General features: G+C 39.3%; 3 protein-coding genes across 8 annotated transcripts in view; 2 read left to right on the top strand and 1 right to left on the bottom strand.

Moving 5' to 3' along the window:
* Nucleotides 1–46,239, top strand: part of ECT2L (epithelial cell transforming 2 like) — a 46,534-nt gene extending 295 nt beyond the window's left edge. The window contains exons 2-22 of the mRNA XM_060753462.2: nt 1,200–1,442; nt 6,782–6,894; nt 8,043–8,205; nt 10,271–10,514; nt 12,913–13,049; nt 14,743–14,840; nt 16,239–16,377; nt 18,846–19,014; nt 20,785–20,913; nt 23,156–23,248; nt 24,574–24,756; nt 25,711–25,814; nt 27,792–27,914; nt 29,792–30,006; nt 31,925–32,072; nt 35,610–35,683; nt 37,484–37,640; nt 39,032–39,097; nt 40,904–40,992; nt 42,227–42,399; nt 45,451–46,239. Of these exons, the coding sequence (XP_060609445.2) occupies nt 1,269–1,442; nt 6,782–6,894; nt 8,043–8,205; nt 10,271–10,514; nt 12,913–13,049; nt 14,743–14,840; nt 16,239–16,377; nt 18,846–19,014; nt 20,785–20,913; nt 23,156–23,248; nt 24,574–24,756; nt 25,711–25,814; nt 27,792–27,914; nt 29,792–30,006; nt 31,925–32,072; nt 35,610–35,683; nt 37,484–37,640; nt 39,032–39,097; nt 40,904–40,992; nt 42,227–42,399; nt 45,451–45,584 (2,925 nt within the window). The 5' untranslated portion in view covers nt 1,200–1,268 and the 3' untranslated portion in view covers nt 45,585–46,239. The remainder of the gene's footprint in view (nt 1–1,199; nt 1,443–6,781; nt 6,895–8,042; nt 8,206–10,270; nt 10,515–12,912; nt 13,050–14,742; nt 14,841–16,238; nt 16,378–18,845; nt 19,015–20,784; nt 20,914–23,155; nt 23,249–24,573; nt 24,757–25,710; nt 25,815–27,791; nt 27,915–29,791; nt 30,007–31,924; nt 32,073–35,609; nt 35,684–37,483; nt 37,641–39,031; nt 39,098–40,903; nt 40,993–42,226; nt 42,400–45,450) is intronic.
* A 1,388-nt stretch (nt 46,240–47,627) lies between these two features.
* Nucleotides 47,628–108,929, bottom strand: REPS1 (RALBP1 associated Eps domain containing 1). 3 transcript variants are annotated; one of them, XM_060753459.2, is made up of 20 exons: nt 108,223–108,929; nt 97,859–97,982; nt 95,576–95,766; nt 85,004–85,157; nt 84,215–84,342; nt 83,582–83,744; nt 82,962–83,025; nt 78,672–78,826; nt 75,443–75,579; nt 67,882–67,962; nt 64,735–64,822; nt 62,960–63,061; nt 62,322–62,391; nt 58,799–58,920; nt 57,155–57,219; nt 56,799–56,981; nt 54,464–54,559; nt 50,635–50,783; nt 49,394–49,499; nt 47,628–48,933 (listed from the first exon to the last, which is right to left on the bottom strand). In XM_060753459.2, the coding sequence occupies exons 1-20, from the start codon at nt 108,373–108,375 to the stop codon at nt 48,865–48,867; spliced, it is 2,400 nt and encodes a 799-aa protein (XP_060609442.2). In that variant the 5' UTR covers nt 108,376–108,929; the 3' UTR covers nt 47,628–48,864. The 3 variants fall into 3 exon arrangements, with proteins under 3 accessions (XP_060609442.2, XP_060609443.2, XP_060609444.2); XM_060753460.2 differs by having other exon boundaries at nt 84,278–84,342; XM_060753461.2 differs by lacking the exon at nt 67,882–67,962.
* Nucleotides 108,930–125,230: 16,301 nt separating this feature from the next.
* On the top strand, nt 125,231–133,545 carry ABRACL (ABRA C-terminal like). 4 transcript variants are annotated; one of them, XM_060753465.2, is made up of 4 exons: nt 125,584–125,671; nt 126,654–126,736; nt 130,858–130,924; nt 133,158–133,545. In XM_060753465.2, the coding sequence occupies exons 3-4, from the start codon at nt 130,864–130,866 to the stop codon at nt 133,340–133,342; spliced, it is 246 nt and encodes an 81-aa protein (XP_060609448.2). In that variant the 5' UTR covers nt 125,584–125,671; nt 126,654–126,736; nt 130,858–130,863; the 3' UTR covers nt 133,343–133,545. The 4 variants fall into 4 exon arrangements, with proteins under 4 accessions (XP_060609446.2, XP_060609448.2, XP_060609449.2 ...); XM_060753466.2 differs by having other exon boundaries at nt 125,587–125,671; nt 126,665–126,736; XM_060753463.2 differs by lacking the exon at nt 126,654–126,736 and having other exon boundaries at nt 125,231–125,671.
* Nucleotides 133,546–144,179: the final 10,634 nt, after the last annotated feature.

Raw genomic sequence — 144,179 nt, 5'->3', positions numbered from 1 at the left:
GTTCACATGGGGTACAGCATCTAGAATATACATTATTTTGCTTTGTTACTCCATATTTCAGAAATGGCAGGAGGTCATATTTTTGCTCTTTCTTAGATAAATGAACAAAAAGTGTAGTTTCATCTTTCCACAAAGAAGCATTAAAATCAAGAATGTATCCCATAATAATTTAAATTTGATATGCAAGGATTAATAGTAGGGAGTGCCATATCACCATATGGTCCATAGCTAATGTTGAGTGTATCTACTGCCTGTTGATAAATTGTCCCCTTTGTCTCACTAGTGACATGATCAGGAAATGGCACCCATTTTATTTATTTTATTTATAGTATTTGTATACCGTTTTTCTCACCCCGAGAGGGACCCATCCACTGCCCCCACCACCTGGGGGAAATCACAGCTCATGGACTCGTATGTTATCTCCTGGCAGCAAAGGGGGAGGAAGGAGAGAGAGGGATTGCCTCTCCACATAAATAAGGAAATCTATGGACTACATAGCTGCTGTGTATGGGGTTGACAATTGATGCCATTATCCGATTAACAGGCATAGCATTGGGAAGAAATGGCTGGACTGACAATGCATATGTCTAGATCTCAGACTGCTGCCAATAAACTGGTAGTAAGTTTGACGGTGTGGGACCAGCCATTGCATCTCATGATCATCCCCAGGTAAATGGTATGATGCAGAAGGAGCATTTCCATGGCCAGGGTGATTTCTAGGAAAACGTCTCATACAGTGGATTGACCAACCCAGAGAAAGACAGCATTCTGTACTTTAGCACTTAACCAAAAATTAAATATTTTTTTTAAAAGAGAGAGAATCAATTTGCACAACAATATGCAAATAAAACAAATATTTGCAACATGGATTATTTGTAAAATCTGTCAACTTTTGTAATTCATCGTCTTGTTATAAATTTACTCAATTTTAATGAAAGACTAGTTTACTTCTTTGTCACTGCTGCTCAAAAGTGTGTTAGGGTAGAATTTATTTCAATTACAATCCCACCAGTGCAGGTTAATTAGAATCTTTTATACTGTTAATATAAACAGGAAAGCAAGACAATCTTGGAGATAAATGAAATGCACATTCAAAATGTTCCAAGATGTTATCAATGAGATGCCTTGAGTATTAAGATCACAATCTATATGCAAAATTTATTCTCCAGGAAGAAGTCACACCCTTCTTTTATTTCCAGGACAGATCTAGCCTATCTGAAATATATAACAGAACTATTATCCGTGGAATCTGTGTAACTGATTTTACAATGGCCACACTGTATACATCATCTATACCTCACAGTATTAAGCAATGGCATTTGGAAAGTTTAGGGCTTTTTGCTAGAGGCCCAAAGTCCTCAGACCAGATCCAGAAAATGGAACTTCTACATACACGATTCAGCACATGGACACCTATTGAAAACAAATCTCTTAACAGTCAGGTAAGTTACAATTTACTAAACTCACACAAATAGCTTAAACGAGGTGTCTTGAGTGGTTAGGGGCTTTCTGTACTCTATTCTATTTGAAGTGAATGCAGACGACTGGACAAAGTACTGTGAAGAATTTGCACAATGTTTTGCAGACAAAATTGCTCATAATTACCATTGTTTGTGTTGGTCCAGAAGATGTAAATTGTCTCTTGCTCTTGTCTCTTGCTCCTGTTGTGTTATTGGAGGTGTTTCAGTTTGTGTATCGTGAGGATATGGACAGGATCTTTGGAGAGATGAGATCCATAATGTGCATATTGGATCTGTGCCCTTTCTTTTAAAAGCAGCCAGAGGGGAAATGGGTGTGAGTGAGGGAGTAGTGAATGCCTCACTGTGGCTTCCCAACTTGTCTTTTAAAAAAACTGCAATGAGGCTGTGACTGAAAAAAAGCATCCCCTGATTCCCACCACACTAGAGTCTCATCTATAAGTCTCCAATATCTTTTTTGGACAAGGTTCTAGTAGGCAAAATGCAGTCTGTGGTTTGCATGGGACTGTTTTTGGGGCTTCCCAGAAGTAAAATAAAATCCAAAACTCCCGAGGAACAATGCATTCCATAGTAGCATACCTCTGTTCTAGAGCAAGTAGTAGCCACCTATCACCAGTGGTATCTGGATATAATGAATTATCTAGAAGATCCGCATAGTTAAGGCAGTGGTATTCCCCGTAGTAACCTTTGGATTTGAGAGCTGGACCATAAGGAAGGCAGAACGAAGGAAGACAGAAGCTTTTGAACTGTGGTGCTGGAAGAAAATTTGGACCGCAAGAAGATCCAACCAGTCCATACAATTGCTCATTGGAGGGAAGGATATTAGAGGCAAAGATGAAGTACTTTGTCCGCATCATGAGAAGACAGGAAAGCTTAGAGAAGACAATGGCGCTGGTGAAAATGGAAGGAAAAAGGAAGAGGGGCCAACCAAGGTCAAGATGGATGGATGCAACTGGCTTGACTCCGAAGGAGCTGAGGATGGTGACGGCTGACGGAGTTTTGGCGTGGGCTGGTCCATGAGGTCACGAAGAGTCGGAAGCGACTGAACTAATAAACAACAAATTTCAATCTTTCTTCAAGACTAGCTTTGGGAGAAAGACAACTCTGGGCATTCTGGTGGGCAAGTTTGTCCTTATTGATTCTGCTGGACCATGATATTCCTCTGAATGATATTCTTCTGAAATGGATATCATTGGAATGGACTTGGTTGTACTATTTGGCATAGTCTCAGTCCTGCTTTGAGGAGAGATGTTAGAGGGGCTGCCGCAGGTTTCTTGCTCAATACATTATCATTGGTTTCAAGGATCCTTTTGGACTCAGGTTTGTGCCCCTACAACATGAGACTGGAAAGATTGCCTGCAGTTTGGGAGTTTGATGTCAACAACAGTCTGATGATACCAAATTCTATCCCTCTACGTCTATTTCCCAACTAATTTCAAGGAAGCTGTTCTGGTACTAAGCCAATGTTTGCCACTGGTAATGGACTGGATGAGGGTGAACAAATTGAAACCAAATCTAGACAAGACAGAGGTGTTCCCGGTTAGTCGTTAAACAGATTGGGTGGGATTAAATGGCTTCTGAAATCTCAGACTCACATTTTGGGTGTTCTGGACTCAGCCCTGAGCCTGGATGCCCATTTTCAGTGATGGTCAGAAGTACATTAGAGCTTCTGTGCTAACCATGTCAATTCACACTGACATAAGTCTTTATTATATCCCATTTGAACTACTGTAACAGACCCTACATGAGGCTATATTTGGAAACTGGAAACTTCATGGGGGTCTCAATCTCTGGGGTTAGTTATAGGAAGATATAAAACACTTGTTGAAACAACTTCACTGGTTACTATTTCACTTCTGAGCATGATTCAAAGTGCCTGCTAAGTCCCCTTTTATATTACATCTAAATCACACTGTTTTTGGTAAACATCTTAGTTGCTCCTTCCATAGATTACATGACTCCCTTTCCCTCAGTCTCCATAGATATCCATTCACACTATCTTAATTAAAATAAGAACGTAAGTGTCATTGTAGACCAGTAGCTGCCTTTAGAATCCAGTGTAACATGATTTGAGTCCATTCACCTCACTGCCTGACTCCATCCAAATATCTCCTTGGGAATAACAACTATTCAGTTTCAAACATTAGCTGTTGTCAGGCCTAGTAACTTAGCATATGCCTGCAATAAATCTTGACAATTGACTGAAGAGATTTTTTTACATGATTTATACCCTCAACTGCTTAATACCATTGTCCTTGAGGTAAGGAATAAGGCTAGACTCCTGGTACAATTGAGTACTTTTAACTATAGAATAGTGTAACATCCTACTTCAGTTTTTTTACTGCAACAAAATGTAGTTTAAAGAAAACAGCTAGAAGTTTTTTTTAATATTCAGAAGGCATTTTTCCTGTACAAAATTATACAATTGCTCCTAGTAGTTGCTATCTCTATTGTTTAACTGGAAAAAGGCACGAAAGAGCAGCGATGCTAGAAACCTTTTTGAGGCGTTCTGGATAACCTCTTTGTTCCACCAGCTCAATGTGCCTTCTGTTAACATATTTTAACAGTTCTGAAAAAGCCCTTAACATTACCGATGCGTTACATTCTGAACACTTGCAATATAGACAGGACTAGGATATAAGTGTTGTTTTGCCAATACTTTCCCATTTGCTCCGACTTTTCTCATCTGTTCACTGAGTAGGAATTTCTGTGGAAAAAACATCAGATTATCATTTTTTTTTCTTAGTGCCCCCAACTCTGTTCTGAAAAAAATAACATTTTCTTTTACATACCTAACCCATAGTGAACAGAAAATAATAATAATAATAATAATAATAATAATAATAATAATAATAATAATGCGATTTTCTGGCATTGCATATTTCTGCTGCTTCTGTAACTGTTAGTTTGTACTTTGATTCTGTAGCTCACTTGTCGATGGATGTCCAGAACCAGCAGCATCCACTGCTGTCCTTTTTATCCTGGGCATTGACCGAGCCAGTATAGACTTCGTTTTTGGTTTGTTTCTCCATAGTGCTAATGGGTTAGGTGCTCTTAGTTCCACTCTTCAGCTGAGACCTCTCTGACTTGGTTGGACCTGCTGGTAGTTACACTACTGCCAGCACAGCTCTCAGCATCCTTGGAGCAATTAAGCCCCCCACAATGACAAGGTGGCACCGATCGAGGGGTAATCAGCACACTGGGTGCCGAGCCAAAAGATCTCAACTGGCATTTGGAAACAATAAACATTGACAAAATCACAATCCGTCAGCTGCAAAAGGCCACCTCACTTGGATCTGTGCGCATCATTCAAATTATATATATATATAATTTGCTGTGTCATACTGTGTTTTCGTGTCAGTAAAATAATAATAATAATAATTTTATTATTTATTTATTTATACCATGCCACCATCTCCCATAGGGACTCAGGGCGGCTTACAAAATAGCACACAAAGATGCCTTCGAAGATTCCTTCAAAGGCCGTCTGGGCAGGGGGTCAAGGAATCCCACCACTGCCCCACCAATTATAATAACCAGGCAGATGGCAATGCGATCACTCCCACCATCTACCCCTAATCATAAAGGCAGTCTTTATGGCTAAACCAATATGACTGGACAGGGGGCAAACAGATCCCAACACTGTCCCTCCTTCAATAAGGAATTCACACCACTTTGGCACTTATAGCGTTTGAGGGGATGTCTCTTTATTAAAACCTTCGCTGCCACCATAAATCAAATGAATCAGGAACCCTCTAGCTATTTAAAATATTAAAAGGCTTTTTTTTTATTTCACCAAAATACTGTGTATTACCAAGGGCTTCTTTGAGGGGAAACAGGAGAGGTTGATTCAAAAAGAAAATAGACTCAACCACAAATGGCACTTGACTCAGGCTTAAATTTTAAAAATAACAAGAAAGAGTTTATTGAATACAAGTTACAGAATAAAAGTGAATGCAGGTTCAGAGGCTTAGCTGTTACAATTAAAGTGTTCTTGGTTCTTAGAAGCGTAACGGTTGCTTGAGAGAATGGTTCTATTCTTTGTTACAATTCTTAAACAAAACCCAGCTATTTCTTCACTAAAATAGCTGTAACCAGTCTGCCACAGCCTGCTTTGCTGTGCAAACTTCAGGCAAGCTGCCTATTTCCTAACAGAGACTCCTAAAACTCTAATCCTACTCTAACATCACCCAGAACTGAACTGAACTGTCAAAATAAGCTGCTCTCTTTCCCTCCAACTGGCTAACTCCGCCCCCCTTTTACCAACCAATCCTGGCTGTTGCTGGGCTGGCTCAGGCCTAGGCCACTCCCCCTCTCTGAACTGGAGCTTTTCCCTAAACTAAGATGGCTCCTGCAGCTCTCTGCCAGGCCTACTAAGCTGAACCTACCTAGCCTGTCTCTTCCTGGGCCCTGCCACCCCCAGCTGGCAAGGTAAGGGATCTTCACACCATACATAAAATATGTAATAAATAAAATAAAATACATCAACATGAAAGCAATAATAACATTACATAAACCAGGCATATAAATTGGATATAACAACCTCTATTAAAACAGAATCAGTGAAATGATCCATATAGGAATGATCCATATAGTAATCAATATAGGAAATATCTTAATTCAGAATAAGAGTGGGACTTTAAAAAAGCAACCAATACACTCTTACAATATGGATATCTATCAGCACTTACAAAACACAGCATGAAACTGAGCTAGAAGTCAAAAGGATGCATCATTGCCATAGCTTTCAGTTACAATAGTAAAAGGACTTTTTTTTTTTTGGCCTCACAATAGTGAGAGGATATGCATGGATCATTTCCCATCCTGCAGTGACGAATCCAAGTCTCTGGAGCTATTAGAACTTGCATCCTCACACAGAAACAAAGCAACTTGCGTCTTCACAAACTTGTAGTTGATTTCCTTTTGGTGGGAGTGAGATTGGAGGTATAATTAGAGGAAGTGTTTTCAGTGTCCAAATGATGTGTTTTTCATCCTTCTCTCAGGGATAAAGGCTGCTTGGAACAATGACAGCAATAACACTGAGGCAGCTTCCTGCCATGGGAGCCACAGTTTCTTGAGATTCCCGGAGAAAGATGAGTGTCAGGGGAAATTTAGGAATGCTGACTTTGCCTTTCCAGAAGAACCATAAACCAGCCAAGACTGAGTTTGATGTTCAATAGTGTTCTAAAGAGAGAGGGAATTACAAAGGTTCTGTTTTCAGGGAAACCAGGTGGCAAATGGAAAGATCTCGTGCTGTGTGCTAATGGAACTATTCTTCACAAGAACTGTATGGTTTTGTTTAGCTCTTTCAGGAAAGAATCAGGCTTATAAGTCATTGGTTTGACCTGTGGACGGACAAACAGCGCAAGGAGTTTCTCCATGAGATATTAATCAAATGCAACAAATCACAAGTGAAGTAAGTGAGCAACAAGTGCTGTTGGAAATGGCCACAAGGGCTATCCAATTCAACCCAACTTTTTAAAAAGAAAAAAAATCTGTGTCAGGAGCAACTTGAGAAACTGCAAGTCACTTGTGGTGTGAGAGAGTTTGTGGACTACCATCAATTGGTGCAAGTTGAAATCATGTGATTTTATGAACACAAGACACTTCCTTATATTGAACCCTTGAGTTTTCTAGCTCAGTATTGATCCAATCCTCCTTATTTTGTGAAACTTGATGGAATTGGATATGGTAACTTCAGAATAGTGATGGTGTTCTTCTCAGGCAGATATTTAAATAATTTGAAGTCCCCCAGGGCACAGTAGACTAAATTAGTCTTTCACCACGGAGCATCATATTGTTTAGTACCTTTCAGAAGCACTTCTCTGCCAATTTGTAACTTGCAAAATAGTGTTGAGTTTTCAACAGCCACAAATATCCAGAGAAATTGCACTGAGCTTCCTGAGGGAATAGTGGGATGCATAAACCGTACTCCAATGAATTAGGATCTGAAACTATTCTCTGTAGCTAGTTTTTAATTGAAATGGAAATTAAAAAGCAGAATGCTGGGCAGACAAAATACAAAAATAGAAAAGTAACTTAGAATATGATTGCCAATGTTCTGGAAGTCATATCTTCCTTATTTTTAGAAATCAAAACAATGGTAGGGCTCTTAACTATGAGTAGAACAAACCATGGGTTATTCAAAATTTGAAACAAGCCAATATTGTAGTCTTGTATTTTGGTGTGTTCTAATGATAATCCACCAGATATTTAATGACTTCCTAGACAAAGATGGTGAAAACATCAGAGTGTTTTCATAGTCTTTACCCAAAAAGTGGAGTCCCTGGTGGCACAATGGGTTAAACCTTTGTGGCGGTTTGAATCTGGGGAGTGGGGTGAGCCCCCATCTGACAGCTCCAGCTTTTCATGCGGGGACACAAGAGAAGGCTCCCACAGGATGATAAAAAATCTGGGTGTCCTCCAGGCAACTTCCTTGCAGGTAGCTAATTCTTTCACACCAGAAGCAACTTGCAGTTTCTCAAGTCGCTCTTGACACGACACCCCCCCCCCCCCCCCCCCGGGTTAACGGCTAGAATATCCCCCTTTCTCCTGCTTTTACAGATTTGCTGAAAAATGGCTTTTGGAAAATACCCCAGTGATCAAAGTGGACTTCACCACTTTACTGCCACGATTCATATCTTTGTATATCTTCTCCTTTCTCAACCCGAAGGATCTTTGTGCAGCAGCCCAGGTCAGCTGGCACTGGAAGTTTTTAACTGAACAGGTAAGCTCAGATTGCCTATGATCCTTATTAGAGCTAATTGTAGGTATTCATTCAGCACTAAACAGGACATTGCTGCTGTGCTTTCAATTGAGGCTTTAACCCTCTTCAAGCAGCATTGCTGTAGTTCTGCTTCTGACATTATGTATGCTGAAGAGACTTTTCACATCCCTACTTCTTCCATGGATCATAGAAGGTTACCTTTTTGGACTACATGTCCAGCTTCTCCCAGATGGGGTAATTTTTCAGTTCTTGTTCATGAAATTATATTATCAAACTCTGGTTCACAGCAACGGGAAGAGCATTCAGATGTTGCACCTCCTTTCTCCTGTATTACTCTACGAGAGAGCAAAAGTTCCCCAATAGGAGTTATGCTTACTAATGAAGCCAGACTGCTTTATTATTAGTTTTTCCTAATGTTTGAGTGGAATCTCTTTTCCTGTACCCATGGATTCAAATTATAAGAGATTCTTCCTGAATATTAGGAAGAGTTTCCTGGTCATACGAGCTGTTTGATTTTGCTGCCTCAGAGTGTGGTGGAGTCTTGTTCTTTGGAGTGCTTTGATTCTTTGTTTCGGAATGGCAAGAGTTTGGACTGGATGGCACTTGTGGTCCCTTCCAACTCTATGATTTGTTAGTTTATGTTACATTTATGTTGTACTCCACCCCCCCACCCCCCGCCCAATTGATCAAGAAAGTGTATGTTCTTCCTATTTTCTTGTCACAACTACCCTGTGAGATAGATCAAGCTGAGGCAGAATGACTAATTATTTGCTAACTGTAGCTGGTTGTTTCCATGCCAGGGAGGTGGTAAATTCAGACATTAGTCTGAACTTTGACAAAACTGCCCTAGGTGCTGCATACCATCTGCAAATATGTCCAGTACCTAAGATAGCACTACCAGACTAGAACCCAAGGCAGATTGATATTTCTATGAACATAAGAGCCACCTATCAACCCTGGTGGAAATCACATTTGAATAAGAGAGAGCATGTGGTTCCAGGGAGCCTGACTCCTGATCTCATTTTTATTGACTTGTAGTTAGGGTTATTGACTGGTATTCGGGTGTTAGGGGTGCAGGAGCATTTGAATGAGAGAAAGAGAGAGCATGCAGTTCCAGCGAGCCTGACTCCTGATCCCAATTCTTTATTGACTTGTAGTATTACACATGTACTCAGATCCAAGCTCTGTGGCATAATGTAAAATAAACCACATGTAGTTCATGCTTGATCAGCCCACATACTGTCTTGCCAGAGGAAAAAAAATGCCACGCAGATGATCAGTAAAGAACAAATAGTTTACTCTTCGTAGTTCAGAACAACATATGTCCAATCATGTGGTCAGTTGCATTGACTTGCATAATGTTCTTTTAGCGAGATTTAAAATGTTCTTTCTTTGTCTATGTGGAAAATCTTCCTTCAGCAGCTCATGAAGCAGGAGCACACTACAAACTGTCACTCTGTCTGTTTCTTTCTGCTTCTCTGCAAGCACCTGCACAGCTCAAGCCTAAAAAATGTAATAGTATCCAAAAGTTCCAGGCTCAACCAGCTCCCCGGGCATAGCCCGACCAATCAGCTTTGTGCATCTTATTTTACAGTTCACACACACATACACACAAAATGATTTCTTACATGCTCCAAAAGGTTCCTCTGCAATCAAGAAATAATCTTCAGGAGATAATCTGACAAGCATCTCATAAGTACAAATTATACAGAAATATAGGATTTAAATCTTGCTTTCCTGTTTCTCTATCTCACACACACATCAAAAGATTTTAAAAAAGAGTTACATTCTTAAACTTAGATTCTCCAAGTTTATGGTTCATTTCAATTCAAGAATCAGTTTCATACCAGGTACAAGGGAGAGGCATTAATTTCTGTTCTTGAATCCATGCTGAAATCCTGATTCCTAATCCCTAGTTGTCTTAAAAACCTGATCCAGGCCAATTCATGATGCTTTAATTAAAAGATGAAGTCATGCTTTCCTTTCCTTTGTTTTTTTTTAAAAACCTTTTAATAAGAGCTTCTCAATTAAAGCAGGTATTTCTTTTTGACTCTCTTCCCCACAGGATTGTCTGTGGATGCCAAAATGTATTACATTAGGTTGGTTTCTTCCCTACACTCCAGAGAAAAATGAACACGGAGCTTGGAAGCAACATTACATGGTTTGTGCAACTGATGTAGATCACATAACTCCGAGGGTGAACCCAGAAACCTTTGAAGAATATAAAACAGAGTATGAAGAGCAACAAGAGAGAATGCATGCAGAACATCAACGAAAAATTATTAGAGAGCAAATGGCACTACACAAGAGTAAGTTGGGGAAAACCATTGCTTTGTTCAGTTATTACGAGTAGTAAAGCATTTACCTAAAAGTAAAATGTGTTTGAACTCAATGGGGCTTGCCTCTGGTAGTAGACATGAGAAATGCAAATGTTACTGGGCTGAACCTCCTATCTGCACTGAAGATTATTTGGTGTACCATTGCTCATTTGGCTTCACACGTGCATCAGAATAATAAGAGCATTGCAGTTCCAAGAGAATTAATTCTGCATGTGCTACAGAATACTGAGAGGGGCTTGTGGAAGACCTGCATCTTGAACAGCTGCCATTCTTTGTACAGAAGAAGGTACAAAAGGACTTTGAACAGGCACTTGGTTGCTCTAATATATTATCCCGTAGGTCACTACATCTCAAGCTATCTGATGCAAGGTGCTAGGAATTATTTTTGTTAATGTGTTAGTGAGAGTTAACATACATTTTTCTTCTCCTGGAAGTTCACCAGGACCTGGCAGTTGATGGCTCATGGACCAGCACTGATCCAGAGACCAGCAGTTTGAGAAGCACAGTGTCTAATGGTAGTGCAAGCAGAAGATGAGTTTTGAATCTAATCTTTATTTCCCATGCCCCAAAACCCAATTTACCTTCTCCCCAAAAAGATGAATAACAACAACAACAACAACAATAATACAGTGTTCCCTCGCTGCTTGCGGTTCATTAACCGCAGGCTTGCTGTTTCGTGGCTTTTCAAAAAAAAATAATTTAAAATACAAGTAGTGAGGGAATGACCGGGTGAGAGCCCCATGCCAGTGGGGAAGCAGGGAGGGAGGGAGGGAGAAGAGAAGAGGGAGGGAGAAGAGGGGGAAGGGAGGGAGGAAGGGGTGGGAAAGAGGAGAGGAAGAGAGAGAGAGAGAGAGGAAAGGAAGAGAGGAGTGGGCGGAGCTATACTGTACATATACAGTATAGCGTCCCTACATGGAACGGAACCCCCACGTAGGTGAGGGAACACTGTAGTTTAGTTTTAACCTCTTCCCCCGAAGGAACTCAGGGTGACTTCCAAATGTAAGCTTCCTTTGTCTAAATTTGGACAGTTCTCACTGCAGCCTTTTATGTTCCTGTCATCTAGAGAGGCTTTTCATGGTGAGAATTTGGGGGGGGGGGGGGGGAGGACAGTGAAAACTGTTTTGTGTGCAGTCTCTTTGGCTCCCATAATCCTCTATTGCAGTAGTTCTCAACCTGTGGGTCTCCTGGTGTTTTGGTCTACAACTCCTAGAAATCCCAGTCACTTTTCCACCTGTTAGTATTTCTGGGAGTTGAAGGCCAAACATCTGGGGGCCGACAAGTTGAGAATCACTGCTCTATTATAACCTTCAGTTGCAATCAATGGTCTACCAATGTTTCTTGCTTTCTTTGCTATAGAGGTGTGGCAACTACCTCAAGATGTAAGTCTTTGATGATAAATTGGAACCTGTCACTGAGACTTATCCCATACTAAAAAGTGATAGTGGTTTGATAGTTCTCTAATGGTCATGGCGCCATCTTATAGAATTTTGGGATGTGTAGTTTGATGGGTACCCAGAACTTTCTCTCATTATGTAGTTCAGGGGAGACTGCTAGAGCTTTTTAGTAGAGAATTCAAACTGCTTCTCCAGACTACAAATCATGGGTTCTATGGGATGGAACCAAAACAGAGATATAAGAATGCTATAATGTGAATGTGGTGATACCTAATGTTGCAGCTTTCAGTAGTTCCCAACCTTTGGTCCTCCAGGTGTTTTGGTCTTCAGCTCCCACAATTTCTAACAACAGGTAAGATGGCTAAGATCTCTGGGAGTCCAAAACACCTGGAGGACCGAAGTTTAGGAACCACTGAATATTGAAAATAATGCAGAATAAGAAGTATGGGTGAAAGTAAAATGTGATCAAAACATTATAGGTTAAGGAAATATTCTATTGTCACATTAATTTTTTTTAAAAAATGGCAACCAGTTCAGTCTATTCAGCGAAGGCGGTGCTACAGAGTCTCTAGTTCTCAAGCTGGCATTAAGAAGAGAAGACTTCCTTTAAAAATTGTTTCCCTGTAAAAGGAATCACCATCATAATTAACAGTATTAAGGGTATGATTTGAAGTAAGTGCAAATCTTTTGTGGCAGTTTATGGGAACATAAATACAGTTAGAACACTTTAATTAGATTTTAATGAGATATGATTTTATAATGTAATGGTATAATATGTATGCGTTTGGCATATTATTTCCTATATATGGGCTGCATCATTGACAGTATTCTATGTGTGGCAGTTTTACTTAGCTTAGTTGAATGTATAACTGTCTGTGCAGAAAAATGGTTTGTGACTGGTTGCATAATGTGGTAATCCTAGAGAGAGATGCAGGATTAAATGGCATTGTCTGATGTTTCCTAATTTTTTTCAGAGGAATTGTTGAAAGCTCGCCCCCCTTGGTTAAGTGGAACACGAAGCTCAGGATTTTACAGACATGGATGCCAATTGAGTTTGTCTCAGACTATCCATGACCGATCTAGATTGCCTGCAGCAGTGATACTGGCAAAGGTATTATACTCATTATAGTGACCATATAGCTTGCTTTTGAGCATGCTTACAGAGAGCTTAATTTGAGTCTAATCTCTTTCCAAGAGAAGCTATTTTCAGTAAAAGAGCTTAGCACTTGAAGACATGAAGAGTGCCTTTGACTCTCAGCCCCTCTATCTACAAGAGCTCTTTCTGGTGCCTTTGATAAGGATGCCATTTGGCTGGAATCCTACCTGTCTGGCAGGAGTTTCTTAAACATAGTCCCACCCCTCCACACACACAAATATAATCTGATTTGGGAAGCTTAGCGGGATTCATCCTATTCTTGGATGGGAAAATCACTAAAAGTTATTTCATTCTATATAAATATTACACTGTGGTTCCACTTGATTGTCATGTACAAAACCTATGGATCCTAGGATTCCATAGGATTTAGCCATAACATTTAGAATTGAATCATTGCACTATAACTGCATGGTATGAAATGGATCCCAGTCTAATTGCATTTGTAGTGGGTAAGTTACCTCTTTAACTAGTCTGGTAGCCAAAGGGGACACAGTGCACATATATACTGTACATGCTGGGAAAACTGACCCTCTGTTAGTGTGGCTTTGGAAAGGGCCACTTGTTGCTGCTATCCCAAACAATTCCCATAATGCAGGATAGTAGCAATTTACACTATGGAGATTGACAGTTTCACAGTCTCTCCTGCTATGGGATTGTGATGTCGAACTGCATGAAGTCTCACTTATGAATGGGTAGCATCATTCTTGCACATTGTGTTGCTTCCTCTCCTTTTTTTTTTTTTTTTTTTGTATGTACGCTGCAATTGCAAAGTGCCTCTTGAAAAAAAAATGAAATTATGCAGTGAACCGACACAGTAGCTTTGGTGATGGTCCCTTTCACATGGCATTGTGTGATACCCATTGCAGATCCTCCACTCTACCATAATGAAGTTTTTGCCACATCATAATCCTGTGACTCATCATGTGCAGGGAGTCTGTGTTTCTGTGGCAGCATCTGCTGCAGTTCCCTTGCTCTAAAATTTTAAATTTTTCCCACCAGGCAATTTGCATTTGCAATTGCAAAGTGCCTGCAAAAATAAATTAAAAAGAAAACAAGGAAGGAAAGCAGCACAGCAGGAGGCTGGAGTTATGCTGCTCACCCAGAAATGTTACTTTACGTGGCTGCAGTGTTGCAATCATGTGACTGCAATGGTTGTGTGAGGTTGTACATCTCCATGACAGTAATTTCCTTCTATCCTATATTGTGGTAATAGCATGGGATAGTGGAAAGCATGCAGTAATTTTTAGAGCATGAATTGTACAGCAGACACCACAACAGAAATGCCCAGATTCATCACACAAGTCCTGGGATCATGGCACAATTAGGGACTATTGACAAGTTTATCACGAGGAGGTGGGGAGGTGGCAAACTGGCAACAAGTATCTATCGCACAACGTCACGCAATACAGACTGCACCAAAGGTTATTGTGCAATCTCGCCATCTCCATGTGATAAAATCCTTCTATTGGTGAAGTATACGGCTATTTTCTCTATGGTTTCTTCTTACTATGCTCCTAGCCACTACAAACACAATGCTTCCTGCAAGCCCAGATATAAATATTCTATATTTTCCCCCAAGTATAGTATACATATCTCTGGTTCCTCTCAAGCAACTCATGTAATATTTTTTTTCTTTAAATGCTTTTAGAAATTAATAGTTTCTCCAAATGATATGCCCTCAAAACATTTTTCTGAAGAAATGAAATCTGAGCTGAAATTCAGTCGAGAAGCAGTGAAGCAGCTTCTGTAAGTCTTGTCTTGTTTAAATTCCTTAAAAATGTAAGCAACTGGATAAGATGTGTAAAGTACCCATATTTGATACATATAAATTATATAGCAATTGTTTTTAAACTGTTTTTAATACCTTTGTTTTCATACATTTTCTTAAAGTACTATATTTCATTGTACAATAGTCACTCTTCACCCTTAAAGTACTATATTTCATTGTATAATAGTCACACTTCACCCTTTTTTTCCATCAAAAATGGGTGTGACTAATACGCGAAAAAAATCTGTTTTTTTTTTTAAATGCCTTACCTCCAAAAGGGGAGGGGGGGAGGGATGATCCAGCTGTGTTTCTGTTTGTTTGGGTTTTTTTAAAAACTGTAAGGCCATTTGGGGCAGATTTTTCCTTCCTTCCTTCCTTCCTTCCTTCCTTCCTTCCTTCCTTCCTTCCTTCTTTCTCCAAAGGCAAGGCAGTTTTAAAAAAAACCTGTAGAATAGGTCTCTGGAACTGCACTCTTCCCTCTTTCTTCCAAGGCAGGCAGTTTCCAAACCTGGAATAGAATTATTTGGAAAAAGGAGGAACAATTGAAGACCAGAGCTCCAGAGACTTCCATTTCAGGTTTTTAAAACTGCTTTGCCTTGGAGGAAGGAGGAAGGAAAAAAGAGTGGAGCTCCAGAGACCTCCATTTTGTAGTTTTTAAACTGCCTTGCCTTCAGAGAAAGAAGAAAAGAAGAATCAACCTCAAATAAATGTATGAATAAAACAAAAATGCAATTTTAGGCACCCCAAAAATGGGGATTCCTCTATTATGCAGTGACCACTATTGTGCACAATGAAATATGTGTATTCCCAATAACTAAATATGGTTGATAATTGTGTATTTTGCCTCTAAAGTTGGGAAACTGAACAATATTGTTTTAATAGGCTAACAGAATGAAAACTGGATAATTGTTAATTCTCCTGATTGCGTCAAAATGTTGCATTTACCCTTGAGAAATGTAAGCAAAAAATATGCCTGTCTCCCCAAATAGGTTGGCCTGGAGAAATGATTTTTCAACAAACTTTTTATATGTGATTGGGAAAGCATCAGATGCATGTTGTATATTTTTGCCATAACTATCAGCCTCATCACACCAGAGCATGGATCCACTTTAAATTCAGTTTCTGCCTTCTGCAGAATTCTGGGGTTTGTAGTTTAGTGAGGCCAAGGACCTGTTTGGTTCAGCAGTTTAAAGGTCCCTCCTTAAACTACAAGTTCCATAATTTTGCAGGAGGCAGAAACCAGTTTTAAAGTGGATCCATGCTCTGGTGTGATGAGCTGCAATGTCAGTTGCAGCTCTCCAGTTTCCTTTCTAAGACTTTGAGTAAACACTGTTTTATGTCACTTTAACCCTAACTTTTCATTTGTATTGTTTTAGGAAGAATGTGACTTACAGCGGCTCTTATCTTACAGTGCCTCACAAACATTGTTGGACTGTTTCCCGAAGCTACCCTTATGGGGATCATGTTCTTCAGCCACATCTGATACTCATATCATCCCATCTTCCTGCTTATGAGGTATAATTGTTTTCCTCCTTCCTTACTTCCTTCAAATGATTTGATCCCATCACTCATTTTCCCCCAAAGCAATAGGAGGGAATTGAGGGGAAATTAATCAAACTTAACGCTGGGCTCTTCAGTCCAATAAACTCACAACACTGGTTGAGACAGTTATGGTTTATTTCAAGCATCTGTATTTTCTAGAACAGTGTTTCTCAACCTGCGGGTCAGGACCCCTGGAGGGGTTGCAAGGGAGTATCAGAGGGGTCACCAAAGACCATCAGAAAACAGTATTTTCTGTTGCTCATGGGGATCCGTGTGGGAATTTTGACCCAATTCTATCATTGATGGAGTTCAGAATGCTCCGTGCTTGTAGGTGAACTAAAAATCCCAGCAACTACAACTCCCAAATGTCAAGGTCTATTTTCCCCAAACTCCACCAGTGTTCATATTTGGCATATTGAGTATTCGTGCCAACTTTGGTCCAGATCCATCACTGTTTGAGTCTTCAGTGCTCTCTGGATGTAGTTGAACTACAACTCCAAAACTCAAGGTCAGTGCACATCAGACCCTTCCAGTATTTTTTGTTGGTCATGGAAGTTCAGTGTGCCTTCGGAATTGGTGGACTTCGGAATGCTCTTTGATTGTAGGTGAACTATAAATCCCAGTAACGACAACTCCCAAATGAAAAAATAAACCCTCCCGCCTACCCCACCAGTATTCAAATTTGGGCATATTGGGGTATTTATGCCAAATTTGGTCCAGTGAATGAAAATACATCCTGTATGTCAGATATTTACATGACAATTCATAACAGTAGCAAAATTACAGTTATAATGTAGCAACAAAAATAATTGTATAGTTGGGGGTCACCACAACATGAGGAACTGTATTAAGGGGTTGCAGCATTAGAAAGATTGAGAAATGCTGTTCTGAGTTATACAGGCATGTGTGCATGAGAAAAAAAGGTTTTCTGTATTTAATATATATGTGGTAATCCTTATGTGAGTTTAATGTGACTGACACAGAATGTAGGGAGCTTGTTTGCTGCTTAAGATAATATTTCACAGCACTGCATGTGACCATAACTTTTTGTTGTTGGCCCTTGGCACATAATATTGCAGCTACAGCATTTCTAGTATAGCACAAATGAACAGAACTCAGCAAACAATACAGGCCATATGGAGATGTCAGCTATTGTCAAGATAGAGTTTATCAAGCTCACTAAAATAGATCAGCATACAGCTGAATATTTAATTCTTATTTTATGCCAGCAATAGTTTCATTATATTTTAATGATTTATCTGTTTTACTGAAGTGAGCTTTTCCCTGGATCTTTGAAAATGTTTTGAAAGCTGTCTTGGGTCACAAGGCAGGGGAAACAAATAAGTAAATAAATTAAAATTCCACATCATTACCAGTCAACAGAAAACCTTGCCAAATAAAAACAAAATGGGGTGAATAATTTTTTGGAGTAGAAATCTGAAAAAGATTAGAATCATTGAATCATAGAGTTGGAAGAGACCTCGTGGGCCATGCAGTCCAACCCCCTGCCAAGAAGCAGGAATTACCAGTTAAGCAATACCTGTACACACATGAGAAAATCATGACTATCCAAAAGAAAGAGAGAAGGAAGCAAATTCATTTCTGCATGCTTTTTCCTGCCCACTTGTTGACTTGTCCTCTTGACCATTCCCCTACTTCACCAAATCATAGTCTCAGAAGCTGGCAAAGGAACTGCATGAATGCAAAGTTTAGTGGTTTGAGTGTTAGACTAGGACGCTGGAAAGACCAAGGTTTGAATGCTTGCTTAACCATGGAAACTTACTGGGACACTTTGAGAGAATCATAGAATCATCGAGTTGGAAGAGACCTCGTGGCCCATCCAGTCCAACCCCCTGCCAAGAAGCAGCAAAATTGCATTCAAAGTACCCCTGACAGATGGCCATCCAGCCTCTGCTTAAAAGCCTCCAAAGAAGGAGCCTCCAACACACTCTGGGACAGAGAGTTCCACTGCTGAACAGCTCTTACATTCAGGAAGTTCTTCCTAATGCTCAAGTGGAATCTCCTTTCCTGTAGTTTGAAGCCATTGTTCCGCATCCTAGTCTCCCAGTCGACAGAAAACAACCTTTCTCCCTCCTCCCTATGACTTCCCCTCACATATTTATACATGGCCATCATGTATAGATGCATCTGAGAGGTCAAATCTCTCAGCTGCAGAGGCAAATGCAACCCTCCTCTAAAGACGTTCTGTCAAGAAAACCCTCTCCTTGCCATATGTCAAAAATGACTTTAAAGCACGCAGGAACAACTCAGTCATGCAAACCCACTGGATGACCTTAGACAAGTCACACCCAGTCTAAGTAGAAAGGAATGGAAAATTTCTTCTGAATAAATCTTCCAAAGATAAACCCTGTAATAAGGTCAGAGCTGACTAGAAGGTGGATAACAATAAACAATTATCTTTCTTTGATTTATGCTTTTAGCTGATTGTGGACAGTGTTAAGCCTGGAGTCATCCCTGTAGTATACGAGCCGAGCAGCAGCACCTTGGAAAGCCTTCTTTTCTATGTGCAAAAGGCCCTGGATGGCCAAGCATCAAAGAGTATTGGGATTTTTAGCAATGGAAATTCCAGGGGGATTAACCTGCTTCAAGGTAGGATTCATTTAAAATAGTAATCCAAACTGATCACACATTATTTAGCCTTACAAAGCAATGCTCCATGGAGAAGATCCATATATTTGGCAAGCTTGTTTCACTTTGGTCGATAGGCAAACATTGTTCTCATTAATTTCTTTCATAGTGCAAAAACATCAGAGGAAATTATATGACATGCTGTTGTTAAAATAAAACAACACCGTTTGTTATTATTAATAACACTAAATCCTTACAGGCTCTCTTGAATTCAAAAGAATTCCCTTAGCAATCTTCTGCTCTCATAGCTATTTCCAAAGCAGCAACACTTATCTTTTATTCCCATTAAATTCCATATGTTTAATGGGATGTGCTACTCAAATATGCAAGGCTTGGTAATAACTAGTGACAAACAACTGGTTTTTTTAATTAATCCCTTAAACAAAGGTATAAATAAAATATGTAACGTGATGTCAGACCAAGATTCATGGATAATAATAATACTCCTGACCTCACAAACGTCGGGGGGGGGGGGGGGAGTATGGATAACTGAAGTTGCAATTCCAGGTGACAGCAAGATTGATGAGAAGCAATGAGAAATGCTTACACGATATGAGGATTTAAAGATAGAACTGCAAAGACTCTGGCACAAGCCAGTAAAAGTGGTCCCAGTGGTGATCGGCACACTGGGTGCAGTGTCTAAAGACCTTGGCCTGCACTTAAAAACAATTGGCACTGACAAAATTACCATCTGTCAGCTGCAAAAGGCTTCCTTACTCGGATCTGCACACATTATTCGCCAATATATCACACAGTCCTAGACACTTGGGAAGTGTCCGACGTGTGATCAGATACAAAAGCCCACATTGTGATCTTGTTTGCTATGTACTAATCTTGTTATGTATCAAATAATAATAATAATAATAATAATAATATTCCTATCCCTCCCCATCTCCCTGAAAGGACTCAGAGCGGCTCACAACATGAGTAAAACACAATAAACAATATACAGAAAATAAATTATCAGTTAATAAAGGAAAAAATAAACAAATTAAACAATAAACAGTAAATACATTAGTTAAAAACACATTTAAGACATAGTGGTTCTAATAGATTAAATAAACTAAGTAAAAGGCCAAATGCCCAAGTGTATCCATAAAAACGAAGACCTTCTCCATATTAAGGATTACTAATCATTTTCAAAGGTCTTCTTGAATAGCCAAGTCTTTGAGTCCTCCTTAAAAGTCATGAGGGTTGTTTGTCGGATGTCACTGGGGAGGGTATCCCAGAGCGGGGGGGGGGGGGGGGGCACTATTGAGAAGGCCTTCTCCCTTGTCCCCACCAGCCTCGCTTGCAATGCAGGCAGGATCAAGAGGAGGGCCTCTCCAGCCAATCTTAAAGCCCAAACAGGTTCATAAAGGGAGGTGTGGTCGGGTAAACAAAAAACTGTCAAATGTGCCTCCTTTAACAAGCATACATTGAACAGCAGAGGAAGCCTTTATGATAACAACCTTCATGTCTTTGCAAAGACAGAATGGGCATCAGAGGTTCCTAGCCATGCTCTTATAATCTAAGTAGCAGAAATAGGGAAATAAGAGAACTGTTAGGAAGTAGATATTAAAATATAGGAAAAGAATTTACATGTACCCTGAAAGTTGCTATGTAGCCCAAAAATGGTTCTAGTTTGTGTGATTCTTTGGGATTCTTCATTTTAATAGGCCAGCATTTATGTCATAAGATAGTTCCCAGTTACCCCATGTTTTCCTTGTTGTTTGACATAATTTTGTTCAGGCTACAGAATCAACATCAAGAACCTGCTTAAACCTGAAGTGAGAGACTTTTGGGAGAAGTTAAAAAGCTGTGTCACTTCTGCAGAAGAGGGTGGCAAGATAGACATCTTTGTTCCTTTGGCAGCTTCAGGTCAGTTCTGTTTGCCAAAATGGCTAACTTCTTCTGCTTCGCTTACAAAACTCTTTAAAGAAACACATCAAACTCACACAGGTTTCAATATGCTTTAAACATTAAACACATGAAGAAGCTGCAATACATTATATAAATATTCTGCCCTCTGAGATAACTATGACTGACATTAGAAGTGCCTGGCACTATTTGTCAGTTACTTATCCTTTCTGTTTATGTTATCAGGAAATCCTCACAGTTTAACACACTCGGCATTGTACTCCTGTAAGCCACTCATTTTAGCCTCATCAATGCTGGCAGTGTTTCTATCAGAATTGACCTGAGGTTCAACGTTGACACTGCTTTTACCAGCTACTTTTCAGTTCCGCCCTGAAGTCTTCTGTGTTTTATCTCATTATAAGAAGCTCTGGTGGTGCAATGGGCTAAACCCTTGTGCCAGCAGGACTGCTGACTGGAAGGTTGGCAGTTTGAATTTGGGGAGCAGGGTGAGCTCCCATCTGTCAGCTTCAGCTTCTCATGCGGGGACATGAGAGAAGCTTCCCACAGGATGGTAAAACATCCGGGCATCCTCTGGGCAACATCCTTGCAAACAGCAAATTCTGTCACACCAGAAACGACTTGCAGCTTCTCCAAATAATAATAATCTCATTATAGAATATCTGTATTAATATTCATTATAGAACATCTGTATTAATATTTGGTTATGAGGTCTCTGTCAATAGATCCGAACAAGGCAAAACAGGCTTTTTTCATTGACAACTTATTTATTTATTTGCTATATCTATATACCGCCCCTCTCAGCCCGTAGGTGACTCAGGGCGGTTTACAATCAACATATACAATTACTTCATCCTCTAATGGCTAAGTGAATGCATTTACTTATTTTCCCATTGATCAGCTGAAAAAACTCCCAAAATAGCTCTAAATTTAAAGAGTCAGCCTCTGCGCTTGCAAACTTACAATCCAAAAGTATAACACAAAGGGGGTGTGGGAAGAAGGGAAGGATGTGAAAGAGGGAAAAATACATTTATGTAACGGTCAGAGAAGTCACACCAAAATCCTTTCCCCATTAAGATTGTGGAAAATAATTCTCTGAGCATAACGTTAATGTAGGCACATGCACATCAGAGGATGGAATGAGATCTCAGTAAAAGGTCACTGGCTCTTCTCCATTTCCATGACTTCTTAAAATATTAGTATAGTTATATAGTTTTTTTTTCTTGTGTCAAGAGCGACTTGAGAAACTGCAAGTTGCTTCTGGTGTGGGAGAATTGGCTGTCTGCAAGGATGTTGTCCAGGGGAAGCCTGGATTTTTGAAATTTTTCAACCATCCTTGTGGGAGGTTTCTCTCATGTCTTCGCATAGGGAACTGGAACTCAGCCTGATCCTGGATTCGAACCACTGACTTGTCAGTCAGCAGTCCTGCCAGCACAAGGACAGTTCAGTGTGATTCAGTAAATATTTTTATTCAAAACTAAGAAGACCTCACAATCTCTGAGAATGTCTGCATAGATGCAGGCGAAACATCAGGAGAGAATGCTTCTAGAACATGGCAATATTGTCCAAAAAAGCTACAACAACCCTAAGAATACAGAATATACCTTTAAAATGAAACAATGTAGCCAGATACATCTTGCATAATTAAATCAAAACATTTCAAAGCTCCCAGAGAGCACTTAAAGGCTTCTTCCAAAATGAATCCAGTGTTGACTTTTTTTTTATTTCAACAGCTTCTACTTATCGTATATATACTTTTCGCTTTTGCCTTTTCTCTCTGGTTTACTCCCATGAATGCTCAGTAAGAGTTTTTTTTCCTGTTTCTCTTGTCTGTAATAGGCAGTCACACACAACAACAATTTTAAGAGTCAAATCTACTCTTTCCTAGCTCAAATTTATTGCATTTTAGCTGCAGACATGCTGCTGAGTGCCAACACCAAAAGTCTGTGCTTCTCCAGTCCTCCTTCACCATCCTCTTATGCTGCTAATAATGTTCAGACAGCCAGAGGATGGGGAGGAAAGGTCACATAGATGAGTGTAAAAAAACTTTGCAAAAAGGAGTTTCTTTGTTAGAGGCTTTGTTAAGAGAGGTATGCATATATATGAAATGTTTTTTCCTCTCCAATATTTAACAAAGTTTAGGCGTACATGGCTATGTAAGTTATAAGTTATAAATAAGAATCTATGCTGCTTTCTACTTTGTTGATGTACAATTATTATATTAATAAAGACTTTGATTTTCCAGAGGCAGGGCTGGAAGTCCTTTCTCAGCTCTCTCGTTTAACTGGCATGCCCATAAGGACCCCCACAGGAATAGCAACTGGATCCTATCAGCACAGTAAGTAAAAGTATATTCTGTTTTCTCCTAGCATGGCACCCAAGGAGGCTTACAACAAAGTCAAAACAAGATGGAGCTAAACCAAACCCTGGCATCAAAAAATAATTAATATACAATTGAATGAGTTGTCATAGTTCTGGAAAATGAGTTAACAAGAAGTCATTGGTGATTATATGTTTTAAATGATTTTATATGGTTTTTATAATGTGTGCTAAATGTTTTAAATTGTGTTTTATGACTGTTGTGGCATTGAATTGTTGCCAATTTGTAAGCCGCCTTGAGACACTTTTGGGCTGAGAAAGGTGGCATAAAATACCGCAAATAAATATATAAATAGTAAAGCTCGATTTTTAAAATTATGAAATAATTTTAAAACATTGTAACACTGAAACACACAGACACACAAATATCTTGCTGCATAACCAATTAATCTTAAAATGTCAATATTAAACTGCTGCCAAAATGAAGTTAGAGAGCTTCCAATGTACTTGTGACCCTATATTTAAACCTGCTATATATATATATATATATATATATATATATATATAGCCATCACAACAGGAATTTGGGGGGGGGTATGAAAGTGGGACTCAGGGACCACATGAGGACCACAGAACCCAATTTGCCCACCCTGCCTTTAGCACTTGTAATGAAGGGAAATGATGGACAGTTGCAACAGAGCAAGTGTCAGCTTCCAGAATCCCTTATTCATTTTTCAGAGTATTGGAGTGAATCAGTTTAAGGAATTCTGCATTATGGTCACAAATATATATGAGATTTCTGTTTTGAGAACAGAAATCTTCCACCCGTGTGAAGAAAGAAGGATAAAAATAAATCAATAATAATAATTATTATCTTGAAGAAAAGAACATCTTGCCAGATGAACAGAAAGGCAACTAACAGAAAAGCATGGGCACAAAAGACCACTTATTAATTGACAAAATGATTATCAACATCGACAAAATCACGATCTGTCAACTGCAAAAGGCCACCTTACTTGGATCTGCACGCATCATTCGAAAATACATCACACAGTCCTAGATGCTTGGGAAGAGTTCAACTTGTGATTTTGTGATACGATATCCAGCATATAGATCTCATTTAGTAAAATAATAATAATAATAATAATAATAATAATAATAAATGTGTTGGTCGTTCTGCCTTTCATAAGATTGTTCTTGAGATTGGATGCGTGCTAGGACAACACTCTCTCCTGGAGTGACTAAGCACAATTCTGTTTCTATAATATTTGCTTTTTAAAAAAGGTGTTATCTTGAGTGTATGCAGAATAATTCAAAGGGAAGGATATCTTGCTGTCATTACAGTTCTCAGTGAATGGCTGGGAAATCAGAAGGATGCATTTCCTCCATCTCTCTACTTCACTGACGTAAAGCTGCAAATGTGGCTTAGATTCACAGAACTTCTGGAAGATGCGCTGAAAGCTGTCAGAAAACACTTAAGGCCACATTTCTCTGATTTGAGAAAGAATATTATTGGCAAGATTCTTGGTAAGCCCTCCCTCCTTTTTTAAATTCACCTGAAATTAAAACTCTTTTGAACAAGGTTGTGCCATAGAGTTTTCATAAGGTGATTGAAGGGTCATTCCAGTGCCCTATTTCCATGTGTGCTGTGACTGCAGGGTTGATGGAGATGCCATTTCCTAATACATTCACCTGCAGCACTTCACAAACCCTTCAACTGAGGACCCTTCCACACAGCCATATAATCCAGAATATGAAGGCAAAAAATCTCACAATATCTGCTTTGAACTGGGTTATCTGAGTCCACACTGCCATACATTCCAGTTCAAGAAAGAAAATGTGGGATTTTATTCAGCTGTGTGGAAGGGGCCTGAGACACTGCCTAGTTAAAAATGTAAGTTTTGGAATTCACATACCGTTGTAATAACTATAACCACAAATCCCCCAAAGTATGAGATTGTAATTCTGGTTTATGATCTCATAAATACTAAGTATGATGCCAGCTATTGTCTGTCGTTGCTTGTGATTGCCCTGCAACCCTGGAAAAAGTGTGCCTGCCAGCTTTATGAGTCAGTAGGATTCTGTTCTTGATCTGACTCAACACTCTGGACTCCCTGGTTAACTAGAGAGGCCATTTACAGGAAACTTAAATGACACCCATTTCAGTAATGATAATCCAGTGCATTCATTGGATAAATCTTTTTTTAATATTAATTCTTTGGATAGCAAGACTGACAAATCATGAATTTTGCATAGTGGGATTTACTATCATTATGTCACACCCAGCTTTGGCATTACGATGGAATGTGTTTGAAGAGTTAGTTGATGCCCTTTGTGTCCAATAATTTGCTATTGTAACTAAGATGCTTTCTTAGTGTGGTCTCATCATACAAGTTGATTTGCTGCAGATTGTACGAAGTGGCAAACCTGTACCATCATAAATAGTCACACATATTTTTTTCCATGAACTCTTATATACAGGTCAAATTATGTTTGAAGCACTCAGCTGGTATGAAGTTCAAGACAACCAAAGAGTTGCCCAGGTTTTGGCTGATGGATTAGCTGAACTTTCAAGAGGAAACCATGTAAGCTAGGTTTGTTGTTTTCAAGCATGTCACATGTCCCAATATTTTATTTGTTGTGCTGCTCAAAGTGGCCCATCCATAGGCCACCAGTCCCTGGTTTGTTTCAAAGACATAAATAAATAGTTATAGTCAATGGAGACAAATTTGGTACTAGACCTTAGCTAATAGTGGAAAGGTAGTACCAGTTCCCAACATTAAATCATATTAGAAGCACTGGTTTAAAATTGCTTGTTACTGAAGGGGGCTACTGTGAAATCAGTGTCCCTGTCTTTGGTGTGAAAGAATATTTTTATTGTGCTGGTGCTGAGACAGAATGCACCACCGTCCTGGGGCTCATTCATTCAGCCATCATTGATACTGCATCATTGATATAGCATCCTATCCCACATCCTCTGAGAGCAGAAGACTAGCCAAGAAAGGACAGGGCAGATCTCATGGGACAAGACAGCCCACTCTGTCAACAACTTCCTACTGCCTGAAACTGTGCCGCATATTGTTGAATGATAGGTCAAATCATTTTTTTCAGCAAGAAAAATAGAGACATTAAATGTCAAAACAGTTCTGACCTAGGGTTTTATTTTTGCTTTTGTTTTGGTGGAGTAGAATCCCCAGGACTCCATTTTTTTGAAGCACTTTTGATCTAATCATGCAGAAAGCCCCACATAATGTAAACATATGTGGAGATATTCCCAAAAAGCTCTTTATAACCCTGTGTCACACCCGAATATCCCTATCAAAAAGTTGTATAATATCACAAATTGAGGTGTTTGGGCTTGCTGAGAGTGTGTGGCCAGTAATGGAAATTAGGCCTTGGAATGGATCCCATGCGGTTGCCCACACCTACCTAGGCGTGAGGCCACAATAGTGCAGCAGGTTAAACTGCTAAGCTGCAGAACTTGCTGACCAGAAGGTTGGCAGTTCAAATCCATGGGACAGAATGAGCTCCTGTTGTTAGCCCCAGCTTCTGCCAACCTAGCAGTCTGAAAACATGCAAATGTGAGTAGATCAATAGGTACCATTCCAGCAGGAAGGTAACAGCACTCCATGCAGTCATGCTGGCCACATGACCTAGGAGGTGTCTACAGACAGTGCCTGCTCTTTGGCTTAGAAATTGAGATGAGCACCACTCCCCAGAGTCAGACTTGGCTAGTCCTCATGTCAAGGGGAAACCTTTACTTAGGTGTATGTGTTGGCAAGTAAGACTGTCTCCTTTTCATTTACAATGTAGTTTTAGGCTGGTTGCAAAAATGTGGTTGCTGCAATCTGCTATTTAGAACATGCATCTCTTTTCTTTTAGTGCTGCTAAAAATTAGTCAAGGACAAGAAAATGGCGAGTTTGGGCACAGTGGTTTTGGCTCAAGAGTGTAGGGAACCTTGACTAAGTTCATGGAGATGAAATCCTTTCTTCTAGAGCAGCTGACCCAAGCCTTTGTGGTGTAAAATGAAATATGAGACTCCAAAGGCTATTGTTATGAGAATAACTTATTGCGTAACTATGTTATCCAAAGGATTGGGAGTTTGATTCAGGGGCAATTTTCACACTGCACAATGATAGCATTATGATTATACTTTAACTGCCATGGCTCTGTCCTATGTCATCCAGGGATTTGCAGTTTACAGAGGGGCATTTAGATTTCTCAGCCAGAGACCTCTGGCACCTTTACAAATTTCATGATTCCATCGGATCCAGCTATGGCAGTTAAAATGGAGTCAAGGCACTATAATTGTACAGTATGAAAGGGCTCCAGGTGGTGAATATGTCCAAACTTTGGGCTGCTATAACTGGATCTGCTATTGGACAGAAGGCTTTTTAGTGACAGTTAAAAGCCTATTGGATCAGACAGTCGAATCCTGCTATTGTGCAAACCACATTTATTGCTATGAACTGGACTTGTCTTGACTGGGCAATAGCCATGTCTGCTTGGAGAAAGGATGATATACGTACTGTCTTGAATACTTGCCTTTATGATTTCTTAGGAAAATCCTTTGGAATTTCTATCATTTTTCTTGATGAAGAAACATACAAAAAATGAAAAACTTAGAAGAGAGGTTTTCTTGACTGAAAACAACTCAGAAGCAAGCTTTGAAGAATCAGTTAAGGTACAAAATAATTATTTTTAGACATCTCCTGGGTCTATTATTATGATTATTATTATTGGCATCATAAACCACACAAAAATGACAGAGTATAGTAGAATGTCTGTTATAAAGAGTATCCAACACAGAAAGATAAAAAAAACATGTTCTAATAAAAAAAAAAACGAGGATCTATCTGGTTACAAGGACATAGCCAGATCCTTCTGTGATCCTGCTTACTCCCCATGAAGTAATAAATGGCTGTGCACTGAAGAGGCCTTCACAGGCTGCTCAATAAGTGAGAATGAGGGAGGAAATACCACCCACACAGTCCTAAAAAAAAGGCATATGCACACATAAGAATAATGTATACACTTATACATCCCTAGCATGATCCCAGCTGTTAAATACAGATTACTTATTCCATTTCTTAACATTCAAGTTGACACTCCTGAATAAATTAATTCTTCCAAATATCTAACTCTTGCTTACAATTCGTTGCAATATAATACAGAAATACTGCAGTCATATACAATTACATTTGATAACATATGTGTTCATTCTTTTCTGATAGTAGGTGAATTACTATACTGTGTACTTTCCACTGACATACATTCAGATTCACTCATTACATTCAGACACAAAATGAGACAGGAAACGCTCTTTGGGGCAAACATACACTGGACAGCAAAACATATTTTTTTAAATATGCAAAATCTATGTCATCAATTTTATGCAGTAATTATACACACACACACACATATTATATATGAACAGTCTATTGTTTGACCATTAATGAACTGTGACTAGATTGATAGATAGACAGATCCACTGAATCAATGGGATCTTCATAAGTTTTTACTTTGATTCAGTTGATCTACTCTAGTAGTGACCAAGTAAGTGCATACAAAATAACAATTCAAAAGGCTTCTGAGATAATATTGTTGAGATTTTTGCTAGGGCCACAGATAGAAAGGTTTGTGCCTGTTGGGCTTCCGCTAAAATAGACCAGCCAGGACAGAGAACAAGCATTCCAGGTTGAAGGCTTATTCAACTAGACCAAAATGAATATAAGTACCTGCAAGCACTTCAAAATGTACAAGTCCATTGCAGAGACACCCTCTGGGAGGGTGCAAAACTGGGGGAAATTATGACTTGGGAATGCAGATGATTTCTTGATTTTCTTAAGTATCCAGTTCTGTAGGCACAAAGGTGCAAGACCGACAGGACAAAAAGGTGACACTTCCAAGTAACTAGGGACTGGGCTGCCTATTCAGAAGGCTAATGTATTCATATTTGTTTAGCCTATTCTTTCATGAGAATGACCACCTCCTGCCTTAGTTGAACAGGAAAACATCTTAAGCTCATATTGGTGACAAAAGGATCATCTGTCCTGCATACATTCACAAAGGGTTTGATATTATTTGGCTTGGGAGATTGCTAGAAGGACCTTTTTGTTAATTGTATAGTGATCTCTGCTCCCAGGAGCTTTTGCAAACAGAGGACATGTGGACAGCAGATGCCTTCAGGATACATTTGATACAAGTTTATACATTTAGAAATTGATACAGTACAGAAGCAATGCAAGTTACACAAAAAGTATCACTTGTATATATTAATTAAAGGGTTTAGAAAATACAGCTGATGCCGAGGAAAGCTGGGATTCTTATATCAACCACATCTGGAGGACCATATATTTTTCATGTTGCTGCTCTTCTCCTTCTTCCCTAAAGTTTTAAGAACTATGGATATTATGTGCTGTGAGCAGCAACAAGAACACTTGAAAGTCTAGTGTGTATGCTTTGCAAGAATTCATAATTTAGAGAAGTATCCCAATCCAGGCTGTTGGATGAAATAAATAGAAATACAGCCAACATATGTCTCTATGCTTTTATTTTCAGAATGGCTGGCTTTATGAGCACATAGCAGACAAGCGCAAAAGCTTTGCTAATGAGCTTCTGCTCAGTGAAAAGAACTATGTGCACATTCTGGAAATTGTAAGAGATGTTTATGTCAAGCCACTGAATGCAGCCTTAGCCTCAAACCGAGCCATCCTAAGCCATGTCAGCATTCAGCTCATCTTTGCAGATATTTTGGCCATCTTACAACTGAACAAGTAAGTTACCCTACCTTTGAAGCATGTTTAAATTCATTTTAGAAATAATTAACATTCCCATTCCAAACAAAGCAAATGGATTAAATGCAGTGTTAGATATTGTCAGAACTCACATTTGCTGAGGTTAGGGGCACAGGACCCCTGTGAAAGTGGTACATTAAAGACTGCAATTGTTTTACCTGAGCAAACATCTCTCAAACAACCTCTAGGTCTTCCAATGTGATTCTGTGGTCAAATTACAGTGGAAGGACCTAGACATTCCTAGTTAGGTGTTCTCTTAAGTTTTTTAATGTTAAATTTGTGGTTTTTCATTTTTTTGCAGGGGTCTTGTTAGCCTAGGCCCAGTGAAAGTGGAGGGCTGACTGTATTTCCCTGCATAGCAGAGGTTCTAAGAAATCCTGTTTGCAATTTGTGACAATGTGAAACTTCACATTAGCAAAAGTGTTCCAATACACATTGAGCACCACATCAGCACTACATAGCTGGTATCCCAATGTACGTCAGTGCTAATGTGCAGTGAACACTTTGTCAGCTTCCCTATGTAGTAACACAGCAGCAGTTCCTTACTAGGTATAGTTGTTAAAAAACTGTTTAGTTCTAAATTCCACAGATGAAAGAGTGTATCCAAGCTGTATAATTAATTCAGTTTGATGCCATTTTAACTGCCAAGGCTCAGTGCTATGGAATAATGGGAGTTGCAGTTTTGCAAGTTCTTTTGCCTTCGCTGTCAAAGGACCTCATCACATGGGGCTTTTGCCCTGTCCTACGATGCTGTTAGGATGGAGCCTTCTGGGTCCCATCACATAATGCCAGGCTACTTCTAGCAGAGCTCTATCCTGGCTCTGTTCTGGCAGCGTTGTAGGATGGAGCTCTGAGAACACAAGTGACTATCCATGTTCTCATTAACTAAGCCAGGGACAGCACAAGGAAGCCAGTGATGGTTTCTGTGTGATAGGGAAGGGGGCGATGCAGGAGATGCGGGGCACTGACAGATTCCCCAACTGTCCTCTGGCTTAAGGAACTCCATGTGATGAGGTTCAAAGTACGGGCCTCTATGAACTACAATTCCCATGATTCCATAGCACTGAGCTTCAGCAGTTAAAGTTAATTAATTCTGTAGTGTAGAATCTACAGATAAGTTCATTTACAAAGATGGAAATTCCCAACAGTATTTTAGCTATAGATTTCAATATTTGGTTATTTGAATGCTTAAGAATTATTGGATGCTCAGTTTATGACAGAAGTCATCTGTGGTACATTATTACAGAAAGTACCCAAGTTACAAACAAGATGGAATCTGTAAGTTTGTTCTTAAGTTGAATTTGTTTGTAAGTTGTAACAGGTAAAGTGTAACTGCCTATCTATCTATTTATCTATCTATTTTTGGATAGCATAGGGAAGTGTTAACACTCCTGCGGTGTTTGTTTTGCTGCCTGTGTCTCTGTTCAGAAGATTTCACATCACTTTCTGCAATCATTAGGTTTGGAAAAAAATGGCTTGTTGTGGCAACAAAGATTGGTGATAAAGCTTCAGTGCAGATACCTTTTCCCCAAGTTAATTCTTTCAGGACTGAATACCCTTTCCAAGGGGTAGAGTTCTCTAATTTCCTGTTGTCTCACCTCCATTCTTAACTAGAGGCCATTTGTAAATCAGATGTCTGTAACTCGGTGACTACCTGTATATGGTAAGAATCTTCTGCCCTCACAATGAGTTCCTGTTTAGTTCATACACCCAGCTAAGAGCTTCACAATGTATAGCCAAGGTAACGTTTCTGAGACAAATGCTTGTGTCACTCAGACTAGAAGAGAAGTTTCTCCTGAAACCTGTAAACATGTTGTTGTCGTCATTGTCATCTGCCTGAACATGCCTGCAACCAGATGGGAAGAAAGGAACACCCTTCTGTCTGTTTTAAACACAGGTGGTTCTTAGAAGTGTTAATACAAAGACTTAATGAATGGAGCCCAGCCCAAAATTTAGGAGATCTATTCATTACATTTGGCCGGCAGCTTCAAACATACATAAACTTCTACAACAACTACACAGTAATTCTGAAAACCATAGACAAGGTAAAGATGCACCGTCTTCATCGATGTGGGGTGTTTCTTCTAATATTCCATTCTGTTCCATTTTTAGGTATGCGCTGAACCTCAAGCCACTCCTAGAAACCAATCAACAATAAAACTGGTTTTGTTTGTTCTTATAAATTGTCAGTTGGAAGTTTTATTGTTTACAATTCATTTATTTGGGATCCTTTCTCCCAGTTTCTTAAGTTGCCTAAAATCTATTTTTGGAGCACAAAAGTGATGTGATATATATTTTTGGTGTCATGTGGATTTTCAATTTCTTCCTTCTAGATAAGGTGTGACCCTCCAGATGCTGGACTACAAATGCATCATCCCTAGCCAGTATAGGCAATGTTATATAGGACTGGAAGGTATAGTCCAATTATATCTGGAGGGCAACAGGATATACTTTTCTGTTGTAGATGTTGGTGTATGTTATTTTTTAATCCTTTCGAATTTGGGAGTAGCACCAGTTTTCTCCTTGTGAAAAGCTCCTAGGTCTGTAGCAGCATCCTTCCTCCCCCTCATTACCTGCTCTGCCCTACCTTGAGTCCTCAATTGATTTGGCCCTCTGCACCTGCTTTCTGCCCACATTTGAGCATGTATAGGACATGTATGGCATGTGATCTTCTAAACCAGGTGTAACTCACAAGCCACGGAGCATGACTGCTCACTCCCTTTTTTCTAGTTTACAGTTTTAGGCAACAAGAACCAAACCCTGGTGTCCACAGTTTGCAAAGTTGGCAGACCTGCTTTAGAACCATCTCTTCAACTGGCTGATGGGTTTACATTATCTATAGGGCACATCAGCCGATGCAATGTTTTATAGCAGAAACAAGGAAGCCTCAGTAAATGGGAATGTGTGCAAAGGAGGAGGACTAAAATCATCAAGAGTCTGGAGAACAAGCCCTATGAGGAGCTGCTTAAAGAGCTGGGCATGTTTAGCCTGCAGAAAAGAAGGCTGAGAGGAGACATGATGAGGGCCATGTATAAATATGTGAGGGGAAGTCATAGGGAGGAGGGAGCAGACTAGATCACAGAACAGTGGCTTCAAACTACAGGAAAGGAGATTCCACCTGAACATTAGGAAGAACTTCCAAACTGTGAGAACTGTTCAGCAGTGGAACTCTCTGCCCCAGAGTGTGATGGAGGCTCCTCCTTTGGAGGCATTTAAACAGAGGCTGGATAGTTTGAAGGTGATTTTCCTGCTTCTTGACAGAGGGTTGGACTGGATGGCCCACAAAGTCTCTTCCAACTCTATGATTCTATGATGCTATGAATGAGCAACATGCTAATCAAGTCTATGTTTACCAGTTTTATATAACTGATTTGTTTCTTACATGTCATAAATGTTTTCTCTTGCTGATTTTTTTAAATGATAGAGTTCTTGAATTCATTCTTCATCCTTTCCCACCTCTGGGGTGCAGTCCCCCAAAATTTCATTGAATTCAAGGAAGCTCCCTGTTTGGCTGCATAGACTGATATTAAGGAGAGGAAGGCCTTGTTTATCAAAAGCAAGTAGCATACATATGTTCTCAGCATCTTTATTATGGAAATTATTTAGTTCTTCATTAAGTATACATTATTTATTGTAGCTCACCTCAGCAGATCGCTGCTGGGTTTGTTTCCCACTCTAAGGCAGTGCTTTCTTCTTGCTTGTTTTCACCATTTTTATTTCAATGGAAACAACCCATGAAAAAAGCAGACTTCTAATTAATACTGACGCCAGCACGATACCCTTAGGGTGGAAACGACTATCAGGTTAACTCCTACATTTTTGGCATTAATAAAAAATATTTTTAAAGTACCTGGCCTAAGGAATAAATATTTGTATTGTGGTGGACTGCTGACAAACTGGGCCGCTTGGGAAAAATATGCTGCTTTCACAAAATTGAAGTGCTAATTTCTTGTGGATTTAGCAGCTGGAAAATAGTACTTAAGATCAGAACTAGATTAACACAGAACAGAGCAATGGTTGCTTTTGGCAAAATCATGACTTTTCTGGTAGGTTGCATGATACCATAACAAAAAATTCTCGGGCTCCTTCAACCACTACAGTATTATAATAATGCAATTTCATGTTTCTGGCCCTGAGGAATCTTGAGATATGAAGTTTAAGGAGGCATATTTAGAGCTCTCAGCCAGAATGATCTAGTATCTCAGCAAACTAAGGACCTTATCATAAAGACCCAAAGATTTTCTCCACATCGGGGCAAATCTATGGGCTCCCAGAGGGGATATGGAGAAGCCACTGCTCCATGCCCTGCATCACCTGCCTTACCTTCTCCCTCATCCCTTGGGGGGAAAATATCACCACCGGTTTCCCCCCATTGATGGGAAAGTAACATGGGAAGTCTGTCATATTGTTGTGACAGTTGTGAGTGCTGCTTCACCTCTCTTTTCGGCACGGAGCCCAGCCAGAAGTCCCTTTACATTGTGGATATGGAGATATGGAGATTCCGGATATGGAGAATGATTCTCCATATCCACATGCTCTACACCCAAGGATTCAATCAACCGCAGCATGAAAATATTTGGGGAGAAAACCCCCAAAAGCAAACCTTGATTTTATCACATGCTGAGCACCATACTGATGTGTAGCCCCTCGGATCATATGCTCTCACTGACACTGGTTTCAATTGTTTGCCATTTTATATAAGCGACACAATTTTGTTATGCCATTGTATATAATGGGACTTGAGAATTTTTAGATTTAGTATTTAGGGCTGGGTGGGAGTCTTGGAACCAAACTTCAATGGATGCAGAGAGCTCTCTAAAGCTGTATGGTGTAAAGGGGATCCCTTTCTCTAGTTTGGGTTTCTGAAAATTCTGTTCTCAAAGTAGGTTGCAACAAGCACGTTGTTATGTGTTTTGTATTTTCATTGCTATATAAATAAGGGCCCCCTGGTGGCACAGCAGGTAAAACTGCTGAGCTGCTGAACATGGTGATTGAAAGGCTGGCAGTTCAAATCTGGGGAGCAGGGTGAGCTCCCACTGTTAGCACCAGCTTCTGCCAACCTAGCAGTTTGAAAACATACAAATGTGAGTAGATCAATAGGGACTGCTTCAGCGGGAAGGTAACAGCACTCCATGCAGCCATGCCAGCCACATGACCTTGGAGGCATCTATGGTCAATGCCAGCTCTTCGGCTTAGAAATGGAGATGAGCACCACCCCCAGAGTCAGGCACGACTAGACTTAATGTCAGGAGAAACCTTTACCTTTACTTTACTTATAAATAAGTATCTGCAAGTGGGCAAACTTAATAATTATTTTTGTGCCAATGTTGAGCCCACCTCAAAATAGTTATGCCCTATGTATTCCTAAATGCTCAACCAATGTTTCAAGTTATTGCAGTGCTAGACATTTGGGGATTGAAGGAAAATCTCACCAGAGAGGCAGAACTGTTATCCTACCCACCCACCTTCACTACACCCTTGATAGTGGGTTACAGAAATTCTGTAGCCTGCTCTTCATTTGGTCTGTGCTTCTGTGAATGGAGTCACATAGATGTGCTTTTCACAATGCCTTTCTTCCATAGTGCAGGGAGACCATTCCAGTATTCCGTGCTTTCTTGAAGAGACATGATAGGACTGTCGTTACAGCCATGAGGAGGTAATAATTGGCATTTTAAAAGATCTTAAGGATGGGCAAAGAATGCAAATAAAAAGATGATGCTCTGTTCGGCTTCTTACAGGTTATGTTTAATTTTTTCCCCCTGACTGTGTCTTCAAACTGAACAGTTAAGCCTAAAATGTGGTGGTAGCCGTGTTGATGGGAAAACCTCATAAGATGAAATTTTTAAATATAAAAACTGCATCTGAAAGGATCTTGGTTATGTATCTTCTTTTTACTGACTCAAACTGACTAATAATGCCACAAAATCATGGTTTCCATCTACAACAGATTGGAGTGCTCTATAAAAATTAATTAGGTCTTTGTGCAAGATTTGCCTTTTATTAAGATTTTCCAAATTTTTATCCAGAATTCTATTTGTAGATTTTGAAACTCTGCCAACTGAAAATTGGGCTCCACGAGTCTCTCTGAAATTGTAACAAAACTTGTTAAAACCTTGTCACACACACACCCATGCCATTTTGCCACCATTTTGCCCTCATCACACTGGGAAAGTGTCGCCCAATCGGAGCAGAAGTGTTTAGGCTCCATTGGAGCCAGCACAACACAGGAACCTTCCCATGTTGATGAGGAAGTGTCCTAGGATGTCATGTAATGGGCTGTGCCAATCCATCCCTCAACTGGCTAGTAAGTGTCCTAGGACAATTAAATTGGTAAGTGTAATGAAGTCCTTAGAAGATGTGTTCTACAGAATCCTGAAGTAGAAGGATGGCATCTAAGAAATGAGGGCAAGCTGTTCTTTATGTCAATTTTCTATATTTTATGTGCTTCTCTCAATTTACGAGTATGTATTGGTAGCAGTTCTTCCTACTCTAAACATATAAAATTCAAGAAGGGAGGGGCGAGTCAGATCCTGACCAATGGTAGTCAATGATGCTCTAAGTTCCACCTCAGCCATGGACTTAATGCTGTCGAAGGGCATAGTCTCATCCTTGACACAAGGTTGTTGTGGTGATGAACATTTAGACTAATCATATACCCAACCAAAAAATGTTCAGTCTGTAGTCCTACACAGTTAAGTTTACTATACTGTGACTCCTTATACTTCACAACAACAATGTTACAACAATCAGTTTGTTAGTTGGGATAAAGCATAAAATATGTGCCCAGACTTGAGGAAGCATGGTGACTTCCATAGTGGCAGAATCCACATTAGTGATGTCAGATTAAATAAATTGTGACTGGCATCCTATTAACAATATATGCATAACTTGTGCTATACCTATAAAGTGAATTGTTCATTATAATTCATCATCGAGAGACATATTCTGTTGACAGTGGAGGAGACAGAGTGGTGTATACAGGATATTGAGCATTACTGTTGCACGTGGCGTATTGAGATTATGCATTACACATTACTGAACATCAACCAGTCATTGGCATGTTTTTCACAGTGCTGCTGTTCTGCACAGGGCCTGCATAGCATATCTCCACCTGAGAATAGTTATGCCATGCTGAGGGAGTGTTGGATTGCAGCTGATATATTGAAAAGTAGAATCTGGAGTATAGCTTGGCATAACTTTTAAAATAAGCCTCTGACCATGTTTGCTTTGAGTTGTTGTAGGTTTTTGGGCTATATGGCCATGTTCTAGAAGCATTCTCTCTAGAGAATGCTTCTAGAACATGGCCATATAGCCCGAAAAACCTACAACAACCCAGTGATTTCGGCCATGAAAGCCTTTGACAGTACATGTTTGCTTTGACCAGTCTTAACATAAAACATGGAATATACCTAGCTGCTTGTCTAATTAAAACATGATGTTTGTATATAATATGTAGTCTACAAGAACTCCTCTTGTGCCCTTCAAAGAGGATTGAAGAATACATCACTCTCCTGCATGCGCTGAGAGTTCACACTCCTGCAGGACACACTGACCGGGAAGATTTGACAGCTGCAATTAGTCAAATGAAAAGATACAAGGATTATGTAGATCAGGTCAGTCCATTACACTCTTTTCAATATGAAAACCTTACAAGATTCATGAAGTCAAACTGTACTTGGCAAAAGATATGTATGATTAGATCTCCCAAAAATAGTTTTCTTCCTTAAAACCCAATTGTGCCTTTCTCAACAAGTTTGGATTAGAGCCACTGTGTGCATATGTAATATTTTCTCTCTCTTCACATGCCAGAGTAATGCTAAAAGAAATTATGTGCTGAACACTTTGAAGGATCATTGTTTTCAGGAAAATTATCAATTTGTTTTGATATTATATGCCCTCAAGTTGACTCCTATCACAGGGTTTTCTTGGCAAATTTGTTTAGATTTTTGCCATTGTCTTTCTCTGATGCTAAGCAAATGTAACTTAGTCAAGGTCACCCAATGGACTTACAGCTAAATGAGATTTAAACAATGTTTTTATGGAGACACCTACTCCTATACTATACCAAAACATTGTGCACATATGGGTTTAAATCCTGTTGTTAATTCCAACAAGTGTAGACTCATTGAATCAATGGAGCTTACGACTTCCCAAATTCCGAGAGATTTGATAGGTTTACTCATGTTGGGCATAACAATTGGATCCAGAATCCAGTCCTTTGATATATTTTTTCCAAACAATTATTAGTTTTTGCATAGTTCACCAACTAAAAATGCCCTTCTCTTAAAACATTGATCAACAGAGCTTAATAACTTTGGCATGGATTTCAAGTTTGTGTGCATTTTCAGACTAATATAACTCTGCACATGTATCCTGAGTTGGTTACTTGATAGAAGATTTGAGTATTTTCTGGGATAGAATGCAGATCCAGATCCCCAAGTAGAACAAAGATACACCACTGATACAATGGCCTCAATTCAACATTTCCTTCGTGTAGTGTAAAGAGCTGCATGTGGGCCTTAAGCTATGATGAACCTTATACACGCCCTATTGAAGCCAACTCATACAGGCATTCGGGACCCCCATGAATATCAGTACTGATGTCATTAGTATACATTTGGATGTGAGGATGGTTGCCACATCTTTTATGATCTTGCCATCTCACACTGAAAGCCTGTGTAACGTGACGTTGGGACTTTTAAGTAATTCAGGAGAGAGGCTCTAAAGCGCCTGAAAAACCAGATCTTTAAGGGACGCATAAGCCCGTGGAGGTTCAACCTACATTCTAGTCCTTGTATTTTACAATAAAGTAAAATCTATCTCTACTATTATGTAAACTTTCCCATTTTGTTTAGCAGGTAATCTCTCATGATATAGTGCACTTTCTTTTACAACTTCCTGAAAACAATTAATGTACTTACCTAGATGGTCTTTGGATAAAAGAATTAGATCCTTTCTTCATTCATGGAAAATTTGCAATCTCTTACATTCTTTAAATTTCTAGCTAAAGCTAAACGTGGGCAGAGACGACCAACTATTAAGTACACAAAGACTCATCCAAGGATGTCCAGTAAGTAGAAAAATTCTCTGTATCCAGGATGGCCCTATGTTTTTTTCTACTGGAGCTCTCATGATCTTTTGTCATTGGCCATGATGGTTGGAAGTTATTGGGAGTTGCAGTCCAACAACATTTGAAGGGCTTCACTTGTCCATTAATGGTTCATAGTAACTGTAGCATGGAGGAAATTTGTGGTGTTTGTGTAACTGAGACATAATAAGTTGCCCAAAATAATGTATATTTATTTGTAAATAAATGGGAAAAATAAATTTAACGAAAAAATGGAACACATAGTATTAACACACTTATGAGGTATATGAAAATGTAAACATCTGTGTTAAAGGCTGATACTCACCTGAAAAAATATAAGACAAGCAAGTCTGAGTGTAAAAGTAAAAATGGAAAAGTGTGTTTTGGATCATTTTAGTGGTCTAAACAAAGGCATTAGCCAACAACTAACTTTACGTATTTTAACATAGTTAACAAATCACTGTAGTTGGACTATAATTATCATTCCAAGAAAATATTGGAAGTCTTTGCAACAAGTTGTTGGACTTAATTTATGACCTAAAAGTGTGCAAAAATATTAATATAAATGATTCTTAAAATGTAAACAATGTAGATACAGGTATGCCTCTGTTAACAAAGAAGATATACTTCTAGGCTTTCCTTCTTTGGTAAAACAGTTGGTACCAGAGGTACAACAACATAGAAAGAATAGGAATAGGTCACAAAAAAAGATCAGTCCAATGTATTTCCACAAGCTTTTAATCAAAACTAGCAGTACACGCATATGAAAAGAAACACTTATTTCAGACAATTCTTGAACATTTATTCAAAAATCCAAACTGCATCAAGGGCTGACTTTTTCTTTTATCTGTTTCCGTTTTTCTTGTATTTTGTTTTAGTGACCAAATAAACATATAGATCTATCCTTCTTGAATGGGATGGGGCAGGGGAATAGCTGAGACAGGCTTATGTGCTTTTGTATTTTCTCTTTCACTCTTTACATATGCTGAGAAAGGAACTGTAGAGAAAGCTTGCTTGATGAAGGCAGGCTACAGTAAGAATGGCTAGTGGAGAATCCATTCTTTGGGTTGCTGTGAGTTTTCCGGGCTGTATGGCCATGTTCCAGAAGTGTTCTCTCCTGACGTTTCACCCACATCTATGGCAAGCATCCTCATAGGTTGTGAGGTCTGTTGGAAACTAGGCAATTGAGGTTCATATATCTGTGGAATGTCCAGGGTGGGTTTCTCCCATAGATGTGGGTGAAATGTCAGGAGAGAATGCTTCTGAAACATGACCATACAGCCTGGAAAACTCACAGCAACCCAGTCATTCCGGCCATGAAAGCCTTCGACAACACACATCCATTCTTTCCCAGGTCAAGCTTTTATTGGATTGATTTCTGTGGGCACACTGTTGCAACCTGATTAATTTCTTGTTCAAGCTTTATTGCATTGTTTGCTATATATATGTTTCTGTATCGCAAAATCGAAATTTTGTGTTTCTCCAGCCCCCTTTTGCTATCCATTCAACGTTGATCCTACTAAAAAATACCCTCCATGTATATAGAGATTAAGGAAGAAAAGGGAAGATGCTGGGTAGGCATTTAAAGGAGTTTCTTTATCAGAAGCTTTGTTAATGGAGGTATGCCTATATGGCACCACTTTAGAACATGGTAAAAATGCATCACATTCTTGTGGTATTCAAATACTTTAGAAATCTGATTTACAGGGAGCAATTAAATGCAAAATGCATGGGAAAGAAATGAACTTGGTTGGAACGAAGTTTAATAACTCAGTGTTTAATTCACAGACGTTATTGAAAGCCAGTAGGTTACTAATCAGAACCCAAGACGTAGCCCTGCTAAAGTGCTGTTCTGAGAGAGTTGCTGTGCCATACAGGTAAATAAATAGCTTAGTATAAATCACTGTGTGGGAATGGATACTAATTTGCTTTTTGTGATTTGGTCTAACACTATAGCAGGATAGTTTTGTTAACCACTGATTCTTTTGCATATGGCTTTACTATTGCTATAATGGATCTAGCCATTCAATTGTTGTTGTTTACTTTCCCTTCTTTAGATATTTTTGGGTAAATTATGTTTTATCAGAAATACAGAAAAATGATATTGTAGAATTCATTTTTGGGGCTATGATTATATAATGAATGTATCCTCATTGTTCCTGCATCATTCTAGGAAGGCTTTAATAATTCCTTCTAGATAACTAATATTAGACTTTTATTAGGTTTACCAGATACCCCGGTGGTGCAATGGGTTAAACCCTTGTGCTGGTAGGACTGCTGACCGAAAGGTCAGTGGTTTGAATCTGGGGAGTGGGATGAGTTCCGTCTGTCAGATCTAGCTCCTCATGAAGGGACATGAGAGAAGCTTCCCACAGGAGGGTAAGGCATCCGGGCATCCCCTGGGAAACGTCCTTGCAGACAGTCAATTCTTTCACACCAGAAGTGACTTGCAGTTTCCCATGTCACTCCTGACATGAAAAAATAAATCAGGTTTACTAATTCCTAAAACATGGCTATATATTTGTCTTAATCTAAAACACATTTACATTACTGTTAGCAATGTTAATGCTTAAAATAATAATAAAAAAGAAATAAACAGTAGCATATTGAAGTAACAGGACGAGTATCCCTTACTGAACATGCTTTGGATTTCCAATTTTTTCAGATTTGGAATACTTACATGTATGTACAAAATGAGATACTTGTCTTGGACTTAGGACCAAGGCTACACATAAAATTCATTTTTGTTTCATAAACACCTTATACATATAGCCTGATAATTTTATATAATATCTTAATAATTTTGTGCATGAAACAAAATTTATCCATTAAACGATCAGAGAGCAAAGGTAGCTCAGTCACCCATGTGGACAATCTGAATTTCAGATAAGGGATGCTCAACCTGTAACCATTTTTGGTAAGGTGCAGGTATCTTTCTTATTGCTTATTCTTCTGTATATATATCATCACAGATTAACAATCTATTCTATAGGTTCTCAGAAGTCTCAACACAAAAACTGCCTTGGGAACTGTCATTGAGAGAAAGTCAGGATTTATATATTCTGTATAGAATAATTGGAAAGACTGATCTTTTGTTTTTATTGCTTACAGGCTCTATGAACACACACATGATCTTAGCCTTTTCCTTTTCAATGACATTCTTGTCATCACACAACGCAGCATCTCACACAAACCTTTTGAACGGATCTCAACAACAACTCATCAGTTTTTGACAGCGGTAACACTTCATCAACTCCTTGTTGACGATATTCCAGACTCGAAATGTACGTTGATATTGTTCTAAATGTATGTAACTGTTGAATACTCTTTCCAATGATTTTCTTAAGAAAAGATGTTTGGTTAAAATTATTAATAATGCAGTCTGGAAATAGCAAACATTTCTTTTGACATCTAACTAGCTAAAATCCATCTATTGCGGACAAAAAAGATTTTTGAAAAATTATCAGGGCTGTAAAAAGGAACAGATGGCAACACTAAACACCTCGTTAATATGAAATCCAGAATGAGTTTGAACCATAATCTAACTTCTAGAACTTCTAGCCACTAGCTGTTCTGGTCCAAATATCATGGGGGATTAAATGGAAGCCCAAATTACTTAGAGACATAGAAGTAATAGACTCCTGTGGATCCTGGCCAACTTTTCTTTACTGAACATGCACTCACAAGGCTTTCCTTTGATTGCCTAAGTGAGGCATGAATTAGAACCAGAGAATGGGGGATGTTTTCCCCCTATGGGCCCTATGGGCACAGAAAACTATCTGGTTTCCAGTGCTGCTTGTGAATTTCTGTAATGTGTACAGTATTGTAATAATATATGCATGGGGCTGTACAAACATCATTCTAGCAGTATCTCATACTTTATTGAAAGCTGAACAATGTAGTTATTTAAAGCCAAGAGAAAAGAGGAAGCATGACTTCAAATTCATGAAAGTTAAATATTGTGTGTCTTGGCCTAGTTCAGGGGTTCTCAAACTAAGGCCCGGGAGCTGGATGCGGCCCTCCAAGGTCATTTACCCGGCCCTCGCTCAGGGTCAACCTGTCTGAAACTACTTGAAAGCACACAACAACAACAATCCTATCTCATCAGCCAAAAGTAGACCCACACTTCCCACTGAAATATGAATAAGTTTATATTTGTTAAAATTGTTATTCATTTTAATTATTGTATTATTTTTAAGTGTCTTTTGCACTACAAATAAGATATGTGCAGTGTGCATAGGAATTCATTCATGTCTTTTTCAAATTATAATCCAGCCCTCCAACAGTTTGAGGGACTGTGACCTGGCCCTCTGTTTAAAAAGTTTGAGGACTCCTGACCTAGTTGATCAATAACCAATTGGTAAAGTGAAATTCAGAGAGAAATGATACACAGACTTCGAAAAAATTCCAAGTGATATCAAACTAGGAGCATGAGTATACTAGTGTTCTATTGCCATTTATTAAATCTAAAATGGGGTGAGGTAGATATAGGAACCAGTTTAAGCCTTGCATTGAAACCAACTTGATATAGATGGATCTGCAAACTGGAAGAACACCATTTGCTTCCTACCCGTCACAGCAACATCTGGGTGTCCTCTTCATATAGGGCAAGGTTAATTTTGTTTGGTTTTTTAAATTATATTTTATTTAAGATTTTTAAAATATTTGAAATGAACAATAGCAACATATAATAAAAAAGGAAAGATAAAAAATAAAAAATAAAAGTGACTTCCCATCTTTTGTTCAGCAATTATTTAAACATATAATCTATTTATAACCATTTCAGCTTTCCTAGGGCTTTTCTACACAGCCATATAACCCAAAATGTCAAGGCAGAAAATCCCACAATATCTGCTTTGAACCAGGTTATCTGAGGCCACACTGCCATATATCCCAGTTTAAAGCAGATAATGTGGGATTTATTTAGCTGTGTGGAAGTGGCCATAGTTACTATCCTCCTCTTTGTAGAATCTTCATACTAATAATCAAAATCAAAGGTTACCAATCAAATTCTAGCATTGTTCTTTTTCTCTGAGAATAGTCATCCCAGTCCATCTCAGAAACTGTTCTTAGAGTTTGAAATTCATGCATATTCTTCTCACTAGAATCTCCAATTCCTCAGTATCCTCTCCATATTTTTAATCAACATCTGGTTTAACTTCTCTTTTACCAATTTCACCTCATATATTGGTTCAAAAATTACTCGATCATCTGGACTTTTTAGGTCTTCTTCTAAATCAGCATTTCCTGTGGGGGAGGGATTGCGAGGGGGTATCAGAGGGCTCGCCAAAGACCATCAGAAAACACAGTATTTTATGTTGATCATGGGGATTCTGCGTGGGAAGTTTGGCCCAATTCTATCCTTGGTGGGGTTCAGAATGCTCTTTGATTGTAGGTGAACTATAAATCCCATTGACTACAACTCCCAAATGTCAAGGTCTATTTTCCCCAAACGCCACCAGTGATCACATTAAGGCATATTGAGTATTTGTGTAGAGTTTGGTCCAGGTCCATCATTGTTTGAGTCCACAGTGCTCTCTGAATGTAGGTGAACTACAACTCCAAAACTCAAGGTCAATGCCACCAAACCCTTCTAGTATTTTCTGTTGGTCATTGGAGTTCTGTGTGCCAAGTTTGATTCAATCCCCTTGTTACTGGAGTTCAGAATGCTCTTTTATTGTAGGTGAACTATAAATCCCAGCAACTACAACTCCCAAATGACAAAATCAACCTCCCACCTCACCCCGCCAGTATTCAAATTTGGGTGTATCGGGTATTTGTGCCAAATTTGGTCCAGTGAATGAAAATACATCCTGCATATCAGATATTTACATTATGATGCAGAACAGTAGCAAAATTACAGTTATGAAGTAGCAATGAAAACAATGTTCTGGTTGAGGGTCACCACAACATGAGGAACTGCATTAAGGTGTCGCGGCATTAGGAAGGTTGAGAAATACTGTTTTAAATGATACTCATCTGTTTCCTGAAACATTGTAATCTTTAATATCTTAACATGCTATTTATTTAGACAAGAAATTAGTTTCACTTACAGTACTGTAGTGACACTGCCATATAGCCATCCTTACCTGTTTTGTTATACCAACAGAATGTAATGCACTGGCAATTGGCACTTTTAAATCTGATTTTCATATCACTATTTCCCAAACACATTAAAATAGGATTATCTGTGATATAAGGAACCAATAAAAACATCAACTCTTCAATATTATAATTATGCATGTTGCTACATAATTTGTGGTATGAGTGATTGAAAATATTTGGAAATAGCTCAAATTGATCATCTTGAATATCAATAAAAATTATTTTTACAGATATCAAGAATGCCTTTTGTCTGCAAGGGCCCAGGAAGCAATGGATTTGTTGTACTGAGGAGGACGACAAGTTCACATGGCTTTCATCACTACAAAAGGCAATTATTTGTAGTATAGAAGATAATGTTTACTAACTTTACCCATATTGGTTAGTTGCTCATTACTTCTATGAGTACAGAAGAATATGACCATTTCATTAACCTTTGTTCAGCAAGTTACTGTAAACACGAATGACTGCAAGTGATTCTCTACTAACAGTGAAGTAGATCTTCAATTATTTCAACTTTACAGTAAAAAACTTTGAACTTTATTTTCTAGCTTTCTTGGAGGGCGGTGGTGGCGGCAGAATTTGTAACTGTACGAAATATAGATTTAGTGCCAATACTCATTCTTGGAAGCTACCAGAGATCAAAGTACTAGTAAGGGTTTATCTACCAGGAAGCACATATTTTTATTCTCTTTTCTGAGTTTGTTCTAAAACAGCATCATTAATAGTTTCCAACACCAGGGAACAGATTTTATGGTATTTAATTAGCCAGTTGAATAAAATGTTTCTATCTAAATCTTTTATTATTCATAAACTTCCCAATGCAAGAATTAAGAGGTTCAAGATTATGAAAGTACTAAGTGATGGCTTCATGAACTCTTAATAAAATTGTTTTGGAGTGCCTCCATTTTTCTTGTCTACCTGCCATGAAGGAAAAGTTACTACAAGAACAGGAACGAATGCAGGGATAGGCACGTGGCCTTCCAAATGCTTTTTGGCCACCAGAACTAAGGGCAAGTGATTAGCTGCAGTAGTCCATAAACATCTGGAAAGTTGTAGCTAAGAACCCTGAAACAATGAGTGTTTAGGATCCTCCATCATCTAAAGGAAGGCAATAAAATATTTGAGTAACACAAATAGATATTTCTCCTGAAAGGGGTTCACTCTATCATGGTCAGCTTATTAAAAGAAAGAAGAGAAAGATTTTTGTTCCTCATGAAACCATTTTGGTTTAGGAATTTTTGTAGTGTTGTTTTCTCATTCCATCCATTTTCTCATACACTATCCATATCAAACTGTTTAGGACTAGATATTCCAGAATTGTGCGTAATACCTGACCATTCTTCATACTCTGACCATCTCAGATCTAGGAACTAAGCAGAGTTTTGTCACTCACTGACAAACTTTCAGACAATTTACTTCATTTATATGAGCGGATAATAACAGAGGCATCAGTTACACCATGACACTGGAAATCATCACAGCTTGGCATATTGGTTAAAATAGCAAAATGGTGTTTTTAATCATGTTGCTTTAAGACATTCTCAATAGTCGCTAACTTCATAGCAGAGTATGTACTTTTATTTATGGTATTTGATATGAAATCTAAAAAACCCCCATAAAAAACTAAGTATGATGGATTATACTGGCCAAATCAATAGTCAGAACTCTTGATGTTGCATTGGCAAAGAGAGAGGGGGTCAATAAAATGATCTGCTTGATGGAGAAGACCTCTAGTTGTTGTTCCCTTCTCATGATGGTCTTACTGTCCAGCTCTGTGCTACTTTCTAGGACCCAACAGTAGTTGATCCCATTCATCAAGATCCAAACTAGAGCAAAGACAAGAGCAAGGTTTTTGTTTCCACCCATGGCAAAGCAATTTGGGGTAGCTGAATGAAATTATACAGTTTGGGAAGCACCATGGGTAGTTCACAGAGAATGAGAGAATTAAGGGAAGACCAACCTATTGGGGGCAGAAATGAGTAAGAGACAGTGAAGAAAGAGAAAGGAAGGAAATATAGAACTGGAAGGGAGGAGGCAGCATATCTAGGGTTATGGGTGGGCTCTGAGAGAGGGTTCACCTTATTCTCCTTGTAAGAAAGCTCTCCTGTGCCCTCCATGGCCAAAGAAGCCACCCACAACTCTTTTAGAGGGGTAGCAGCTATCTCAAAAACCAGGCATAAAGCAAGCCATGACAACTCTCCCTGGCACCTATAGAGGACATGAGGTTTTCCAGAGCAAATATTTTAAAAATATAGAGTGAGGAATGCACAGTTTTCAGGTGTGAAATGTCTGCAACCCCTGGATCTGGAGACATTTGCCATCCCTGTCACAACAAATATGAAACTGTATTTACAGGTTAGTGAAAGACAATTCAGCGTGTTAAGCCAATTAAAACAATTCACTCAAATTAAAATATTGTGCTGTTTTATTGGTGTAAAAATCACACAATTGCTAGTTCTGATTCTGCTGAGATACATCCATGCACTTTAACATCTATGATCCCACAGCCAGAATAAGCCATTAAATAGAATATCTGCTGTTAGTCAGCATTAATGCAAATTTACATATGAGATCAAAAGGTGTGTATTATACAATATACAACAAATCCTAATACAGTACATCAACCTGAATAGCAGGATACACTCAGGAAATTCTTTGTGTTAGTAATGAAACCTGTCTACAAGCCAGAAGAATATGGCTTGGAGACATTAGGAGAATGGACACCCAACCCTTTAAAAAGAAAAAATAAAAGATTTGTGAGAGAAAAGGCTGGGAAAGAAGAGCTGAGGTACTGACACATTTCTTGACCATAGAGTATGTTACAGTAAAGTCTGGCATATGTGTCAGTTTATAAAGAGCAATGTGCAAAGCATGCAACTACAGGTGGTGTTCAGGAAATGTCCACGACTGGGATTAACACCCAATCTTTTCACAGAAGGGATGCACTTTCGTGCACGCTGCAAAATTTGGGTCATGAATGAAAATGTTTAACAACCGTCAAGCTGTGGTCACATATGAAATACATGAATGGGAAAGGACAGCCAAATTCATTTGGTATGGCAAGGTAGTTTAAAGAACTTGTGTGGCACTTGGAAGGTGAAGGGTTGATCAAGATGGCAAGTGGCTTGAAATTCCAAGGTTGCAAGGTTGGAAAAATATGGTATTTGAGAGGATTAATGACCACAACCATTCATCTTCTCTTACACAATCATAGCATTGTAAAAGACCTTTATGATAAATCTATGTGCTTCTACGTTAAAGACAGATATTCCTTTGGATATCTGGGATGTTTTTATTCATGATTTTTGACATAAAATATAGAAAAATCCATAAGGTAATCAATTCCAGATTGGGATTATAGGCCACTGAAGTTGTAGAAACCTTGCTCCAACTTAAAAAGTGTGTCCTTCCCCCAAAATGGGAAGGTTGGCAGTGCCAATATATAGAACATTCAAGGAAACACGTATTCCATTCTTTGTATTAAAATTAGAAAAGTTACTTAAATACAACTGTGGACAGAGGACAAAACAATCACAAAAAAAATGTTAAGAGTGCACTGAGCTGAACATACGGGCTTCTGATAGGGCCTTTTTGCCCAATTTCCCCTTTCGGAGTTAATTAGTTCACAGTTAACGGCAATTGGCTTATAAGTGAGAGAAAGGTCGAAGTTGTTCCAGTTGAACTTCCAGTGAAATTCTCTCTTCAAGAACATCCTATAAGAGAAAGATTTGCCCATTACACATTACAATGCAAAAGGCTATTCTGAAAAACAGTAAGTCCCTTTTAGATGCAATGATCAACATGTTAGCTTGAAGTCTGTTATATACATATCCCATCATATTCTTAATACATTTTCATTGTTTTATACAAGCCACATTGAAGATCCTTTTGTAAAGAAATCAAAGAAATCTAGCACAATTGCTTGTTGCTGAATTTTAAGGGGGAAAGAAAGTATGCATTAAATATAAAGAGTGACAAGAGAGATTTCAAAGAGTGGACATCTGGCAAACTTAAGCAACCAATGCAGACATATTAGCTATACCAAGGAAGCAGGAGCAGAATCGATAAGGAAAATGATAAACTCTAATACCTTCAAAAACATATTTTTTAAAAATTGGCTCTGAAGACAATTGCATGGTTGTACAGAGTTCTTAATGCAAAGGTATATGTTACCTTTAATTGCTGCTGTAATTCACTATTCAGTCTGGCCAACACAGTATTAGTCTCCTTATTGCGTCTGATTGATGCCTGAATAGCCTTCTTGTCCTTTCCCACTGATCTGAGGAGATATTTCAAGAAATAGTTTTTAGAGACTGTTAAATGGCTTCAATTTCCCTGAAATTAGTTAATACTCAATTCCTTGCTCCTCCTTAATATATATTTAGTTGCAAGGTGATAATAAATACATTCATGCATGCACACATACACACAGATAGATGTTATAGTACTGGTATATGTTTTTTTCAATGGCCACCATCTATACAGCTACACTTAAATGTGCATCCACTATTGTACTATTTTGAAATTTTCTTATTTTGAAACGTTTTGCTGCAAGGACAAAACTGTATGTTCTGACTGTGTATTCTTTTCTGACAAATGGCCTGGCAGTGTTTATCTCACTAAAACCTGCTAGCCTAGATTCAACTGAGCTGCTGTCATATGCTTCATGTGCTATTGGGCTTTCAAATCGTTTCGCTCTTATGGCAACCCAAAGTTCAACGTATTATGGAGCTCTTTTTTTTGCAAGATTTGTTAAGAGGGAATTTTCTCTTGCCTTCGTCATGTGATTTGTTCAAGGTCACCCAGCAGATTTCCATGGCTGAGTAGAGATTTGAACCATGTCTTCCTAGGGTATGGTTCAAATCTGAGTGTTCAAACCAGTACACTGTGCTGGATGTATGCTTCTATATAATTTATCTGGTTTCTAAATTTTAAGTTGACCAAGAAGTGTGATATTTATTAACTTAAAAGTAATTGTGAAGCTTAAGAGAGCATGGTAAGAAATCCAGCAAGAGTAGCTTTTTGGAACTGAAGTCACTGCCCTCGTTATAGGAGCCTGTGCAGTTCCCTAAGAAGCAGTCAGTGCCAAATTTTCCTGCTCAGTGTATGTAGCTCTGCTTAAAAGAAATGTGATGTGATGGAATAAATGGCTTTTTCAATTAAAATCAGTCTTAGTGTGCTTTTAGTTATTACACTTTAAATGTAAGATTTTTGTCTGCCTTTACAGATACACACTATACTTTTCATTTGTTTCTTTGAGTTTTGGATTCATTGCTTATTTCCACCTCCTTTACTTAGTAATTCAACAATTCAAGCATCAGACTATTTACATTTCTCTTTAATGCTATTTAAGAGGTAAGTTTGCTATTTAAAATAAAAATGTCTCAATATCAGAGGTACTTGACTTGTGTTACCTAGGAATAGATGGCTGTGAAGCAAGAACAGCAGCAATGACACCTGCTTTCTGTGCATGCTCCTCAGCTTCCAGTTTCAGTTCATCCTCTGATTTTGGCCTTCTACGTATAGGCTTTGGTGGTGGTGCTAGAGGGGTGGTGCCTTTGCCCTGGAAGAATAAAGACAGTTCAATAATACATACTACAATAAATTAATCAGTCACCCCTTTCTCCAGGTCTACTTTTTGCTATGGATTAAAATCAAGCCAAAGCACTTATTAAACAATATATCACAGACTCAGAGCGCCAACTAGACCTGGCCTTGGTTCCAACCTTCCTTATCAATGAAGGCAGCAGATATCTTGCCTCCCCATGGCATATTTAACAAACTTAAGAGGTTCTTATTCATCAAAGGCCTTTCACCCTGGCTCGATGCCATGCTCTCCCTTCAGCTGTACTTGAAGGCCGCTACCGGAAGATCCCTTTCCCAGAGAGACTCTGCCCCTGTGACTCGGGTCATGTAGAAACAATAGAACACGTGCTCCTTCAGTACCTGTTCTACAGGGATATCCGTGCCAGGCTTATCTTACCTCTGATATACAAGCACCCAGGCCATTCAGGACAATTTTATACCTCCCTGCTACTTGCAAATACTAATTCAGCTACAACCTACAATGTTGCAAAGTTCTGTGCAGCAGCATACAAAATCCGTCAGGGAATGACTAGTCCCAAAAGTTAACTGTGTGTCCAGTAATCTTCTTCCCTGAATCTACAATTTGGTGATGGATCTGTGCATTGTATGTTTTTACCCTGTTTCCCTCACCCATATTGTACTTCAGTAGTTATATTTATATTTTTAATGTACCAAACATACCAAGTTTGTATGAAAATGTGACTTCTATTTCATGTGCTGGTCAATGACCAAAATAAATGATTTGATTTGATAATCAGTCACCCACAGAGTCCAATACAATTCATCACAACCAAGTTTTATTTAAAATACTTATAGTTAATAAAACAAATAATTGATTTTCATAATCTACTAACAAGAATGATAAATTAGACTCATAAAATGGATATGGTACTAGTCATAACCTTTCCAATGGAATTCTGTAAATCTGGAAATGTTCAACATATTGTGACAATGGCACTAGTTTTCTTAATTTGGTGCCTCTATATATATATATTGGATTTCAGTTCCTGCGAAGTTTTATCATTGGCCATATTAGCTGGAGTTGATGGGAACAGTTGTTCAAGATATCTGGAAGGCACCAAGGAAAGGGTAGAATTAATGATTGCCTCGTTTAAATGTAATGTCAAATGTATAAAAGTTAGTTTTTCTTCTATAGTATACTAGGTGCTTAGATCATGTATTAAAGGTCATCTGACCTCATACAAATGCATTTCACACTGGCACTGAAATCCCATTGAGAATCTTTTACGGCTGATACCCTGCCTCCTCTCATATGCTACACACATCATGATTACTTCCTGTCACTCTGGGTTCCCAATAGAGCTAGGTTGCTTTTTTTTACTCTTCTCCCTCTTCCCATTATTCAAGTTGCATTCTCATTTTCTCCTCATTTATATTTGTACGGATGTAAATATTTTAAGATAATCAATGCAATGTAACCTCCCCACCTGAATTACAACCCTTCAAATGTATCCTTTTCTCTTTAGCTCTTCCTGAGTTTGTCCCTGTTACACATTTTTTAGAGGAGGAAATAATTTTTTTTACCTGCCCCTAGCTTTTATCCTCAGATTTTTATGGGTAATTGCATAATCCATAATCTTGACACTAAAACCCACCCTCAATCTACACATGAGGTTGATTTATACACATGTATATATAATAACAAAATAGAACCAGTTTGTCACCCCTCAAAATATGCTGACAGTAAGCACAAAGGACTTATATTAGACTTAACAAGATAAACTCTGTGGGAGGATTGCTCAAGAAGCCTTCTCTAATTAAAATATATACCAAAAATGTTATCAGCTTGTTACTTAGATTTAATTAGCTGCATAAAAACCTTATGAACAAATACTGCAAATTACACATGCTCATCTTATTGATGCCTTAGAGAAAGTTGTGACAATGTTGAGAATCAGCAAGTCACAATAGGATGATTATGTTTGACCCTAGTGTATGTAGATACCAAAGCTCTAGAATGATAACTCATTTTCTCTTTTCCAAGCTATTAAAGGAATCCAGGTTATGCCCAAAATGCTAGTAAGAAAAGTAAAGCAAACTGAATGTGGCAGAATATGGGTGTGTATTAAACTGAAAAGACAGAAGAGCCGCCATCATTAAAATTCCTTGAAGTTGAACAACAAGATCCAAAGGAAGTATCTGTATATATTACACACAGATGGCAAAACTACATAATCAATTTGAGCTACAAGTCAACACAATATTGTATTAAAAGACACAGACAAGTTCATACACAAATGTTCACTGCTCGAAGATGGAGAGACAGCCATCAACAAATCCCGTCATCTCAGATACGTCTTAATGGAACTATTCATCATTTTACAAAGTAGTCAAGGTATTTATAAATCAGAGTAGAAGTACTGAAAGAAGGAAGCTAACCAGCACACCATCCAGAGTATACTGTTCGAATTCACCCACAGCTTTTAAAACATGTATATCCTACATTTTCTGTGATAAAATTATACTCAAGGAAGCTTATACATGAAAATATAAATATAAATCATAAAAATAAAAAGGCAATCACTAACCCACAATATTAGGCAAATAAACTATTCATAGAGCCATACTCCTCTAAGACTTGAATTCTGAAAGAAGAGCTGCTGGCTTTGTAGATTACAGAAAACTATACTGTGGCAAATACATTTTTTTACTAAAGGATTTATTTATTTCACTAAAGAAAGCTTCTCTTATGGTAATTTCTAAAATAAAGTATCATACAAGTCTCTTGGTCATAAAGGTGCTGTGATATTTTACTGAGTAAACATGAATAGGATAACCCTGGAAGTGGTCTTATATAATAACTTAAAGTAGCTCTCATATTTCAGATTGAGGTTCTAAGGAATTCGAGAATAATTAACTAAGGAGACAAACTTTCACTTTACATATTTTAACACACATGACAAATAGATGTAGTTGGACTAAAATGATCATTCCAAGAAAATATTAGGAGTTCTTTGCAACAAGTCACTGGACTTAATTTATGACCTAAACAGGTGCAAAATGTTTCATATAAATGACTTCTAAAATTTAAATAATGTAGATACAGGTATGCCTCAGTTAACAAAGGAGACATGCTCCTAGCTTTCACTAAAGTAAACATCTCTTATGGTACTTTAAAAAAGAGAAAAAAAAGCAGCTGCTTCTTGTGTGAAAAAAGGGGAATAAATCTGTCATGCCTATTACTCTCTTTCAAAAGTGTTATTTCAGTAAACATGCTCATAGTTGTCTTCAATATGCATATTGGAATCATTTCAGTGACATGTACACATATCCAATTGCCTTGCTTAGTAGCATAGATTGCAGTAAGCATACCTTTTCTGTGGTTGTGTGCCTTCATGTCGTTTTCAACTTATGGCAAACTTATCAGAGGGGTTTCTCAGTAAGATTTGTTCAAAAGCAGTCTACTTCAAAGTCTGAGAGTGTGGCTTGCCTAAAGTAACCCTGTTGGTTTCTACCGCTGAGCAGGAATTCAAGCTCTGGTGTCTCAGAGTCCTAGTCCAGCATTCAAGCCATTTAATTATAAAAGTTCTCCATTTAAGTGTAATGATTAGAACTTTCATAGTGATACCTTTGAAGATTACTGTTAATGCATTTTAAACGAAGTTCACATGGGAAATAGATATAGATTTTACATACCACATTGGCTGGGGTGCTCGAAACTGCTTTATCCTCAACTCTTCCTTCTGTTTTGGCAACTCTAAGAGGTCCTGTAGAATCAGAGGGCTTTTCTGCCTGGAAACAAATAATTCAGAAATGCATTATGGCAAGCAAACAATGCTTGAAACACGTTTCAGGTTTACAGAAGGATTGAGCCCAGTTTTTAAAATTCACTAAATGCTTGCATTTAACTAGATGGCACAACCAAAGCAGCCATAATGCAAGAGTACAATGCTGCTTTTTAAGACTATTATGGGAGACTTTTTGAATTAGTAAAACAGCTGTAATTTTTCCTAGATGAAGTTGATTTGACCATCACTGTACCTTGGTTATATAAATTTAGATAAGACATATATAACCAACTTCTAGTACAGGCACCCTCAAACTGCAGCCCTCCAGCTTTTTGGGTCTCCAACTCCCAGAATTCCTGACCAATTAATAAGCTGGCTAAGGCTTCTGAGCGATAAAGACCCAAACAGTCGCATTTGAGGATGCCTGGTATAGTGAGTGGCCAAGTCAATTTCATCTAGGAGTACATATAGTTGAAAAGCTCTCTCTCTCTCTCTATATATATATATAGCTTTTCAGAAAAACTTCCAATGAAGTTCACAAAACAAGACAAAACCCATTTATTAAAAAAACTCTACAAAATCGGGGTCCCAAGACTGGGTCTTCAGATGTCACAACATTAAATCCCAGAAACCTAAATCAATGTGGTCAGTGTTCAGGGTTTGTAGAGTTATAATCTGGGACCCAAGTTCAAAAGCCGCTGCATTAAAATGATAAAGTATAAAAAGCCTACCTAAAAAAAGAATTCCATGAATGATTAGATCACTTTCATGCACTCTATGTGGTAGCTGCCTTCCAGAAGCAGATAAAGACTTTTCTGTGCCCAGAGACATTTGGGGGCAGATGAGGGGTATGCTGCTGGGGGGTTGTGATTGGGATTCTGGGGGAGGGGGGCAAACACAATTTTAACTGATGCTATTTTAACTGCATTTTAACTGTATATCCACACAGTAATATGTAATTTTTTAAAATTATTGTATTTGCTTAGATTTTGTGGATGGTAGCCACCTTGAGTCCCAATGGGGAAAAGGGTGGGGTATAAATAAATAAAGTAAGAAAACAAATACACCTGGTTAGGAAAAGCACCCTGAATGAGTTCTGGACTAGACTATTGAAAGTTGGCCCTGTCCTTTTTGCACTTTTTTCCTGAAAAGTGAAAAATACCTTTAAAAAACTAGATATTGGGTTTAGTGTAGTTCCCCTTTTTAACTCATTATATTTTAAAAAAACATTTTCTCAGGATGATTATGTTTCATCTTAATGCTGTTTTAGTATTAATGTATTCTAAGTATTTATAAATTGTCTCTGTGTGCCCCAGAAAATGGAATATATATTTGTAATAAATATGTGTCTTAAAATACATTGTTTCCTAGTCATGCACATGTTTGCAAACCAGATTTCTATTCAGATACTGGATTTTTTTTTGCTTAATTAATAGAGACCATGAAATTGGAACATGCATGTTTTATTGGGCCTTTTATCAACTTGGTGCCATTTGTGACCACAAAACCATTTTTTCCAATCCATTATAATACTACTGACAAGGTGAAATAATAAACATTGTACAGTTGAATAGTATATCTTCCTTCTGGACTCTGTACATATATATTCATGTTAATATGAGATTACATCACTCAATCCATTGCTCTATAACTCAGGTACTACAAACAAAAATACTTCATAATGGTGTCTGACTCCCACCTAAGTCTACATCAGGAAAATTTCAGCAATTCTGAAACTTCAATAATCTGGCAGAAAAGTCATTTTACAACAGAAATGTTTACTTGAATCTGTGTTCAGGGTTAAATATTTACTGATTGGTTTGGGTTTTAAAAATTGGTTTTTTAATTAGAGACATATTCAGGAACAGTTTGTGGTATTGTATCTGGATTGGTAGGTTTTAAAAAGTCTAGTATCTTAATAGACACACCCAGGCTGTTGTGGTCCATCACAGAGCAGTTTGAGCTCAGTCTATGTTTGTTTCAGTAACATCTTACACTACCAATCAATTGATGGTGCTCCACTGCTCTTTTGAAAGTCTATCATATAATCAAGACATCAATGGCATTGAATTGTTGCCAACACTGTGAACTGCCCTGAGTCCTCTTTGGGGTTGAGAAGGGAGGTATACAAATATCGCAAATAATAATAATCATAATTTAATTGTGTCTTGCTATCATAGCAGAATAACAGCTAAAAGATACTTGTGTATAATTTATTCAAAAACTGAACAATGATTGCTAACCTGCAAAACTTCAGGGTGTTTCTCAATTTCTTCATCCTCTTCTTCATTTACACTTGATGCTGCAAAAACCTCAAAATGGCTAAAATCTGCAAAGTTTGGCTGTTCTGGTATTTGTTGAGGTGAGGTACTGGCATGAGCTATTATACCTTCAGCATCTGATGAACGATGAACATGACCTCCAGCCTACAACAGAAAAGGGTGAGAGGCAAGGCACAAAGCATTTATTCACTACTTGGGAAAGGATGGAGGCAAAAGCTTGGTAGAAGGACTGCTGGCCACAAAACAACAGTGACAAGAACACCATAAATAGATACCATGAAGCTGTAATTGTGACAAGAAGTCTACAGAAAGTATACCTGTGAGGGCGGAGGTCTTGGAGGCACTGCAGGGGGATAGGCAATCACTCCAGTCTGCTGTTGACCTGAAAGACAGTGAAATTGAGATAAAGTAGGTCTACAATTTCTGGAAACACTAAGGCAATTGGGTGAAAAAACTGGACATCTTTCTGTTTGCTTCTCTCCTGAAAAACTTTTATTTTAGAAAAAACTGCATTATTACCAACTTTTAAATACTGTGTCATTCTATTGCTTTAGGAACTTAAATTATGCTTGAAATGACTAATATCTGGCATGTTAAGAGTACAATGAGTGAGACACAATATTCATCAATGAGTTCAAAAACCTGAGTTCCAAAAGTCAAGAGAGAAAATAATATAATTTTCCACATTTTGGCCTGAAATTCCTAGTATAGGGAAGTGGTAAGAAACACAGATCTTTGAGTTTTTCCCACCCCGGTGCTTGCCTATTTCTGCTCTGCTGATTAAACTCATGTAATCTAGACTACACAGGAAACAATCCTATGCATGCCTATTAGTAAGTAAACTTTCACTAAAGCTAATGGGAATTTTAGGAAATAACTACAAAACCACTAAGCACCATTCTAATCAGGGCATTTGGATTACCCCACTGGACTCTGAAATCAGTTTATAAATTACATCATGTGAAGATTTCCAATCACATTATCTTGAGTACTCTGCAATCTTATGTAAAAGCAACCTTCAGACAGTTCCCGAGTTACAAACAACTCATAGTTAAGAATGGAGGTGAGACAACAGGAAGTGAGAGAAATCTACTGCTAGGAAGGAAAATTCACTACTGAGTAATTGTGGGGAAAAGGTGTCTCCAGTGAAGCTTTATCACCAATTCTTGTTTCCACAAGAAGCCAAATTTTTGAAAATCCAATTATGACAGGGACAGAAAGTAAGGTCAATCTTCTGAACAGGAGCATAGACAGCAAAACAAAAACCACAGGGGTGTTAACCCTTCCCTATACTATATTTCTGGCTGGAGTTACACTTTAAAATGTACCTGTTACAAACAAATTCAACTGAAAAACAAACCTACAGAAGCTATCTTGTTCAAAACTTGGAGACTGCACATTCCAATCCACTCTACAACCAATCGGCAGATTCAACATTTTGTCACTTTTGTAACATTCCTATAACTGCTGGAAGGGCAATTGTTAGGATAAGGATATTTACAATGCCACTGTAACTGAAGAATATCTGATAAAAACATAATTAGAAAAATCTTTGAATAACTTTTTTTATTGTTTGGCATCTCACTCTACATAACTCATGAATGCTAAGTTAAAACCTAAAATTCTGTAAAATTGTGGGATTGTCTTCTAAATTTGCAAAATGAACATTTCAAGTAGTCTTTTCCAGCGTGCCTTTGAAATGCTGCCATGTTAGCTTGTTGTCATAAGAAATTATGTTTTAAAAGGGCTGTTGCATTCTGAATATGAAACCTACTATGGCATGAGTTTTCATAGCCTAAGCCAATTTCAACCAATTCACAAATCGTTCTGGAAGTTGGTGTATATATACTTGACAAAATAAATAATTCTATACTGAGTATTGTAACAATGTAGGCATTTCTGAATATGGAGTCATAAAAATATACATCAAATCTTCATATAAGAATATGAGCTACATTTACCTGGAGTAATTGTGAAAGTCCTGTTCATATCTAAAGATGATGACCGAGAGTGTGAGGGATGAGGCCTTGGTGGTGGCGGTGGCGGCGGTGCAACACTGTCTGGAGATGTTCCTGATTGTGACCTAGAAAATATTTAAAAGTACAGCAAATCTATTGCAACCTATAACTCAAAAGGTCTAAAGCAGGGGTTCTCAAACTAAGGTCTGTGGGCTGGATGCGGTCCTCCAAGGTCATTTACTCGGCCCCTGGTCTAAACTTTAGCCTTAGGGTCACCCTAAGTCCAAAACAACTTCAACTCACACAACAACAACAACAACCTGAATTAACTTGACTATCTGATTAGCCAAAAGCAGGCCCACCATTCCCATTGAAACTTGAACCCAAGTTTATGTTGGTTAAAATTGTTCATCATTTTAACTACTTTATTGTTCTTTCATGTTTTTGCAGTACAAATAATATATCTGCAGTGTGCATAGGAATTTGTCCATGTTTTTCACAAAATATAGTCCAGCCCCCCAACAGCCTGAGAGACAGTGAACCGGCCCTCTGCTTTAAAAGTTTGAGGGTCCCTGATCTAAAGCAACCAGAAAGCATTATACTGAGCTGACAACCACCTATACTACAATGAGGATGTCTGTACTTCTGGATGACAATCCACTATCTTGTTTGACGTGATTTTAATAGTGGTCTAAGGTTTTATGTGTTTTAAATATGTTTATTTTATTATGTATGTATGAACATATATTCCATATTTTGTCTGCTCCAACTACAGTTTCTGTCCTCATGATGCACTTTTCCCCCGCCCTTAATGAAGGTCTGTCTAACCCCACTGTTTGTTCCTTTTGAGCTCCTCCCTCAGAAACACATTCTTCTACTACTTATCTCATCCAGGGTTTCATCAATTTTATTCTAGTGCATTTGGCCCGCCCACTGTGTTCAATTTATCTATCATGTTATTTTGTACCTGTTTATTTTATTTTGTTATTTCATGTATTTTATTTTGATGTTATTTTGCTTCTTTGTATTTTATTCTGCTGTATTGTAATTTTGGGCTTGGCCTCATGTTAGCTGTCCTGAGTACCCTTCAGGGAGATGGTGGAGGGGTACAAATAAAGATAATGATGATTATTATGTTTATATGGCATCGAATCATATGGCATCGAATCACTGCCTATATATGTAAGCCGCCTTGAGTTTCCTACAGGGTTGAGAAAGGCAGGGTATAAATAGGATAAATAAACACACAGGCCCAATTTTTCCAGGGATCTATTACACCACCATAAAAAGGCTACTGTATAATTTCAAAAAATATTTCTATAAAATCTCTTTTTACCAAGTAGTATTATTTATTTATTTTGTATCAAAAGCATTGAATAAATCAGTATAAAACTGATAAAAATAGAAGGTGTGCAGGTGGCTTTTGACCAAAACCAAGCAACAGCAACAGCATTGTCTGTAGCCTCCAACAATTCCTCCTCTGTACATGAGGCAGGGCACAATTGACAAGCATACAGATGCAGAGTTGTGTGTTCTGCTCCACAGTCACATAAGGTGTGGGATTCTTTTAGGTAGTGCCATTTTGCTAAGTTGTCTTTTGATCTGCCCACTCCACTTCTGAGTCTATTCAGGGACTTACAAGTTGCCCATTCTTGGTTTGCCCCTGGAGAAAGACCCTCGTGGGGGGCCATCCAGTTAGGATTTCCTGATTTAGCTGCCCAGAGGGATACCCTTGCTGTTGCTGGAGGGACGCCAAGAGGAGTGGTAGTTCTCATAAAGCTTTTCCTTGATTTGAGTCTACTGGGAGGAGGCTGGTAGCCATGTAGTGGGTGGCTTTCACAGTGTTCAATCTTATTTCTCTCACATTTAGCAGCAACTTCCTGTTGCACATCGGGGGTGGGGGGGTGGGGGGCAATGCCAGCTAGCTTGTAGAGTTTATCAACAGGTGACCAAGTAGTATGAAAAGTATCTTCCTAGATATATTCCTTAGCACTACTGCAAAATAATTTTGAACCATCACAGCTTTCATTTGAATTCCAAACCTTTCATCTACACTGCCAATGCCCATCTACAACTTTGTATCTCCAAACTGAAGGCTAGAAGTTTATTTTAACGCATTTATTTCCAGGACTCTAGATCAGGCATGGGCAAACCTCTGCTATCCGGGTGTTTTGGATCTTCTAATCTCAGAAATCCCAGCCAGTTTAGGAATTGTTGGAGTTGAAGTTCAAAATACCTGGTGGGCCAAAATTTGCTCATGCCTGCTGTAGATGAAATGTGGATCAGAGGGCTGATACCCTATGCATTGTCACTTCAGGACACAGCACAATCAGTCCTACTGGTTAAGGATTATGGGAGTTCACTGTTCCAAGGCATCTAATCCAATACAATCAAACAATACCAGATTGCAGGGGCTGTGTTACTGTGGGAGAGACAGGATTACATCAAGTTCCTCCCTCAAATGTAATCGGTAAATAATTCATTCCATTAGGCTACAGTACACAGAGATGTGGGGCCAGCCCGTTGCTCCAAAAACACCAGTTTTTCTCTTCTTCAGCTACTTCCATTCAAGATAGTTGTTATATGAACTTATGCCTGACTTGAGTCTTCACCCCACATCATCCCTTTTCTCCCTAATAAGCACTTTTTATTCCATATTTTATTATATTTTATAAGGATAAAATAAAAATACATTAATAAAAAAGAGGAACTTTGGGCTCTTTTGAAGTGGTGGATATAAATTGCATCATCCCCTATCACTGGCTTTGCTCGCTACAGTTGACAGAAACATCTGGAGTTTATCAGTTTCCTCCTTTTAAAAAATAAACAAAACATGTACAGGGTGCCCCCAAAAACTGGACAACTTTAACAGCTATGGTGATTATCCAAAGTCTATGTTAATATATTAAATAATATATGTTATAATAAATATTTAAACACAGTTACAAAGTTTATCTTAAATATATGTAAGGTAATTTATTCCCCGTATAGCAATGAATGCAGTATTAACATTGTCGAAGCCCAGAGCTGCAAACTTCACTTACAAGTTTTTCTTTTAATTTTCTAACACTGGTCTATTATTAAAATTTTAATCTTGTTGTGGGTGTATACATCTTTTTTTAAAAAATGTACCAACTCGAATTATAAGGTGACTGAAATATAATGTTTTGTCTTTTTTCCAGTTTGCTCTGGAACCTAATAACTTAAAGCTGTCTTTTTGTGAATGGCTAATTGCATACAGCTCTAGGAATCTAAAAATAAATACTTAAGAATTGTTCATCAGCTCTTTTGTCTCCTTCTCCCCTTTTCCCTACCAAAGATACCTAACCATGTTTGCTTTAATCAATCAGATGGACACTAAAATTGTACTATTGGCAATCGACTCCCTCCAAAATGATGCAATTTTTTTTTTACTTATCACTATACAATGAGAGGAAGTATTAGACTAAACTTTATTTTAGGATGCAGGATGGGGTTCAGGGAAGTGTGCTCATTCAACATTCTTAAAATGAAAGCAACTCATTACCGTTGTCTAGTTACAGTGCTTCCAATATGTTCTGGGTCTGAAGTAAAGGAATCTGAGCTGCTGTAACCATCTGTTGATGTAAGAAAAATAAAATCTCACATGTTGTGTTTATTAAACACAACTTGATTATGCTTCAGAACTGTAATGTGTACAAGTTTATCAGTAAGTAGCCTTTGATGGACATAACTGACAAAGTCAGCAAAATAGGTTTCTTTACAAACATATGCCTAAAATTAATTTAGTCCCACATGTAACATCACAACCACTTTCCTTTCAAAAACTCTGTATTCTTATGATCAGTATTCAGTCATTTCAAGTTAATCTATGGATGTCTACTGAAAGAATAAAAAGCACTAAGAGAGCATTAGAGAGGCAAACAATATCTAGAAAACATTTCCAACAATGTTGTCTCTTGTTTCATGGGACAAAATTTCAACTCTGATTAGCTTGGGTGAAAAGTTCAGCTACAGAACCAAACACAAAACCTTTAAAAACATGTTCCTGGTAAAGTATCATAGGCTATTTCTAATGGAACCATAAACTAGAGCAGCCAAGTTAGTACTGAGTTATAGCTACTGAAAATGTTCAGTGAATTGGAATGGCTGACATTCTCATTGGAAAGTGAACACAATACTTGCCAACTGTATTTCCTCCTACAAATTTTACAGATGTATTCATTTTATTTTCTTCTGCAATGTCAGGTGACTTCACAAGTAAAGGGCTGGTGGGATTTGTGTGATCTAAAAAAGAATAAAAGATATTTAATATGGAGTTTCAGGAGATCTCACTCCATAAAGATCTATATTTGACTATGTATATATCTATACATATTCAGTTATGAAACCTGAAAGGATAATTAGCTATCAATAGTCTCAAGGCAATAGTTCAGATGATAGAACTGATTTATTAGCAGACTGGGAAGGGGCAAACCTCTGTCATCCAGTGAGCTCCTTTTCATCATCAAACCTGTTCTAGTGGTCTTATTAACTTTTATGAAACCAGCTTTGTCATTAGAGGGCTATAGGGAGGAGGGAATAGAAAGTTCTGTGACACTAGTAGTTGAGTACTAGAACAACACTGGATTTCTGTCATATTTTGTATTTCACTAATAACATGATGGAAAAAATGATTCACAGTTTGATACTTTCGAATTACATCTCTATTAAATAAGCATCATGTAATGTTAGTTTGTGGTATTAACATAACACAAAAACAACTGGACGAATTGACACTAAATTTGGATACAATACACCTATCAGGCCAATGAGTGACCATCACTCATGAAAAAACAGGGGGGGAAAGCCAAAAATGCAAAAAGACGCTACAGCGCATGCGCAAAAATTACTCCCCCGGAAAACAAAACACACAATAGCATAACCACACTCTCTTCCTGACTACAGCTCCCCTGGACCAGGTCCTTTAGAAGAAGAGGATCATCCAAATGCACTGCTTCCAAGATGCAAGCTTTCTTCTCCTTAGATTTCTTTGAGAGCATCCCAATTCCTGCATATTTCCAATTTCCTATTCCTGGATTGCAACTCCCACCAATCCTCCAGATAGATAGTTTATATAGAGATAGGTAGGAAGATAGATCGATCAGGAGGACTGCTGGGAGTTGTAGTCCAAGAATACATAGAGAAGGAAGAAAGGGGGGAAAGAGAAAGGGAAATAAAATGGAGGGAAGGAAGGAGAGAGGGAAAGAAAAAAGGGAAGGAGAGGAAGAAAGGAGAGAAAGAGGGAGGTAAGGTTGGCCACAGTAACGTGTGGCGGGTACAGCTAGTTCATGAAATAGAACGTATTCGCTATTTCTTCCTAGCAGGTTGGGCTGGATGGCCCCTATAGTTACTTCCCACTCTGATTATGAAAGATTTCTAATTTGGTTCTAAGAGAACAATCAGCTTGAGTATGTCAAGGAGTTCATGATTTAACTAAAGCAATACATGAGGCCAAAAGAAATCTGGTATCAGGACAAACTGGATTCATTTTTTGAATACTCTTAAGAATGAGGCTTTAAAAAACAATGTGATTTTCCTATGTTTTGAATTTTAGGGATATGTTAATAATTTTAAATCTTGTTTCAACTACTTTATGGTAGAATAGTTTTAAAATTAATATTTACTAATATTAGAATGCAAATTCACAAAACTTGTTGAGATACAAGCATATTTTCATTGCAGCCACTGAAATGAAAGTTATTTGTTTTTCTCAAGATATTTAAAGGTTGCATCTTAACTGAGATGCATAGGAAAGAGAAAAAAATTGAGGTTTTCTTGGTTTACAGTTTTTAGCTTCAGGCATCTAGTGTGGCAGGCTGGGCAACAAGTACTTCATGGATGAAGTGGGGTTCTCCATCTTCCTCTCCAGCCTTTATTGCTAGTTTGAGACAGAGATCAGAGTAATAACTGCTGCTTACCATTCCCAGTTCTTTTAAGCTCCATTTCTTGCATGTGAATTTTGCTTGGAGTCATCCGAATAGGAACAGGATGGATAATTGCAGTATCCTACAACACAGAGAGATAAAATCCATTTAGTTTAAAGCAAAATTTCTAAGCTAAGTTACCATATATTTTTTATTAAAAGCTGAAATCATGAATACAATGTCAGCAAGATTGACCCACTCCAAGGATACTATGCCACCACGCCTTCTTTTCTGTTTTGCACTCCTTTCTATGTTTCTGTGTTGCTTGTGTGTTTTTAGACTGTGGGGCCAATGGAGACAGGCACTTCTACTGATATTCTCTGTAAAGTTATATACATGGATTCTTCTATATCAGTGGTTCTCAAAATGTACTCCAGGGAGCCCCCAAAAGCCCTTTTTCCTCAGCTCCCTCGGCCCAAAAGCCTTTTTTTCTTGCCTCTCTTGCTACCCAATCTCTTTTTCCTTTGCCTTCTTTGTTTCCAAAACCCTATTTCCCTTCCACAGCTCAGGGGGTGCTTTGATTGCACTTTTCTTATATAGCAGAAGAGGGGGCTGGACTGGATCGCCCTGGGGGTCTTCCACTTAAATACAGTTAAGTTTATGTTGGTCTAAATTGTTCTTTATTTTAAATATTGAATTGCCCTTTTTTCCTTTTTTGTACTATAAATGAGATACATACAGTGTGCATAGGAATTTGTTCAGGTTTTTTATCAATTAGTTCACATAAAGACTCCATCTATCTGCCACTGGCCTGACCTGTCTGTCAAATTTTAAAACACATTTATTTATTTATGGAATTTCTATCCCGCCTTTCTCAACCTCGGAGGGGACTCAAATGCATCAAAAGGTTTTCCCATGCCTGATATATATACACTATATATAATAATATAATATATAAAATAATATATAAACATTTCTTGGGGTTCCAAGAAACTTTTGCTTCAAAAAGAGCTCTGTGGCTGAAAACGTTTGAGAATCCTTGTTCTATATAAACAGACATTATGCATTTTCTAGCGGAATTTTACATTTCTCATTTTGTCTGATTATGGGGACATCTACACTGTTGAATTAATGCAGATTATCACCAATTCATTGCCGTGGTCCTATGCTATGGAATCATGGGGGTTACTGGTTTTATCAGGCACCAGTACGCTTTGGCAGAGAAGGTTACAGACTTTATAAAACTACAACTCCCAGGATTCTATAGTATTGAGCCATGGCAGTTTTACCCATGTCTCCCCCAAATGCAGAATATGGTCATTCTTTCTTCAACATGGTGTTTTTATTTATGGTGATACCATAATATGTGTTTAGGTTGCATTACAGAAAGGAAGTGTGATGAAGTTCTTGCAGTTCTTCACTCATGTGTCTTGGTTTTACTAAGACCATAAAAAGGAGGAATGCGTGAGATGATGCCATCATGTAATACCAGATTTTCTGGAGAGGTTTTGGACAGTTGCAATTAATGTGTATTTAAATCTGAGTAATATGTGTAACTGGAACTCTAACGCAGCAGAATTCCTGCATTTTATGCATATTCACATAAATGTAAGTTGAGGTCTCATGAAGATTTATTCATTCAATGCAAGAAAATCTGCAATATTATTACTCCAGGATCTTATTTGTTCATATGATCTCTTGCTCCAGTTGCTTATACTCATATTTTGATAACTTTGGAAAGTTATTGTTTGTAAAGGAGAATAATGCCATAATTTGAAAGACTGTTTAGGATGGTGCAAAACATTAGACCAAAGAAAGTATATTTGAAACATTCATTAAGAATCGATACACAATATATGATCTTCTAAATAATTTCTCAGGGCTGAATTATTAATCAGCGCCTTTGATGAGTAGGTATATAATCCCACATGATTGCTCTGCCTCAAAGTTCTGTCATTGGAGTATATGTCCCACTTCATGGGAAAGCTTGATTCCACAACTCCTGCTAAAATGAGCCCTCCTCCGTAATTTACCTGCTTCCCTCTTTGATCTCGCCCGAGCTTTTAATTAGTTTTAATCAGTTTGTCCTTTTAATCACTATATGTAGCCCGCCCATTATTATCGTGCCTGTGCATATTTTTTAAATTGTTATGTATTCATATGTTTTATGTAACTATGATGTTATTGTTTATTGTTTGCATTTTCGGTTTGTGTTTTTGGTTTTTCTTCATTGTAATTGTCATTTGGGCCTCATGTAAGCCACCGAGTCCCCATTGGGGAGATGGTGGCAGAGTAATAAATAAAGATTATTATTATTATTATTATTATTATTATTATTATCATCTTTATACTGAGTTTAGGTAAATATACTGAAATTTAGAGTACGTTAATGGCCACTGGGCTAGCATGTCACAAACGGTAATTATTGTATGGCAAGGAGACTTTATTTAATGATATGGAAAATCCATGTTCGTTTCTCCAAGATCAGAGGAGGAACCAGTAAACTATTTATTGTTACTTCTAAATATTTGGGCACATCTTTCAAGGGCACTGGGTGTGTATAGGTTAAGGGCAATTTCACATCTGTGTACCCTTCCCCATCAGACACACTCACTTGTCCTGGCAACTCACGTCATCAGTTTCAAGCAATTTGTAGCCAAAAATGACAAAGGGATATAGCTGAGGTTTTGGAGGAAAACTCCTCCATGTTTCTAGACAGATTGGTTGTGTGTGAATGTGTTTTGCCACAGTTTTCAGGCAGAAAATTATCCAAAATAGTACGGAGGTTTGTTTTTTTTCGAAAACCCCTTTTTGCAAGTCACCACATTTCTCAACTGTCAACCCCTTTTCAGTGCAAGGCAGCTGATGAGCCTCACAACTAATAGCTCTTTAATAGCATATATTTGTTACAATTGATAAAATTAATAAGAGTTTGGTGACATGCAGCACAGTGAAAATGCTCCAAAAGTTCTTCCATTCTTGCATAGATGTACAATATGAAATCATGAACATTTTTATATGAAGTAGTGTACAAATACAAAACTCTTCCAGTGAATGTTAAGTCAAATTAAGATAATCAGGATTGCCATCATTATCCATCAAGCGCTGTAGAACCATGCATTAACAGGCAAAACACAATTAATTACAATTCAGAGTTAATAAAATTAATTTCAAATCAAGCAAGCTGAGTGATTGACTTACAGGATCAGCTGGTGCAATGTTAGAATCAAATTGGGTCAGGGTTTGTGAGCTTGAGGAGCGTTCACTAAATGTCTCCCACTGCTGAACAGACAGAGGAAAGACAAGTCAGCATGAGAGAAAGAGTAAAGGTTCTCTAAAGAAAATTTAGCTTAGTTCAGAGGTTGCACTAGCTGTTGTTGGCTTTCCAAACATTGCCAATACCCAAATTTTAAAGGCATACTTGATAGGTGTTTTCATATTTTCAAAAGCGTCTTCAGCTGTCTCGTGTATTATAGGGGTTCACCAAATGAGTATCGTATGAGCAAAAGTCAGATTTTGCTTATATGAAAGAAAGCATGCAATTTTATCAATATAATCAAGCCAACAGAAATGGAAGTCTCTGAATACTTTGATGCTGTTATTTTTTTTGTTTTCTACATATCACAACATAAATGTAGAATTAGCTTTATATTTTCCTTATAAAATATTGGATTTTAAAAATGTGTATTACAAAAGCATTAAGAGAACCATATCCGACTTTTGAAAGCAATTCTTGAAAATGCTTTTAATCTGAATACATCTTATGCAGACACAGGAATACTTAATTTATAATTGAAACAAAGCAAAGGATTAGCACTTCAAACTCTGTCAATCAATAAGGAAATCTGTTTTGGCAATAATTTCAACAGGCTACAAGATATACTCTATCATAAAATATTACTGCCAAGTAAGTTTTTCATGCTCAATCCCTCCTCCCCAAGTGACTCAACAGCAATTAATTCAGCATCAAAGCAATTAAAATATTTTCTAAGATTAGAAAGTTAGATTATATCCTCAGAAAAGAAATGTTACTGTTTCTCAGTTAGTGGAATGTTAAGTAATTATTAGCCAAATCAAAACACAGCAACAAACCCATTTGAGGCAACCTTGATACGTTTACCTGGTAACCCAGAAACTTCTTACCCATCAATAGCTGCTACATGGCTAGGAGAATGTTTGACTTACTAGCCATGTGAGCAGGACCTAACTACGGGAACAGCTATTTGAGAACAGTTCACAAATGGCTAGGAGAGTGTATGAGAGACATTTTAGGTAGATTAATACGAAGTAGATAATTTCCGCATGGAAATCTGTCATTAGTAAGAGTCTAAAATTAAGCATTTGCTACCATGAGAACAGGCACAGAATAGAATCTGCCATGTTAATAAATCACATAATGCCAATACATTAAATGCTCCACATGTTAAAAATAAAAATACCAAAATACCAAAAACTGTGGAATTAGATCACTGTAACCTGAAGAATCTTTAGTTCTGAATTTTCTTAACAGTTCCCCCAGCATACTGTATGTAGGGAACTTCAAAGCAGCCTGCATTTTAAGAAGTTAAAAGAGCTCTACTGTGACAGCACAATTCCTGTGCATAAATGTAAGAGATTATTAGGATCTTGTACAATATACTCAAAACACCTATAAATGTTGTTTTGGATTACTATTCTCCATATCTGACAACCAGTAAAGCCATTCTAAAAATAATGGTTGACATATCTGATATTTCAGTCTCAGAACTTCCTATTGATGTTCCCTACTCCCTTGAACAGGTGCTTGAGGGTTATGTCAGTAATCTCCAAAAATCAAATCAGGATCTTGGAGTCATAAGTTCACTTCCTACAAACAAAGGCAATAAGTACTCTATTGTAAGGAGCTGTTTTGCTATATTTATTATTATTTAATTTTATTTACAGTATTTATATACCACCTTTCTCACCCCTGGGGTGAGTACTGCTCTGTGGTTGATCCTGGCCAACATCAAATTCTTGCCTATTTATCCAATTCCACGACTACATACAGAACTATACAACCCCAGTGTGATTCTGCCTATTTGTGTCTGCTTGTCTATCAGTGGAAAAATGAAAGAACATGAGGAATTTTTCTATGGCAAATGATTTTTTCGATGCCTGTTGTATTTTATCTTGCTCCTTTAATAAGCAAAACAAAAGCATATCTTGTTTTATCCCCTCACAATAAACCTGTCTACAACTTAATCTTGTACTGGCGTTTAATATGCATTGTATTCTTTGGTCTTTGTTTGAGGCTGATCATTCTACTTAGAAAAATACCTAACTTTATTGGTAATTCGGAGAGGTTTACAAATTAATGTTTTTCTGTTCTTTTGAAATTAGCATTAATTAGAAATATTACTGAAAACAGTTCTAAAAAACAAAGCCAAAATACTTTTGTAATAATTAATTATTCTCTTTTAGGGTATGTTCCCAGTGATTTACTGTCAATAATTTTACTTGTAACAATTTACAGTAAATTGTTACTTGAAGTTTAAGCTGCATTATATTTCAAAGTATATACACAACACTAGATAAATATTTATTCTGCTCTTATAGTAAACATAAATATTTACCATACTAGAAAACCTTGATAAAGCTTCAATATAAAATATTTAAAGTGCTCCTTTTTGCATGAGCTTGATAACCTTTTTAGTGTCTTCTGTCCTTTTTTATCTTGAATGTTCTGTTTTGTACATTTTATAGCTCTTTGTCATAGCCTTTTGGCTAGCACAATAAATATATTGATTAATAAAAAGCACGAGAATTCTTCAACAGAATCTCAAATACTAAATAAAACAAAGATAAATCTACTTTAACAATCAATCATTCTAAATTATGCAGCTATGATTATGCATACCCAGTAACCATAATTTTGAATAACTTTTCAATAAGATATGTATGGTAAAAGTACAATCCGATCTAAATTTGTAGTAAGCAGAGGCTTGTTCAAATATCTGATATGACTGTCATACAGAGGATTTTTTCTTACATATAGCATAAATATTTTGATCAAGTCATAATTTATTAAATAAGATGTCTGCTTAAAGGGTAGTTTCTCTATATTAGAACAATGCAAAACTTCCACATACTTTTTAGGGTTAGGCAATCTAATGCCCTGTCTCAAATGCTGATCCTCACCACAGTCCACACCCACACACTAACTTTTTGATGAAGTCATGGATTTTAAACAGAATAAAAATAGCTCACCTTTAAAGACCAATTGAGGGAAAAGAAGAAATATCAATAATGGGTTGCTTACCTGCAACTGGTTCTTCACCTGGTCAACTTTCACAATGGAGGGGGGCTTGCATCTGCAAAGAGCCACGAATGGAACATTCTAGAATTGGGCAATTTTAGCAGGAACACTGCCCCCCACCCGCTCATTAATTACATACAAGTGAGCCTTTCCTCAAGTCTTGAGTCCAATACGAAAAAGAAAAAAGCACATGGAAAGAAGTGGAGGAAAGTGGGTTGTGTGAGTTCAAAGATGACCACTCAAAGAACCAGTTATAGATAAGCAACTTGTTCTTGCTCTTTGTCACTCAAACAAGTGACTGGATAGCAACTCATAAGAGGAGTGTTAAATATCATATCAAAATTGAGGACAATATCAACCAACCAAAAGAGGCATAGGTTTTCAATTTCACATTCATATGGTGGTAAGAAATTAAGGTTGATGGCTGTGACCATGTCACTGCTCTGACACCTCTGGCAACAGTACAACCTTCACAGAGATTGTTTAATGCAACCAGTACTCTTGCAAAATGTCTCCAAAATATTCCTGGTTTGGTAACCTATCTAATTGGTAAGTGATGTGAAGGGTTTCTACAACGCATGTCAATATTCTCTTTGAAGAGTCAGGATGTTCTGTTTTTACAACCTGAATATTCAACAAGGCACTACGTTTTAGAAGGTGCTGTACAATTACAAAAAAGGTCAATGCTCTTCTGACATCCAGAGAATGAAGAGATTGACCCAGAAAAGGATTTTGTATGAATGTAGGGAACATATCATATTGCTCCAAATGGAACTGGGAAATAACCTTTAGAAGTAAAGAAAAGTCTTGTTTGAGCATCACTTTATTGTTATGAAATACTGAGGAAGAAGGGTCCATGGGCAATTCAGTCAATTCACCTGTCATTTGTGCAAAAATAACAGCAGGGAAGATATTCTTAAGTGATAGTATATCTCAGCTAATGAAGTAAGTGTATTATTGGCCAATACATACATTTTTGTACCAGAGTGAAAAACATGTCCCATCAAATATTTTATTCAAAACTAATATGACAGTACGAAAAGCAATAATAAAGTTAAGTATGGCTTGTATCAGTATATCCTTACAGATACTAAAGATATCTACTAAAATCCACACAGGGATGCCATTTTCTTTCATGAGCTTTCACTTTTCTTATGATTTCCATATTGATGGTGAAATTTAAGATTTATGTCCTTGTAACATGCTGGGGTCTTATGTTTTCTCCCATTTTCTGTTTTGCTGTCATTCATGCTTAGTAAGAGATGCTGGGGGCATTACACAATCATAGCACTATGATTCCACTTTAATGATATGACTACATCCTATAGAATCGTCGGATTTGTACTTTCCTGAGATATGATAGCTCTCTGGCTGAGAATTCTAAATGCCCCTGCCTGCTAGAGCTCTGACAACTAGATCAGCTGTCGGAATTTAAGACACAAGTGAAAACCTAATTCTTCCAGCAGGTCTACCCAATTTTAATGACAAATTTTAAATTTCTATTCTATGTCTATTTTTTGTTTTATGTGTTTTAATTTTATGGAAATATTCTTTAATATGTGTATTCTATGGAGTGTTTTTAAATTATTGTGTTTTGATTATGTGTTTTAGAAATGGTGTAACTTACCTCGAGCAGTGAGGAGAGGCAGGTAAGAAATAAATATTATTATTATTATTATTATTATTATTATTATTTAAATGCAATTGATGACTGATGAAAAGGTATGCCCCTCATTAAGCTGGACTGCACCAGCCATCAACTAATACTTTTTTTGACCTGACATGGGGCATGAAACCCTTCTGAGGGATGTCCATATCTATTGCCTTCATCCTGAACAATATACAGTGAATGAAAATAACCACATTACAAGTGTTACTTTGAGTATTATTAGGCAGCCATAGTGTATGGTGACAACTTCCCTGAATATCAGGTGTATGGGGAGTATCTTCAGTCTGATTCCTTGGGTGTTGAGGAGTTCAGTTAGATTATGCCAAAACTGATTCACATTTTTGAAAAGTCTCTAAAGCATATGTGTAAATTATGGGAATGTCTGCAAGTAAATCCTTATTTCTGAGATGGACATCAATTCGTAAGTGTTGAGGTTCCTGGGGAACAATACATGATGAATCCTCATTCCACTGGAATATGTCTTAAATTTTCTCATCAGAGCAGAACTCCATCCACATAAAGAACACTCAGAGTGTTGAAGATATGACAGCAATGATGGAAAGCACAGTGAAACAGCAGTAGCTATTCTGAAGTTGTGGAAACTAAAATTATCAGTACTGAAGCTGGAACAGAGGACAACAATGTAATCATAGCAGAAGAAAATTATACGTGTATCAAATATCTAACATCCAAGTGATTTCCCTTGGCTTCTTTGAGTTCCCATCCTTGGTTTTGCAAACTTTCTTGTCCCTATTTTTTCCTACTTGGGGGCTCCTTGTGCTCTTGCAATTCCAAAACTGGTGTATGTTCTGCAGAGTCTTTTCTAGATGTTTATCTAGAGGTGTTGTCCGAAATTAATATCTATCAGTAAAAATGTGGAGGTAGAAGTGTCATGCCCCACAACTGATGGTGGTTGGTATAGTGGCATGCCTAGCAGTTGGTGGTGGTTAATATATATAATGCCTGGTAGTCTGGTGATGGTTAAGATAGTATCATGCTTAGCAGGTTGGTGATGCTGTGGAAAGTATGGAAGTGTTTAATCTTCCTCCTAGTTCTTAAGGTCAGGGTGATCTGTATGTAAGAATTCACAGGCTATAGTGATGATTTAGGCAGGCCTGATGAAATGGGATGCAGCTGTGATCAGCTGCATGAGTTTTGCAAGAGACTGCCCTTTGGGAGAAACGTATCTGTTCTACTTGAACATGGATGCTGGCTATGTTTTCCACCAGGTTGGTGGATAGTGTTATTACCTTGCTGAACCTTGCAACTTGGTGAGAACCTCGCTTTGGACACTACTGACCTTGTAACCTCATCTTGGACCTTGTTGTACTTTTAATCCTTGAAATCTGTATCTTGGACTCTTGATTATCTGGCTTGCCCTTTGGAACTCTCACTATGGTTTGCATTCCTGAAACCTTGCACACTACGTTAAGGAACTTGGCATTTGACTCTTGGGACTGCAAAACATTGGCTACTGTTTGTTCTTGCTCCTGCACTGGCTTTGCAGTACACTCATTGTTAATTAGACTTTGCTTTGTATCTTCATTTGTGTGCTATCTTTATGTTTTGGACTCAGAACTTGAAACAGCCAAAAGTTTAAGTTGCTGTTTTAAGTGAAACAGTTTGGTTAACCTCTGCCTGGCAGAGCCCTGGATCCTGACAAGAAAATATCAAGTCTAAAGAGAGCTTGGATGTTGCTAAAGCCTAATGAGGTTGCAAATCTGAACCAAAAATGTCTGGGATGCCATCACTTTGGAAACTGGTATAGTAGAAGTTGTCTTCAAAATAGAGAGATCAGTGTGTGGTGAACGGTTTTTCAAAACTAATTTAACTGAATCTCTACATAAATAACCAGTTTCAACTTCAGGTGATAATTCTTAAGATGCCCTTATTGTGATGCCCTTATAAAGCAAACTTTTGAAATTATCTCACAGCCAGTGCACAGTAAGAAAAGGGTCCATGAGGTTCACGATTCAGATTTGAGAACTATGCCAACAACAGAAAACAAAAGAGCATGAATTATGACTGCTAAAAAATATACAATGTATTTACAAAAAGAAAAAAGTTGGCTCTGAACAACATAATACCAAAAACATTCCCCTGATGCTGATCACACAAGGGATGAGAAGGACCCAAGGAAAAGAAGCACAGAGTGGAAGTGGCAGTAGAGTTCCTGCTGAAATCACCCAGTTCTAGAAGATTCAACTTGTGACTCAATGCAGGCATAAGACACCTTTCCTCCATTTATGTGAATCACAGACACAACCAAAACTTTACCTCTGGGAAAAGATATACAATTGAGCAAATGTCGACAATCCCAAATATTCCCAAATATTATGTCTTGGAAACAAGACTGCGTATCAGGAAACAGAAAGTGTGTCCTGAATTTCACTTTCGTGGTTCCTCCAAAGCCCTCCAAGCATTTTCCACTACATTTTCAAGCCACTTTCAAAGTGATTTTACACTCACAAACAGTTCAAACTATAAAAGTAAAACAACTGCAAAATAGTGTTTTCCCTCTCCCATCCATCAACACTCAAAACCATCTTAGCCATTTTTTTCAGCTGAAAAAGTAGACCAGAAGGAACATGGCATCACTTCTAAAGAGTTTATTGGTGCAGCCTCCAGATAGATGCAGGGGCAAGTTAGCTGCTGCACAGCTGTTCATCCCTGACATAGATACCTTAATAGTTACTCCAGTGAAACCTCAAAATGAAGCAGACAATCAAGATATTATAGCATTTAAGCTACATTATGCCATGCCTGAACTCTTAAAATAAGAAACTTCCAGCAAATGAGAAGACCATTTTGCTAACCTCACTGCTTTGATTCAGTTCAGGCCATGCTTGATTTAGTGATGGCATTGATGGTGATTTGCTTGGAGGTGCTTCAGCTGGTGAAGCTGCATAACCTACATCACCAGTCTGATCTCCCACTTCTGACACAGGAACCACTATGAATGCAAAGCAGAACAGCACATTAATGACTTACCATTTTGAATTCATGTCATTATTCACCATGATTTGCTCATGCATCAACCTCCTTTAACAACTATAGAAATCTGTTTATTTACATTAACTGTCTTTCATCTAGAACCGTCTTCTGGCATAAGGCAAACTCACCAAGTTGTCCCAACTTCCCTTTTGCCAACAGTTCACTTTGCTCCATCATATACTATTCCATGGGATCCCTCAACTATCAAGAGTGGCTTGGGATGGGGTACAAAGCGGTGTTGTAGGAAGGAAGAACAAAGTATCCAACTTGCTACATAAAGCAAATAAGAAATCCTTTCAAACTTATGGGAGACAAGGGAACTAGCACTTAGTTTAAAATGCTTTCCTATCTGTTAATATTTTTACCTATTTTGTATTTCATCAACTTTGTATTTCATGTATTTAATACCAATGCTAAATGTTACAGAAAATGGAATGCCAGAAACTTATTTCCAAGTCATAGCTCATGAACAAGGGGATAGTCCTGGCTGAAATCTAGCAAGGTCTGAGTGTCAAACAGGACTATTACAGAGATTATAGAGGCTGCCAATTTCAGCAACTGTTCTTGGAATTCTAAAGCATCTTAAACTTCTAAAACAGACTTTGTTTATCAATCATCAAAGTGTAGTCTTTTCTGCTGCAGGTTCTTATATCATAGGAATTTCATGTTTCATATTTCAAATTTTAAAAGTACAATCAAGTACTCAATTCATTTCTAACCTTCAGTTCAGATTGCTACAAAAATGAAACAGCTTGTATGACTGAATGTGCGCCATGTACCAAGTACAATTTCTGCTGTATTTTCATACTGCTTTGCTCCAAATGCGAACAAATACCAGGAAGATCAGATGAATCAAGTTTTCCTCTCTCCTCCCCCACAGTGAAAGAGTGTCAGGACAACACTATATAAGGTGCAACCAACTCCAGAAACTATAATGAGACTTCTCACAGATCAAACTACAATATTCAAATAAGCAGTACAACAATTTACTGCAGAAAGGAAGCTGCTATCATGAGGCATTAACACGTGCAAGCTTATATAATCTATATGTTTTTACTACCATTATATTTATAATCATTTGTTCAAAACAGTAATAGTGGATATGCATTATCATACTAAGAATGTGGAATAACTGGGCTCTTTTAAAACCGAAATATATTATTAAAAAGATTAATAACATTTCATTCAAAGAGTCCGACAAACTTTCCATTCATGTTTTAGAGCTCAATCTGATCCAAATATGGATTTACGGAACTCATTTTCACAGTAGTCACCAAAACTCTATAAAACTGGTTCCATGTGCATAGCAGACAGAAAGGACCAGTGCATGAAACAAAGTCTGACTACATCCAATATTCAAAGCTTAGATTACTCTGCAGTACCCTGAACATGAATAACTTGTATGGAAAAGAGAGAAAAATGGACAAACATATGAGAGATTTTTCATTCCTTTGAATGCCTGTAGCAAAGTTGTAGGATTGAGAAATACTATTTGTTTCACAAAAGATAGTAACAAGTCCTACATTAAAAGTGGCATATTTTAAAGAAGTACATATTAAATATAATATATAACTTTCAATAGTATTTAAATTGGTAACTAGCCACTGCCTCCTGCAGAATCCTGGGGTTTGTAGTTTAGGGAGGAGCCTTTAACAGCTTCACTAAACTGCAAACCCCAGAATTCCACAGGAGGCAGAAACTGGATTTTAAGCGGATTTTTTTTCTCTAGTGCAGCAGTTCTCAATCTGGGGGTCGCCTGGCTATTTCGGAGGGGTTGCGAGGCCGCCTCTGTTGGCCCCGCCCCAAGGGCACGGGCCAGGCGAGGGCTCCTTTGCGTGAGGCCTGGCCTCTTGCAAAAATGCCTGACCTGCCTCGCACTTTTGCCATCCGGCGAGGGTGCGAGGTGGGCGGGGCGTCATTGGTGCAAGGCCTCACGCAAAGCCCCCTCCCCTGCCTTGCGCTTTCGCCATCCGGCGAGGGTGCGAGGCAGGCAAGGGGTCCTCGGCGTGAGGTCTTGCGCAAAGCCCCTCCCCCACCTCGCGCTTTCGCCATCCGGCGAGGGTGCAAGGCGGGCGAGGGGACCTCGGCGCGAGGTCTGCCACACTTCACACTTACAGCAGCCTGATTCCAAGCTAGCTGCCATGGCAATGGCCAGTGGAATGCTGGGTCTTGTGAATAGCTACACGCAGGGGGCGCATGAAGGGTCCTCTGCCACTCCCCCACACCGTGCATGCAGGCCGGGGGGAGCACAGAGCATCATCAAAGATATTTCAACTTTAAAGTAAGTGCTTAACAGTAATATATATCAATTGTTAAGTATAACAGATGATGGGATTTGTAATACCTTCAACAGCATCATCTGTTGTCCATACTCCCCCAAACCTCTCCAGTATTTTTTTGTTGGTCATGGGAGTTTAGTAAAAGTCCATTGTTGGTGGAGTTCAAAATGCTCTTTGATTGTAGGTGAACTATAAATCTAAGCAGCTACAACTCCCAAATGACAAAATCAATCCCCCGCAACTCCATCAATGCTCAACTTTGAGTATATTGAGTATTTGTGCCAATTTGGTTCAGATCCAGCGTTGTTTGGGTTCAGAGTGCTCTCCAAATGTAGGTGAACTATATCTCCCCTAATTCACTTTCAATTCCTCCCAAACCGCTCCAATGTTTTCTGTTGGTCATGGGAGTTCTGTATGCCATATTTGGTCCAAATCTGTCATTTATGGGGGTCTCGGCTGTGGAAGTCAGAGCCGAATCGGTCGAAGGTACTGCAAATACCATCATCTGTTGTCCATACTCCCCCAAACATATTGTTTTTGTGATTAATCACTATGCATTAATTATGTTCAATTTATGACAATGAAATTTATCACATCCTGCATATTGGATATTTGCATGACAATTCATAGCAGTAGCAAAATTACAGTTATGAAATAGCAACAAAAATAATTTTATGGTCGGGGGTTATGAGGAAACATGAGGAACTGTATTTAGGGGTCACGGCATTAGGAAGGTTGTGATGAAGTAGTAAATGTTTGAGAAGAAAACTACCTGTTGAGTCCTCCAAATCAATCAGCTTGGGCATTAAACTTTCAGGTAGTTTTTCAGGTAGGTCATATCCATTCTTCCTAGCAACTACGAGATGGAAAGCAGCACAGAATTCATCCAGTGTTAATGCGCCATCTTTATCAAAATCAGATAACTCCCTGAAAAGACAAAATTACCATTTTTAAACATTGTTTTAAAACACATTCTTTTGAAAATGTTTTATGTAACTCTAGCTCTCTTTCAAATATTGTATAATACATGTAAAGTTTTAGTAGAGCTAGCTTCTTTAAACAAATCTAAAACCATTACAGAGCCTGGCATTGATTCTAAAATATACTAGCTTGGATAAAGAGATCTGAACATAGCTCATGGCATATAGAAGGAAAAAGGTGTTTTAAAAACAGTTCCTATAAAGTCCTTTGCCTTCTGAAAACTGGCTCCAACAAATTGATGTGTGTGTGTGTGTGTGTGTGTGGGGGGGGGGGGGTTAACAAGGAAGAGTGAATGGTCAAAAATCACCTCCCTTCCCATTCTGCTAGCAGGACTCTCCGCTGGATCAAAGGCACGATCATTTACAGAGGAGCAAAATGCAATTTTGTGGATGCATCAGTGGGAAATTTGATCGTTTTTTGCTCTAAGAAAGACAGATAGGCATTCTGTGATGTTGTTGCTGTTTTAGTATACAGCAAATATTTATATGAGGAAATACTGGTTTAATTCCCTAAACTTGCAAAGAACTATCACACTCTAGCACACAAGGGACAACTGTTGGGGCAATGCTCCTCTCACAGCTCCTGAACTCAGTAACAGGTCATATTATCTTCCTGTTTTCTTTTTCTCTTGTCCTAAGTAGGACATTGTTGAGGGAATGACTAAAAAGCTACCTACCTACCTACCTGGAATTATGTGGATAAGACTTCTGATGGTGCAGTCCAAGAACACCTGGAGGAATATGCGATTCTCATTATCAGTTTGGGTATTTTTTTAAGCAAGAGGCCATTAGCCATGATGAAAATACCACAATGTTCTCACACTGATGATTGCCTGCTTTTGGGCAAGTCATATAAGTTGACTCTTTGTGCAGGACTTCCTCTCTGTCTCTGGGCCCTTCTACACAGCCCTATATCCCAGAATATCAAAGCAGAAAATGCCACAATATCTGTTCTCAACTGGGTTATCTAAATCCATACTCGGATAATGTGGGATTTTCTGCCTTGATATTCTGGGACATAGGGCTGTGTGGAAGGGCCATGAGAGTCTACTTTTGAAATCTTTAGCATTATTCATATAGTTCTTTCAAATCACATAAGAACAGTCGGTTTCCTTCTGGTTTGCCTTCTTATTTCCTTAAACATTCACTTGACATTTGTCTCTTTTTGGGGGCTAGCTCCAGCAAGATTGGCAACCTGAAGTCTTTCACCCATACACAATCGCTCAGGCTTAAAGGAAGAAACAAATGGCACTAAAACTAAAAACAATAGCAGCATTTCAACTGGGTTATCTGAGTCCACACTCAGATAATGTGAAATTTTCTGCCTTGATATTCTGGGATATAGGGCTGTGTGGGAGGGCCCTTTCTCTCTCTGTCTCTCTCTCTCTCTCTATGAATAACTGTGAAAACTACCAGGGATGTGCCGTACATTTCCCAGTTAAAAACAATCCAGTTAAAAACAATCATTTTTGAGAATTCCAGATGAAAAATTTCATCTTTGTGAAGTTTATTCCTTGACCTTTCTGTTTTTGAGTAAATTACTGTATTATTTGTCCTACAAGGAAGTAGGAGAGGGCCTTTGAATGGGAGAGGAGAGTAAAAAAAACAAAACCCAGTGACATTTGTCTCTCTAATTATATCTCTTTTGTTTCTTAATTTCGGGCTTTATGTGGAGCAGGATCTCAAAGAATCTTTTAGAAAACCTGGAGAAACAAAACCAAACGGTAGATTACATCCTTCTGTCCCCTTCTGTCCGCAGATAATCTGGTTTGACACCTAAAGCTTTCTGTAAGAAGATCCCCTTGAGAAGAAGTGGTTTTTCTTGTGCCTTACTGGACTGTATTGCCCTTAAGCCACTTCATTACAAAAGCGGTTGTTTTTTTCAAGGGAGAAGAAGGGGAGGGGAAATTAATTTTGCACTCTTCTTTTTTCTGGAGATCAAATAGTAGCCATGAATCCAATCCCTATGGAAAATTCAAGTGCACAATATTTTTCAGCATGATGGTCAAGGGTCATTTCAATTATGGTGACTATAATTAACCACTGCGGTTAATCAGACCATGCAGGTGGTTACCTACTTTGAGCAACAGCACTGCGGCACCTCTGAGAAGGAATCCCACTGGAGAATTGCAGCACACCAAAATACCTGGGAGTGACCCTGGACTGTGCTCTGACTTACAAGAAGCACTGCTTGACTATCAAGCAAAAAGTGGGTGCTAAAAATAGTATCATACAAAAATTGACCGGCACAACCTGGGGATCACAACCAGACACAGTGAAGACATCTGCCCTTGTGCTTTGCTATCTGCAGCTGAATACGCATTGTAGAACACATCCCACCACATTAAAACAGTGGATGTGGCTCTTAATGAGACATGCCGCATTGTCACAGGATGTCTACGCCCCACACCACTGGAGAAATTATACTATTTAGCTAGTATTGAACCACCTGACATCTGCTGGGAAGTAGCGTCCAATGATGAAAGGACCAAGGCAGTGGCATCTCTGGCCCATCCCATTCAGATATCAGACAGCACACCAATGCTTTAAAGAAATAGATCTCTAACCTCTACAGAGATACTCGCAGGAACACCTCCGCAAGAGAATCCACAAGTGGCAGGCTAAAACACAGAACCTCAATCCATGGCTGATACCGAATGGGATACTCCCTCCTTGGCACACAGAAGACTGGGCAACTTGGAAGGCGCTGAACAGACTGCACTCTGGCACCACAAGATGCAGAGCCAACCTTAAGAAATGAGCTACAAAGTGGAGTCCACAACATGTGAGTGTGGAGAAGAGCAAACCACAAACCACCTATTACAATACAGTCTGAGCCCTGCCACATGCACAATGGAGGACATTCTTACAGCAACACCAGAGGCACTCCAAGTGGCCAGCTACTTGTCAAAGGACATTTAGTATAATGCCAAGTTTTTATAAAATACATTATAACTGTACCGTCAATTCACTTCTGACACAATAAATAAATAGGATGTCTGTTTTCCTATATTTCCATGGCTTAAAGTCTAATCTGAAAATCTGGATGTTGAGGTAGCTTAAAAAAGTAAAAAAAATCTCGTGGAAACAATATAATGCATCCCATACAACTCTTGGTGGTAGAGATATGGTAAATTCAATTTGATGGTAGAGATATGGTAAATACAAAAATTTGGGGACTTTCTGTATGTTTTAGTGACACAATGTTTTAGTGACACAATCTGCAGGGAAAAATCACCTGCAGATCAAACATTCTCTACCACCTTTCCTTTACTAATGTTCTATTCCTCTTTGTTCTTCCACATGATAAAAACCGATGTTGACCATAAAATGAATGTTGAACTTAGTTCTGGGAGATAATGTTTTCCCCTAGTTTATCTTTTCGTCTGTGATTCAGGGAAGGAAATGAAGGTGAAATAAATTTGGAAAACCAAGAAAAACACCTGAAAGTCATGTTGGTGACAAAGCAGGATTTTTTAAATTGAGAGAAAGAGGGAACAGTCTACAGTAAAGAACTCAAGATCACATGACCCCTTGTGTCCAGACTGGTATGGAGATAGGTAATTTATGTAATGGCAAATGTAATGGTTATTTGCTCCATTCAAATAATGAGGCCACTGTACATATAGGCACAAGATGGATAAATTCTGGCATATGCAATAAGGTTAAACAAAGATTATTTGAATGCTAGAAAAGTAGCACCATATCAAAGTTTATTTAATATATTGAATAGCTTTGTTTTCAGCGTAAATATTGGTTTGAAAATTGTACAAAATGTAATACTTTTTACGGAATAGAGGGTGAATCCAGATTGTTAGTTACTTCATGCAAGCCTCCCATAAACAGTTGGTTACAAAGCACTACGTATTATACTTGAGGTCAGGGCAATCAAGATTTTGTTCAAGGTCTATTCAAATAGAACTTACTGTTTGATCATAATGGGAATAGATTTAAGTTTCCAAGTATCACTGACACTGAATGATGTTTTAATGCAAATGATGAAAAGTCTCTCTCGCTAGGCATTTCTACTCCACAAATGTGATTCTTAAAGCATCTACCCCAACCTAATATTTCACACTTACCAAATGTGCGAAAGTTCAAGAATAGGAAGTTTTGATTTTGTAAAAAATTCTTTAGCTGCAGATCCTGAAAATATTAAAACAGTAATATTTAACTTTTATTTTAGAATTATCGTCTTAAGGATTTAAAAAAGATACAGTAAACTGGGATTATTAATTTCCCTCTTATTTTTTCAGGAGTCATATTCTGCCCCCAAATTTTAGTGTAGTACTCATCACAAAATTCTAGATTTATCTTTAACACCCACAAAAACAGAAGTCTGGCTCCTAAGGTGCCTTTCCATGAACATACAGATTCCTTCTATTCTCCGAAAGTGATTTGATCTAGCAGAGTTTACTGCAAACAGAAGGTGAATGGCAATTCTCCCCTTCTCTCTGTAGCCTTCTTTGCTATTATTCAGAGTCCTTCAATCCTATTCAATTTTTTTTTGAGATATACATAGCTGCAGGGAAGGAGGTGAATCAATGCAACTCCATCAATGTCGTGGCGGATGATGAGAGCACTCAAGTGAATGGAACTCCCTTTGTGGAATTTCTAGAAATCAACCCATTCTCTCTACCAGGAGAAAACTTATACGAGTGTCTGTTATGCCTGTTACAACATGTGTGCCTAAAGAACTCACCTGGGATATATCCATTTAGATCAGGCTGAATGGTTTTAAACTGATTTACGTAATACTGCCTTTGTTCATCTGTTATTTTCCAGGGATCATCGTAACTACTTGACTGCCTACGAATTTCATTTGTCGTTGTAGCTGATGCTACAGTTCGTACTGTTGTCTGATCCTGTAATGAAAGATTGTTCTTCAGCATTACCTAAATTCATCAGTGGCCTATAATTTTCTATATTTTTGCCTATAAAAAGAAACAACTGTTATTTGTTGAAGTAGTTTTAGTTGTGTTCTAGTCAGTGCTAGTCGGTAGTGCTTTAAAGAAAATATTCTGAACATTTATGTAAATAGACAGAGATGACAACATTCATGTAGGCAACAGAAAGTTATGAAAAAATATGCAAATAGCAGTTTGAAAAATTAAGCACAAAAAAGCTGAAAGCTTGAATTTGAAAATGTTGGCAGCTTTTTAATATAACAATTCATTTACCAAGAATTTATTCACTGTTATATTTTAGATAGAAAGAATATGTAAGAAATCACTCTCAAACACATTCACATTCAGAGTCACAGCATGAATATTTGGCAACGATATGAAAATGACCGGAATGAAGCAAATAAAAAAATACCAATAAAATGTCACACCTGGACAGAAGCAGGATGCATGGCTAAAATAGTACTGGTTGGTGTGTTATCTGCAAAACTGACCCAGGTTTCTTGATGTGGTGGTGGTGAATGGCCAGACCACATTGGATCACTAGCATTACAGGAGCCTGAAAATCAGAACACAGTTCATTTTGAAGATTTACACACAACCTATTAAAAGGTATGCCTTGAAACACTTCTAGAGACATACAAATGCACCATGACATTTCTCTGAAATGGGATGATCAGAAACTGTTAACATGTACTGTGAGGCTATAAGTTTCAAGTCTTGTTTCCCATTTCATATTTAAATGCTATTTTAAAATGGAAGGGAATTGGTATAGCATTGAAGCTAATGTGATTATAGAGACATTTATTCTAGAAGCTTGAACCAAGGTCTGTGTAGGAGCTAGGTGTCTTTTTCAATGCAAACTTGGATAGAACCACAACAGTATTCAGACACACACTTTTCACTAGAGATTCTGTGTATCACTAAATATACTGGAAATAACAGGTCTCTGTTATAGCGAGTCCTTCGTATCTATGGATTCTACAACCACAGATTCAACTATCCACACCTTGAAAATGTGTGTTTTTTAAAAAATCCAAATAGCAAACTTTGATTTTGCCATTTTATATAAGAGACAACATTTTACTAAATAATTGAGCATCCATGAGTTTTGGTATCCACGTGATGTCCTGGAAGCAAACCCCAGAGGATACTAAGGGCTCGGAGTTCCACAATCTGAGGAAACACTTAAAAGTTTAATGAACGACATTTATTTATACCTGCTTGTGCTTCACAAAAGGGAGTCCAAAACGGCCCTGGTGCAGCAAGAGGTCGCTCATTATTTCCACCGCTGGGATGTCGGCTGTGCTTCCGCCATGTATGTGGAGAGGTTGGTGGGGACTGCTGGGGTGAAACTACTGGAGATGTTGATTCCTAATGAAACAAAGTAAGTCTTTATGCAATTTCTTGTCTAAAACACTATATTGAAGAATAATTGCAACATTTTAAAGTTAAGTAGGATTTTAAAACATAAACTGTAAAATAAACAATGTCTTTTGGTATCCACGTGAAAATAAACATTGAAACATTTACATGCAGTAACTTGATGAAAGTTGACTATAACTCAAAGACCATCTAATTTTTGTATTTTTCCATAGGTTTTCATTTATAGGACATTATTAGAACCCAATTCATAAGAAATGCGGGGGTAGGGTGGGTGGATGTATAATTTATTGTTTCACATTCAAGATTTTGCACTTTCAAAATCTTCAGAAGGACACTATTGAGGGAATTATAGGTGCTGAACCAACTGTTTTGCTTAACGGATTCCTTAAAATCTGTGGCATATTCTCTTCAAATGTTCCATTAGGAATCTTGCAATATTACAACACATAAATAGTTTTGTATCCCCAACACCATTCAAGATCCTGGGGATACAAGGGGCAGTATTTAACAGATTGTTTCTTCTGGCAAGTCTGCTTTGCAGAAACAGAAAAGAAATTTGGGGGGGGGGGGGGACTGGCAAACTCTCCAGAAGAGATTTTCAGTGTCAGAGACTGTAGAAGTGAAAGGAGGGGGCCGAAAATTCTGATCCTACCATGAGCATGCCATTGAATTTAGCAAAAGAGTTCCCTTCATCAGTATTGCTATACAGTCAATCGAATTCTTTTTAGTCCACAGACATATAATCAGAACATGGGCCATTGTTTTCAAAAGCTAACATGCAAAGTTACTTTTTCTGAAGAACTAATATTTTAGTTGAATTTAAAGATATAGTCATGTTAACCGGGATCAGTGTTTTAGATATTCCCATTTTATGAACAACTTTTGCTCCTACTTTTAAATGCGTGTAATTTTTAAATTTTCTTTTAAAATGGCCTTGGGTCTCCAAAGCATATTTGGAATAACTCATTATGTTGAACATAACAATGCTAACAGTTTTGTTACTATGCCACAGGATTGTTATGCCCTAGTTACTGTAAAAAATATTTAAATAATGTCATTGATTTTACTGAGTTACTTCAAGATTCTGGATGTATTCTGTAGAAGTGGCACCAATCCAAATTCTGTCCTTTCCATCCCATACCGAAGAAAGCTAATATTCAAATGGGTTGTTACCCAAACCAGGCAAATCAGGAGATGCTGGTGAAAGGCACACATGCTACACAGAAATCACCTGCACATGGCAGATTTGCAGAAATGAAAAAACTTCAACTATAATACTTTTATTAAGCAGCAAATCGCATTGAACTCTATGAATCTCATTTCAAAGTGAACATGCTTGGAATAACTGCACAGAAGTAATCTTCCTTTCACTTACTAAACAGAGCACAGCTAAGCTTCCTGCCCTGATTAAAATTTCAGCCAATTACTTCAAAGAGATCTAGATGGAATTATAAAATAAACACAAAAGGGAATGGATGGTAATCTTTCGTCAAAGCTAAGTTTTTGCAGGATTTCACAACTGAGAACTGGGGAAAGATAAACTACAGCAAACACGAAAAGGATACCAACATCATGTATCATTTATTAAGGTAACTAATGAACACCTCTACATGAATAAATCTGGAGCAATCTATATTGGTTTTGAAGATCTGAAATCTCAGTTTGCAGATGAATCAGTGTGTCTAAGAAGTACTTTTCAAGAATAAGCTAATATGGAAAACATTAACATGTGAAATGCAGATTTATACACATAAATGGTGGTCCCTAGATCACACACACCTGGGAGTAATTATTCTGGGCAGAGCTGTAGCTACAAAGCCTTAGTTCACTGGTTTCCTATTTACTCATATAATAGCTTTATATTCCTAATTTTAGGACTCGTTGACAAGAATTACATCTTCTGACAACTTTTTCCTCAAATGTGATATGTGTTTTCCAATAAAAATTAATTAATAGAGTATCTTACAAACCTAATTTTACAAAACTTGGCTAAAACATGTAACTACATTTACACTAAGAAAAATGAAATTTGACCAACTTCTATATAAATAAAAATGTAATGTTCGTTTGTGGGATTAACAGAATTCAATAACCACTGGACGAATTGACACCAAATTTGAACACAAGACACCTACCAAAGCAATCTATGTCCTTCACACACACAACCCACTCCCCAAATTAACCAGAAAAAACGTAATCTGCCACAAAGCGAAATGACTATATAGAGCATGCATTAAAATGACGCCCCCGTCCCGCAGGAGGGGGGAAAAACCCAAGAGGTGTGAGAGAGAACTGCTTGAGAGAGGGAGGGAAAGATGGTCCATAGATCCTTTTCGCAAGTCCCTGCCTCTCCCCTCCCAAACACTTCTGGTCCAAAGCATTTTGCCTCCTTCTTGCCCAGCGAGAGAGAAACAGAGGTGGCATCCTCCTCCTCCTCACATCTAGAGCCAACCCTCCTGGAGGTGCTGCCTGCTTGCCTTCCTTTTCTGCATTGTTGCTTGGGCATTTTAAAAAGCCCAACAGAAGAGGGAGGGGGAGAGGAAGGAAGGAAGGGAGGGAGGGAGGGAGGGAGAGCACTCTCCTTCAGATCCACCCCCTCCCCTCCCTTTCCTTCCCTTTACCTCATGGCTACCTGGGAACTCGCAGGGATGTGATTCTGTGTGTCTGTGTAAGTGTGTATGTGTATATATACATACACACATCTCTACACACTTCAACTCCCAGAAAGCTCAGCCATATTGAGCTATGGGAAGGAATTCTGGGAAATGAAGTCCAGTACTCAAAGAAAGTGGTATTAAAAACAGGAAATGCTGTCCAGGAAGGCACAATTAAAGAACTCCCAACAGATGGCCATCCATTTTTACTTTATAGTAACCCTGGGCTACAATATCTACAATAATAATATATATCAGTCTTTAATAATAATATCTGTCTGTAATAATATCTATAGGTCTATTATAATATCTGCATGTCTGTAATAATAATATCTAGATGTCTATAATAATATCTGTAGGTCTATAAGAATATCTGTCTGTCAATAATATCTATATATCTATAATAATACCTATATGCGTATAATAAAATATCTATACGTCTGTAATAATAGCAATATCATATCAATAATAATAATATCTATATGCCTATAAGAATATCTATGCCAATACTAATACAAATATCTATACCTCTAAAAACATTTTGTGTCAGGAATGACTTGAGAAATTGCAAGTCGCTTCTGGTGCGAGAGAATTGGCCTTCTGCAAGGATGTAGCCCAGGGGTCACTGCCTGGATGTTTTGATGTTTACCCATCCTTGTGGGAGGCTTCTCTCATGTCCCCGCTTGGGGAGCTGGAACTGACAGAGGGAGCTCATCTGCGCTCTCCCCAGAATTCGAACCTGCAACCTGTCGGTCTTCAGTCCTGCCGGCACAAGGGTTTAACCCATTGCACCTCTGTAATAATAACAGCTATATCATATCTACGTATAATAATAATAATAATAATAATAATAATAATAATAACTAGATGCCTATAATATCTATAGGTCTGTAATAATAATATCTATACATCTATAATGACAATAACTATATGCTATTAATAATATCTGTGTCTATAATAATAATAATAATATCTACATGCGTATACTATCTGTACATCTATAATAATAATAATAATAATAATAATAATAATAATAATACCTATATAATATCTTTGAACTGGGTTATATGGCAGTGTGGACTCAGGTAACCCAGGGCCCTTCCACAGGCCCTGGGTTACCCGAGTAACCCTTTGGCCTCGAGGAGATTGAAATGGGCCTATATTAGGTTGATACCTTGTCACTTCAATTGTGTATTGATAGTATAGAAACCAGCTCTCCATTTCTCCACAATGGGCCACAGCAACGCGTGGCCGGGTACAGCTAGTTGTATATAAAAACTTTAGGCTAGTTGTTGTTGTTCATTCGTTCAGTCGTTTCCGACTCTTTGTGACCTCATGGACCAGCCCACGCCAGAGCTCCCTGTTGGCCATCACCACCCCCAGCTCCAAGGTCAATCCAGTCACTTCAAGGATGTCATCCATCCATCTTGCCCTTAGTCGGCTCCTCTTCCTTTTTCCTTCCATTTTCCCCAGCATAATTGTATCCTCTAAGCTTTCCTTTCTTCTTATGTTGTGGCCAAAGTACTTTATCTTTGCCTCTACTATCCTTCCTTCCAATGAACAGTCGGGCTTCATTTCCTGAAGTATGGACTGGTTGGATCTTCTGGCAGTCCAAGACACTCTCAGAACTTTCCTCCAACACCACATTTCAAAAGCATCTATCTTCCTTCGCTCAGCCTTCCCTATGGTCCAGCTCTCACATCCGTAGGTGACTATGGGGAATACCATTGCTTTAACTATGCGGATCTTCATTGCCAGTGTGATGTCTCTACTCTTCACTATTTTATCAAGATTGGACATTGCTCTCCTCCCAAGACGTAAGCGTCTCCTGATTTCCTGGCTGCAGTCTGTGTCTGCAGTAATCTTTGCACCTAGAAATACAAAGTATGTCACTGCCTCCATGTTTTCTCCCTTTATTTCCCAGTTGTCAATAATTTTTGTTGCCATAATCTTGGTTTTTTTATGTTTAGCTGCAACCTAAAATGCTAATAAATATCTAGCAATGAATATCTAGTTCAGACCGAAACACACAATCATTTCCAGAGCAAAAACAACTAAAAGTTTGGTAAAACCTTAAAGCTTATTTGGCATAAGCTTTCATGGACAACATTCTGCTTCTAAAAACTCATGTCTATATATATCTGGCTACTTACACTAGTGCCATACATTTGAAAACCTAGAGGGCTTCTACACTGTAGAATTAATGCAGTTTAACAGAACTTTAACTGCCACTGGTCAATGGAATACAATTGTGAGAGTTGTAATTTTACAAGGTCTTTTGTTGTCTCTGCCAAAAAGTGCAGGTGTCTCACCAAACTAGAATTTCCATCTTTCTACAGCATTGAACCATGGCAGATTATCCCACTTTTTCTCTCTACAAGGAAGGTGTCTTACATTAAAAGCACTTCAATACAATTTAAAATATACAAACATACAAACAGAATTAAATATTAGTGGTATTAAAATTCAACTAAAAACCATAAAAACGTATTTAAAGCTTAAAAAAAAAGCACAGCAGCCCCTGACTTAATCTTTAAAATTTTCTATAAAGACCAGCCTGAATAAAAAGGTTCTAGCCTGCTGCTGAAAGAGCAGCAGGGAGAAGACTGTTCTAGCTTTCATTCTGGCTTTCCTGGCTAGGCAGTTCCAGAGTTGAGTGATGTCAAACTGCATTAAATTATACACTGTAGATACTCCCTTAGGCAGAAGCCATGAAAAGTATACCTTTATTCTATGCTTTATTTATGACTTTGATGTTTTATTGTAACTCAATTTTAAACAAAACTTTTTCTTTAATAAAGATTATACACACACACACACACACACACACACACACATATATATATATATATATGTCAAATACAACTTTAGGCTTTTAAGGTGCACAAGGTTAGTTTGTTTTATCAACTGTTGGTGTCTAGAAATCAACAAAATTTCAAGAACAAATGCTTGAAAGGGAGTGTGACATATGCAAGACAACAAGTTCAGACAATTCCACGAATAATAAGAAATAACAAAATAACAAAACATTAATAGTCTTAACCAACTTCAGAAGGTCTCCTTCAGCTTAATGTTCATTGCATAAAACAACACTATGTATCAAAATTGTTGTTCCTGGGTCATTAATGTCATTTCCTAATTGGTTCTATCATAAAAACATGGAAAAGGTTTATTAAACTGCAAATATTTTTTTGTAAGACATCCTGCAGCACACTTTGCTATAGTTTTTCAATGAATATCTCACTAGTCTCAACCAATTCAACATAGCGGCAGTCACAGAAACAAAGTTTCTGGAGTAAAACAATACTTTCAAAGTAAGTACCACACAATTAAGCGGGAATAACGCTTTGAAACCTGGTACAGATTTTTTTTCAAATTTTGTTACATTGTGTAACTGATGTGCTTCCTCTTTTACTATTTTCAACTATCTCCCTACCCCTTGGCTCTCTTCCACATCCTGACATCCTCTGCTACTTGGGCACAGGTCTGACATCTGGAAAACTAAATAACCCTGCATTCCCTGAATCTGGAAAGAAAGCAGAAGTAACGAAAGTAAATGAAAGGGTAGTAAGCAGAAATACGAATAAGCAGATAGAGCACCAGATAGTCACAGAAGACTGGGAGAAAAATTGGATTGTTACTCATATAGACATATATGATAAGGTCCAAAACAAGCCTGTGAGTGAGTTCAAAAACACTATTTTTCCATATTGAGGAAGACAATTTCCCTTTAGAGCCCAATCTGAATCCTGACTAAGGCTAGGAACACAATACCCAAAGAAGTGTCTGCCCCGTGGTTATCAGCACAACAATGGTGCTGTAGCACTGCAGTTGGAATGCCTCCCCTTAAGAGGTCTGACTAGTGCGCATTACAGAGCTAAGATTACCGTAAAAACCGGGGTAATAGACGACTTTTTAAACCTTTAAAATCCTTTGAAAACTTGGGGGTCGTCTTGTCTTCCGGACATATTAGATGATGAATGGCAGCGGAACCGAGGCAGCGGAGGAGAACATCCGCCCGCAGCGGCCTGCCCTCCGACCTCCTTCCTCACGCTGCCTCTTTCCTCACTGGGCCCAGCTGGGGCCCAACGGAGCACCTGGCACCTTTCCCTCCTCCGTCCTCGCCCCGCAGATGCCTTCCTCGGCGGTGGAGGTGCACACGGGACGGGAGAGGAGGGAAAGATGCACCCTGCGGAGGCCTGCGCTGTCTTCCGCAGCTGGTGCACACCTTTCCCTCCTCTCTCGTCCCGTGTGCGCCTGCCGAGGAAGGCATCTGCGGGGCGAGGACGGAGGAGGGAGACCTACGCTGGTGAGCGCGCTCACCCCTGCTGCTTCCGGAGAGCCTTCCAGCATGTCTACAGGCTCCTGCAGCAGCGCGGCATGGGCCAGACGCTCCGTTGGGCCCCAGCTGGGCCCAGTGAGGAAAGAGTCAGCATGAGGAAGGAGGCCGGAGGGCCGCCTTCCTCACGCTGCCTCTCTCCTTCCTGGACCCAATTGAGGCCAATGGAGCGTCTGGCCCATGCCGCGCTGCTGCAGGAGCCTGTAGACATGCTGGAAGGCTCTCCGGAAGCAGCAGGGGTGAGCGCGCTCACCAGCGCAGGTCTCTCTCCTCTCCTCCGTCCTCGCCCCGCAGATGCCTTCCTCGGCAGGCGCACATGGGACGAGAGAGGAGGGAAAGGTGTGCACCAGCTGCGGAAGACAGCGCAGACCTCCGCAGGGTGCATCTTTCCCTCCTCCGATGTCGCCCCGCAGATGCCTTCCTGTGGTGGAGGCAGGAAAGGCGCGCGAGGCAGGAGGGAAAGGCGCGCACCTCTCCCCCTTCTCTCTCGCCCCATGCGCGCCTTTGCCACCACCGCCGCCAAGAAAGGTGCGCACAGGATGAGAGAGAAGGGGGAGATGTGCGCGCCTTTCCCTCTTTCACCCCATGCATGGCTTTTCTGCTCCTTGCACCACTGCCCCCGCGGCCGTGCGGGGGCCCAGGGAGGAGGAGAGCAAGCCCATGGAAAACCCTGCCACCGGGGCTCCCTTCTCCTCTGGCGTCGCTGCCGCCGCCGAGGAACGCAAAGGGGGAGCAGGGAAAGACAGAAGGGGGTTGGACTAGATGGCCCTTGGGGTCTCTTCCAACCCTTTATTAGCATGAATCTTATGATTGTTTATATTATTATTGAGGATGGCTGTCTATCCATCAGGGGTGCTTTGATTGTGCTTCTGCTGCATGAAGACAGAAGGGGGTTGGACTAGATGGCCCTTGGGGTCTCTTCCAACCCTTTATTAGCATGAATCTTATGATTGTTTATATTATTATTGAGGATGGCAGTCTGTCTGTCAAGGGTGCTTTGATTGTGCTTCTGCTGCACGAAGGCAGAAGGGGGTTGGGCTAGATGGCCTAAAGGATATCTTCCAACTTTTTATTAGTATTAATGTTATTGTTGTTGTTATTGAGGCTGGGTGGCCATCTGTCAGGGCTGCTTTGATTGTGCTTTCCCTGTATGAAGGCAGAATGAAGGGGGTTGGACTAGATGGCCTTTAGAGCTCCCTTCCAACGCCATTATTAATATTAATAAGAATAGATAGCCATTTGTCGAGAGTGCTTTGATTGTGCTTTCCCCGCAAGAAGGCAGAATGAAGGGGGTTGGACTAAATGGCCTTTAGAGGTCCCTCCCAACTTTAGGATTCTGTGAAAGGAATATTTGTTGAACATGAGCCAGTAGTATGATGCTGCAGCTAAAAAGGCCAATGCTGTTTTAGGCTGTGTCAATAGGAGAAGCCTGAGAGAAGGCAAAAGGGAACTGATATGACACTTTACCTTGGCTGGTTTTTATAATTGCTTTAAATGAGAATTATTTCATGCAACAGTTTATTTTAACTTATTGCCAGCATGATGTAAAGGACCCAGAGTATAAATGAAATTCAAGGGAGAAAGAGCAACTGTAATGTACAATGTAAGGTACAATGTCCCTCTCATGGGAACTTGCATGTCATAGGCATTTGAATTAAAATTACCATCTTGAATTCAAATCTGATTTTTAATTTTTTTAATTTAGTGTGCATTGGAAGAGGGGTGGTCTTATACGGCGAGTATATCCCAAACTCTATATTTTAACTGAAAAAATTGGGGGTCGTCTTATACGCCCAGTCGTCTTATATGCCGGAATATACGGTAAACTTCCTATGAAAGCTTTTGAGATTTAAGGACCACTGACTGATTAGACTGTGGGTTTGTGAAAGGGTAATAAAAGGTGTAAGAGTTTTAAAATAGTTTTTAAAATAAAAAGTATTATATTCTCTTGCTGTCTGGAACCTGCCCTGAATTCTTCTCACACACTTGAGTATAGAAATATTAAAATAAATAGTTGGTCCATTCCTATTCACCACCTTCCATCTTTGCTGCAACTTCAATTATTTATTAAAAACTATTTTATATTTCTTGAAAAACCACTTCTCCTATTATTTCCAAATAGGAGTAAGATTTCTTCCAGTACCAAGTTATGTTGAGAACTTCACATTTAATCACATAGTTCCACTTTTAGCATCAAAAGATCTACATAGAATGAGATACCTTGGGGGCACAAAACATTGCTAGTACATTTATTTTTCTTACTACAATACAGACATACCTCAGCTAATAAATTTTCTATAAACCCTTTTATGCCTGCTCAACGTTTCCCTTAGCATCCTTTATTTGGATGAAAAAGATTTGTTTCAGCTACAATGACATTGTAAGCAAGGTTGTGAGGTTGCAGTAATATGTCTATAGCAAACAATGCAATTCAGTCTGACATGGGAAATAATGGAATCCTGCTTTAGCTGATTCTACCTTAGCTGTGTGCACCTTCTCACAACAGACAGATATACAGCAGCTGCCTCTAGAATCCCTTACCAAGCATAAAGAGCAAAAGCAGAAGGGGGAAAAGAGAGCAGTGGACAGCTGAGCCTGGTCCTGGTCCTTCCCTCCCCGCGAGACGTCCCTCTGAGGCCTCCCTGGGGCCTAAGAGGAGGAGAAGGAGGAGGGGAAGGAAGCAAGCGAGGCCCAGACCAGGCGCCGGAGAGGCTGACCAGGGAAAGCCCCTCTCTCTTGGCAGGCAAGGAAGAAAAGGGAGCAGGAGTTGCGCTCGCCTTGCTCTCCTCCTCCTCCTCCTCGCTCTCCAAGTGCTGCCACTCCATCAGCCAGCTGATGGAGTGTCCCCCTTTCCCTCCCTGCTGCCCTCCTTCCCCCCCCCCGCCTCCCTCCCAGAAAGAAAAGATGGAGAAAGAGATAAGGCGGTGCTTGGCCAAGGCTGTCCTTCCTCCTTTCTTGAGGGGCGGCTCACACATTCGCCCTCCTGCCTTCCGCCCTCCCCTTGAACACCACACTTCCCGCTGGCTCCACCTCCTCCCCTACTCCTCCTTCTCCCAGTTCATATGTGCCTTCTTCGCCTTCCTCTCCTCCTCTTCCCCCTCCTCCTCCTCCCCGCCCCCGCCTCCCTGTCAATGCGGTGGTTGTCAGGGAAGGAAGGAAAGGAAGCAAGCCCTCCTTGCCTTTCCCTTCGCTGGATGGAGAGAGAGAGAGAGAGCGAACAAAAGGAAGGAAAGGCCCTTCAAAGCTGGAGGGGGGGGAGGACTGAGGAGGGAAAAACGCATGAAACAGCAAGTACGCAAAAAGCGAACCGCAAAGTAGCGAGGGAACACTGTACATGAAATACTTTGAATTCCTTTGGTAAGTGACACGCATGAGAAGTGAATATTCAAGTGCTAGACTTTATATTTCATTACCTGTTGATCTGTCGTTGAACGTTGCTGGACTACATCATGGCTCACAGAGCCTTTTTTAACTTGTATTCTGCCTGGTGGGGGAGGAATCGCACCTGAATAGGAGGATGAGTTATCAGCATCTGAAGAATATGAATGCCTCAATTCCTGTTCATTCTTTGACATCACAAATCTGGGCAGAGGAAGGTCTTTAACTGTTAAAAATAACAATGCACATGATTATTTTAATTTTTAAAAGTTAAAAATTGCTTATCTTCATTCTTCACCCCAGATTTCAGGAAACGGAATTTCCAACCCAGAATCCAAACTCATGATGTGATCAGTAATGGAATTTTCCAAGACAACTGAAAACTCCTTAGCAAGGGAAAGCTCTAGTTACTATATATCTCACAACAGCACAAGCTGGTGGATTATAACATTTCATTTGTATCTGCAGGTGTTTTCTCCAAATTTATGTTTATCCTGTTATTTGATTTTGGTTTAACTTCAAGAGAAACAGTCCAGGTGACACTGCAATATGTCAATGAGGGGTTTTTTATAATTAAATATTTGCTAAATTCCAGCAAATTCTAGGACAGATTATGGTGGGAAACTCAGTAGTCCTAAGGGTTACTACATGCCTTCATTTGTTTTTTTAAAAGATGCAGTAAAATAATTATGAATATCATAGGCAATAATTTTGACCTCTACATCCTTGGTTTCTGGACACAATGGATCACAATATGGCAAGACTAAGAGTGGGCAACTGTGAAAGAGTAAGGGGTTTCAATAGCTTCTCAAAAAAGCTTGGAAGGCTATGCCTTCCCAATCACTCCTGAAAAAAAATCAAGCATTCTCTAGGGCAGGGGTTCTTAAAGTGTGCTCCGTGGAGCCTCTGGGGCTTTGCAAGGCATACTGAAGGGTTCTGCACTTTCCTTCTCCTCCTCTTCCTGCTTTTATTGTGCTTTTCCTGGGAGCCAAAAGGGGTTGCGTCGCATGACCCCTGGGGTCTTTCACTGTAATACATTTAAGTTTATGCTGGTTAAAGTTGTTCTTAATTTTAAATATTGTATTGTCCTTTCTTTCTCTCTTTTTCGCACTACAAACACAATGTATGCAATGTGCATGAGAATTTTATTTTTATTAATTCACACAAACACTCTCCATCTGCCTCTGGCCTGTCTGTCAAATTTAAAACACATTGCGGCCCCCATATCAAAAAATCTGCCGATGTCTGATATACATACATAATATAATATAATATAATATAATATAATATAATATAATATAATACAATACTAACTCCAAATATGGCGGAAATTCCTATGGTGGAAAAAAATCCACCTAACTTTTTGCATATTGAACCTGTTGCTATGTTTTAATTTTTAAGCAAAGGGAAAAAATGTATTGTTCCAGAAGTGATGCATTCAAATGCACCAACTGGAAAGTGTAGTGAGCATAAAGAGCACAGCTAACAAATTTATACCTGCTTCTGTCTTTCTCAAACACACTGGCAGGAGGTTCTGCTCAAGGCTCTCGCTTGAATATATTTTCCATCCTGGCAATTACCTTAATGTACTTGTTAGTCTTTAAGCTGTCACAGGATTCTGGGCTTTGCTTGGCAACATATCACTATGATTACCACTATGGAAATAGCCATTATGAAAAGATGCTAAATGAACATAAGACTGCAGTTCCTGGAACATGCAAAAATCTATCACAATTCAAACTTTCCCATTATTTTCCCTGTACCTATGAGTGGTAACTCAGTGCTCCCAAGTACAGTTCGCCTTTTATATCCATGAATATTCCATCCACAGGTTCAGTCACCTATAGTTTGAAAATATTTCCCCCACATTTTTTTCCTTAAAAAGCAAATTTTGATTTTACCATTTTACATAAAAGACACAATTTTACAACAATACTGTATATAATGCAACTTGAACGCCCACAAGTTATGATATCTACTGGATGTCCTGAAACCAAACTCCAGCAGATGCTGAGTGCCCACTTTGTACCCATATGTTTTTAACATGCATCCAAATTTATGTGAAGCATTGTATATAGTTTGATATACGTTGCTCCAAAATTGAAGGTGCTGGCAAGTTAGGAGTTGCAGGAGTTAGAAGCTTCATTGGTGCTTCAGAACAGAGTTGTCTTATGTTGTAGGAACAGCAGAACCAATCACAGAAAAGAAGCTCTTAATAGATTTCGTTAAGGAATCAAGCCAATGGTATGAAGAATCATACAACAGTAGTATTTTAGTACTCCAAACAAGTATATTTCAATGCCTATTTCAAGGCTTACCCGAATTTAAGCTTTCCATCCGCAATGGGAACCCAGACTGAGCCACTGCAACTAGTTTCAGAGCAATGTAGAACTGGCTTCTTCCAAAGTATCCAAGTCTTGTTGCACCACAAAGTTCCATGATCTAAAGATAAAACAGAACATCTGAAGTAAAATTACATCTGTAAATAAAAACTGGTATTATGTCAACTCTTCTAAATAACCAACAAACGACTCCAAAATCAGATCTAATGCTGTGATACTGGATAAACTGTCAACTGACATGTCTTGCAAAACAAATATTTTCTACTAGTTTTTTCACAGATTGTCTTATATTGCATGACAGTGTAAATGTTTCTGTATGTGAAAAACAGTGAATTCTAAAAGCATATTTAATTGTTCAGTATCTTTAAAAAACAATAACAAAATGGTAGTATGTGCATCTACAAGAAATGTGAACAAATGTCCACTGCACATTATATAAACTTAATATTTTCTTTAGAAGTATAACTATATTAGAAAATCACAGTTGTACTCACTATTTATTCTTAATAATGCTTCAGAATAGGCAAAAATGTCCAAGACTCCTCTGTAATGGTTATCCCTTAATTTCCCTGGTACTATTATAAAAACATCACCACAATTATTATGGCAACTAATGCGATTGTAGTATTTTGATGTCTATCATTAATTATTTTGTGTATCAACATTTTTCTGTCGATGGAAAATACAGGAATTTGACTATGCAAATTTTAATGACCTTTTCACATCTTGTTCTTTGATTTCCCCCCTTCCTCTATAATAAATAATGTTTTTATTCTAATATGCAGAACAAAAACATGATCTCATTTTAAGAGCTCACTAAGCTGTAACTGGTATTCAGAGTATATCTGCCTTGCTACGCTTAACAATCTAAATACGCAAAACTGTTCTGTTTTATTCATATAGAAAGAAATCTGCATTTAGCAAACTGGGAAAAAGGAGAAGATATAACTGAATATTATACAAAACCATATGTTTAGTTTTTGTAAGTAGCCAAGGTTGTTTGAGATGAGCAAGCCAAATTGTACATACTGTATATAATCGAGTATAAGCCTAGTTTTACAGCCCCTTTTTAGGCTGAAAACACCCTCCTCAGCTTATACTTGGGTGAGACTCCTGGCTTCTTTCAGCCCCACGCCTTCCTGCCAGGACCCTCACCTCTCCATGTAACAACCCAGCTCTTCTTATCTGTCGCTGCAGCACACACCTTCCTCTCCTAGCTCGGCACAGTGTGCACCTTCCTCTTCTCCTCCCTCGGTGCTGTGCGCACCTTCCTCTCCCCCTCTCTCAGCACCAGTTTTCCCCACTTTTTTTCATTTATATGCACACAGCATTTCCCCCCAAATGTATAGTTAAAATGAACAACATTGATTATTGGAAGGATACATAAGCACGTTTACATTGAAGGAGGTTAGAATAATGTTTTAATCAAAGTTGGACAGTCTTATCTTAAATCAGTTTTATGCAAAGATTCAAAAACATTTAACCTACTGATGCCTCAATTAATGTACATGTATTGATATCTATTTTTATTTTGAAATTTACCAGTAGCTGCTGCATTTCCCACCCTCAACATATACTCGAGTCTATACATTTACCCAGTAAATTGAATTTATATATATATATATATATATATATATATATATATATATATATATATATATATGCATGCTTATATTCGGGTCAGCGTATACTGTATATACTGTATTTGCAATATCAGCATCAAATCAATGTTGGAGACTATTATCACAGCTAAGGTGCCCTGCTCTACTCTGGGACATGTGGCATAATTTTGTTCAATATAGTGATTTGACACTAATCACTATATTCACTATAGTCAATATAAACACAGAAAATCACTTCTACATATGGAATTATAAGATAAATGTAATAGAGCAAAAAATGGTGTCTGCAATGCAGCAAATACTAACAAATTTTCATTTGTTCAAAAAATTTGCAACATTATAAGCAGAAATAGGACTGTTTTTTAACATTATGTACACAAGAACTGTACATATTGCATATAAAAGTACAAAAAATATAGTCTACATTTCAGAATGCACACATCACAAAGCCAATGAATGCTATGTGATTATGGAAATGAAAATAACTTCCTACCAAAGGAGCTCTTACGAACTATAAGAATAGTATCTTCCTAATCATCAATGATCCAGGTAACACTGGTTCTATAGCCTTGAAGCTGCACAAAAGGAGGTCCCAAAATCATAGTATCATGTGGGTATACAACTATGGTGGTCTGATGGCCAATTCCTGACCTTTTACACACCTCTGAGGATGCTTGCCATAGATGCAGGCGAAACATCAGGAGAAATGCCTCTAGAACATGGCCATATAGCCCGAAAAAACCCACAAGAACTGACTTTTACACACAATCCCATTCTCCTGCAAAAATTAGAAGCCTGGTTTCCTTTTTTGAACACAAAATGTCACTTTTTACTAAAAGAAGATATCCATCTTTTGTGTTTGCATACATCTCTGAGGGGAAAAAAATCTGTTTATGTTATGGACTACTGAATGGATACAAAAGCAGTGCTGGTGGAAATAGGCAGATGCAGATGTCATCATATTAGGCAGGTGAAATACATTAGCCCGAACAGGTCCATCTATAATCTACTTCCAATATTGACTGACTGAAACTAAAACTATTCTGACACAGTAATTCTCTGTAAATAAATATTGAATTGTGGGTAGTACCTCTTAATTACACCAATTTCCCATTCTTTTAAAACCGTTATGCTAATAAGCTATGCTAAAAGTTAAAAACTCACTAATTTGATTTTTTAACATGACATTTGAGATCCAATAGCTAAACACATAGATCTGCAATTTAAAAACCTTTAGACTGGTAACTAAATTAAGCCAACAGTCCTTCTACATAAAAAAAGTTATTCCCAGCAGCTTTCTTCATTTCATTAGCACCATTTTAAGGGTAGTGATTTTTATTGTTAAATACAGGGCATCCACGTGAAATACTCCAACTCATTCAGAGATATCCCAGTAGATGACAATCTCTTGTATTTCCTGATCTATCTTTTCCACTCTCCAAAGCAATGATGGCCCCATTAAGTAGGGCTGAGAATATAGAACTCTCAGATTTTGTTCAACTGAAATACTCAAATGACAATCATAAGTAATGGTGAAGGCTTATAGGAGCTGCAGTGCAAAAATGCTGGAAGGCTACACATTCCCAATCAATTTTTAAAAACGTATATGTTAGACAGGCATGTTTTTCACAATACTAAGTTCCTTTTGAAATGTAAGGTGTGTATAAACATTGACTGGCAATACTTGAGAAGCAATCATTGAAATATTATACCAATAACTACATCAAGCATCCTGTTACTCATATATTGCTCAATAAGTTCCAGTTCAATTAATAACAGCTAAATATGATCCAGCATTGCTAACTATAGACTGTACTAGATGTACTCATTCATTCTTTTCTTTCTTTCAATTGAATAATTTTCTTTAAAAACTGTCCAAACTGTGGCTCAAAACAAGAGTTTAAAGTAAGGATATTTTTAACTGATCAGGACTCATCTACCACCGAAGTTTTATTATAAAATACAAAGCTATAGAAAATACACTATATGCCATTTTACAATTAGTTATTATGTGTAGTTTTCTCACTATACTGACTCCAGTAATGTCAATCACACCAGGCTTCAAATTGCCAGCTGTTGAACTCTGAGAATATCCTCACCTTTTTTACCAGCAGCAACTTAAGAAGGTTTCTATTATTGGTTCCTGACTGCATATGAAGACAAACATCCATGCATACATTTCTTCCTCTTCCCCCAGTTTCCTGCTTATGCACACAATGGAACCGAGGGCCCAGCTACACTGATAATTAAATGCAGTTCCAAACCACTATTGAAGATAGCAGTTTTAGGTCTGGATAGTAATTATACGAACCATAGAGAACTGATGTACATTAAGGGGTTCTTTTGTGCATCTTGGGGGAGTTATTATGTTTATTTATATCCTGCTTTTTCTTGCCATAAGGAGACTCAAAGTGCCTCACAACTAAAAGCATTGTAATACAACTGAAAATATACAAGTATACAAGCAAGCCTGTAGCGAGGGGGTGGTTTTAGGGGTTCAACCCTCCCCCCCAATGTTTCAGATTTTTTTTTTTTTTAAAAACTGGTTTACTCATGAATTTTAACTGGTTAACAAAATCCCCATGCTAAGTCTATGAGATGCAAAAAATTAAGAGTCCCTCCAGAACTTCAAGCACTATCTCAGGCAAATATTGACAATTTATTCACACTGTCATTACTTGCAGCAATAGCCGATGTAGTGAAGCAACCAAGTTGGGTGTGTGTGTGTTGAATGCTCTCATTAAGGAGGCCAGACTTGGTGGAGGTGGTTGACAGGGGTGGAGCTGCAGGCTATTGAAGGTTGCTCTGCCTCCGCTGTGCTCTTGGCTTCAGCGTGAGCTAGGAGGCAGGTTTCGACCCCACCACACCCCCAATTTTTCAACCCTCCCCGAAATTGTCATTCCCCCCCCCCCGAAATTGTCAACCCTCCCCGAAAATTTTTTCTGGCTACGGCCCTGTATACAAGTATTTAAGTAGAATTAAACATCATTAAAAGCATATAAAATCACAGCAGCCCCGGAAAATCTTAAAAACCTTATTCTTTAAAAGCCTGCCTGAATAACAGCAGGGATTCTGGCTTCCCTGGGCAGGGAGTTCCAGAGTCGAGGGGCAGTCACCAAGAAGGCCCACTCTCTCATTCCCACTAATTGAGCTTGAGATGGAGGTGGGACCGAGGGAAGGGCCTCTCCTGAAAATCTCAGGGGCCTGGGTTCATACAAGGGGCCTAGGTTTGTACAAGGGGATGCAGTCGGCCAAATATCTTGCACCTGAACCGTCTGGAGTTGGGTGTCTGGCTGATGCAGTTTGAAGCTAGCTTCAAACTGCATTAAAGGTTGGCATAGATGGGCCAGAGTCATGACTTGACTCTTCACAAATAAACTGTGCAATCCTATGTTGCTGCGGAATTTTCCTCACACTGAGGATTATGACCATGGAGCTTGACTGTTATAGTTATTACAAGATGGATATTGCACTATACATCAAGCAACTTATTCAATTCAACAGAGCCTTGCTGAAGATGAAGTCCTATGTCTACATGTTTAGGTTCACTGAAAGTGGTATTTTTTTTCTTTCCAATAAATAGTGGTGAATGAAGTGACACTAGCTTTCACATTTAGAGAGGTCTATGAATACATAGGTTACAAATGAGAAAGATATTGATGAGGAAAAAAGAGGCAAAGAATTAAAATGTGTGACTTATTTCAACAGTCTTCTCTCTTCAGCTACCCTATAATCAATCACCTGCCACTAAAATGTACCAGTATTAATTTAAAACATGTTATCTTATTGCTCGTACTCACTCAAGTCTAATGAACCACTGAATCTAATGCACACCTCAATTTTCAAGCTCCTCAAACAAAACAAAATAAAAAAAGTATTTGCTGCCGAATGTAATGTGAAATGGCAAAAGGTGGACTTTGTGATTTGGCCAACACAGGTAGTGGGCTCTTCCATGCAATCATATAACCCAGAATATCAAAGCAGAAAATCCCACAATATCCGCTTTGAACTGGGTTATCTGAATCCACACTGCCATATATTCCAGTTTAAAGCAGATAATATGGGATTTTATTCAGCTGTGTGGAAGGGGTCTTAGAGTTCCTTATTTAAAAACAAATCTATTAGAGGACCGAAGCTTCCAGCAACAGAAAGGAAAACCTTGGGGTGGATCTATGCTGTAGAATGAATCCGCTTTAACTGCTCTGGCTCAATATATTATAGAGTCATAGAGGCTGTAGTTTTACAAGGTCTTGAGCCTTCTGTGCCAAAGAATGCTGATGCCTTACTAAACTACAGATCCCAGGACTGCATAGCATTGAGCCATGACATTTACATTTGAGATGACATTCCTCAAATAGCTTCAGGAGCAACTTCCCCTTTTGTTTTGACTCACCACTAAAGCCCCTGCTACACTACCTTATAATTCAGATTATCAAAGCAGATAATACACAATATGCAAGTTAGGACAGTGATGTGCCACAGGAAACCTTTTGTTTGACAATCTTCCCATTATCTAGCAACACATGAAGTAGATGTTGTTATCTTTTAGTGGCAGGTACTCTAGAAAACATGGCCTTTGAATTCCTCAACACCTAAAACAACTGTTATGGCCAATATATAAAGTTTACAAAGAATAATGGTGAACGGGACCAAGTGATATAAACCATTTACGTTACTTAATCTTTCAGTTTACCACTTTTACCAAAACTGAGACAATATACCTGAGTATTTTAATGAGCTGAAAGTTCTAATATTGAGCACAAGTGTGTCCTTTTTTACAAACTGTACTAATTGTAGGTACCAATTGTAAAAGGTACTGACTGCCCTTGGGCATAGTAACAGTTGTACCCATAAGTAAAAACACAATGAAATCTGCCAGAAAATTTATCTTTCAGATGAATTTCAATTACGTCATGATTCAAGGCCATGTCCATATTATACAAAGTACTTTAAGTCTTTGCATAGCTTCTTTGTACATTTCTGGCAATAGTTTCTTACCACATGGGTCAGGCTTAAAATATGTTAAAACAAGGTAGCGGAGCTCTCACGTCCCAAACATACTCATGAGTTAGAATTCAGTTTTTTTCTTTCATGATCCTCCTATTTCTGTTTTTTAGCCCTTTTCATCTATTAAAAAACGCATGTATGAGAAGTATGCAAAGATACACTAATGATAAAACATTTAACTGGGTTCATAATTTGGAGTTAAATGTGAATGGCTGAACTCATCATATAATCCAATATTCTAATGCTAATCAAGGAACATTTTCTGTGTTTGCACACTAACACAAACCATATCCTTGTTGTCTTCTTGCAACTGAGTTGCAGATGTAACGATAGAACAAAACTGACTGAACAGGAAACAAGTGCATTTGCTATTAAACTAAATTAAACTCAAATGGGCAAAAGTACAACAAAGCACCTCTTCACATGCATACCTCAGTTAACAAAACCTATGGCAAAGACATTTGTTTTTAGCGTCTTGTAATGCTCACCCAGCCCCCATTTCTTTCTTATCCTCTATGTACCTGGGCATTTCTTTAGCAGAATCATAATTAGAATCATAGAGTTGGAAGAGACCCCATGGGTCATCCAGTATAACCCCCTGCCATGAAGCAGGAAAATCACATTCAAAGCACCCCCGACAGATGGCCATCCAGCTTCTGTTTAAAACTGTCCAAAGAAGAAGCCTCCACCACACTCCGAGGCAGAGAGTTCCACTGCTGCACAGCTCTTACAACTAGAATGTTCTTCCTAATGTTCACATGAAATCTCCTTTCCTGTAGTTTAAAGCCACTGTTTCACGCCCTAGTCTCCAAGTGGAATCTTTCCTCCCTATAACTTCCCCTCACATATTTATACATGGCCATCATATCTCCTCTGAGTCTTCTCTTCTGCAGGCTAAATGTGCCCGGCTCTTTAAGCCGCTTCTCCTAGGGCTTACTCTCCAGACCCTTGATCATTCTAGTTGCCCTCCTCTAGACACATTTCGGCTTGTTAACATCTCCCTTAAACTGCAGTACTCAGAACTGGGCACAGTATTCCAGGTATTAATACAATATTCACAGTATTAAGAGGATGGTGAAGGGGTATCAGATTAAAACAACATGTGTGTAGAAAGCAATGCAATAAAGCTTTTGCTGGGAGAGAATAGGATTGATTCCACTATGCAGCTGCTCCTCCCTACAACAGATCAAGGAAACAGCAGCTGCTTCTAGAATACCTTACTGAGCATACCTGAAGGCTAACTAGAGAGTAAAGGGAAAGCAAATACGCCTGCCTCACCAGCCATCCCCAAACATGTTTTAAAGAGCACAAGTTGATAAGTTTGGCTACCAAAATTGAAATTGTAAGAAAAATGGAGGCTGGTGAAAGAGAGAGAAAATCCCTAAAAGAAGCCTTCAGACTGGTCTCCCTAACGATCAAAACATTGTGTTGTTGAAAGCTTTCATAGCTGGAATCACTGGGTTGCTGCGAGTTTTCCGGGCTGTATGGCCATGTTCCAAAAGCATTCTCTCCTGATGTTTCACCCGCATCTATGACAGGAATCCTCATACCTCACAACCTCTGAGGATGCCTGTCAAAGATCTGGGCAAAACATCAGAAGAGAATGCTTCTGAAACATGGCCATACAGGTCGGAAAACTCACAGCAACCCAGATCAAAACATTACTTTTTTACTTATAGAATAATATCCTGACTTGGCTTCTTTATTTAACATGTGCAACTTTTAGTTTTGGGTGAAGTTCGTTGAAAGCAGATGAGCGGCTCTTTCTTTATGGTGCAAGAAACTTATTTCTGTGTTGTTTCTGCCTAGTTCCAGGAGCAAATTTCTTTTAAAAGAAGTAATGGCCAGGAACACATCTATTTTGTAAAAGGGGAGGGGGGGGGGAGAAACCTGCATTTCATTTTATCCCTTGGTCAAAGCAGCAACGTTTTCTTCCAAGATTTCAAAATAAGGGACTTCCATGGGGGATACCCAATTGGCCTCTAACTGGGTTATGGGAGTTCACACTACAATATATTCCAGTTCAAAGCAGAAAATGTGGGATTTTATTTCGCTGTGTGGAAGGGGCCAAAAACAGCAAATTAACGATGGGATAACCTGCTTCCCCTCAGATACCCAGTCATATCCCTCCTTGTGCTGGCTGTTTTTTGTATTTCCCTCAGATCTTTCTTCACACTATATTTCCCCCAGATCTTCCTTCACTCCCATTGTTCATACAGGGCCCCTCCACACAGACCTCTATCCCAGAATATCAAGGAAGAAAATATCACATTGTCTGCTGGAATATATGACAGTATGGACACAGATAACTCAGTTCAAAGCAGATATTGTGGGGTTTTCTGCCTTGATATTCTGGGATATAGGGCTGTGTCAAAGGGCCCACAGATTTTTACTAGAAGTTCTATAACTGGGTTGTTGTGAGGTTTTTGGCCATGTTCCAGAAGCATTCTCTCCTGACATTTCACCTGCATTTGTGGCAGGCATCCTCAGAGGTGGTGAAGTCTGTTGGAAACTAGGAATACTGGGTTGTTTTAGGTTTTTCGGGCTGTATGACCATGTTCTAGAAGCATTCTCTCCTGACACTTTGTGTGCATCTGTAGCAAACATCTTCAGAGGTTTTAAACAGTTTTAAACAGAGGTCACAACCTATGAGGATGCTTGCCACAAAAGCAGGCGAAATGTCAGGAGATAATGCTTCTAGAACATGGCCATATAGCTTGAAAAACCTACAATAACCCAGTGATTCCGGCCATGAAAGCCTTTGACAATACATTAGGAAAATTGGTTTTATATATCTGTAGAACATCTAGGGTGGGAGAAAGAAATCTTTGTCTGTTTGAGGCAGATGTGAATTTTGAAACTGACCACCTTGATTAGCATTTAATGGCCTAGGAGTTTCAAGATCTGGCTTCTTACTGCCTGGGGGAATCCTTTGTTGGGAATCTTTGACTTTTAGGGCTTTCCCACACAGCCATATAACCCAGAATATCAAGCCAGAAAATCCCACAATATCTGCTTTGAACTGGGGGCCCTTCCACACAGACCTATATCTCAGAATATCAAGGCGAAAAATCCCACGGTATCAACTTTGAATTGGGTTATCTGAGTCCACACTCAGATAATGTGGGATTTCCCGACTTGATATTCTGGAATATGGTGCTGTGTGAAAGGACCCACAGTGTAAACCTATGGGCATGTACATAAAGTTCTCAAGGCTTTACTTTACTGTGTGGAAGAGCTTGCTGCTATATATTGCAGTTCAAAGTAGATGATGTGGGGTTTTATTCAGCTGTGCGGAAAGGGGCCCTAGTTATAACTTCAGCCACTACATAATTTTTGTGATATGCACTTTCTCATTGTCCATCCACAGTTTTTCTTGGTTTACATTCTCCATTACTTATACACACAAAGATAACAAATGGCTGTCTTTATTTTAAAAAACAAGCCCCAAAATATTTCTATTTAAAGACACAAAACGCTTGAAAAATGCGTGTTTCGGGAAGCGAAACTCTGGGTGGGCAGAAGGGACCGAGGCTGTTGTGGACAGAGAGAAGAGGCTGATGTCCCTCGGTTTCAGGCGAGAGAGAGAGAGGGGGGGGGGGCCGAAGTGGGCGTCAAGGGAAGGGGGGGCCGGGCCTTCGGGGTTTGCGGGAAGCGGCTCACCTTGGGGTGTCCCGTCTCTCTCCCAAGGCGGGGGCGGCGGCGGCTTACCTGCATGACGACCTCGTTGGGCAGCTGCGCGGCGCGGAAGAGCTCCAGGACCCGCCCGTTGGAGGCGATTTTCTTCGTGCTCTCGGTGTCGCAGTAGGCGAAGAGGTCGCAATAGTAGCGCTGCTCCGTTTCGCTCAGGGTCAGACCCTCCATCTTTAACCCTCCTGCGCCTGGCTCTGGCCCGGCTGTGTGGGGACGCTGAGGCGGGGCTGCGCGCGCAACTCGCTCGCTCGCTCTCTTAGGCGCGCGCCGCCGCCACCGCCGCGCGCCGCCTCGCGCCGGTGGCGGCTCGGGCGAAAGCAGTTGTGGCGGCGCTTGGGGGAAAAGGTGTGTGTGTTAGGCCTTTCGTAAGAGTGCGCCTGCGCCGCGCCTCTCGCGCCGCCTCAGCTGTTGCTTGTTGATCTCGCGCAGCTTCCCCGCCTTCCTTCCTTCCTTCCTTCCTTCCTTCCTGAAGCAGTTGTTGGAAAGGCACAAGGAAGGAAGCGCCACAACCTATAGCAGTAGTACAGGAGGGAAAGGGGCGTGGCCGAGCGCGCGGGCGGAAGCGTCTTTCTTTCTCTCTCTCTCTCTCTCTCTCTATATATATATATATATTCTAATGAAGTTTCTGTACGTCTCCTGCGGCCACGCCCCTTCCTCTTCCTTCCACTCCCGAAGTCGCGCGCCCGTTTTCCTGAGTTTGGAGGTGTCTCTGGGAAACTCAGCCGGAAGACCCGGATGCGAAGCGAGGATGACGTCGAATTTCAGTCACGCTTCTCTCTCATTTCTCTCCCCCGCCCCCCATGGGGCTGCTCAGTGATTGGTGGAGGGAGATTCCTTTGCTGCCCCCTATTGACTGGGAGGAAGAGTGCAGCGCTCCTGCAGATAGAAAGCCTGGCAGTCTCCCAAATGTCTCTGAATAAAGCCCCACATTATCTGCTTTAGAATCATAGAATCAGAGTTGGAAGAGACCTCATGGGCCATCCAGTCCCACCCCCTTCCAATAAGCAGGAAAATTGCATTCAAAGCACCCTCGACAGATGGCCATCCAGCCTCTGTGTAAAATCTTCCAAAGAAGGAGCCTCCACCACACTCTGGGGCAGAGAGTTCCACTGCTGAACAGCTCTCACAGTCAGGAAGTTCTTTCTCATGTTCAGATGGAATCTCCTCTCTTGTTGTTTGAAGCCATTGTTCCGCCTCCTAGTCTCCAGGGCAGCAGAAAACAAGCTTGCTCCCTCCTCCCTGTGGCTTCCTCTCACATATTTATGGCCATCATGTCTCCTCTCAGTCTTCTCTTCTGCAGGCTAAACATGCCCAGCTCTTTATTCTGGGGCCAGAATAAAGAAGGGGAGCCAGAATAAAGAAGGGGAGCCAGGAGGACGTTGCCATCTTGTCCCCTGTGACATCAGCGCCCCTCCACCAGCACCAACGGCCACTCTGGGGCCAGAATTGTTTTTATACTATGTCTTGAATTTTGTTGTTCCTATGTTGTACACCGCTGTGAGTCGCCCCTAGGCTGAGAACAGCGGTATATAAGCAAAGTAAATAAATAAATAATAAATTTAAGCTGCTCCTCATAGGGCTTGTTCTGTTCAAATTCACAGTAATCACAAATGATATTGGATGGGTTTTGTACAACATTTATTTTCTGTATATGTAACTTTCAAATGCTTACAGCCACATTTTGTTCCTTTGGTCTAGATCCCACTAAGTATAAAAACCTGTATCTCTAAGGAGAACAAGTGTCAAGTGTATAACTTTGTAAGTACCTTCAAATGTGTTTTATTATATGATGTTTAATGGATATATTTGTAGCATTTGTTGATATATATAACAATTTCAGACCACTAGAGGAAGGCCTAGAGTAAGGCCGAAACCAGTCGTGGGCGGCTGATTCATGTTCAACTCGGCATAAGAACACACAACGTTGATACCATTTCAGAGTGATTGTACAAAATCCATACAATATCGTTTGTGATTACTGTGAATTTGAACAGTATAATAAATTTTAATGGTCATATTATTTGCTGTACTTATTTATTTTCTATTTTGTATATAAGTGGGCTATTTTGTTGAGCTTACTCACTTAGAAGACTGGGCAACTTGGAAGGCGCTGAACAGTCTGTGATCTGGTACTACGAGATGCAGAGCCAACCTTAAGAAATGGGGCCACAAAGTGAAGTCCAGAACATGCAAGGGTGGAGAAGAGCAAACCACAGACCATCTATCAGGGCCGTAGCCAGAAAAAAATTTCGGGAGGGGTTGAAATTTTTTTGGGGGGGTTGAAAATTTCACGGGGGGGGGGTGTTGAAACCTGCCTCCTAGCTCACGCTGAAGCAAAGAGCACAGCAGGGGGCAGAGCAGCCTTCAATAGCCTGCAGCTCCACCCCTGCCAACCACCTCCACCAAGTCTGGCCTCCTTAATGAGAGCATTCAACACACACACAACTTGGTTGCTTCACTACATCGGCTATTTCTGCAAGTAATGACAATGTGAATAAATTGTCAATATTTGCTTGAGATAGTGCTTACAGTTCTGGAGGGACTCTTAATTTTTTGCATCTTATAGACTTAGCACGGGGATTTTGTTAACCAGTTAAAATTCATGAGTAAACCAGGTTTTTTAAAACAATCTGAAACATTTCAGGGGGGGGGGGTTGAACTCCTAACCCCCCCCCCCCCCCCCCGCTACAGTCCAGCCATCTATTACAATGCAGTCTGAACCCTGCCACATGCACAATAGAGGACCTTCTTATAGCAAAACCAGCGGCACTCCCAAGTGAACAGCTACTGGTCAAAGGACATTTAGTATAATGCCAAGTTTTTAACTTTTGTGTTTTCTGAAATACATCACAAATGTACCCTTGGTTCTCTCCTGATACGATAAATAAATAAATCTGCTTTGAACTGGGATATATGACAGTGTGTACTCAGATATTCCATCTCAAAGCAGATATTGCGGGTTATTCTGTCTTGATAATTCTGGGTTATATGGCAGTCTGGAAGGGCCCTCTCTCTATGTGAAATTCAGACCTTTGATTAAGTTAAGCATTATTAGACTTCGTTAAAACACACTCAGAGCCACGCCTCGCGAGGAAACAATGTCCAATTTGGCCTTTATTAGGGCCACAAAAAAAGCGTGCAAGCACCCAAACGCTCCAGCCATATATAAAAAGGACTATATTCAAGCTTGCCTGCTTTTGTGTCATGTTGATGACGTCCCATAAAAGATATTGACAAGCTCAGTTTTCTAAACGTGCAGAGACCTGAAAATGTGAGAAGATAGGATTGCCTCTCTAGGGTCATCCCAGGTCCTCAGAGATCCCAGTGGCATTAAGTGTTGTGCATTAATTACCAATTATAGTAGCTCCTTGTTATTTGTGCACAAACACTTTCCCTCTTTTGAAAACAACATAATCTTACCTTGATCAAGGTGAAGTGAAGGGATTATTTCTTCTTGTTTATGGATAAAGAATATTTAATGTAGTTGACTTATACTTTTAGACCCTACACCAGACATTGGCAAACTTGGGCCCTCCCTCCAGATGTTTTGGACTTCAACTCCCACAATTCCTAACAGCCTCAGGCCCCTTCCCTTTCCCCCTCAGCTGATTAAAATGAGAGGGAAAAGTAAAGGGCCAAGGCTGCTAGGAATTGTGGGAATTTAAGTCAAAAACACCTGGAGGGAGGGCCCAAGTTTGTGCATGCCTGCACTACACTATTATAATGCTATCATTCCACTTTAACTGCCATGGCAATATCCTATGGGATGTGCAGTTTAGGGAGGTGTTATTCGATACAATTTGTTTTAAAAAATCTTTCACATTTTACATACTGTTATTTGTAGAAATCTTGGGAATTCAGGTTGTCATTGAACACGGAAACCCCTGCTTTCAAGTTGATCTGACCACAGCAGGGAGTTCCACAGTTCCTGGGTGCATGAATTGACCAAGTATCAACAGGATAGTGGCACCAGCAACAGCTACCGCAAAGAACTCTTTTTTTCTCTCCCTCTCAGGCTCCCCTGGCCACCTTGTAACAAACCCCTAATAAAAAAGTATCCTTTTTCCTAACTTTCACCTCTCTGCTTGATACATTGTGTCCTTTACTGACTCCAATTATGAATCTTTCTCTTCCACCAGCCATGCAGCCCCGCTGGCTTGGCTGGGATGCTCCAGCAGCATCCCGGGGGGCACGGAACTGTGATCATTTAAGCTGCGGATACCAGGACCCATCGGGCCTCCGTATCCGTGACTTAACCGATTCTGTCGGAACCAACGCTATCTTCTTCCTTGCTATCTTGTTTTCTGCTGAACGGACCCCTACGCCCCTCAGATCCACTTTTCCCCATCCAAAATACTCCTGTGGAAACTAAAGACATTTTTGTGGTCCTGCGGTTCCACATAACATTGGTGTATGTGTCCCCTTTTTCTTGTGTGTGTTGCCTGGATGATGCCTGCAGAATCCGGAAAATCCCTCTTGTATCATCCCAGAACCCAGGCCATTGCCTGGCCACTCTGATGACTTTTTATGAATTGGATTCCTTTTTTATGAATGAATCTCCTTTTCTATGAAGGAGCTTTGGCTGCTTGGTGCCTTTATGTACCTTGGGCCTTCCCTTTATGAACTCCAGATAACAAGGACCAATATTTTCCAACCCTGTATGCTCTTCTTTCTCCTTTATGAACTCTATATATGCCCCATGCCCCCAATTATTATATGTATGCCTATGTAAAATATTGAGCAAGGTGGCTTTTTTGTGAACTGTGACCAGCACTGCAGGACTTTCTAGGTCTTCATCCTCAGTCAATGGACTTTTCAGAAACTCTCAAGAATGGGCATTAGGCAAATTGCCCCCTTTTCTTGGGCCTCAGAAGGTCGTTGACTAGGCCACCTGAGTATTGGGGACCTATAGACATGCTAAATATTCTTCACAAAGGACATTTCCCCACCCCCGAGGACAAGGGAATGTTGCCGTTCCTCCAACAACGATGTTCCCTTTCCCAGAAGAATGGATCCCAGAAGAATGGATCCTTTCAAGAAAATAGTATCACTGCACTCTTTGAATAATGGACTGGGTCTGAGGGGCCAGACGGAAATGTTATTTCAAAACCCCATATCAATAGCTAGGTCGGGCTTGAGGGCTTACAACAATTGCCATTATTAAGCAACTATTTTCCTTTGTTTTTTCTTTTGCCGTGTCTCCTTTCCCACCACTGGCTGAGCGGCCAAAGCGGGGCATAGGCTGTCATTGGATGAGCCGCACCTGCCCCCAGCCGCTCCTCCCGGCTCACTGATGCCACAGCCAATCACAGCAAAACCAGCTCAGGGGGGCGGGCGCAGGAAATTTGAATGGAAAAAACTATATATTGTCTAGTTCTCTGTACTGGAGTTATGCTGGCCCCTTTGCAGATTACTGTGGTCATCATCCTTTCCAGCTGGAATAGAAAATAAACTTTGGTGGCCTTGCTTCATCTTGGTGTGATTTATTGGGGATAGGGAAACTTTTATTGGTGCTAATTGTCATGCCAGGTGTAGCAAAGCCTCAATTTGGGTCTTCAGTGGTCTCTGCTCAGGCAGCGTCTCCTAAATCTGTGTACTGCTTCAAGGGTGCTATCTTACAAATCGTACATGTTAAAAAATATAGATGAAAAGTTTTCATGAGATATGCGGTGTCCCCATATATTCTGTTAATATAATTCATGTATGGATATTTCTTATAAAGGATTGATTTAACCTCTGGTTTGCAAATAAAACTAAATAAAACTGTGTCGCAAAATTATGCATGTCTAACAAACGTGTCACCAACATTAAATGGTTGGAAAGCTCTGCACAAATGTGTCATGACACAGAGTTTGAAAAGCACTATCCTAGTGGATGCAAAAAAACAGTGAAGGGTGTGTTGTGGTGCACTAACTACTGGGAGGAAAAGAGGAAGCTAATTAAACACACACACAGGTCTTTGCAAGATGTAGCAAGAAATCAGTGGAGTGTTGCAAATTGTAGCTGAGCAGGAAATTTGCACACACCCCTTTCCTCTTGCCTGCAGTTGGGTCCAGCAAAACCAGAGACTTTGGCCCTTTCTACACTGTCATATAAAATCCAAATTATCTGCTTTGAACTGGATTATATGGCAGTGTAGACTGACATAATCTAGTTCAAAGCAGATAATGTGGATTATCTGCTTTGATAATCTGGATTATATGGCAGTGTAGAAGGGGCCTCAGAGACAGGTCTTGAGATCTGGTAATTCTACCTCCATATGACTCCCCATATAACTCCCATCATTAGCTACATTGAATAGAATTACTGGGAGTTAGAATTGAAGAACACCTGGAGAGCCAACAGTTTCTTATGCAGCAATAGGACAGAGGCACATATGCATTTACAGCTGTATGAGAATGTAAGAAATTGTACATTGGTCTTTCAGAAAGATTACAGTTTGGGATTAAAGCATATCCCGTACTGTTTAACATATTCCTAACCTTCCTATATGAGTAGAAACATGAAGAAACAATTATGTGGGCAACTGAAATATTCACAATGCCTGTTTGATACTATGATCCTACTAGTCAGTTTAGATTTGCAGACATAACACATATTTAATCAGAAATACAGTAGACTCTTAAGGTCCTTCCACACTGCCCTTTATCTCAGGACCTGATCTCAGATTATCTGCTTTAAAAGGGGAATATCCCTGCTAGATAACCAGGGATAAACAGATTACTTGGGATCAGATCCTGGGGTATAGGAGCAGTGTGGAAGGGCCCTCAGTTAACCGGCGCCTATGGGGATTGGTTGATGCTGGATAAATGTAGTTTCTGGTTGTTTGAGAGTAACTATTGCAAATGCACCTAGCTAACCAAGAAATGATAAGACAGTAAATCGAGAGTAGAAGGGCATGTGTGTGTGTGTGTGTGTATTTATTGCTGGAAATTTTTATTTTCAAACAGGAGGTTGTCTGTAAATATTGGCTGGATTCCTTCTTACCCCTCTCATTTATTCGATGAAATCATTTTCCAGGATAAGCTTATGATGTTAAGGTTTAGTTGAAGAATGTGAAAAATAAGAATTTTTCATTTTGTTGTGGAGCTATATTGCAAAATAGTGGCTTCCTCTTGTTTTCTCTCCACTTCCTAGGTATGCATTACAAATCCAGGAAATGCCTCTAAGAAAAACAGAAGTATCCTACCATTTGAATATAAAAGCAGCCAATAGTATGATGCACTCTTAGTTGAGAACAGAGAAATATATTACAGTGTATACCCACATGAATAGGGCTTCTGAGGACTCTCTTGGAGGTCTCCTTCATAGGTCACCATATGTAAAATCCAACTCAATAAGATTTTTAAAAACTATACAGTTTCTGTATTCCTACCAACACAGGGGTCATTAGTTTGCGGATATTGTTTTCTCATTGATGGACAGTGTGCTTTGACTGTACAATCTTTTGTAACAGTTGCTGGAAAAGGTTATAAAATTATTTGTCTGTGCACACGTCATATTTAATGAAAAATAATTTCTCAGATAACATTACTAGGTTCAGGCTGTAAGTGCTTGTTTTTTTTTAATTAGTCTTCTTCTGGTTGGCTACTGGCTTCATTCCATTAGAAAACCTAATTAATGGTTAATATTTCTTTTGTGAATTGATGTCATAATCATGATAAATTAAATTCTACATGTCAGATTTCATTGAAATTAAATTTACCTATGGAGCATCTACATTGTGGAATTAATGCAGTTTGACATCACTTTGACTTGCTTAGCTCAATGCTATGGAATCGTGGGAGTTGTTATTTTACTGTTTTTAGTCTGCCAAATAGTGACTGTGCCTTCCCAAACTACAGTTCCCATGATTCTGTAGCATTGAGACAGGGCAGTCAAAGTGGTATTAAACTGCATGAATTCTAAAGTGTAGATGCACTTCTGTTCCCACGGGTTCTTCATACAAACGCAAGCTTGAATTCTGTAGTATTTTAAATCCTTTTTAGACCTTGGTTTAAGGCAGGCACGGTCAAACTTGGGCTTCCCAGGTGTTTTGGACTTCAACTACAATTCCTAACAGCCGGTATTTCCTTGCAAACATCTTGTAAGTAAAGAAGAGGTAAGACAGAATGCCTGCTGCAACATCATTTTTAGAGAACGATGAAATCCACACTGGTTCAAATGTGCAATAATGTTGTAATAAGTGCCTCACAATAGATATTCCCTGTCTACCAACTTTGCCCCCACCTTGTTATATTGTAAAATAGATTTCAATTATGTGATACTATATTTAAGTGAGCCAAAAATAGACTTGGTCCTCCATGCCATAATTATCTTTCTATAAAAGCCCATTGTGCCACATAAGGTATTAGAAATATACATTGCTATGTTCCCATGTAGAGCTAACAGGTGTAGTACTGAACATTGGACTAATTATCACACCAGGGCTTTCAAGTGGGCGGCTCCACATTTCTGTTGCTTGCAGAGTTCTGGGAAATGTAGTTTGGGAAGGCAAGGACCTCTGTAGCTAAGAATTCAAAAGGCCCCTACATTTCCCAGAATGCTGTAGGTGGCAGAAATGCAGGGCTGCCTGCTTCAAAGTCAACTCTAGAGTATTTCAGTCTCTCAGCATAAGAGGAAGGCAATTGCAAAACCATTCCTGAATAAATCTTGCCAAGAAAACTTATGATAGGGTAAGCATAAATTGGAATTAACTAGAAGGCACATAATGACAGCAATGTTCCTGGAATCTTTCCTTCTTGCATAAGAAATGTAATCCATCACTTGACATAGTCAATTTGTGTATTATTAAATGCATTTTTGGGAGGAGGGTTATTGCTGAGTTCTAATTTTGTTACTTTTTGAAATTATTTATGTTCATACTTACTTATCTTCTTTTGAAGATAGCTTTGCTGTAGGATTATAGTCATACTGTCAGCAATCTAATAAACACCTGGGAAGAAGTCCCACCAAATTCATGGAACTTGTATCTTAGTAGTGAAAATGCCTTTCAGTCAATTTTGATTTATGGCAATCCTATGAATGAGAGACCTCTGAGTCACTTGTTGAACAGTCCTGTTTAGATCTTGTAAACCTGGCTATAGCTTCCCTAACTGAGTCAATATACCTGAAATGCAATCTCCCTCATTTCTACTTCTTTGAATCTTATTAAACATCCTTATCTTTTCTGGTGTGTCATATCTTCTCATGACATGGCCAAAGCAGAATAGCCTCAGTTTAGTCATCTCCGCGTCCAGAGCAAGTAGACCTCTTCTCCAGCACTACCTCAAATGAGTTGAGTCTTTCTATCCACTTTTTTCTCTATCCAGCTTTCACAGTCACACATAGAACAACCCTAACTTTAGTGTTCAATTGTATATGTTTACACATTTGCCTTTCTGAGAGTATTCTTCTGATTTCCTGACTGCAGTCCCCCATTTTGGTTAATGATTGCACTGTGGTATGAAAAATCTTGAATTACTTCAGTGGCTTAATTCATAATGGAATCTAACTATTCCTAGACCTTTAAACACTGTCTGCAGGCAGAATTAAATTACTAGGGTTCTGGAAAATTTGCTTTAAGAAACCCTATGGAATTCATGGGGTTGCTGTAAATGAGCAGGCAATTTGAAGGCACAGACACATACACAGAAGCATTTTTGTCAACAATTACAGATCAGCATATTTTAGGGATGTCCCTAACAGGCTTTGTACATTTCATCTTGCAGCTTTAGCACATTCCTCCTGACAAAATTGCTCTAGGTCTGTCTATCAAGTTGGTGAACAACTCTAAAATCCTGTCTTAGACTCTTGAAGACATAAGAGGTGGGGCTTTCTAAAACATTTAGGATATTGTTTTCAAATCCCTCAAGTGTTACCTCTATTATGTATTTAGGATCAGTGCCTTTCTGGAGGAGAATCTTTATTTCAGACCTTGTCTCTTGCAGATTAAAACTGGCTTACCTTTGGAATTGCCGTGTTTGGCTCCAGGAGCTTTTCATAACTTTTGAGTTTTAAAATGATTTAATTGAGGTCACTCATTCAGCACAATTATATTCTAGCATTGTTGTTATAGCTCCTTAGTCTTAGTCATGATCCTCTTCATTTAGATATGATCCCCAACAAACCCTGCAGCATTCCAGAAATAGCTATATTTAATCTGCAATCATGTGAGGTTGGAATTGCATATGAATAGACTCCATTCAACGACATGTTTCGAATGCACTAGAGGTTTATTCAATATGTCACAGAAAGAGAGCAAATACCTATGAAACAAATAAATGCCACTTTATTTTTGTGCCATATATATATATAGAGAGAGAGAGAGAGAGAGAGAGAGAGCACTTTTATTGTGTTGAACATTTAGTGTACCATCAAGTAATAACAATTACTTTTATTTCAATCTCATGTTGCAACATAGCAAAATGTGGAAAAGTCAAGGGCATGGTGGTGAATAGGACATCTATAGGATTTCAACAAGTTATTGATCCCTGCTCAGGTATACAAGGAATTCTAAGGAAAAAACATAAGAGGTGTCTTATATCAAACCAAAGGACTGGTACAGTTCTGCCCTTGCTCTTGCTGCATTTTCATTCTAGTAAACAATTTGTAAGATTTCTCCTTACCATGTGCTATACGTGGCATTATGTCCAGCAGTGACTACTTTTTAAATGTATGTGCAGATCTCCAAAGTTATTCATTGCCTCTTGTGTCATCACCTTAAGCCTTGAACATATTGATTCAAGCTGGCTGGCATCCTGGACAATATACATTGTTTAATAGAATTGTTTACTAGAAATTTAGTTTATAAGTTAGCTATGCTAGGAGTAAATGAAGGCCAATTTCCCTCTTCCTTCTCGGTTTATGTTTATAAAGGAAACATGTTTAACAAAATGCCAGAAATATCTGGCAAAAGAAATGTGGTGCCTGCTTCCTCACTTTTGACCTTATTTATTGTTCCCAAAACACTGCATTAGTATCCTTGAAAACTACCACATTTCATTGCACAATAGTTGCATTTTATCCCTATTTTACTTGAAAAAAAGGGTGTGTGGTTATTATGCAATAAAATATTACCTTTGATTCTCTTTGATTTCTTTGTTAGTTTAAATAATCAACTGCATTACTTCCAAGACAAGAGGAGGAGGGAAAATACAGCCTCCAACAAACAGCTCCATTTCTGTTTGTTTGATTGTTTGTTTGTTTAAACTGCCTTGCCTCAGAGGAAGGAGGAGGGAAGATTCCCACATCCATCCTTCCTTCTTTCTCCAAAGGAAAGGCAGTTTACAAAATCTAAAATGGAGCTCTTTGGAAGAAGGAAGGAGGGAAGAGCAGAGCTCCAGAGACCTCAATTTAAGGTTGTCTCTGGAGCTACCTTGCCTTTGGGGGGAGGGAGGGAGGAAGGGAGAATCAGCCCCCAAAAGCTCTATGACTCTTGTGTGAGGAATGCAAAACTTCCAATTTTGCCACCTAAAAAGTGAGGGTGCAACTATTTTGTAGTGCCGACTATTATGTGATGAAATATTGTATATAGACAAGTCCTAAAACCATGATGAAATATAGTTTCTTTAAGAGAAATCGGGCAAATTAGTGTAAAATCTATACTTCTTTGGGTTTATGTGTTCAATATTCCTTTGTCTCTTCATAATTGCACAACACATTGGAATTGTTTCAAAGCTTTTACCATTCAATGGGCAACTAATAGTTTACATATATAGATATAACTGGGCATTTATGCAATTTCAGAGATTTAGAATATTCATCATAGAATCTGAATGGGGTTCAACAGATGCCCAACACCCTCTTAGACATGATCTCTGTTCAAATATACTTTGATAGAACAACAATGTTAGGTTCCCTGTGTGATGACCTTTGTATCCAGTTACTCTACCTTTTAAAAAACAACATTGTGTTATAGAGAAAAAGGCTGGGTGAAAAGCAGACTCTTGAAATAATATCGCTCACAGTAAGGGTGTGCCCTCCTGAGAGGCCGTTTTAGAATCTTTGGATGAGATGCATTGATTTTCCTTGTACACTGTCCTAAGCTCTGGTGAATATAGAGTGAGACAGAAATTTTTTTTGGTAAAATGAGTATACATACATCTTATAGGGCTATGAACCACACAGCTCATCAGATGTTGGATGGGATCTCCCAAAGGTTAGCATCCCCAAAGGTGAGGGAGGTGCAGTGTACTATCTAAAGAACTGTATGATCCTTATTCCCACTCTGTCTAATAAAGATAGGCCAACTAAAGAAACTATTCATCAAAGGGCAAAATAGCTGATGTGCACCATGGAAATGATCTTAAATGGCTGAATGTGGCATTAGAAATCTTGATAGGACACCCAGACTGGCCATTTAACATTCCACTCTTAAAATACATGTTAAAACATGGTATAACAAAACCTTAGCTGCCAGTGTTGCTCATATCTAATATTGAAAGATGCACTGGAATTACTTTCACACTATTCAGCCCTATTTTTGTTTTTGATGGGAGTTCAATTGTATCTGTTCATCTAATAGATAGCCTGCTTAACTTCAAGAATCTCATTCTTTGCCAAATGGGGGGATTCTGCAACACAGGATGAATCCCTGTGTGGCCATGGAAACCCACTTGATAACCTTGGACAAGTTGCATACTCTCAACTTCAGAGAAAGGTGATGGTAAACCTCATCAAATCTTGTCAAGAAACCCCTGTGACAAGTTCACTTTAGGCTTGCTATAGATTGGAAACAACTTGAAGGCACACAGGTAAACAGTACTAAACTTGGGGACACTGGAGTAGACAAAGCAGTAAGGGAAAATGAAGCACAGAATAGAAATATCTGGCTGCTCAAAATGAATGCAGGTTTCCAGGGCTAGATGAATTACATCCAAAGGTATTAAAAGAAGAAATAATCTCAGAACCACTGCTAAACTTCATGAAGATTTCCTGGTGAATAGAAGTCCCAGCTAACTGAAAGAAAACAAATGTTTTCCCCATCTTTAAAAAAAAGGGGTGAGAGAAGAAGACCCAAACAATTATTGCCCAGTCAGCCTGACATCAATACTAGGAAAAAATCTGGAGCAGATAATTAGACAGACAACCTGTAAGCACTTAGAAAGGAATACTATAATCAACACAGGTTTCTCAAAAGCAAGTCATGTCAGATGAACCTCATCTCTTTTTCTGATAAGAGTTACAAACTTGGTAGATAAAGGGAATGCTGTAGGTGTAGCATATCTTGATTTCAGTAAGGCCTTTAACATGGTTTTCTGTGACATTCTCAGAAAGAAGCTAATAAAATGTGGGCTAGACAATGCTTCTGTTAGGTGGCTTGGGTACTGGCTGTCTGGACTCAAAAGGTGCTTACCAATGGCTCCTCCTTCATTTTACTGGAGAGAAATAACCAGTTGCATTCTGTCCAGGGCCCAGTGCTATTCAACATCTTTATCAATGACCTGGATGACGGAATAGAATACATACTCATCACATTTGCAAATAAGACCAAATTGGGAGGAATAGCTAATACCCTAGAGGACAGGATCATAATTACCTTAGCAGTTTAGAGAGCTGGGCCAAAAATAACAAAATGAATTTCAACAGGGAGAATGGCATTAAAAATGAAATACAGAGATTATAGGATGGGAGATACCTATACATGTAAAAGGGATGCAGGAGTCTTAGTAAATCACAAGCTGAACATGACTCAACAGTGTAATGTGGCAGATAGAAAGGCCAATATGATTCTAGGCTGCATCAATAAGATTCTAGTGTCTTGATCAAGGGAAGTAATAGTGTCCCTCGATTTTGTTATTGTCATCTCACCTGGAATACTGTGTCCAGTTCTGGACACCACAATTGAGGAAGGATACTCACAAGCTAGAATATGTCCAGAGAAGCACAACCAAAATGTTCAAAGGTTTGGAAGCTGAGTCTTATGAGGAACACCTTAAGGCACTGGGTATGTTTAGGTTGGAGAAAAGAAAGGACATGATCACCATGTGTTTTTAAAAGGACATCATACTGAAGAAGGGGCAAGCTTGTATTGTGCTGCTCTGCAGACTAGAGCAGCATCAGGATCCAGGGCTCTGCCAGTATGCAGGCAGAGATTAACCAAGACAAACACCCGCCTTGTGTCAAAACTATTTACTTAAAGCAGCATGTACTCATTTGGCTGTTTCACTGTCCAAGTTTAAAACATAGATAGCACACAGCTGCAGGTATAAAGAAAAGACTTAGAGTGTACTACAAACGCCAGTTCAAGAGTACACTGTAGTCAAGGTTGCAATCTGTGAGCCAAATGCCAAGAGTTCACTGATTAACCAAAACATAGTCATCATTCCAAAGGTTAAGCCAGAGAGTCTAAAGTTCAAGGGTGATCCAAATGTGTAGTTCAATGTACATGAATGTTCAAGGTACATCAAGGTTCACAACACTATACAAAGGCAACAGGGTTCACCAACAAGATGCTCACCAGGGTTCAAGGTTCTTCAAGGTACAAGGTTCACTAAACAGGTCAGGATACCAACAATCCACCAACCCAGAGGAACAACCACCAGCCTCTATGGCCTATTATGGCAAATATTTTACTCCCAGAGAGCAATCCCTATACTAGCTCTTCTTACGCAGTTAATCACAGCTGCATCCTCCCCAAATTGTAGCTGCCCATGAGTTCTTACAGACAGATTACTCTGACCTTTAAAACCCAGGACTGAGATTAACCCCTTCCATACCTTCTGCAGCATCACCATCCTACTGGTCATGATCCTGCCAAGCCTTCTGTGTACTAACCACCACCAATTGCTGGACATGGCAAGCAGGGCGCAATGGATTCAAGTTGCAGTAAAAAAATATTCCTCCGAGTGTAGTGGAGTCTCCTTCTCTGGAGGTTTTTAAGAAGAGGTTGGATGTATATGTCTTTGGGGTATATATTCTATATATATATCCCAAAATCATATATATCCTTACTTACTTAGGCGAGTATGATACTCATTGTCCGAGTATGATGGCCTTCCAGGTGCAGTGCCTTGGTACAGGATATGTTACTATGGAACCCTATTCTTGACCCACATGTTCTTCCACAGTGAGGACATCAGTTTCCAAATGGAAGGCAGTCCCAGTCAGGGATGGCTTGATGTGCCTTCCTCTTGGCACATTTCTCCCTTTCACCCTCCATTTGTGCCTCTTCAAATTCCACAGCACTGCTGGTCACAGCTGACTTTCAGCTAGAGCACTTGAGGGCTAGGGCTTCCCAGTTGTCAGTGTCTATGCCACAGTTTTTAAGGTTAGCTTTATGCCCATCTTTAAATCTCTTTTCCTGTCCACCAACATTCCGCTTTCCATTCTTGAATTGGGGTGATAGTAACTGTTTTGGGAGATGGTGATCGAGCATTTGGACAACGTGGCTAGTCCAATGGAGTTGATGGCATAGGAGCATCGCTTCAATGCTAATAGTCTTTACTTCTTCCAGCACACTCACATTTGTCTGCCTGTCTTCCCAAGAGATTTGCAGGAATTTTGGAGGCAACGCTGTTGGAATCGTTCTAGGATTTGAGGGTGATGTCTGTAGACAGTCCACGTTTTGCAGGCATATAACAGGGTTGGGAGGACAATAGCTTTATTAACAAGCACCTTGGTATCCCTGTGGATGTCCTGATCCTCAAACACTCTCTGTTTCATTTGAAAAAATGCTGAACTTGCAGAGCTCAGGCAGCGTTATATTTCAGTTTGACTTTTGTGGAGAGGTGGCTGCCAAGGTAGTGGAAATGGTCAACATTTTCTAATGTTACACCATTAAGTTGTATTTCTGGCATTGCAGAGGGATTGTTATAGCACTGTACTTAATTCCCAGTCCCCTCATATTTTGAGTTTGCACTAGCCTTGGCCTGTCTTTTTAATTGTTCTGAATGGGCAGGATTATTTTTAATATACATGTGTTATTGTGATAATTTTGTGTTTATGTTGTTTTGTTAATTTTATGTTATGCTGTTTACTTTGTATGTTTCGGTGATGTTACTTGGAAACTGCTCTGAGTCCTCCTCGGGGAGATAGAGCGGTATATAAATAAAGTTTTTTTAATTATTATTATTATTATTATTATTATATTGGTTGGTGACTGCTGGAGGAGCACTTTGGTTTTCAATGAGAGGCTGAGATTCTGGTATGTTTCTGCAAAAGTGTTTAGAGTGGCTTCTTCTGAATGTGCCAAAACTATGTTATCATCAGCATATTGGAGTTTTGTAACAGATGCTGTTGTGACCTTGGTTTTGGCTTTCAGTCTGCTGAGGTTAAATAGCTTACCATCTGTCCAATAGATAACTTCCATTCCGGTAGGAAGCTTCCCATCAAGAAGATGAAGTATCATAGCAATGAAGATGGAAAATAAGGTTGGGGCAATAATACATCCCTGTTTGACACCTCTGCTTCAGAGGAGACTATATGGAATATATACCCAAAAAGCAGATATAGCCAGTCTCTGCTTCAAAATCTCCAGAATATATATTCTACAGAATACAGAAAAGAAATCCCATCTAAACATGCAATGATATGAGCTATTGGACCAGGCATGTGCATACTAAGGCCCAAGAGCCGGATGTGGCCCCCTGGGTGCTAACCTCAGGCCTTCCTAATTTTCCCTGATCTCTTGGCAGAAGGACACCATGTCCACCACATCCTTACGCCAAAAAGATGGAGGATGGAGGAGGAAGGCATGTAGCAGTATACATTATTCCAAAAGTAAATATTCCTTAAATGACATTTTATACATTCCTTAGTTATGTATCACCCATCACCCCTGCCCTCCCCCCATTCTCCCCTGGAACAGCAATTGTAAATGATGTCATTTTCTGGAGGTTTTAAAGCAGAGGCCGGATGGCCATCTGTTGGCACTGCTTTGATTACGTTCCAACATGGCAGGGGGTTGGACTGGATGTCCTCTGGGTTCCCTTCCACCTCGAGGATTCTAGGATTGTTCCAAACGGAAGCCTGTGCTTGCTCGGCTCTCTTCTGCGGCACCTAGACTACGTGCCCTGTGTGTAGAAAACCACCCGCGGTGGAACACGCGTGTCTTGCCGGTTGCCGCACGAATGGCTTCCCCTGGGTGACTCACAACGGCTCTGCCTGTTGGAAAGTCCCGGGAGCTCAAAGTTTTGGAGGCCCGCGTGGGTGTGTGTGTGTGAGTGGAAAGGTTCCCGCAGGCGGGAGCACGAGGCTGGCGCAGGGAGGCAGAAGGGCCTACGCGCCAGCCCATGCCCACCCCAGCGCTGCCCAACCAGAGGCCGGTTGCGACCCAGACCCCTGCGCCGCCGAAGCCCCCTCTCCTCCCCTCGCTCTTCCCATTGATGTGGGCGGCACCCAGGAGCCGGTTCCTCGCGACCTTTTCGGAGGGGAGGGGAGCGCCTTTCCGCCTCTTTGCTGCGCTCCCTCCGAGGCTCACTTCCTCCTGGCGCATTCCTCCGCGCGCCGATCCCAAGCACGAGAAGGTGACCAGGGAGAGGAGAAGGTGAGGCACGAGGGTTGGGGCAGGCAGGCAGGCGGGCAGGAGGGCGGGCGGGCGGCGGGGGCGCGCCCGGGTTTGGCGTGCGCGCCTTGCCTGGCTTTGCAAAGCCTTGGCTCCTCAAGGAAAAGAGGAAGGAGAAGGGAGACCGGCGAGGAGGCGCCTCTCCAAAGGATGCCGCCCTGTTGCTCCTCCACCTCCACCTTGGAGCCAGAAAGCCGGGGCTTTGCCTGGGGTAGGAAGTGCCTTACTCTCTCCTTCTCCTCCCTCTCCAAAAGGAGACCGAAAGAGAGAGAGCGAGTGCTTCTACTACACTGTGGAATGAATGCAATTTCACACCACTTTCACTGCCCACGGCTCAATGCTATGGAATCCTGGGCTTTGTAGGTTGGCGAGGCACCAGCACTCTGGCAGAGAAGGCTAAAGACCTTGCCAAACTACAATCCCCATCATCCCAGACCGTTGAGTCGTGGAAGTTAACGTGGTGTGTGAAATGGCATTCATTCTACCGGCGTCCATGTGTCGCAAGAGGGAAGGTGAGCCACCGGAAGGAACTCCGGAACTGTTTGAGGGCTGGCAAGTGGAAACAGCTCCCCTACCTTTGCGGTGTGGAAAAGGGATTTCAGCAGGTCATGCCTGCCACAGAAGCAGGTAACAGGTAGCGCCTTGCTGCACTTCCCTCTTCTTCAGGGCCAGGAAAGCGGTGGATGGATGGATTGAATCTATATCTCTCCCCCACTCCCAAAAATGGAATTCAAGGTGGAGAAACTCCCTGCAAGTGTCACCCTCAAGGTTTTCTCTACTTTTCCTTAGTTCCAACTCATTGCAGGGGGAGGACAAATGACTTTCCCTCCCCACTATCAGCACAGCATCTTAAAATAGCAGTTTTTCATGGGCACAAGATGTGCGCACAGGACAGATGGCAGCGGGTGTGTGTATGTGCCTTCAAGTCGCCTGTCGGTTTATGACAACCCCATTAATTTCATAGGGTTTTCTTAGGTGTGGAACCCTTGGAGCGGTTGTGGCAGTTCCAGACTCTGAAACAGCGGTTCCCAACCTCTTTTTGACCAGGTACTACTTGAACAGGGACCACTTTGACCAGGCACCACTTTGACCAGGCAGTACTTGACCAGGGACCATTTTGAACAGGTACCACTTTGAGCAGGCACCACTTTGACCAGGCACTACTTGACCAGGGACTACTTTCAACAGGGACCACTTTGACCAGGCACTACTTGACAAGGCACCACTTTGACCAGGGACCATTTTGACCAGAGACCATTTTGACTAGGCACTACTTGACCAGGAATCACTTTGCTCAGTTACTATTTGACAAGGAACCACTTTGACCAGGGACCACTCTCAAATATTAGTACCAAAAGGGTTACAAATTAGTTTTTGGTCAACATTAGATTTAGTTTGGTTATTTGGGGTGATTCAGAAAATTGCAGTGGATAGACCACATCAGCTCAAGTTTCTGATACAGAACATATGCCATCCAGTCATTGCCATCTACTCACCCAAACCATATTTAATATAGAGCTAATGTGGTAGTAGTAATCTTTTGTGGATAGTCAGCCTCTCCCCTTCTGACATCCCTGTTGCTTTGGCACTATAAGAGGATTTTGCGACACCTGTTGCTCTCATTGCCATGTGGTTTCAAGGCAATGATGTAGTAATGATGAGGCTATGGACCATATTTTCATTTGTGCACCACTGGTGGTCCATAGACCACAGGTTGGGAACCACTGCTCTGAAATATAGCCTAAAGCACCTGATATTCCTTAGTGATCCAAGTACCAATCTAGGCTTTTCCTGCTTCACTTCCAAGATTAGGCGGGATCTGGTGCCTTTACAGCTTACTGTCTCTACATTTGTCATTGCCTGCTTATCTGGTTCATGTCTGGCTGATAATTCCCAAGGAGGCTGAGCTGCACAGAAGTCTGGATGGCCCAAATCTTCCAGATCGTAGGAGGGGGAGGGGAGGGTCAAGCCCCTTCTGCCCCCATTCCTAGATCTATGTCCATTCCGTAAATTAGATAAACCTCATTATTCTGCAGACCTTTAAAATTATGACAATTTACTCCTAATGATGAGAATGGACCAGGGCGAGATGTGGCATCCCTTGCCCCTCCTAGAGGCTGGTGAGGAAGTTTGTCTCAGGCAGACTCCAGGGTCACAGCTTCCCTTTATGGCTTCATGTAAAGTAATAATCTGCCTGATCTCCTTGCCCTAGCAGCAAAAAATAATGTTAGGTCGCTGCCAGGGATTCCCTTTAAGCCTAAGCCTGTTTATTGGATTCAAAGTCTGAGGGAAAACAATGGGACTTCCTCCTTCCAAACACACATGTGGATAGTGGTATGCAAGCTGGAGGTCAGGCAGGCTGTCTTGCCAGGGCAGACATTGGGCTTTTCTCATCTTGCTCTGAGCTTTTCTCTGCCCCTGCAATTGTCTCCAGGCCACTAGTTGGTCTTTCTCTATTTCCATCTCTTCCCTCCCCATTTCCTCCACTTCCAGGACTCAGTGTCACACATCCTGCCTAAGATTGTCTTTCTGAGAGATTATCTACACCGTAGAATGAATGTAGTTTGGCACCATTTTAACTGCTTTGCCACAAGGCTATGGAGTTGTTGGAGTTGTAAATTTATAAGATCGTTTGGGCTTTTCTGACAAAGAGTGGTGCCGCCTCACCAAACTACAGCCCCCATGATCCCGTGGCATTAATCCACGGCAGATAAAAAGGTGTCAAACTGCATTCATTCTCTAGTGTAGACAGACCCTGCCATGTGCATTGCTGTCCTAGCCACTCATTTCCTCCCGCCTTGTCTCTATTCTCTTTTCTCTCTCTTGTTCGGGTGCAAGGAAAAACGTGTGGTGTGTGGGAGTTCTTGACAGAACACAAAAACTGTTTTGTCACTCCTGCTAGAAGGACTGAAACAGGGGAAAGATGGATCTCTTGTGGGAAGGAACATGCAAACAAACCAGTGCAAACAGACCATGGCTTTCAGGAAGCTCCTTGCATTGTCTGCAACACAGAAGACCAAATGAGGCTGCGTGTGTCTGTACAACCACCAGGAAGGAAGTTACTCATCACTCTGCAGTTCCTTCTCTTTGCAGCAACACATTACCTTATTTGGGATACTTACAAAACACAGAATGCAATTATCAAAGTATAGCCATTCACCTTCTTTTCACATAAAGTAAATTGCGATTTGGGAAATTTTATGGAAAAACACCTGTATCTGCCAGCTTGGCAGTAGTTCCTTAATGTGTTGTTGAAGGCTTTCGTGGCCAGAATCACTGGGTTGCTGTGAGTTTTCTGGACTGTATGGCCATGTTCCAGAAGCAACCAGTATTAAAAAAACTCTAAAATCAGGTCAGTAAATCAAGAGCAACACTAGAAAAACAGAGGGATTCCAGACAATCAATCAGGGCCAGCTAACCCTTTCCAATAAAGGATTCCCCAGGCAGGAAGCAGCCAGGCTTTGAAGTTGCAAGGCTGTTGTTGTTGTTCATTCGTTCAGTCGTCTCCGACTCTTCGTGACCTCATGGACCAGCCCACGCCAGAGCTCCCTGTCGGCCGTCACCACCCCCAGCTCCTTCAAGGTCAGTCCAGTCACTTCAAGGATGCCATCCATCCATCTTGCCCTTGGTCGGCCCCTCTTCCTTTTGCCTTCCACTTTCCCCAGCATAATTGTCTTCTCTAGGCTTTCCTGTCTCCTCATGATGTGGCCAAAGTACTTCAACTTTGTCTCTAGTATCTTTCCCTCCAGTGAGCAGTCGGGCTTTATTTCCTGGAGGATGGACTGGTTGGATCTTCTCGCAGTCCAAGGCACTCTCAGAACTTTCCTCCAGCACCACAGCTCAAAAGCATCGATCTTCCTTCGCTCAGCCTTCCCTAAGGTCCAGCTCTCACATCCGTAGGTGACTACAGGGAATACCATGGCTTTGACTAGGCGGATCTTTGTTGCCAGTCTGATGTCTCTACTCTTTACTATTTTATCGAGACTGGACATTGCTCTCCTCCCAAGAAGTAAGCGTCTTCTGATTTCCTTGTTGCAAGGCTAGTGAATGCAAGCTGGACAATTGCAACATTCACACTTGCCTCAAACAGGCAAGAGGTCTTTCTCCCACCTTGGGCATTCCACAGATATATAAACTTGACTTGCCTAGTTTTCAGCAGACCTCACAACCTCTGAGGATGCCAGCCATATATGTGGATGAAATGTCAGAAGAGAATGCTTCTTGAACATTGTCATACAGCCTGGAAAACTCACAGCAGCCCAGTAGTTACTTATATGGAAAGATGCATTCAGCATCAGGGCCAACGTTCATGTGAACAGGCCTGCTTCATCTCTGATCTTTTAACTCTTGCACTCGCAATAAGAAGAGAGCGGATTTGTACACCTACCACCAGGCCCATAGCCCGAAAAGAAAACATTCGAGGGGTGGGGGTTGAAACCCTACCATGGACAACTCTAAAATCAGGAGAATAAATAAAGAGCAACACTCAAAAAGCAGGGGAATTCCAGAAAAGAATCAATCAGGCAAGCTAACACCACCCAACAAAGGATTCCTCCAGACAGCAACCAGCCAGGCTTTGAAGCTGCAAGGCCATTAAATGCTAATTAAGGTGGTGATTTCCAACTTTCACACTTGCCTCAAGCAGACAAGAGTTCTTTCTTCCACCCTGGACATTCCACATATAAATAAACCTTACTTGCCTAGTTTCCAACAGACCCTTCAACTTCTGAGGATGCCTGCTATAGATGCGGGTGAAATGTCAGGAGAGAATGTTTCTGGAACATATCCATACAGCCTGGAATACTCACAAAAACCTTGTCATAACTGTGTTGTGTGGATACACTCAACATCTCAGTGTGTGTGTGTGTGTGTGTGTGTGTGTGTGTATGGGAGATACTTGCTGGAAAGATCAATCAATTTTAACTAATTAACTAGATTATATGTGACTTTGTCTTGTATTTTAACCACACTATTGTAATCTGGTATGGTATAGGAGTGACACCAATCCTAGAGACACTACAATATCATGTGGCACCACACTTTTCTTATTGATGTGTAAAATGGATGCTTCTTTAACAACCAATTGGTGTGATGTAGACACGAAAGAGAACTAAATGGAATAAGTTATAACTTAATTCAATTAATGTATTCATTCAATTCATTTGCAGGCAACAATGAATGTTGAACATGAAATCAACCTTTTAGTGGAAGAGATTCAACGACTGGGGACCAAAAGTAAGCACTTAACAATTAACAGTTGAAAAAAAGTAGAGATCCTGTCTCATGGAAGAAAATTCAAGCCTATTGTGTGATTACAATTGTGAGTTGCCCAATTCACTTTGCTAGTACTAGTATGAATTAGCCAACAAGTACTCTGCAAACTGAGAAAACATTCAAACACACTGCTTCCAATATAGATAGAAATAGGTCTGGAACCAGTTTATTTGCAGTAAATGGTAGTTTGTGATCTAGCTGCAGAAATGTGAAGGTTTTTCTTAACCCATTCATTAAAATGAGTATTGTATATCTATAACATCATCAGGGTTGCTGGAACTCAGAGACTGATCCTAGATCTTAGGGCTTGCACTTTTTTTTCTCCAATCCTCACAGGAAGAAGGGTGAGAGTGTTACCTTACTGGCATGCATACTTGCACACACACACACTATCTCTCTCCTCATTTAAAATTGGCATTTCTTATTTGAATATCATTTTTATTTGAAAGATGTGTGCATATATATTTTGTTAATATTTACATTTGAACACTATATTCTGTGCAGCTATGGTTGATAGTAAACGTATCATGATTAATAACATCACCAGAGTCAGTTACCTAGGATATCACAAGAGGTCATCCCCTAGGTCTATAATAATAATAATAATAATAATAATAATAATAATAATAATAATAATATACATTATTTATATTCTGCTCTATCTACTTGAGGGGTCTCAGAGCAGATTACAGAATACATATATGGCAAATTTTCAATGCTGTTAGGTCTCATCTGGATCTTATGCGGCAGTGTAGCCCCAACCTCATATAATCCAGTGTAGATGGGGCCCTATACTGCCATATAAAATCCTGATTATCTGTTTTGAACTGGATTATATGAGGCTGTATCTGCACTTCCATATAATCCAGATTATCAAATCAAACAATCCATATCTGCTTTGAACTGGATTATGAGTATACATTGCTATAGAATCCCATTCAAAGCAGATAATCTGGTTTTTATATCGCAGTGTGCACCCAGCCTCATATAATCCACTCCAAAGTAGATAATATGTATTGTCTGCTTTGAAAATCTGGATTATATGGCAATGTAGATCCAGCCTTAGGTTTTGGCCTTGAAATCTCCTGATCTGGCAGACCTTTTTCTATGTCCCATGCCAGACAAAATTGTCCTTCATACTCCAAATTCCTTGTATTACAGAAATTTTAAACTTTGTTAGAACATTTGGAAATATAGGCTGGATCTACACTTCCCTATATCCAAGGATCAGGTCTCAGATTATCATTTTTGAATTGGATTATATGAGTCTACACTGCCAGGTATTCTGGGATAAGCAGATAATCTGGGAGCCCTTTAAGACAGGCCCTATATCCCAGGATGTGATCCCAGGTTTACTGTTTATCCCAGATTATCTGCCAGTGGGGACTCATATAATTCAGTTTAAAGCAGAAAACCTGGGATCAGATCCTGGGACATAAGGCCTGTCTGGAAGGGCCCTGGGATCAGATCCTGGGGTATAGGGCAGTGTAGATCCAGCCATAGTATAGGCATCTAAAGGAAAGGGACAGGCAACATTACCAAGGGAACGTGAACAACACAAATGCTGCATTAGATATCTGGGTGCCCTTCCGCACAGCCCTATATTCCAGAATATCAGGGCAGAAAATCCCACATTATCTGAGTATGGATTCAGATAATCCAGTTCCAAGCAGATATTGTGGGATTTTCTGCCTTGATATTCTGGGATATAGGGCTGTGTGGAAGGGCCCCAGGTGAGACTGATTTTCAGTGTCTCATTTAACATCACTAGAAACTTAGGGAGTGAAGCAAAATCTTAAACAGGTAAAATTCTTATCTGAGGCAACACTATCAGTTTTCTGATCCCTTCTTGGTAGATATCTGTCAATGGATAGGGCTGATCTGAATTGGACCTGACAGGTGTTGAATTTTGATATTAATGCATAATATGATTCCAGATGAATAAGTGCTGATATGCAGCATGTGTCAGTGATATTTCACATGAACTCAGTTCATAAGTTGGTTTATAACAATCAGGAACATGGAATGAAAGCAGTTAATTCAAAATTTGAAAACTGGTAACAAAAATTAATTTTTAAAAACATATTTTTAGAATGAGCTTAGCAGGAAACATGCAAAGTCTCCACTCATTTCCAAATGCCTATTGGAACCAAAATATTAGTTTGTGACTGTTGAAATCCTTTCTTTTGCCTAGATCCTGATGGGATGTTGAGTGTGAAGTTTGGAGTACTCTTTGCTGATGAAAAGTGTGCCAACCTTTTTGAAGCTTTAGTGGGGACTCTGAAAGCTGCAAAACGGAGGAAGATCGTTAGTTATCCTGGAGAACTCCTTTTGCAAGGAGTTCATGACAATGTTGATATATTGTTATTGCAGAATTAATTCATGTAGAATCTCCTTAGCTCCATAACATTATTGTTCCCCCCGGCCAGCTCAAAGACTATACAAAGTTCTATCAGACCAATGCATGTTTGCATGAAGGTGTATTTTCCTATCTTTCTAACAAAAATGAAATGGTTTTCTTTGGGAAATCTTTTAAGAATTATTTTGTGAATTGCTCACAATAAAATGATATAACAACCTTATTTTGGTCTCAGGAAATGCATTTTAAACCAGTCTGACTTGTTGCTAATGATGAAAAATACGAGTTTCCTTATACTTTTTGTTATGCTTGCAGTTTCTCAAAATCAGATGACTGCATTTATTGCTGTAAGCATGAGTGCGTCTTTTTCTTGCTTTTATTTCTCTTCTAGTAACAATCGCTCCAGGCAAAATGAAGACATAAAACAGAACAAAGGAAAGAGTGTATCTTGAAACTTGATATTTAATAGAAACCTCACATGTGAAGCTTCAAAAACGCACAACGGTTTGATACATTTAATCTCTTTTTGCATGGCAACACTTCAGAGAAGTTGTGGTAGGGTACAAAGATCTAAGGTTTCTCAAGAGTGTGGCCAGGAGAACAAAATTAGCACCAAATCTCTTTCATTTTGCATGACTGAAGCATTGGGACGATTGTCCTTCTAAGGCTGTATCTGCACTGTAGAATTAATGCAATTTTCCTGCTTCTTGACGGAGTTGGACTGGATGGTCCATGAGGTCTCTTTAAACTCTGTGATACTATGATTCTAATGCAGCTTGACACTACTTTAACTGCCATGGTTCAATGCTTTGGAATCTTGGGATTTGTAGTTTCATGAGGCACCAGTCTTCTTTAGCTGATAATGTCAAAACTTACTTACTTAGGTGATCCCTCGTAGTCTGAGGATGATGGTCTCCAAGTGTAGTGTCTTGGCAGTGGGTCTGTAGGTGGCTGTGGAACCCTATTGATCTGCATGTTCTCCTGCAGTGAGGGCATCAGTTTCCAGGTGGAAGGTGGTCTTGGTCACTGTTGGCTTGACATGCCTTCTTCTTGGCACGTTTCTCACTTTTGCCTTCCATTTGTGCCTCTTCAAATTCTGCAGCACTGCTGCTCACAGCTGACCTCCAGTTGGAGCTCTCAAGGGCTAGGGCTTCTCAGTTCTCAGTGTCTATGCTACAGTTTTAAAGGTTGGCTTTAAGCCCATCTTTAAATCTCTTTTCCTGTCTACTAACATTATGTTTCCCGTTCTTGAGTTGGGAGTATAGTAACTGCTTTGGGAGATGGTGATCGGGCATTCAGACAATGTGGCCAGTCCAGTGGAGTTGATGGCAAAGGAGCATCACTTCAATGCTGGTGGTCTTTGCTTCTTCCAGCACGCTGAAATTTGTTTTCCCAAGAGATTTGCAGGATTTTTTTGGAGACAATGTTGATGGAATTGGTCCAGGAGTTGGAGTGTGACATCTGTGGACAGTCCACGTTTTGCATGCATATAGCAGGGTTAGGATGACAATAGCTTTCTAAACAAGCATCTTGGTCTTGCTACGAATTTCCTGATCCTCAATCACTCTCTGCTTCATTTGGAAAAATGCTGCACTTGCAGAGCTCAGGCGGTGTTGTATTTCAGTGTCAATGTTGACTTTTGTAGAGAGGTGGCTGCCAAGGTAGTGGAAATGGTCAACATTTTCCAACGTTACACCATTAAGCTGTATTTCTGGCATTGCAGAGGGATTGCATGGTGACTCTTGGAGGAGCACTTTAGTTTTCTCGATGTTCAATGTGAGACCGAGCTTCTTGTATGCTTCTGCAAAGATGTTTAGAGTGGATTGTAGGTCTTCTTCTGAATGTGCACATACGTTATCATCAGCATATTGGAGTTCTATAACATATGTTGCTGTGGCCTTAGATTTGGCTTTTAGTCTGCTGATGATTTCCACTCTGGTGGGATGCTTCCCATCAACACTATGATTCTATGATTTTAATGCAGCTTGACACTACTTTAACTGCCATGGTTCAGTGTTTTGGAATCTTGGGATTTGCAGTTTCATGAGGCAGCAGTGCTGTTTAGCAGAGAATGTCAAAACTACATCTCCCATGATTGTACAGCAATGAGCCATGGCTATTAAAGGGATGTTAAAATGCTCCTATTTCTTGTAAGACTTGGTTTCCAGACCTTTTACCATTTTGTTTGCCTTCCTCTGGACACATTCCAGCTCATTAATATCCTTGCATTTATCCTGCTTTTCTATTTTGCCTCTGTATCAGTCTTCTGTAAAAGCTTGAAGAGAACCTTAAAATTAAGCTGTTTCCTTAGTAAATAAATACAAATCTGAAAATCATTTTCATTTATCTTATTCTGTGTAAAAAATAGTTTTGACTCAAAAGATTTTGTACATTTGCACCTGCAGAATTTGACTTAAAAAAGGATACATTTTTAATCTACAATAAAACACTTACAAGTCTGAGCAACACTGGGATTTTTCTTTGATGACTGGAATGCTGCAATTGAATACTGGAAATTCATGTTTTGTTTTGTTTGTTTTTTTGGTGGTGGGTGGGGACCAGAAACTCATGTTTGCTCTCCCAAGGCTGATTCACACAAGCAGATGGAAATGCAGTTTGCTTCCTTTGAAGAATATTGCTTTGAAGAGTAAGGCGATGATAGAAAATAAAAATGTTTTGATTAGTAAAGGTTGTTTTAAGGTATTGACGCATGCAGCACAATGGAGTTACACTGTGCCACTTCAGAGAATGCAGTACATTTGGGAATATGGGTAGTGCTACTTTCTTTGGACATTATCCTATGTAAATTATTCCTGTTAAACTCAACAAACTAGTTCAACATTTTTGTAGTTCCGCTTTATGCCTACATGTGTATGTGCCATCAAGTTGCCTGTTGACTATGGATTTCATAGGATTTTCTTATGCAAGAGGTGGTTTTGCCAGTTCCTTCCCATGAAATACAGCCTACATCACCTGGTATGCATTGGCATACTAACCAGAGCAGCTTCCACAATCAAATGGGATCTGGTGCCTTTAAGATATTTAGACCATACAACTTTATCCCTACTGTGCTAATATTCTCCTTGGGCCCTTCCAGACAGGCCCTATATCCCAGGATCTGATCCCAGGTTTTCTGCTTTAAACTGAATTATATGAGTCCACACTACCAGATAATCTGGGATAAGAAGAAAACCTGGGATCAGATCCTGGGATAGAGAGTCTGTCTGGAAGGGCCCCTTGAGGGCATTATAATGTTATATTACAGAGCAGAGCATCAAATGTAGTATGAAGTGATATAGGCCATGCTTCTGCCCCATATTCTGTTGTCTCTGTACAGATAGAACAGAGGCTGTACCTCTACAGTTATAGCACTATTATTCCACTTTGATTGTCCTGGTTCCTTCCTATGGAATCTGAGGATTTGCAGTTTAGGGTAGGGCATTTAGAATTCTCAGCCTGTAGTGCCCCACCAAACTACAAACTTCAGGATCCCATAGAATGGAGCCATGGCAATTAAAATGGAATAGCTGATGCATTGTGAATGGGCCCCAGGATTCACTAGCAGCCTGTTACTAAATATTATGCATGTATAAATATGCCTCATAATTATAATACCTTATAGACAAGAGCTGTTATCAGAACAGTTCCATTCATATAAAATAGTGTACATTTAACATTCATTATTTTGCTTAGAGTTGTTAGTGCCCAAACAGGTTAGACATGACAACAACAATCTCACGATGCACAGTTGGTGTTGATCTGAAATAGTACATTCCACGTGTGTTGGACTACAATTCCCATTGCCATCACTCATCAAGCCTGTTGTATTAGACTGATCATGTGGTTGGAGGTTATAAAGTGGTTCCCCGTAGATCATAATGTCATATTGACAGGTGAAATGTGCAAGAGAGGGCTAACCATTTCCCATTATGACCCTTGCTGTGTAGAAGAGAAGCCTACCAACCACTGGGAAAGAAGCAGAGGTTAAGGCTGGATTTACACTGCCATATATCCCAGGATCTGATCCCAGATTATCTGCTTCGAACAGGATTATATGAGTCTACACTGCCAGATATTCTGGGATAAGCAGGTAATCTTAGCCCCCATCCTTGAATCTTTCCGATCCAGCCTAACAACATGGATTTTAAAGCAGGCTTTTGGCCTTGGGTAGTCTGAAATGGGCTCATATTAGGTTGACACTTATTTTATGTGTTGATATTGGTTGTTTTATAATTTTTATGTTATATGTTTTATATGCATGTATCGTTATATACTGTATTGGAGTATGTTATATATGTATTGGAATGTCTTGTAAGCTGCCTGAGTCCCTTTTGGGAGATAGTAGGGGGATATAAAGAAAGATTATTATTATTATTTTTATTATTGTTATCTGGGTTCAGATCCTGAGATATATGGCAGTGTAGATTCAGCCTTAGTTAGTAGTTGGGTATGGTTGCTGACTACCATAAGCATCACAACAGACAGTTCAACCTAGTGCTAAGAATACATAATTTACTCTCTAACAATGAGAACTGGTAGTCAAGCAACATCGGAGTGTGGTCAAGATGGCCAAAGTTATTGATAAGGAACAATACAGAGGCCATTGCAGGCTATAATTGTTTGCTCTTGCCTGAGGTGACAGGAAGAAGCAAGATTATACCCCTGCTCTCTCCATGTGCAAAGAAAACTGAATGCAAACTAGAAATGCACCTTGAACTCTTGTTTGCACCAAATAATGTAAGCAAGCAACAAAGGAGCTTATTGGGAGAAGTACATAAAATTGACTTTTTTGCACCAGCTGAGCAAGTGAAATAATGGGATCGATCGAGACGATCCCTGACAAACCAGGACAATTAGAGGGTATGATGTAGCCTTCCCAGAAGTTCCCCTGATTCAGATACAGATAAGGAGGAATGGAGAGCAATGGCGAAGCCTTCACATACTTCCAAACCCTGCTCAGCAGATAGGAATCATCTCAGTTTGCATCAGGACTACAATGGAGGCAAATTGTTAAAACTATCTTCTCTGACCATCCCTTCCTCCCATTTCTTTCCCTCCCTCCCTAAAACATAGACTATTTATATTTTTCGAAATCAGCCCTGCACCTAATTTGGCCACATGTCAAGGTGAAAAAATTCCTTACTGAAAATATCAGTCTGAAAAGCACATTGGAACCTTGGTCTGCAATGAATTATTGCTGGGACTCGCGTTCTGCATTGAGCAAGTTTGGATGGGCAGATACTTGGTTAAGGCTCAAGTATGAAGGAATTAGGCTCGGATTTTGAGGTGCTAGTTTCTCTTTTTGAAATTGATGATCAAGATGAGAGAATAAAAATGACCTGGAAAGAAAAAGGAAGATAAGAGAAGTAACAGGCCAAGGAATAAATGAGGGCAAGGATATTATCTACATAGGGACCAAAAGATATGTCAAATGATTCACCATCTGTAATGCATCATACCCAGCTGTCTTTAATAAATGCGCACGACAGAAGTGCCAACTGTGATGCAGTTTAAAAATACGAAAAAGCAAATGTTGTAAAAGTGCAATTGTAGACACCTGCGATTATAGCATTGGTCATGCATTAGTCATCATTCCCCTACAAAGAGCTTCATGCCATCAAGGTTTTAAAACTCCATAAATAACTATAGATTGATTTCATATTTTGCTGAATTGAATTTTACTAGTAGAAATCTTGTGGGAGCAAATAAGGAAACTGGCTGGAGAGCAGGGAACAAGTAGGGAAAATCAATTAAATTCCCTTGCGAGGCCTTGAGTTGTCTGGAACATCTTGTTTTAGCTGTTATGTGTGATGTTTGTGTTCTGCCTGTGCATGTGGTCTTTTATTATTTTTTTCATTGCTAGTAGGCTTATGAACTGACAGGTAGTCCCTGGAGGGTCTCTATGCAATGAAACAACAAAATTTAGAATTCTGTAAGTTGCTGCATTTCAGAGTCACATTGAATACAAGTATCATTTTCATACCTCATGCTTAAAGTATTGTCCCCTCCCCCCTTTTTGTGCTTTGGACAATTTAAACTTCTTTTTGGTTCCGAGATCTGGCTGAAATCTCATTTTCTGCTGTTCTAAGGAGCAGCAGAAGATCTAGAAATTTTAAGTTATGGATAAGACCAGGGATCCCCAAACTAAGGCCCGAGGGCCAGATACAGCCCTCCAAGGTCATTTACCTGGCCCTCACTCAGTGTCAATCTAAGTCTGAAATGACTTGAAAGCACACAATAGCAACAAAAATCCTATCTCATCAGCCAAAAGCAGGTCCATACTTTCCATTGAAAGTTTATATTTGTTAAAATTGTTCTTCATTTTAATTATTGTATTGTTTTTAGGAGATAAGTTCAAAACTGGGATCGCCTAAGAGCCCATGGTCTAAGCAGAAAAGGGGCTATATCTCATCATTGCGCCCACTTTCCCTGGATTATGCGTGCTTAGACGCCCTTATTTTCCATATAACTTTTGCTTTTGCTTTTGGTGAGATCTGGACATTTATAGAAGCCCTATACCACAAGTAACATAACAGTTCTAAAGATATACATTATGAGGACTTGATTGGTGCTGAAATTATTGCTATTGATTTCAGTCTTGGGTAAATTGAAGACAGCTATCATTATTGTTTTCAGCCCATGACTGGTTCCCATGTGTTACTGGAATGCATGAGACTGAAGAAAGAACATCTAAAATTGCGTAGGCTTTTGCCTCTTGACACAGTGTTGTTGTTGTTGTTGTTGTTGTTGTTGTTGTATGAACTAACTGATAACAAATAGTGTAAACAACCAGACAATTTGAAAAAGGTTGAATGCATTTGAACAGCATCAATAGTGTAATCAGATTTGTACAAGCCTTCATAGAAGATGGGTAATAAATTAATAGGGAAAGAGAGCCGAACATGTATTTTACAGTGCATTTAAACTACACAGCAATCAAGAATGAATGTGCAGTAAAATGAGCACATAAACAGATTAATATAATGATTCTTTAATATAGAAATAAGTTTTGTTAAGTTTTAGAAGTTCATCTGCAATGAGGGCTTTCGCTGAGCATTTCCACACATATTCAAGTCCCTAAACATGATGTGCATTTTCAGAAAGAGTAGCCTGCGTTAGCACTCAAAGCTTATCCCTTAGCAGCAACCAGAACTGCTTCTCCCCACCAGAGTTTATTGAAATACATGCAATACAAATGCTTGATGGTAGAGGTAAACCAATTTACTGGTCTCACAAGTGGACACTAGTCTTGAACGGGAGATTGAAATGGGACAATTGCTTGCCTAAATGGCCTAGTTGATTTTGTGGTTTAACACCATTATTTGAAATCAGTTCTGTGTATGTTTAAAGGCTAATGAAGAATATAATGAATTGCAATATGCAGAGAATTTGGGAACAAAGTGGGACATAAATAAAGTTAATAATAATAACAACCTTTCCCCTAATCAGTTATTGTAGAAACCAAGACACAAGCCAATGGACTCAAATAGTAAGGTAAGAGATTCTGCCTAAACTTCAGGGGAAATTACTGCCTCAGAGTGTGACAGACTCTCCTCCGATGGAAGTCTTCAAATAGATATAGGATGGCTATCTCTTAAGATGTTTTTATCTCATGGCAGCAGGTTGCACTTGCTGACCCTTCTGGTCATGTATAACGCTATGTTACTATGTTGCTAAAACAGGAGTGGAGAAGAAACACCATGTTCAGGAACGTTGTGACCACTCTGATAACAGGTCACTTGCTAACCTCTGGCATATAAGTGGATCTGCTAAGCTAAAGCTATACAAAAGTCTGAGCAATGTAGCAGTTTCTTCTTACAGTCACAGAAATACAGAACGGGGCATTCCCAAGAGAATATGCAGCCCAATTCTGAATACCATAACAGTGTGTAGAGCATCTGATTGCAAGTGAGATGGGCATAACAGCGTCAGTATCTATTTTTTCTTTCAACCAGAAACCACCAGTACTTCTTCCATACTTCCAGTCAAAGCTACCCTCCTTTTGGCGTGTTAGCTTATCTAGAAAAAAAAGAGAATGAAATGGACTGTTTTGCTGGTATTTGAGACACCGACCCCCCCCCCCCCCAAATCTTTCTTCAAATTTGAATCTAACAGTTTGAATTTCAACTCCTGGAGCAGCAGAAAACATGTTTGCTCCATTTTCACATATCACATTTCAGACTTTTTTTTGTCCCCTCAGGCGAAACAGACCTAACCGTTCCTTAATGATTCCTTACAGTGCTTCTTTTCTAGAGTCTTTACTGACCTAGGCATCTTCCTCTGGATACATTTTAGCTTGTCAAAACCCTGTTAAAACTGTGGTGCCTACAACAGTACCACTACTTTCATTGATCTGGTCACTATGCTTGTGGAATTCAATTGCCACACAAGCCCTCTTTAACCCCTTTCCTTAATATACCATCATGTTGATGATTGAAGATTAACGTGTAGTCTAATAGCTCAGACACTTTTTACATATATTGCTGTACATCCAGGTACTGGGAACTGCTTCATCTTGGATTAACAGAGCAGTAGTAAAAGGCAGCTAGGTCCAATCCCACTAAAAAACCACAGTGAACTGCAATTGTAGACTCTAGATGTGCATATCACTTGGCACATTGAACATAGCACAAGTCAGGGATTTTTCTGTCTCTATAAATCTTGGAGCAATGGTTGAAGGACATCTTGGAGAAAGCAGCTTTTCGTGTGATAGAGGATTCTTCAGAGTATCTTCCAACTCCAAATATTCTCTGTAAACTGATAAATTCTTGGTCACAATTTCCAAATGATTTCCTTGTAACAGCAAATCCCATACCCAGATTTTCTCGATTAAGAACAGACACTGATCTGGAGACATCAAGATAGCACTTCATGTAGGAAGGGTTGTTCAAAATCCGCTAACAAAGGTTCTGTGTGAACAATAAACATGTTATTCCCTTTATTAATTAACAATAGAATTTAGAATTTATTTTTAAAATAACTCAATAAAAGATGTAGGTAAAATGAAATATTTTGATTAAGAATAATAACAACTTTATTTTTAACCTTCCCTCTCTCCCCGAAGGGACTAAGAGTGGCTTCCAAGAATGAAAATGGCAAATATTTAATACCGTGTTCAATAATAATAATAAAAAGTACACATACAATTAAAACAGATTAAACAACTTTGGCTAAAAATATATAAATCGGTCAATCAGGCGTCATAGATAGTACAATTAAACAGTTAAAATCTGTATAAAAATATAACTCTTTGATAAATTAGATGATCATTGTGTTGTTGAAGGCTTTCATGGCTGGAATCACTGGGTTGCTGTGAGTCTTCTGGGCTGTATGTTCTGGAACATGGCCATACAGCCTGGACAACTCACAGCAGTCCACTAAATGATCATTGTCAACTTTGATGACCAAGATGGAATCAATGATACTATCCATCCTTTCCATAAGCTAACAAGCAGAAATAGGTTTTTAATTCTTTCTTGAAGGACAGGAGTGAGGGGGATGTTCTAATTTCTTTAGGGAGGGAGTTTCAGAGGGAAGGAGCAACCATGGAGAAGGCTCCCTCTCTCATTCCTACCAGCCACGCTGGAGATGGGAGCCCATTCCGATGATTTTAGAGTCCAAATGGGTTTGTACATGGGGATGTGAGTTGTTAAATAGTCTGGGCCCAAACCATTTAGTGCTTTATAGGTAATGACATGCACTTTGTATTTAGGCCAGAAGCAGACTGGCAGCCAGTGGAGCTGCCATAAACTGGGAGTTGTCTGCTCCCTGTTTGGTGCTCCAGTTAGCAATCTGGCTTCTGATCTCTGAACCAGTTGAAGCCTGGCCAGTTTCTAGAAAAGAACAATACTACATAGCAGCATAAATGCAATACTAGTCCTTTGCTCCTTGGGAAAAATGAAATAAGGGTTACATAGAGAATCGAACTGTCATGAAATGTTATTATATTATATTATATAGCACTAGCTTGGGGACCTGGTGCCTTATTAGAAGACCTGGTGCCTTATTAGAAGAAGACATTGTTTGTTTTGGGATGTTAGGTAATATCACTGAAGTTTGGTCCAGTGATATTGGCTGGGTTCGGTGCTCTCTGGTGAAGAGTGAACTACAATTCCCAGATTCCCAGGGCAATCACCCCCAAACCCTGACAATATTTGCAGTTGGCCACGTTGAGTCTGTGTGCCAAGTTTGGTCCATATGCGCTGTTGGCTGAATTCTGGGCTCTTTGGATAAGGGTGAACTACAACTCCCAGATCCCAGGCCAATTACTCCCAAACCAGGCCTGAATGCACAGTTGACCATGTTGGGTCTGGGTGCTCCGCCGCATACATACAAATAAATTGTTGTTATTATTATTCTGGGTTGAGAGCAGTATGTGTGAAAAAGATCTTAGAGTTCTTGTGGACAAGTTAAACATGAGCCAAAAATGTAATGCGACTGCAAAAAAAGAAAAAAAGAAAGAAAAAAAGATGGGATTTTGGCTTGCGTAAATAGGAGTCTAGATCCAGGGAAGTCAAGCTACCCCTCTATTCTGCTTTGGTCAGACCACACCAGGAATACTGTGTTCAATTAAGGGCACCACAATTGAAGAGAGATGTTGACAAACTGGAATGTGTCCAGAGGAGGGCGACCAAAATGATCAAGTGTCTAGAGAACAATCCCTATGGGGAGTGGATTAAAGAGCTGGGTGTGTTTAGCCTGCAGAAGAGAAGGCTGAGAGGAGATATGATGGCCATGTATAAATATGTGAGGAGAAGTCATAGGGAGGAGAGAACAAGCTTGTTTTCTGCTGCCATGGAGACTAGGACGCAGAACAATGGCTTAAAATACCAGAAAAGGGGATTCCATCTGAACATG

Source organism: Anolis sagrei, chromosome 1 (assembly GCF_037176765.1).
Source record: "Anolis sagrei isolate rAnoSag1 chromosome 1, rAnoSag1.mat, whole genome shotgun sequence".
In the NCBI taxonomy this organism is placed as follows: Eukaryota; Metazoa; Chordata; class Lepidosauria; order Squamata; family Dactyloidae; genus Anolis; species Anolis sagrei.
Note: the sequence above shows the minus strand (reverse complement) of the source record. Positions and strands in the feature narration are given on the sequence as shown.

What these genes read in the sequence shown, in the direction of transcription:
- REPS1 (XM_060753459.2), bottom strand. Translation starts at nt 108,375, where the DNA reads ATGGAGGGTCTGACCCTGAGCGAAACGGAGCAGCGCTACTATTGCGAC. An exon ending in CTTTTGTGAAGCACAAGCAG is followed by an intron (nt 84,343 to 85,003) that starts GTATAAATAAAT and finishes TCTGATTTTCAG; the next exon opens with GCTCCTGTAATGCTAGTGAT. An exon ending in GACTTTCACAATTACTCCAG is followed by an intron (nt 57,220 to 58,798) that starts GTAAATGTAGCT and finishes ACTGTCTTTCAG; the next exon opens with GTCAACAGCAGACTGGAGTG.
- ABRACL (XM_060753463.2), top strand. Translation starts at nt 130,864, where the DNA reads ATGAATGTTGAACATGAAATCAACCTTTTAGTGGAAGAGATTCAACGA. An exon ending in TCAACGACTGGGGACCAAAA is followed by an intron (nt 130,925 to 133,157) that starts GTAAGCACTTAA and finishes TCTTTTGCCTAG; the next exon opens with ATCCTGATGGGATGTTGAGT.